Below are 110,943 nucleotides of genomic sequence, written 5' to 3' on the forward strand. Positions count from 1 at the left end.
AGGCGGCCCGGGGACCCCCAGGGGGAGCGGAGGACTGACGGGGAAACTAGGGGCAGCCAGGAGACGTTTCTATTGAAGAACGAGTGTGGGGGAGCGAAGACTGAGGGAGGCCTGGGCGGCTACATCGGCGGGCACACACCGTCCTGGGCTGTCGCTCTTGTCAAACCAACCCGCTCTCCCAGCGTCTCTCCTCACCATCGCCCCGCACTCCTACTCCAGAGACCCCACAGAACTCCGGACCCGAGCAAAGGGCACCTCTAATGAGGGCAAAGGACAGCGTTATTTCTTAAATGATTCTTTATTCATAAACTTGATGCAAGTTTACAAAATTTACTGTACATTGCCAAATAAATCTGCAATGAAAAATAAACTCCAAATAAAAACAAAGCATGCCAAATGTGCAGCTGTCAACCTGCTAGCCATCAGGATATTAAAGAATTCAATAATGTATTCAAGATCCAGCCTTAGGTTTAAGGAACTGTAATGCTTTAAAGAATTCTGCCTTGTTGTCTGAGCCACTGTATCAGAACTGAGCACAAATGTCACCACGTGAGCAAACCCAGGACAGCCTCCCCCGCGGCCCCACACGCTGCGGCCCTGCAGCCGTGCAGGTCTCTCTCCCAGGTGGCTTACAAAGTTGAAAACTGACTCTCGGAGCAAGTGCCTAAGAAACACTTTTGAACTTTGTAAGTGATTTGTGCAGAAAATGTGCTTCTGGATTTCATTTTAAAAGTGCTTAATAACTAGACCTTACTTTTAAATCAAACGTGGGTATATAAAAAATCGACTTCCAATCAAACAGGACTGATTCAGGTAAGGCAAGAGAATGGAGAGGGTGCTGATCTGAGTCAGGTTTTATAAAAGAATTAACGTGTAGAGTTCCTATTAGTCTTTAAGTAAAAGCCATGTTATGACTGTAGCAAAAATTTTTAGGTCTAAAAGTGAGGGATCTGTTTGTCCTTAGGAGTCTGTCTGTGTGCCAATCACTTTATAAGCTTATTAGTTTACAAACGATTGCAACATCCCGTTAATAAAATGGAAATGTAAAATGACTTAGTATTTTAAATAACGTCAAGATCTAGACTGCAGATCTTCATCAGACATATTGAGCCAGTAACAGCTTCAGCCAGCAAGCCTGATGCCCAGTGGAGTCACCACCACGGCTGACGTGCTTGCGTGGCCCCACCTTGCAATTCAGTTAAGAGCATATCTGTGGGAAACGGCCCCAGAGAGGCCATAAAAAGTATAACAATTCCTGGAGCAGGTTTTCTGTCCTTATTTTGGCAACCGGAAAAGGCTACTGTGATCGAGAAGACCTTCAATTTCCTAAACCGACAGGAACACCCAATCACCTTTATTGGCTCTAAGGGGACAGCACACTGCGAGTCCTCGCAGCGCACGAGCTCACAGGGAGGCGTCACCTACGGCTGCAACTCCAGGACCTGGTGCTGACCTGCCTGCTAACAGATTTCATTTTTCAAGAAAAAGAGATGATAAGGAGTGGCCAGTGTATGTATTTATCAAGAAAAATACAGGAAAGGCCCCACTGCTGAGTCCAAGATACCTACAATGAGCAAATGAGAGGCTGTAACTTATGCAGGATGTCAGGTGACAGAGTATCCACTAAAGTGTCTATCAGCTAACGTCGTCGGGGCTGCTGTTATGGGCACTCGAAGCTGGTCTGCACGGTGGGAAGGTTTCTTTAAAGCAACGTTGGTCCGAGCCTGGGGCAGTCCATCCACTAGCCGTCTTCCTTCGGAGGCGTGTACCAGCCTGAAACAGGTGGGGAGACACTTTAGTTCTGAAACGGACATGTTATTAAGGCTGGCTACGTCCTCGACGCGTCATTTTCATGGTTAAAACTACTGCAAAGGTAAACTCACACGGGCTGGGAACAGCACTTCCACGTTAAAACACAGAGGCTGCTTGATTGCCAGAGGGGTCCCTGCCCGCCCGATGCGCGCCTGAGCCCACGGTGGGCAGAGCGCGCTCACCCAGAAGCACACGAGCAGCACCGGGCGACTCGCGCTCCCTGCCCGGCGGGAGCTGCGGCTCGAGGCCGCTGTCCGGCATCTCGAGACCATCACATAACGTGCACCGCTGCCCCGGAAAGATCCGGATTCAAATCCAAAATATGGTTCCTCTGAATCGTATCCTTCCACACCCTCATGAAGTCAAAACTCCTGAGTCCAACCAGTGTCCGCTGGAGACCGTCTGTACACAGTCATTTTCTACGAATAAACTGTACCTGAGCTTTCAACATACGATCTCCAATTACTGGATTTGCTGAAGGTAAGTGTGGAATACTGGACTAAAGCTAGGCTTCACATCCCACTCAGACTCCGTGTTTAACAGTAACCCTCCCTGAGAACACTCTCCCCCAACAAAGTCCTGGCACCAGAGCCAGAGGCCCGGGGCTGTGGTCGGTGGATGAGACGCCGCGACCAGCAGCGAGGAAGCCGTGGGCAGGGACCCAGCGACGGGACCCGAGACCCCTCAGCAGGAGCCAGACGAAGGCACCTCCTGGCTCTGCCCTCACAGCCCACACACCCTGACGCGGGGCTGGAGAGGACAGTTAGGAAGCCCAGACTTGCCAAGTTTGAGCCTTTCCCGCTTCAGAACCTGAAGACGGTTTGGATACAGGAAACCTCGCTTCATGCCTCACAGGTTTGCTTCTTTACACGCCGAGGGCGACCCCCCACCAGCAGGAGCATCAGCCCCGCTGTCCTGTGGGCTCCCCTCGGCCTGGTCTGCGCCCAGACCCAGTACCTCCGCGTGGGCCGTGCCAGCCTCTCAGAATCCAACAGTCACCGCAAGCGACAAGTTCCCGTCGGCATTAAAATGACCTGAGCACAAAACACAGCTCCCGGCCACAAGCTGGCACCGGCCCAGCACAGCAGAGAAGGGTTACCGTCAATTCTCCTGAAGGAAAAGGACTTGGCGTTTCTTTTCCTCGCGCCCTGTCCTCTGCACACAGAACGCGCCGTCCCCCAGCTCGACAGCGACGACCATCCCCCCAGCACTGAGCTACGAAGGCCGCACGCACTCTGCCCTTTTCTCCTCTCGAGTTTGGAAGACAGACCTCGTGCCAATCTGAGTCGAGGAGACAGGCAGAGGCCACAGGACTGTTCGCGGCCACAGAGCCGGCGAGTGACAGAAACGGCACGGAAAACAGGTCTGGTTCCAAGTCAATCTATTACCTCAGTCAGAGACAAGGCGCAAACATGCGCGGAGAACACAGCAAAGTTTAGGTGAGGCCAGTGAAGCTTATGAAATATGCTCGATATTAGAATTAGCCTGAGTGACAAGCGTGCAGGATCGGCGAGCAGCAGCCACCACCGGGAGGGGCGGGCCAGGCCCTGCTGATTCATCGCCGTTGAAGGACCTGCGCTGGCCCGGGCCCCGCCACAGGTAGACACTGAGCTCCTGTCCCGACTCCACACACTTCAGAGGAGTCAGAGGACCCATCTGCTCAGGGATCTGCTCAGGGATCCTAACTCTGAAGCAGAGGCTCTCAGGCCAAGTATCTGGAGCCACGACTTGGAAGGAAGCACAGGGTGTGGGTCCCCAAGTGGAGCTTTCTCAGGGGTGACTGCACTTGACAAGATAGGAGAGCAAAACCAACAATAAAACAGGATAAATATCGGCAGTACATGATGCAAGACAAATGGCAATAAATACATATGGGATTGAACATACCGTTTTTCTCGTGGATCTGTACAATGGAATTATAAGACTGCTGGGCTCTTGCTAGATTATATTGATTCTGAAAGAGAAATATACATTTTAAATCAAAACTCTAAGCAGATGAAAATCATGGCAAATAATTTATGGATGTGTCACACTGTGCTTAAAAGAGCACAGGAACCAATTCTATTTCCATTTCAAAGCAATTTTTAACTGAATACCCTCCGTGCTCAAGTTCATGATTCCTTAACATCTGAGAAGAATAACAAATCCAGCTGTGGTCCAACAGGAATGGACACGCCTCGCAGTTCCCGGTAAGTCCTGCTGCCGCTGCACAGCACACACCCTGTAGTGCCCACGTGCCCGCCACAGGGTGAAGCGAGTTACAGGCGGCTACGGACCTAAGGGGAACCCTAACTCTCTCCCTCCTAAACCGTGTCCAGAACAAATGCTCAGCTGTTACCTTCAGACAGGAAAGCACTGAGCTTTAAGGACTGCACATGTAAGTGACATTCGGACGTTAAAGCCTAAAGAATGCCCATGAGTGGCACCAAACAAAATAATGTATAAAAACGTGAGACCCTCCTTCCTGCCGATCCATGGGGGGGGGGGGGGGGGGGGGGGCGGGGGGGGGGGGCTCAGGTCCACGTACTTTTAAATTTTCATATGACTTTTTAAAAGCCATGATTTAGAGTGTGTTTAATTCCCAGATTTACGTAGATGGGTGTTTGTCTTTTCACTGTCTTCTAACCTTAGTTGCAGCATATTTAACATATATGATCTGTATGGCACCAGTTAGTTTTAAAAATGTTCTTACTTGGTTTATGAATTCATTTGTAAGTATTTATAGTAAATATAGTCTCCCTCCCATCTCTAGCCAGCCCACCCCAATATTTCAGCACCTGTCAGCACTTTCCTGAACACTCTATATACTCTCTATATACTATATTCTCTATATACTATAGCCCTCTCTCTCTCTCCCTCTCCCGCTTTCTCTCTCTCTCTCTCTCTCTCTCTCTCTCTCACACACACACACACACACACACACACACACGACAGCGTATTTTTAAATACCATTTAGCACCTCACTTTTTGGATAGCAGCATTTTTAAAGTGAACAGACTATTCCCTGATGACTTTAGAATCCTGGAAGGTAAAACTTATATCATGAAAAGTTTCCATATTCTTAACTGACAAATGTTTCTCAAGAAAAAAAAATGGAAGAGGAAGGTTTCATCGTGACAATTTAAAAAATTTACCTGCCAAGACAGACTTTAATATGCAAACATTTCTTAGCTGCCTGATAGCATTCTATGCAAAATGGTTTTATTTATTTGTTAACAAAACTATAAGTCATGGAAATGTAAAAGTGTAAAGCAATTACACTGACATTGACTGATTCCAGGACCATAGCACTAAACAAAGACAGAATACTGGATTTGTATGGTTATAAGCTGGGAGAGGCTTAAACCATCCAGACAGTTGTATTTCAGAGCTGAGCTTACATGGCGGGTTATTGGTGAGATGCTCTTTCAGTCAGAAAGATCACTGCTCTAAGCCCTCTGTATTTTCTCCATAAGGAAATACCAACAGTATTTCTAGACAGTCAACTTACAGAGGACTTTTTAGGTTTTTGCATGTGTCCTACCTTAGACACTATACAATAAGCATCAATCTTGTCATTAGAAAAATAAAATTCTGGTATTATATACTTATTCTGTTGGTACATTTAAAGCATCTGAAATATAAACACTGTTAAAAAAAAAACTAGCTAAAAGTAGTTAAGCAATTCATTGGTGTTCAATAAATAACTTCTAGGTTTTATACAAAATGGTATTTTGTTCCAGTGTAAAGAAATAGCTGATAAAAGAGCTAAAAATAAAAATGAGTTATTTTAAATATTATCCCAAATAAACGGTTTTTTAAAAATAGCCTTTTCAATTTTTTGCTTCCTCTGAGTTAGGATTCTAGTGGACTCATGATGGGCCCTGTACTACGGTGATAAATACATATTTAGATTTAATGCTATTTGGCACTGAACACACAGTTCACACAGACCTTTAGGAACGGCTGAATGTTTAAAAAACGTCAGGTCAGGCAGATTTCCATCACGCAGGTATTTTCCCAACACACACTAACCCCAGAGTCCATCCCTGGCCCACGCCTGTGTTTACAGGTAACTAAACCAGCCATGGAAAGATGATTCTGATAGTCAGCGACAAAGGACAGAACTCTGGTTCAAAGCAGCGACTGACGGCCGCCTGTCTGGCTCCCGTCCTGGCTCCGCCCCCATCACCTGAGGCAGCGACCTGCCTCTGGGCCCTTCAAGCTGCTCACCTACACCATGAGGACGAGAGTGAACCTGCTCCTCGGTTATGAGGACTGAAAGGGTCAACACACGTGAAATGCCTAGATCAGAGCTTAGCACGTAAATGCTCGCTGGGAATTCACTATTATAACAGGATCTCGCTTTGGGGAAACTTCGAAGCACATATAACAAAGCACCAGTAACAAAATGAAGCCAAGCATGTTTATCTAAAAAGGACAAAGAAAAGGAACAGGAGATGCCTCGGGAGACGGGGAAGCGGTGGACACCTTCTTCTCTAAAAATCAATAAAGACATATTTTAAAAGAAAGAAAGTTGAACCATTTCTAAAATCTCACACACACACGGAAAAAAAACCTGTTTTTAATGCCCAACATGAGCAAATTATCCCCTTAAATATAACTCACTTCCTGTCTGTAGGTGACGTCACTGAGAAAAGTACCTTATTTGCTCCGAACTGCACCCTGGCTTTGCCTTTGACGAGGGTGGCGTTGATCTGCATGATGACGGACTCGATGGAGTAGGCGCTGCTCCAGCCCTGGGGGGGGAAAGCTGCTCTCAGCGCGGGAAAGCCGACAGCAGCCGGCAGCACTCAGCAACCGCAGATGAGCACTGAGATGTTTGTGCTTATGAAGCGAAAGAGAAGCTCAGCCCTGGCCCACGTGGCTCAGTGGATAGAGCGCCGGCCTGCGGACTGAAGGGTTCCGGGTTCGAGTCCTAATCAGGGCACAGGCCCAAGTTACGGGTTCGATCCCCATGGGGGGCGTGCAGGAGGCAGCCAATCCATGATTCTCTCTCATCATGGATGTTTCTCTCTCTCTCTCCCTCTCCCTCCTTCTCTAAAAATCAATAAAAACATATTTTAAAAAAAGAAAGAAAAGTTGAACCATTTCTAAAATCTCACACACACGAAAAAAGAAAACCTGTTTTAAATGCCCAACATGAGCAAATTATAACCTTAAATATAACTCACTTCCTGTCTTAGCACAGATAAGACAGCCCAGTGCAATGTCATTTTACTGGTTTATGTTGCACAGCTTTTTCACTATTAAAGTGGCTGCTATTAAAAGAAAGAACATTAAAACCTTCAAGTAGAGCCTTTCCACTCAGTCTAATTTACATAATCGAACCCGTGTGGAGGGTGGAGCCACGGGCACTTTAAGAAAAGAGCCGCACTGGCCAGTGGCTCAGGGTTAGAGCCTCGGTCCTCACACTGGAGGGTTCCGGGTTCAATTCCTGGTCAAGGACACACACGTGGGTTGCAGGCTCCATCCCGGGCCCAGGTCAGGGTGTGTGCAGGAGGCAACCAATCAATGCGTCTCTCTCACATCGATGTTTCTCTCTCCCTCTCCCTCCCTCTCTCCCTCCCTCCCTCTCTCCTCCCCTCCCTCCCTTCCACCCTCTAAAAATCAATGGAAAAAAAATATCCTCAGGTGAAGATTGAGAAAAAAGAAAAGAAAAGAAAAAAGTCACCTGTTTTGTGAGAAGCTCCATACACAACGCGCCACCACCCAACACGTACCTTAAAAGAAAACAGGAATCATACACCGTTCTCTAGGTTTCCGTGTTCCTTCCTAGGTTGACGTGCGTTACTAAGAAAGTACGCAACATGTGAAGACTAGGAGACAGGCGGGAACAAACACAGTGCCGGGTGCCCGGACTGTGGGTAATGCACGCTCCCAGTGCCAGCCCACGCAGCCTCGTTCAGAGTCAGAACAGGTCTGGGTAACAGGACACTCACAGACGCCTCGGCTACCAGGAAGCAGGAACTCAGGCCTCCGTGCCCAGGGGCGGGGCGGGAGGGGACGGAGACCCCCTCCTAGACAGCGAGGTTCCCTCGAGCACACGTACGTTCCACGTATCTGTGACCCTGAGCACCTGCAGTCACGGTCTAACCGTCTCCATCCCTCGTGCTGTGAGGGTCGAATGGTGCCGCTCTGTGCCCCCTGCTCCCGCCCTGGCTCTGAGCTGCTCTCTGAGCAGATGACCCTGGGGCTGCCCAGGCTCCGCAGGAATGACCTTCAGATCAAGACCCTCCACCGAGTCTCGCTTTTCGCCAAGATCGAGTGCAGATCGAGATTCCTCTGCCTTTTGACGTTCCTCAAACAAAAGAATGTCATTCCTCCTTTAATGTTCTTTTAAACTAAAAAATACGTGAACTGTCACGCCTACAAATAAAATCAAGGGACTGATCTTAGACAAGAAAAGCTGTAGGAATCTTGGAAACAGTAAGTAAGACCCTCAGGTCTGTGTGAGGACCGAGTCCACGCGACTGCTTCGTCCTCTGGGCCCGGCCTTTCTGTCCCCGCGGTTCCTTCTCCTGCACCTCTGCCCAGCGCCAGGCGGTCCTCCCGGTAAACTTGGCCGAGACCATCCGGCCTGGGCTTGTGACTCCAGCCGACCAAAAGCATCCGAGGTTGAATAAACCGAATGACTTCACAGAGTGAGGAACCTGACCGTATTCCTGTGAAGGACGGGACAACAGCCCGTGTGGAAAACAGAATCCGTAAAGAGAAACTATGTGAAAGACCTTAAAACCGAAAACGGCATCACAGTCAGCTCTGTGTTTAAAAAGCTACGTGACGGCTGCTGTGCGCTGTGCAGAGGCCCGTGGAGTCGGTGGCTGTGTCTGCTGAGACCTGAGGGGCAGCTGCGTTCCTGGCTGTGTGTCTGTCTCCACAACCAGGTGGTAAACTGTTTACGATCATAAATTCTTAACATTCTTGGCATTTTCACAACAAAAATGTGAAAAATCTATGCTGGTCAAGTTCATATCAACTTTCAAAACGATCTGATAAAAATATTTTTGTACATTTATCTGGTCAGCTACTTCAGAATTCTCAAAGTAGTTCAGCCGCTCCTACTCGGAGGGTCTAGACCAGGGGTCCTCAAACTTTTTAAACGGGGCCAGTTCGCTGTCCCTCAGACCGTTGGAGGCCGGACTATAGTTTAAAAAAAAACTATGAACAGATTCCTGTGCACACTGCACAGATCTTATTTTGAAGTAAAAAAACAAAACGGGAACAAATACAATATTTGTATTTGCATGTGGCCCGCGGGCCGTAGTTTGAGGGCCCCTGGTCTACAGGGCACCTCGCCCCTAACCCAGCGCACACTCGGCCCCTCCCAGCCTGGATGAAAGCGCCCGACAACTACCACCTGCTCTCCAGCCGTGCCCACCCCCCGAAGGCATCCGACGGCCGCCCCACAGCCCGGGAGCCACAGGCCCGTGGGACTCACTCTCTAATCTCACTTTCTCTGGACACTCCATCACAATTCATATTTTAAAAACATCTGGTTTTTAATGGTGAAATGGTTACAAACAGGGGCCATTAGAAGCTCTGCCCGTGCACCACACAGTGGTTGGTACCAGTGGTTCCCAAACTGTGGTCCCCAGACGAGCAACGGGAGCTGCGCCTGAGCCGGCTGAGAAATGCCGCTTCTCAGGCCCCCGGCCCCGCCCTCCAGAAGCCCCGGCGAGCTGGCGTCCGGCCTCGGGAGCTCCAGTGCCCACGGCAACAGGAAGGCCACCGACACTTACCCTCCGGAGAGAACCGGCAACACCACGCGGACAAACGGAGGATCAAATGGGAAGTTATCCTAAAAGCAAATGAGCAAGTTAATGATTCGAAGAACACCTTTCACACCACATTACTCAGAAGATTTCAGTCCATAAAGACACCTGTTACCTGATGATGAGTGAGGGTCCTGACACTGGAAATAGCACCAGAAAGAGAACGGAATCAAAGCCCAACAAACCAACACCAGGCTGAGATCACTCCCGACAGAGCCGGGCGCTGGTGAAGGTGTGACTATGGGAGCTGCCCCCTCCCACGGAACCGGGTCAAGGAACAGTCCAGAATGCGGATCGGCCGTTTGGACCCAGCCTCTGACCGGGAACGAGAGAAGGTGGACAACATGTCAATCATTTCGTACTCAGGCCGAGAAGACACAGGGCCCGGAGAGCAGGGCTTCTTCCCACCACACGGAGGAAGGTCAGAGGGGAGGAAGCTGCAGGCTCCCGACAGACATCCCTGGGCAGGGAGGTGAAGCCGGCGGGGCTCAGGCCCTCGCACGGAGCTGGGACCCGGAAGGACTCCCTGCTGACAAGGAGGCGCCTCCGCTCTGGTCATCTCAGCCCGAAACGCCTGCGGGGGCCTGGGCTGCTGGAGCCCGAGCCCAGCCCCTGGCAGGGCGACAGGAGCCCTCGCTGGAGAAGAGCAGCGCCCGGGCTCCAGCCAGCTCCCCAGTCTGTCGTGCGTAAGGCTGTCGCTGCAGGTAAGCTCCATGAGGCCCAGAGACGACAAGATTAGAGAGCGAGAAGCAAACAACAGGCACGAGGAGTCAGTATTTATCAGACACAGGTTCTAAAGTAACGATGCTGCATATATACAAGCAAAGCAAAGACTGAAACCCTGGCAGAGAACTGCAATAGAAAGACAAACTACAGAAACACTGAACCTTAGAAATGCAACAACTGAAACTAGTCGCTTCACGGGTGAGCTTCGCCACAGTGAAGATTTATGGAAGAACAAGTCAGTTACTGGGAAATAGATCTAAAAATATCCACCATGAAGCCAAGAGAGATAAGAAGGCAGAAAACGGGACCCAGGGTCACGGGCCAGAGGCTGCCATCCGCAGGGCGTCCCCGGAGAGAGGAGGAGGGACAGGACCGGGCAGCGTCTGGAGAGATAACGTCTGAAAACTTAACAAAACGAGAAAGGGCTTCGCACACGTGCGCACTCCCCGTCCTCCAAGAGCAACAGCGGAGGCCGCACGCGGGGAGGGCGCCCGAGGGCCGGGAGCAAGGAGCTTCCAGCTGGAACCCTGACCGTGACGACACTCCCCAGACGCAGCCCAAGTGCAGCTGTTTCCTCCCACGGCCCCGGGAAGGGACAGGAAAGGCTGGGCCTCGGGGAGGAGACGGGACCTGGAGAACGAGGCCACCAGAAGCCAACGCGCACGCACACCTCGGTGAGCGCCACGGCCCAAGCACGACCTGCAGCTCTCGGTCAGACCAGATGCAGACACAGCCTCGCTCCCGGGGCCGGACAAGGGAAGGGGAACCCGAACTGACCACTGCCTGTCGCCTCCGACGAGCTAAGGACACGCCTGGTCACTGCCAGGCAGCGAAGGAGTGAACGGGAGTGGGAACGGGAATAAACATAAAAAACCCAAGAATAAGAACCAGAGCCGAGCGAGAAGGACAAACAGGAAGCACCTACAAGATCAAAACCTGACACGCTGACCAGCTGCTCCAATTAGACAACCAGCCCTGGCAGAACCTCCGAGACGTGAGGAGACACCCAGCCGAACCCCGAGACAGCGACACGCGCTCTCCCCCAGGGGCTGCAGCGAAGGTGGCAGCTGAGGGGAAACAGCATTGACCCCTAAGAACAAGGTCGGGGACCCAGAGAAACACCTCCACGCTGTGCAGCTCCTGTGACCGAACAGAAGGGACAGGCCACCACCACCGCCTCCTGGAGAACCGGCCGGAGGGAAGGGAGCCGCTCCCCAAGCATCCGTCTCACCCAGCGGCTCCCAAACAGAAAGTGTAACTGAGGGAACACGCAGCCCAACTCCAGGCACCCCTGCCCCCCCACCTCCGCCCCTCACGTAAGGCTCGGGGGGAGCTATCACTACGGAACGCAGTCCTCGTGGAGGGAAGAGAAAGCACCGCCCTCACGCTCGCACCGAGAGCCAGGTGTTCACACGGACACGCCTGGACGACAACTGAGGCACGAACGTTCCTCAACGTGAAAACAGGTCACACATCCCTCCTTGAAAACACGTGCCATTTCTTCTTAAACAAAAGATTTAAAACCTCCACTGTCATCTCTAAGACTCTTTCACTCCGAGGACAATTTCCTCCCCACTGGAGGGTGAGCATGCCTCCCTGAGGTTGCATGGCCGAGACAGCATCACGGGTCTTACCTGTTTCGAGCTCCTCAGGAATGGCCTGTGCACTGGGGGCGTCTTTTGCCCACTTTCTGTTTAAGAGCCACCATCTGGGCTCGTCGCTCTGCTCGCTCATGGAAACCTTCCCATGGGGGCCACGTGCCCAGGGCCGCCCTCACAGGCCCCCGTGCACCGAGCACACGTCTGGCAGGGCACACGCCCGGGGACCCCTGAACGCAGGCACTGCTCCCAGAAATCCCAACTGTTTTCCAAAGCAATTGTACAAACACGCATTCCCACGAGCAGCACATGGAGTGCAGCCACAATTTTCTTACCTTAAAAGAGAAGTTAAGCAAAATATATTCTATGCCTTCTTTTTCTTTTAAGATCTGAAGATCACTGTGCAAAGGACTATCAGGATCAACCCTAAGAATTAAAAAACAAAAAAGTCGGATTCTTTACTCACCAGCCTCAGAAAGGAGCTGGCCCAAGGGCTGCAACAGAGCCCGAGGGTAAGTCTAAGCAGACGAGGGCGACAGCTGTTCTGTGGAAAAACAAACCCTGCAACCCCAACTCCTGGGGATAAAGTTCACAAAGAGGCCACGGCCCGGCCGGTGTGCTCGGTGGCTGAGCGTCGACCGATGAACCAGGAGGTCACAGCTGCATTCCTGTCAGGGCACAGGCCCAGGTTGCGGGCTCAATTTCCGCTGGGGCACGTGCAGGAGGCAGCCAATCGATGATTCTCTCATCACTGATGTTTCTCTCTCTATCCCTCTCCCTTCCTCTCTGATATCAATAAACATATTTAAAGAAAAAAAAAAGAGAGAGAGAGAGAGAGACCACGGGATTCCAGCCCTGGGCGGTGCTGCTCAGTACTAGAGCGTCGGCCCGAGCACTGAAGGGTCCTGGTCCCAGGCACAGGCACGCAGCCGGCTGCAGGTCTGATCCCTGGTCGAGGCTCACAGGGGAGGCACCAATCCATGTGTTTCTCTCATGTAAATGTCTCCCCCTCTCTCTCTCTCTCTCTCTCCCCCTCTTCCTCCCTCCCTTCCACTCTCTCGAAAAATCAGTGGAAACAGTATCTCAGGTGAGGATTAAAACCAACAAAAAACGTATCACAATATTCTCAATCGATTCTCCTTTGGTGACTCAGGGTGAGCAGTCGTTCTAGAGGAGATGGCCGTGTCACATGTACATAATTTTCTCAAGGACTCAAAACAAATGCCATCTCCTTTCCTAAAACTGCACTGTTAGACAGGGGGTCACGGAGGTCAATCACCATGGACAAGACCAGGAAAGATGAAACCACCGACAAAACCTAAACCTGTGTGATGACACCTATGTATTCAGGTCTCACACAGACCCCCTCCTTCGAAGACAAGCTGCTACCAGTCAACCTGGCCGGTTGGTCAATCCACTTGTGTCCACCCGCCTCCAGCAGACACTGTCCCACAGCCGCCCCCTCCTCTGCTCCTTCCTCCTCACCTTACTTGTCACTCAGCCCAGGAAACAGCTCATCTTTACACCCTAGACCAGCGGTTCTCAACCTGTGGGTCGCGACCCCTTTGGCGGTCCCACGACCCTTTCACAGGGGTCGCCTAAGACCATCCTGCAGATCAGATATTTACATGACAGTGATGAAGTAGCAACGAAAATAATGTTATGGTTGGGTCACAACATGAGGAACGGTATTTAACGGGCCAGAGGGTTGAGAACCACTGCTCTAGAACGACTAAAGCGCCAAGTAGAAGCCGTTCTAATGGTTTCAAATGAGGAGGGGAATCGCCATGGGACAGCTGCCCTTAAGCCAATCCCGCGAGGGCAGCAGGAACAGCCACTTACTTCTGAAGCTTCACATGCCAGTCGTACAAACTGTCATTTATGAGTTCCACTGAGTAAAACCCTGCAAAGACACAGTGTGTTAGTTACTCATCTAGACACTCAACAGCCCCCAAAGCTAGAAACGGTGCCACTGAAACGGAACGAAGCTACATGGGAACTGCTGCCACCAGCGCTGAGCACCTCACGCCCTTCCCAGATGGTTAGAGCCGCTAACGAAGAGGCTTCTTTAACGAGCTGAGAAACTATGTACCATCAACTGCCAGTGGGAGAAGAAATCCTGTAAAATCCCAGGCACCTTTCTCCACGCACACGCAAACGTTTCTACAACAATGGGGACCCGCCCCCGCCCCCCCCCCCCCCCCCCGCCCCACACACACAGTTTCATCTCCTTTCGTCAACTTTCTGGGGCATCTTTCCAACTTGGTACATGGAAACCTACTGTCAATTTTCTTACCGTTTCTGCAGTAATTTATTTTATAGACACAGCGTAATTTAACCAATGCCACCCTTTATCTGATTAGCTTTTATTTTTTGCTACTCCAAACAGTGCTGCAGAAACAAGTTATTTAACATTTAAAGATAAGCCATGATTCAAATATTTAACTGTATGCTAATAGGTTTCTACAGATAAACTTCTAGACACACTGTTCAGAACGGTGTGCAATTTAAAACTCCTGGATCAGCCCTGGCCGGGTAGCTCAGTTGCTTAGGGTAACCCGATATGCTAAGGTTGTGGGTTCGAGCCCCAGTCAGGGCACATGAATGCATCAATACATGTCACAACAAGTTGATGTTTGCTTCTCTCTCTCCATAAATGACACTTATGAACTGTTTACTTCTGGAATTTCCCATTTAATATTCTCAACCCCCATCGACTGTGGGTAACTGAAACCCTGGATAAGGGTGGGGGTGCTGTACTCTCACCCCATCTCACCCACATCTTCTGATAACTCGGTCACATTTATGTTTCACTCCCCTCACAGGAAGTCAGTACACAGTTCTGGTTCTGTCGTTACGAGAAGCCAACCGGACTCTCGGACCCTGCACAGGCGCGGACGAGCCGGAGGGCGTGCTCACCTGCCTTGTAGCTCTGCGAGCGGTAGATGTCCCTGAGCTCCTTCATGAGCCTGTCTGAGGCCTGCACCGACCCGGACACCGCGCCCTGGAACACAGAGACACGCTGACCAGGACCTTCCAGTCCCACGGCTGAGGACCCTGGTCTCTGAGCCGAAACGGACGTTCCCAACGGCATTGAAAAGGGATCCCCACTGAACACGTTCAGCAGCCAAGAGAGTTAATTAAATTAAATCAAAGATCAGGAAGCTTCAACAGGACATAAACCCGGGGGCAAGCCTGGCTCACTCACTGCTCCTTCACACCTGCAAGGTGTGTCGTGTGCCCCCCCCCCCCCCCCCGCCCCCGAATGTCCAGATGCCACGGCCCTGGCCGTAGCCTGGAGCTCAGCATCTGTCTGTTCCAAATCCCACCCGTTTTCCATTTCATGTCTTTTAAGGATTTATTTTGTGAAGTAGTTTTTATTCACAGCAAAATTAAAAGGGAGACACAGATTTCCCACAAGCACAGTCTCCCTCATCACCAGCTGCCCTCAACCGAGGGTACATGTCCTGCGACTGATGAGCCTACAGTAAGGGATTACCCACCGCCCACGCGACCTCCCACTGCCCACATGACCTCCCTCAGCCCATGTGACCTCCCACCGCCCACGTGACCTCCCACCGCCCACGTGACCCCCAGCTCATCGGTGTGGCACACTCTATGCCAGGGGCCCTCAAACTACGGCCCGCGGGCCACATGCAAATACAAATACTGTATTTGTTCCCGTTTTGTTTTTTTACTTCAAAATAAGATCTGTGCAGTGTGCACAGGAATTTGTTCATAGTTTTTTTTAAACTATAGTCCGGCCCTCCAACGGTCTGAGGGACAGTGAACCTCCCCATTTAAAAAGTTTGAGGACCCTGCTCTATGCCTTACACACATGTACGATGACACGCATCCCTCGTTAGGGCCAGGATGGCTTACTCTCATTGCTCTAAAAAAGATTTGCCGATTGAACTGACACAGTAGGTAAGGCTGAAGGAGGGCGAGCGATCCGCCCGTTTACACCAGCTGGCATCTCTTCCATGATATTCACCTCCTCACGTCCGAGGCGCTGCCCCAGACAGCACAGGGGCCCTCAGGTTCATGGGCTAAAAAGTAGCTCTAATTCAAGGCAGGAGGGAGGAGGTGTTCAAACAGAAACCTGACGCTCACTTGATGTTTTCCTGCTCTGCCTGGGCCTTTTATGGACAGGACTCTCATTTCTCCCTCAGAGCAATCACCCAGAAGGTCCATAGCGCCCACACGCATTGTAGTCGAGGAAACGGAACCCATGAGGTGTGCCTGCCACCAGAGTGTTCATGTCACACCATCGAAGACGTGACAGCAAAGGTAACATTACGTTTGGTCCAGCCAGGGCAGCGCTGCCTGGAGGACTGAGCTGCACTGTTAGAGACGGAATGAAAACAGAGGGGCAGGCAGGTGACAGGGTGAGAGTGGCTATCAACAGCTGAAGGTCAATCAACCAATAACCACACGGCGGCTGGAGAGGGAGCTGGGGCTGTGCCTGAATGAATGTTATCACCTACAACGACGTTACTTAGCCGCGTAAGCCCGGGTTCTAGGGTTTTACACATACATTTAGATGGTCTTGCCTTTGAGTCTTCCTGATTTTCTCTAATATGGCCAGGTTTTCCTTTTCGATTCCTTCATCTTCCGACTTCTTCCCGCTGACAGGCTCCTCCTCCTTCATCTCGTAGTGATCCAGGTCTTCTATGTCCTGCGGACGTTAGAGACGTATGAGTGTGCTCACGCTTATGCAAAACTCTCACTATTCCTGACTCGAGAGGGAGCAGAAGAGAGAGAATCCATGTATTCTACGGGAAGGGGTATAAAAGCCCTCACATTCCATTAAAAGGTTCCCTGTCCATAGCTTGTATTTTGATATAAAACTAGAATGTGAGTAAAGCATATTTATTAGCTATTATCAAATAAGCCATCTTTTCAACCTCCTATGAAGGAAGAGATTTGAATAGTTTAGCATCCAGGCCTCCAGAATCCTGTGTTCGTACTTTGTTCTGGCAGCTCCGCCATCTCCATTTTCCAAGCAGACTCGTCCTCTGTGGCTTCTACACCAGGAGAGTGACCCCGCCCATCCTCGCCCAACCGAGTCCCTTCTCATGCAGCCCTGTCCACGCGCAGGCCTCACGGAGCCCCTCCCCCCTGAGCGCCTCCAAACACGTGTCGTCAGAGCTCCCCAAGTGCCCTGAGCTGAGTCTCCTCCGCCTTCAGCCTCGGCCACAGTCCCAGCCACACGTCTTCTCCACTGAGTGCCCACAGCACAGAACAAACTCGCCATCAGCACCTTGTGAAGCAACATCCCAGCCCTCTACTCTCCGTGTGAAGCCTTCCTATCAACAATCGCTCCGAACAGAAACAGTCTGACTCAAAGTCAAGGCTTTCGGCCACCTGCCCTTCCTAGCCAATCACTGGCCTTTTCCTGACTCCACGCATCAGGCGTCTTTCTCCCCCAGAGGACAGCATCCAGCCCCACGCTCGCCCAGGCCCGGGGCAGTTCGGGGCCTTTAAACACCTTCTCTCAATGGCCTGGACACCTTCTCCTCCTCCACCCTGACCTGACCCTCCACGGCCGGTTCCCCGCTTGCCAGGTTCCTAGACGTGCTGCCCCTTCTCTACGTCGCCCTGTGAGGGAAGCGGAAGCACACAGCTCTGTGAGGACGATGCCTGCCTCACTGTGCACAGGACCCGGGGGTTACTGTTCCACCCAGTCAACCTGCATGAAAACTAAGCACAAACGATCACAAAGTCTCCTTCTAATTAGACAAGGTCAGGAATGGTCTCTCAGACTCACAAAACAAAACAAGCCCACACCTAGGTCTTCAGTCCCAGGCAGTCTAAGCAGTCTATTTTAGATCTAAAGTTTTCCAAATCAAGAATATAAGGTAGTGATCCAATTAGTTCTAAGATGCAACCCCAAAACAGGTTTTAAAGCCAAGACCACGAAACCAAAGACCTTTTTATCCGATCAGTGTAGACACGCAGAGCTTCACTCGGAGTTTGACTAAACGCAAAGCTTCAGAGCTGCACACGGCTGACATCGCATCGGTGACGGGCAACTACACCAGCCTCCGCTCAAGGCCTGGGAATCTGCTCTACAAAATTCCCAGATGGTTTTTCAACATGAGGTAGTTTTAGTATCTCTAATGAGTAGCCCCTGAAATGCTCTCCAATTCTTTATTCAAACACAGAACTTCTGAAACTTAGCCGTTCTCAAAAATAACCAATGACAGCCCTGCCAGTGTGGCTCAGTGGTTGAGCTTCGACCTATGAACCAGGAGGTCAGGGTTCGATTACCAGTCAGGGCACTTGCCTGGGTTGTGGGCTCGATCTCCGTGCAGGAGGCAGTTGACCAATGTCTCTCTCTCATCTATGTTTCTATCTCTCTATTCCTCTCCCTTCCTCTCTCTCTTAAAAATCAATAAAAATATTTAAAACAACTACAGGTTAAGTAGTGATTACTATTCAATGTAAACATAATTTTAGTGCTAAATGTTAAGAGTCCTTATTTTCCAGAAAATCAGATCTGAGACATAAGAGAAGCAATTTATTCAAAAGCATACATTAGAGGTAAAGCCAGGTTTTATATACAACTAAAGCCGTCAATTACATTCAGTTCCAAGAACAATGTGCTTTTCATTATTCCACACTAACACTGGTCCATAACGAGACTAGAGAAATTGCTAAAACGTCCCCTAACGGAGACACCCACCTCCGCCATCTCCTCCTCGTCCTCCTCTTCTGACGTCACTTCCTCCGTGGTCCCATTCTGCAAGGAAAGAAGAACATGCCAGGCCACGCGGGCCATACACACTGGGCATCCGGGAGGCATCAGGGCCCGACGGCCACTCTCCTGCACTGACCCCACAGGGAACTCATTACAGTGAAGCATCTACTAAATCCAGCTCTGATGACAAACACTTACCGGCTTTTTAAAAGAAACATTTTTGAACAATTCAAGGTTAACAGGTGCATTAGGAATAACACAGGCAATTAATCAAATATAAAGCAGCTCTAAAGAAGTTAAAGACATTCTAACTGAAAATTTAAAAAAAATTTACACTTAAATGGCTTCCTTCATTTAAATAATTATCCTAAACCATGAATTAGCTTAAATTCCTCCTCCAAGTTGTCAACAGCAAACACTCCCAATCAACCCTCAGTATCTCTCTAAAACATGAATGAGAAAAGAAGAAGGGCAAAACTACATAGGAATGAACAGCATAGGCTACATGGATACTTGAGAAAAGTCTGCAAAAAGAACAAGACCGAAATAAACTATTTTTCAACTGTAAGTTTAAAGAGACAACTGAGGTGCTAGAGAGGCGAGGACTAGAGTGTCAAAGACGCCTGCACAGAAACTACGGGTAAAGCCCAGAAACAGAACGAACGCCGTGAGTGGGAATCATCATCTTAGATGCACGGGTCCCCTTTGGAGAGGACCCCGGGAGCCCCAGTCCCAGCACTCACCCCTCCCACAGTCCACTGGGCTCTGACTTGAACCACTAACGTGGTGGACAAGACGCGGGGCCGGTTCCCAACGTAATCCTCTAAGAGGCCTGGCAGCTCCCACTTCTGTGCTCTTGGGAGACAACACCAAGAATTCTATGACCTTCCTGAGCCCTGCGGGACACCCCCGGGCAGTGTGTCCACAGGGCCCCAGCCCGGTCTGACTGCACAGCCAGGCCAGCAGCAGCTCTGTCCAGCGAGGCCACCCCACCCATCTCGAGGCACGGAGTCAATAGTTTTAGGCCATCGGGTCCCGGGGTAGCTGGCTCAGCAGCAGCGAACACCCAAAACAACACTGGACATGACCTCATAACGTTTCTAAACGTTGAAAGATAAGAAAATTTTCTAGAATTTGAAATGAAAAGACAAAGAGAGAGAATAGAGACATAGCATCCAAGCTACAAAGACTCAAGCAAAGAGGTCTACAATCCCACGAGCAGGGATTTCCAAATGAACAAAGAAAGAAAGTGGAAGGAGAGGAACCACAGAGGGAAAAACACACATTCACCCACGGAGAAGACGCCAGAGTCCGACTTGAACAGGCCCGTCCGTGCCGAGCGCAGGAACAGTGAGAAGGTCTAACTACGCCCGCGGCTGACACCTCGGAAGAGACAGGCCCTCGAGCTCCCGCGGAGACAGGTGAGGTTCAGAGGGCACCTGGCTCCCAGCACCGCTGGCTGCACAGTCCACACCCGAGGCCAGTTCTGTCCCACCCGGAACTCCACACTCAGCCGAACCGCCAGTCAAGCCTGAGGGCCGACTAAGAGCTTCACTGACTGGGCATTTCCTGCACACCCCCCCGCACCGTGTCACCTTCGGAGCCCCCAAAACACAGGCACCACCTCCACCCCCCATTTTGGGTGGGAAGCTGCTGCACACAGTGACCGGTAAGTCATGCAGCTCATGAGCGGCAGAACCGAGAGCGGAACCGATGTGCGGCCACCTTCCGGGAAGGGAGAACTCGGAAGTGTGCCAGCCTTCCGTCCTTCCCGGGGTTGTACCTGAGGGTGCACTCGGGCAAAATGTGAACGGTGAGCCCAGGGAGGTGGCCCCAGGTCAGCAAACAACAGACCAGCGGCCAGAGCAGACAGAGCAGCTCAAGACGGCAGCTGTACCGCCAGCTCAGAGAGCCGCCCCGAGACGGGGCAGAACCACAGGCTCCGGGGTGAGGGGCTCTCACAGACTCGGGAGAGAACTCGAGAATTCTCAGCACAGGGAAGACATTCCCACATCCTAATGGCTCCTAGGACACTGCGTGGAGGAGACACCATCGGGGGGCGCCTGCCGGACGGCCTTGCAGGCAAAGGATGCAAGAGCAGGGATGGAACCGGGACACTAACCACGAAGGTGCCTCCAGCAAGGCAGACAAAGCACCCAACAGCAGAAAGGACCTCCCAATAAGCCGCACAGTCAGTGAGGGAAGCGTCCTGTTCCTTCTGCCTGAGGCCATGATTCCAGCTCGTGATGGGATGGGAGGATGGGAGGATGGGAGGAGATGGGAGGAGCTTACCGTACCTGGCCCGTGGGCAGCGGCTGGTCCAGCAGCTCCACATCCAGGTGCTTGGGAAGCTCGTGCAATCGGCAGAGCTCACAGATCAACCACTTCAGCTGCTGACGAAGCTACAAAACAGGTCAGTGAAGAAGCGTGGGTTAGAGGGCCCTGAAGACACAGCAATGCGACAACGGGAACCCCCCGGCAAGGAGTGAAAGAAGTCAGACTGCCACTTGCAGCCCCGAGAGAATGACGTGGAGGGTGCCCAGCGAAGGCACAACACGAGGAGGAAGAGGCGGCAGAGAAACAAGGGACTAGCCCGGAGGCAGGGCCCTGGCGAAGTCCTCATCGGCGACCAGTTCCCCGCGGACAGACCTGCCTGTGTCCTGCACTCATCACGTACTACGGAGCCTCACACAGAAACCAGTTCATTAAAAAACCACACACTTTTCTGTGTCCTACGGCTAACAGCTTCCTGTGTCCACCCAGGGAAAGTGTATAAACCAGCGGAGAGACGCATTTCTCACACAACAGCGGCCAGGCCAGGCTCCAGACAGTATCGTACGCCTGGCTTCCTCACGCAGAACGGCTCGGAAAGTTGTCTGTGCCCTTGTGAGAAGACGGGCTGCAGGCTTGGAACTACAACATGACTTTCCAGCGTAGAAAAAGAGAAAGGAGCAGGACTTATTTTCTTACCGAACTGTTGTTCTTAGAATCTTCTAGACGTTCCAGAACTGACGTCAGGTTTGGGTCATCAGAGTCCACGAACCATATTGGTGAAGACGCCGGGTACGACTCCTGTAACAGAGACACCTGGTTACACACAGAACAGACCGACCTGGACATGCAGCTCAGCCAGACCACTCAATGGTCAGGTGACCACAGATCTCAGCGAAATATACCCGGGGAAGCCCAGTCAGGGCACAAGCCGGGGTTTCGGGCTCAGTCCCCAGTGGCGGGGGGGAGGGGGGGGTGCATGCAGGAGGCAGCCAATCAATGATTCTCTCATCATTGTTTTTAACTCTCCCTTTTCCTTCCTCTCTGAAATCAATTAAAATACACACACACACACACACACACATATGGGGAAGAAAAGCAATATATTAAAATCCATGTGTGGAAAAACAAATTTCTTTTAATGGATTTTTAATTAATTTTTTTATTCTTCTGGAGACCAGTTATGGGACCGTTACTGTCACACTTTGCTGTCCAATCAGTGTGACGTGGAGAATGAAATAAACTCACAGAACCTTCATAAAATCCCAAATGCTCTGACAACATAAAAAGAAAGTTACAAGATAAGAAGGAATTGCTCCCTGCTCATCATTTTGCAGGTAAACAGCTGAGTATCTACATGGCCGGAGCCCACAGACACAGTGACACCAACAGAAGTGAAAACTCCCGTGATGCGGGATGTGTAAGTGCTCCGAGAGCACGTGTGGTCGCGTCAGAGCATTCTAGAACATTCCACCGAGGCACGAAGGCTGGGGGGCCCCACCCAGATGCTCAGGACCCACGGGCTCCTGGCTCAGCCTCCCATCCTCCAGGACTCTGAGGGGACGGCGCGGACCCCATGCCCACAGCCTTGGGAGGGGCCGCGTCACTCTGGCTCTCAGGCGATGCCTTACCTTCGGGGTGGGGTCCCCACTCACCTCCCCAGCCCTGGACCTGCTGACCCTTGTCTCACACCGTCCTTCCCCAGGTCTAAGGAAGTTTAACAAGAAGGTCACGTTGCTAAGGGACACGCCAATCACCGCACGGACACCTCCCTCTCCTCTTCGTGGACCTGTTCCTTCCGAGGAGGGGCATGGGGCGGGGGGGGGGGGGGGACTAGGAACCTGACTCCACGTTACAAACTGGTCCGATGCGTGAACACGAGGACTCCTCGGCCTGAAGGACACTCAGCTGCCATCATTCCCGGCATTTCTCTGCGTTTCCTTTAGAAAGATGACCGGCCCAGGAGGGCAGGCCCGAGACAAGGCCGTGGGCTCTTGGTCAGGTTTCGTCCATTTGTCCTCCGTGTGACCTGCCTGGGCTACTCCTATCGGTGTCAGACTAGAAACACATAAAACTGACAGCCCCGATTTAGTTCCATGAAAAATCACTGTGAAGCGTTTTCAAAATGAAGTGCTCGCCAGCCAGCGAGGACAGAACCGTCATCACATCACACAGAGCTTTCCTACATGTGCTCTCACGGGGGCAGAAAAGTGATCTATTTCATAGAAAACGCAGGCGTGATCTGCTCAAGGTCCCGGCTACTGAGAATAAGCCTTTTTCTCTCCCATGAACTCGAAGCTCTAACATTTTAAAATTTAGTATCTCGCTCCTGGGGAAGGGAGGCTTTGGGCAACGAGGAACAGAAGTTTAATTAAGGAAAAGGTTCCACCACAAGTAGACTTATCCACACAAATAACGAGGTTTGTTTACAGGCTAGTTTACATCTGGGGGGAGGAGGGTCTCTCTAAACCAGCGGTTCTCAACCTCCCTCACGCCGCGACCCTTTAATACAGCTCCTCATATTGTGTTGACCCCCAATTTCATGGTTACAAATTGAACATCATGAAAGCATAGTGATTCATCACAAAAACAATCTGTAATTATAGATGTGTTTTCCGATGGCCTTAGGCGACCCCTGTGAAAGGGTCGTTTGTCCCCCAAAGGGGTCGCGACCCACAGGTTAAGAACCGCTGCTCTAACCCAATCCCTGCCAGCAGGTCCCAGACACGAGCAGTCAGTCCACGAGGGAGAACGAGCTGCCACGTTGTTAAATAACTGGCTCCCACAGGGTTGCCCAGGGGAGCCCAACGCTGCTGGGCCTCCAGGTGTGAGCGTACCTGGAGGTTGGCACCGACTGGCAATGGGATGTAGGTTTGCACGACCGACCGTCTTGCACATCTCGACGTCCTATTTTATTAGGAAAAAGACTCCCCAAGGTTGAAATAGCCCTCTTTGCCCGTCATATTTAAGATCAGGGCACGTTTACAAAACAGAAAAACATTTCAGCTCAAATCCCTTTGCCTAGAGCAGGGGTCCTCAAACGACGGCCCGCGGGCCACATGCAAATACAAATATTGTATTTGTTCCCGTTTTGTTTTTTTACTTCAAAATAAGATATGTGCAGTGTGCATAGGAATTTGTTCATAGTTTTTTTTTAAACTATAGTCCGGCCCTCCAGCGGCCTGAGGGACAGCGAACTGGCCCCTGTTTAAAAAGTTTGAGGACCCCTGGCCTAGAGAATAACACGTTTGGTTTTTCACTTCGTAAAGGCAGCTCTCATACAAACTTGAGGTCAGATCACAGGTTTCCTATCACGCCCCACGTGGCCCTTCACATGTGCACGTGTCCATCACAGACTCGTGGCGGTTAACGTACAGGACAGGCAAGTTTTCTGTTCGAACTGCACAGAGCCAGACCGTGACCGCGTAGGCAATAGACCAGGGTGTCCCCGAGAGAATGTGTGCACTCTGACAACTGACAACTCCCTTAATTTTCTCTCTTTTTCTCGTTTAACTGATTTGAAATAATGGGTGGAGCCAGGCTAAGCTGTGAAGAAAGAAGATTTATCCTCATGTGCCTCTAGACCGTCTTGATGGGGACACATACGAGAGGGGGACACGGGACAAAGCCGGCCACCGCCCGCGAGCCGAGGGCACACGCACACGGCGGGAACGCTGCTTGATGTCTGCGATCCCACGGCTTCGCGGTGGCAGCAGGGCCGGGCCAGGACGGTCCTCGGCTTGGAAACAGGCACTGACCAAGCTAATGACTCATTTCTGTCCGTCTCTTAACTGTTGAAAACGACCTGTATGTCAATAACCACTGACTTATCATCGTTCAGGGCGGGCGTGCGTTTTTTGGGAAACCCTGTATTTACTGAACGTTTGCCGAGTGGAAGATGAAAAGCATAATTATAGGACGTTCTCCCTGCCACCGTAAAAAAAAAAAAAAAAAAAAAAAAAGACTGAAAAAAGGCCAAGGGAAGCACCGCTGCCTAACACTGTTCTCTTTGCAGTCGGTCCTCCCGCCCCCTCGCCCCATTCCGGGATCCGCGCGGGGAGAAGTCGGAGGGAGAAGTGAGAAACTGTAGGCGCCAGAGGACCTTCCGATGGCTTCGAAGTTGCAGATCCCCAGGAAGCAGAACACGCTGGTCCTTCAGTTTCTGATTCCAGTAGCTGAGGCCCAGCCCAGGACGGGAGGAGGGGCCTCCTCTGAGGAGGAGGAGCCAGGAGTGGACAGGCTGAGCAGAGACCTGATGACCATGTGAGCGGCTCTGCCTAACAGGACTGGGAAACGCTGATGAAGAGAAACAGAAAGAGAAGCGAGAGGCCCCAGGCTGAGAGGGAGGGGAATGAGCAGCTTAAGGAGATTACAGCCTGAGCCCATTTGGTTCAGTGGCTAGAGCGCTGGCCCTCCCTCGGACTAAAGGTCCCGGGTTCGATTCCGGTCGGGGGCATGTACCTCGGTTGCAGCCTTAATCCCTGGCCTTGGTCGGGTGTGTCCAGGAGGCAACCCATCGATGTGTCTCTCACAGGGTCTCTCTCTCTCCTCCTCCCTCCCACTCTCTCTAAAAATCAATGGAGAAAAAAGTATCCTTGGGTGAGGATTAAAAAAAAAGAAAAATCAATAAAAACATATTTTTTAAAAAGAAATTTTAAATTTTCCTAATAACCCAGATGACATGGAAGCTGAAAGTTCTCACAGCAGAGCCCCTCGATGTGCCCACCTGCTCCCACAAAGACACGTCCGTTCTGTCTTCAAACCAAGGTGCTGCCAGAATGAAACGGGACCTGAGAGAGGTGGCCCTCCGGAGAGAGGTGGTCCCCCCGGAGAGAGAGGTGGTCCCCCAGGAGAGAGAGGTGGCCCCCCCGGAGAGAGAGGTGGTCCCCCAGGAGAGAGAGGTGGCCCCCCCGGAGAGAGAGGTGGCTCCCATGACGGCAGCTAAGCCATGCCGCTACCCCCAGCCACGCGGGCCCCGCTGAGGAGCGGGGGCTGTATGAGCACGGACGAGGTCCAGGAGGCCCGGCCCCGGAGACTCAGGCCCATTCTAGAAAGAGACCCCGCGGTGCACCCAGCCAGGGGAGCTGGGAGGACTTCCCCTGAGCAAACTGAGAAACGAGATGAGAGAAGAAAGAGACGTCAGGTCCACGAAGAGACCTTGGGAACGTGGTTCTCCGACCTCTGTGGACTCTTCCCCCAGAAAATGTTCCTATTGTGGCTCCTACTCCATCATTGTTGTTCAAAAGCCAAATAACATAACAAAGATGACAGTAACTTAGGAAAAAAAGGCAAGCGTCCAAAACTATTACAACAGAAAACAAGAAAACATACCCAAGGTGGCAGGTCGCGAGGACTGTGACAAATAGGAGCATGAACTGACTCTGCTCCATTTCCTAACTAACCCTTGAGGGTGGTCAGACATGGACAGACCGAAAGGGGGGGGGGGGGGGAGCACACGCCACACGGGACAAACTGCGTGCAGAAGCCTCAAGGATTTTTCAGAAACTGGCATGTGCGTGTGCGTGTGCGTGTGCGAGAAACAACCCGTGAGGTGCCGCTCACGCACACGTCACAGGAGCTGCACGCGGTGCCTCTTGGTCAACATGCAGACAGGGCCCAGCATCGCGGCTTGAACAGCGTCTCCCTGTGGTGCCGCTACCCTAGTTCCCACCAAACCCTCCTCCCGGGTGTGTCATCCACTTCTTTTTTTTAGAATATATTTGTATTGATCTCAGAGAGGAAGGGAGAGAGAGAAACATCCATGTTGAGAGAGAATCACTGATCGGCTGCCTCCTGCACGCCCCCACTGGGGACCGAGCCCACAACCCGGGCCTGTGCCCTGACGGGGAATCAAACCCTGACCTCCTGGTTCTTACGTCCAGGCTCAGCCACGGAGCCACACCGGCCGGGCTCCCATTCTCTTCTCACTCCGCTTCCTCACCCAGGTCATCAGCCACCATCCTGTGCGTGTCGTCTGTGGGACTGAGGCCTGGAGGTGAGATGATGCCTCGCGGTGGCAGCTTGCCTGACAATCACAGTCACTGGGAACCCCTGTGCCCCGGGCACTCAGTGCCAGCCCAGCCCAGCACCACACACGCCTCCCCTAAAGCACCCGCTGTCGCCGGCCGGCTCGGCTCAGGGGATGAGCGTCCACCTGTGAACCAGGAGGTCAGGGTTCGATCCCCGGTCAAGGGCACATGCCCGGGTTGCGGGCTCCATCCCCAGTGTGGGGCGTGCAGGAGGCGGCCGATCCACGATTCTCTCATCATTGATGTTTCTCTCTCTCTCCCTCTCTCTCTAAAATCAATAAAAACATATTTAACAATAAATAAATAAACAAGGCCCCCCCTGTGGAGACCCACTCCCGCTCCTGGATGGCAAAGGCCTTTCCCAAGTTCCCTGAGCAACTCGGTGGCTCCCCGCAGCCTACCCGCCCGTCTCCTGTCCCTCGAACCAGCCCTGCCTTTCCCTGGGCAGCACCCCTGAGGCCCACCTCGTGCTCCTACTTCCTGTTCCCGCTGCTGGAAAATTCTCTCCTTCTTGCTGGGCTTCTCAGCCACACTTTTCCCAAGCTTTGGTGGTTTGTTTTGTGTGTGTGTTTTTTTTTAAATCAATATGTTTTTATCGACGTCAGAGAGGAAGGGAGAGGGACAGAGAGAGAGACATCAATGACGAGAATCACGCCTTCATATACGGAACCTAAGTAACACGATAAACGGACGGAAGGAGTGGACCCAGAGCCATGGAAGCGGGGACGGAGTCCAGGGTCTCGGAGGGAAGCGGGGAGGGTGGGAGGTGGCCAACCGAAGGCCCTGTGTGCACGTACATGTGCACAGCCACGGACACAGACAGTGGGGAGGTGAGGGCGGGGCGGGGTGGTCTGGAGGGGGTCGATGGGGGGACACGCAGGCCCTGACCAGGGAGCTCTGTTGATTAGAGTGTCCGCCCCATAGATCAAGGTTGTGGGTTCGACCCCTAGTCAGCGCACAAACAAGAATCAACCAACGGCCCAGCCGCAGTGGCTCAGAGGTCGAGCGTTGACCTATGAACCAGGAGGCCGATGACTGAAGGGTCAAGGGTTCGATTCCAGTCAAGGGCACATGACCGGGTTTCGGGCTTGATCCCCAGGAGGGGGCGTGCAGGAGGCAGCCGATCCACGGTTCTCTCTCATCATTGATGTGTCTATCACACTCTTCCTCTCTGAAATTAATAAAAATATATATTTTTTAAAAAATGAACCAATGAATGAATAAGTGGAACAACAAATCAATGTCTCTCTCTCCCCCCTTTCCTCTCTCTCTCTCTATAAAAATCAATCAAGCTCTAGCAGGTGTGGCTCAGTGGGTAGAGCGTTAACTTGCGGCCTGAAGGGTCCCGGGTTCGATTCCCGGTCAAGGGCACATGCCCGGGTGGTGGCCTCCATCCCCAGTGTGGGGTGTGCAGGAGGCAGCCGGTCCACGATTCTCTCTCATCATGGATGTTTCTCTCTCTCCCTCTCCCTTCCTCTCTGACATCAATAAAAATATATTTAAAAATAAGTAAACAAACAAATAAATAAAATAATTCTTAAAAATAAAGGGGGGGGGCACGTGTAATACTTTCAACAATAAAGATTTTAAAAAATGACGAGAATCACAGGTCGGCTGCCCCCTGCACGCAGGCCCCCAGGCAGGCCCCCTCCTGGGGATCGAGCCCGCCACCAGGGCACGTGGTGCGCTGACCGGGAGCCAACCACTGAGCCACACCGGCCGAGCTGTTTTCCGGGTTTTTGTTTGTTTGTGTGTTTATTTTTTCGGATAGATTTTTCTCTGCGGGGTGGGGAGGGGGGGAAACCGGGCTCATCTGTGTGAAAGCCCAACCACCACCGCCAGGCTTCCCTCGGGGGCGCCCCCACTTCCCCCACCCTCCCCCCAAAAAAACCCAGAATGAGTGCTGCCTGGGGCTTTTCCCCGATGATATCACGGCCCTGAGTCACACCTTTTGCTGTGGAAACCTCTTCTCTCCCCGCCAACCCCTCCCCGACACCCCCCCCCCCCCAAAAAACCAATAATAACAACAACACGGCGCTCGGCCCGATTCTGCAGAACGGGGGCCCGCACGCTAGATGCTCAATAAACCCTCCCTCCCCCCGGCGCCGCGCCACCCGGACTGGTTTTTCCGGAAACACACACCTGCCCCCCCCACCCCCCACCCTCACCCCGAGACCCGGGAACCCCATTTTAAGGGGAACCTGGTCGCTCCCCGACCTCGGCCCCCGGCTCCCGGGAGGGACCCCGAGCTGGGTGGGTGCCCGCTCGGAGGAGGAGGAGGAGGTCGCCCCCCCCTGCCGGTTCCCCCAGCCCCGGGCTCTCAGGGGCGTCCCCCAAAGTACGCGCGAGGGTACCCCCCGGCCCGTGGCCGGAAGTGGCCGGTCCGCGCTCGGGCACCTGCGCGCCGCCCTCCCTCCCCTCCCCCGCCCCTCCCGCCCTCCCCCGGCGCCTCGGGCTCTCGGGTCGGCTCCTCCCGAAGCGCGGACGTGCCGAGGCGGCGGGGGCTGCGCGGCCTGAGCCCTGAGGCGGCCCCGGCCGCCCGCCCCGCCCGTCCCCTCCGCCCGCCCGCGGCGACCCGGCGGCCCCTCAGCGCCCGGACCCCCGTCGCCTCCCCCAGCCCCGCGGCGATGCGGCCGCGAACCGGCAGCGGCCCAGCCCGGGGCGCCCAGACCGCGCCGCCTCCACCCCCGGCCTCGCGGGGCGGCGGCGGCCGGGCCCCCGGGCGGGCGTCTTTGTCCGCCGCCCCCGGCCTGTCCCCGGCCCCGGCCCCGGTCCCGGCCCGGCCCGGCCCGCACCGTGATGTTGCAGTGCAGCGTGAGCGCCGAGGCCGCGCTGCCCGGCGGCCGCACCAGGAACTGGCAGTGCAGCTCGTCCAGCTTCCAGCTGACGATGCGGAACCGCTCGTGGTTCTTGTCGAAGATGGAGGCCAGGAACTTGAGCTCAGCCTTCAGCCCCGACACCGACATCCTCCCTCATCTCCGGCGGGGAGCCCGGCCCGCGCCGCCGTCACGGCCGGAAGAGGGTGAGGGCGGCCGGCCCGGCAGCGGCCTTTGTAACCGACGCGGCCGGCAGGAGGCGGCAGCCCGCGGCTGAGGAGGGCGACGTGACACCGCCCCGCCGCCGGCAGAGGCCGCCCGCCCCGCCCTCGCCCCGCCCCCCCCGCCCTCGCCCCGCCCCCCCGCCGCCAGCCCGGCTCCGCCCACGTCTCAAGCCCCGCCCACACCACCAGCAGAGGCCACTCGTCGCGCGCCCCGCCCTTCGCTCCGCCCCCACCTCAAGCCCGGCTCCGCCCACGCTACCAGCAGAGGCCTCTCGCCCCGCCCCTCTCCCCGCCTCTGACGCAAGCCCGGCTCCGCCCACGTCTCGAGCCCCCGCCCACACCACCCGCAGAGGCCGCTCGTCCCGCCCCACCGACGCCGCGAGCAGAGGCCGCTCGCCCCGCCCCCGACGCAAGGCCTCGTCCCGCCCCCCGACGCAAGCCCGGCTCCGCCCACGCCTCAAGCCCCGCCCACGCCACCAGCAGAGGCCGCTCGCCCCGCCCCCGACGCAAGGCCTCGTCCCGCCCCCTCGACGCAAGCCTGGCTCCGCCCCCGCATCAAGCCCCGCCCCCAAGCGTGCACGCGGCCCTCGCGCCCCGCCCCCTCTCCTCCGGGTTCTGTCGCGCCCTCTACTGACGGCGACCACTTGGTGCGGTCGGTTCACGCTCCCCGCATCCGCGACCCCCGCTCGCTCGGCGTCCATCCTCTCCCTCCTGTGCAGCCTTTGCCCCGGTTCCCACGCTGGCCGTGGCGCAATCACCCCCGTGGGGCCGGCTCCGAGGTCATCCCAGGTCAAAGTGCCACCACCGCACCTGCCACCCTGCCTCCCGCCCGCACCTGCCACCGCGCGACCTCTCCCCCGTCCCTTTGTTCACGGTCTTCTTCCAACGCCAATGGAGCCGCATCCCCAGGACCCAGATCAAGGCCTTGGCCATGTCGACGCCCAGTGTGACTCAGTGGATGCTCCTGGATCTGGCAGCCGCAGCTCGGACACAGCCCCTGACACACATCCTGGGGACCCCACAAATGGCCCCGCTGCGTGGCTCCGGGCATCGATCTATGAACCAGGAGGTCACGGTTCGATTCCCGGGCAGGGCACATGCCGGGGTTGCAGGCTCGGCCCCCAGTGGGAGGCGTGCAGGAGGCAGCTGATCTATGATTCTCTCTCATCATGGATGTTTCTGTCTCTCTCTCCCTCTCCCTTCCTCTCTGCAAATCAATAAAAATATATTAAAATAAAAAAGGCCCCACAAATGGATGAAGGGCTGCATGGAAGTGCAAAGCAACACAGCACACCTGGGCACGCACCCCTGGTGTGTCCAGGAAGGCGTGCTGGAGGCGGGGCCTTGCTCAGAGGGCCTTGTGCTTGGTTCAATGCTCTGCTGTATATTCTGAAATTCTCTGTGATTTTCCAGCCAGGGGCCCTGCGTTTTCCTCTTACCCTGGTCCTGACTGGAGCTCCCCAGCCCTCCCCAGCCCCTAAACGTCTCCCACTGCATGATCTCCCAGTGGTTACTGGTCCCTTAGCTGACAGAATGCAGAACAGCACAGGCGATATTAATTAATCCACGGAGCGAGGAACATTTTAAACGCTCTCACTTGGCCGGGCCAGTGTGGCTCAGTGGATTGAACGTCGTCCCGTGCACCAAGAGGTTGCTGTTTCGATTCCCCCGTCAGGGCACATGCCGCGGTTTGGGGCTCAATCCACAGTGGGGAGCGTACAGGAGGCAGCCGATGGAAGTTTCTATCTCTCTTCCTCTCCCTTCCCCCCTCTCTCTCTAAAAAAAAAAGAATAATAATAATAATTAAAGAAATGTTTTTAAGCCCTAGCTGGTTTGGCTCAGTGGATAGAGCACCGGCCTGTGGACTGAAGGGTCCAGGGTTCAATTCCAGTCAAGAGCACATGCCTGGGTTGCAGGCTCCATCCCCAGTAGGGGATGTGCAGGAGGCAGCTGATCCATGATTCTCTCTCATCATGGATGTTTCTATCTCTCTCTCTCTCCGTCTTCCTTCCTCTCTGAAATCAATAAGAATATATATTTTTTAAAAAGATCAGATCATTTTTTTAAAATATATTTTATTGATTTTTCACAGAGAAGAAGGGAGAGGGATAGAGAGTCAGAAACATCGATGAGAGAGAAACATCGATCAGCCGCCTCCTGCACACCTCCCACTGGGGACGTGCCCGCAACCAACATACATGCCCTTGGCCGGAATCGAACCCGGGACCCTTCAGTCCGCAGGCCAACGCCCCATCCACTGAGCCAAACCGGTTAGGGCCATTTTTTAAAATGTATTTTTTAAAGCTTTTATTTGTATTTACTTCTTAGATATCCTGCTCTACAGCTTCTTAGCCTTCCCAGGGGCCACAGACCCCTTTGAGAATCTAATAAGAGCTATGACCTTTCTTCCCAGGAAAATACTTCTGCACATAAAGTTGTATTTATTGGGGGGGAAGGGGAGGCCTTGGCCCTAGCACTAGAGACACCACTATGAACTGGGAGTGGGAAGGAAGGGAGGGGGTTCCAGGAACTTGATTGTGGAATAATTCCCAGGGATAGCACACTCCATGCTCTGCTGTTCCAGCAACTCCAAGGCCGTCTCTTTCATCAAGCCTTCCCTGTACCCTAAGTAGAAATTTTTAAAAAAATATGTTTTAATTGATTTCAGAGAGGAAGGGAGAGGGAGAGAGAGAGAGAGAAACATCCATGATGAGAGAGAATCATGGATCGGCTGCCTCCTGCACGCCCCGCACTGGGGACCGAGCCCTCAACCCCAACGTGCCCTGACCGGGAATCGAACCCTGACCTCCTGGTTCATAGGTTATGATGCTCAACCACTGAGCCACGCCGGCCTGGTGAGGGCCATTGGTTCTCTTCTGGCTCTTGCTCCCTTCTCCTGTTGGCAGCCTGGTGGCGATCGCTGGTCCAGGCGCGGCAATTCCGTTTGCAAATACAGACACTCTCAGACCCACTTCCCGGGTCGTCCTCAGCGATCACACGGCCCTTGTGCTTTGGTGCCTTTGAGACCAGGCTCTGAGATTCATTCCTTCAGTTCTGGGGTGCAGGGGGGACCGCTGTCTGTGCCAACTGCACGCCCCAATCTCGCCACCCAGTCAACACCCTGTCATCACCTCCAAACCAGCCCTGGACACGGATCTGCTTGGGAGATTAAGAAATAAGAGGCCCGGCCCAGCTGGTGTGAGCGGCGACCTGTGAACCAGGAGGTCAGGGTTCGATTCCCGGTCAGGGCACAGGCCCGGGTTGTGGGCTCCATCCCCAGTGTGGGGCGTGCAGGAGGCAGCCGGTCCATGACTCCTTCTCATCATTGATGTTTCTCTCTCTCTCTCCCTCTCCCTCCCCTTCCTCTCTGAAATCAGCAAAAATATAAAAATTTAAAAAAAGAAAAGAAATGAGAGGTCAAGATGGGTCGAGCGTCTAGCAAAGACGGGAAACGGGTCCACCCCAAACTGCTTCCCTCCCAGGGCGCGAGAACCACGGGGTCCATTCGGGGCAAGTCCCTGACCTCTTCCCGTCCCCGAAGCTCTCAGCACCTCTGAGTGGCACTGAGCGTACAAGTGGGCACAGCCCCGCCACACACACCGTTCCTTCACCACAGGCTCCGGGCAGAGCTGGGGCCCGCCCGCAGGTGGGCGTGTCAGCCATTCTGGGAATTCCCGTCAAACAAAATCCTTTCTCTACAACAGGAAGGTCTGAATCACGCACAGGGACAAGCCATCTGGTCTCCCCACCCTGCTCCTTGCAGGATGCCTTCCCCGCCCCCCAACGCACCCCAGGGACCGGCGCGCCCTCCCTGTGAATGGCGCCCAGCTGCCCATGGGCGCCCTGGGTCCCAGGCCCCGAGGCTTGGGGTCTGACAGGCTTGTCGGGGGACAGCACAAGTACGCCCAGAACTGCAAGAAGGATCCGAGATCCGTGGGCTGACTACGACCTGTGCTTGTGTCGTCTCTGCCGCATCCCCTCGGCGTGGGTGTTGCGATGACGGGTGGCAACTGGGCTATGATGTTGCTGGTCTCTGAGGCCATTTGCTTTCTCGGTTGATCTGCGTTACCTACGGACTCAGGGTGGTTTCTGGGTTCCTGGGGGTGTCACAGGCCAGCACCTCGGGGTGTGTGTGTGTGTGTGTGTGTGTGTCCCGAGGGAACAGGGCACTGCTGAATTCAGGCTGATGGTTAGCAGATGGTCTGTTAGCAAAATAGGTTAACCCATCCCCGCCCCCCCCCCCCCCCCCCACACACACACATTCACAAAGCAACACGCTCTGATGTCTCCTGTTTTCCAAAGTTCATTAGCTTTTATGTGTCCTCAGTTAATATCTAACTCAATGGCTTTATTATGTGGGATGTCGCCGTCCCCCCAACCCCCCCCCCCACACACACACACAAAGGCACCCTCTTAAAATGCAATTGCACGTGTGTGCGCGTGAATTCTGTGCTGCTGACACGGGGTATGATGGTGGCTGGGGGCCAGGACCCTGGAACGAGGTGGCCTGGACTCATTGGGGTTCTGACTTGGGCCACGCTGCTACCTGTGAAATAATTAACCGTGTTGAGCCTCAGCTTCTTGATCTAAAAAAAATAAAAATAAAAATTCCTAAAGGAGGCCGCCGATGGGAAACCTTTACCAGCTCAGGGTACGCACATCCCCAACAATAATGAAGAAGGCGGGAGAACCCGGGCCGGCGTGGCTCTGAGGTTGAGCATCGACCTATGAACCAGGAGGTCAGGGTTCGATTGCCGGTCAGGACACATGCCCGTGTTGCGGGCTCGGGGTCATGCAGGAGGCAGCTGACCCACGATTCTCTCTCACCATGGATGCTTCTATCCCTTCCTCTCTGAAATCAATAAAAATGTATTTTTTAAAAAAAATATGTTAGATTTCCATGGGGTGCTTTGCATTTTGCAAACATTGCTCAAGTCAGACACCCCAAAACAGCGCCACATTTGGAGTCAAAGACCCTTGGGTTCGAGCTCCAGCAAGACAAGCCCCCACTCTGCTCCTACATCCCTCCCTCTCAACCTATTCAGGAGGCTGGAGATAAGGTATGGGAAGTGCCTACTGTGCGCCCCTGCGCATAGTAGGAGCTTAGTAACTTTACGTGCCCGGCCTTCCCCACTATCCAAACGCATGCGTTCCAGACGGGGGAAGACAGGCATGGGGGTGAGGGTCCCAGGAAGGTTCTAGCCGTGTGCTTCCCAATCCCACCCGTTTAGGTCCGAATGGGGCCTTGGTTTCCCATTTACCACATTAGGCAGGACGGGGTGGGGGAGAGGGGAGGAGCTTGGCTCTGTCGGTCCCAGCTGGGCCCATGTGGTTCCGTAACCATAACCGTAACCCCGGCTTCACTACTGGTTCCAGTCTGCACCATCCCCCCAGGGCGTCCAGCTTCAGGGCCCTGGACGCCTTTGGCCAAGTTCAAGGCCATAGGCAGCGGTTCTCAACCTTCCTCATGTCGTGACCCTTTAATACAGTTCCTCATGCTGTGGTGACCCCCAATTTCATGGTGACAAATTGCACATCATTAAAGCATCGTGATTAATCACAAAAAACAATATGTAACTATAGATGTGTTTCCCGATGGTCTTAGGCGACCCCTGTGAACGGATCGTTCGACCCCCAAAGGGGTCGCGACCCACAGGTTGAGAACCGATGGGGAGAAGGGTGGAGGGAGCGGAAGGGAGAGGCATTTCCCCAGGCGGCCTGTAGGTGGCACCAGAGACCCGTGGAGCTGAGCCTGCGAGTGCAGTCTTCCTCCCTCAGGGGCAGGGGGCCCCATCCACACCTATAGGGGGGCGGGGTGCCCCTGGGTCATCTCCTCTTTGGTAGGAGGATCATGGGATTTATCACTCACATCCAGACCCTTCCAGACCCTTTCCAGAGCGTGAAGGGGCACTGGCAACACTCGTGCAGGGCTGCCCGGCCAGTGTGGCTCAGTGGTTGAGCATCAACCTAGGAACCAGGGGTCATGGGTTTGATTCCCGGTCAGGACACAGGCCCGGGTTGTGGGCTTGATCCCCAGTGGGGGGCGTGCAGGAGGCGGCCAATCCGGGATTCTCTCTCGTCATGGATGTTTCTCTCTCTCTTCCTCTCTGAAGTCAATAAAAAAAAAATATATATATATATATATATATAAAATACTTGTGCCCTGACCGGTTTGGCTCAGTGGCTAGAGGGTCGGCCTGTGGACTCAAGGGTCCCAGGTTCGATTCCAGTCAAGGGCATGTACCTTGGTTGCGGGCACATCCGCAGTGGGGGGCGTGCAGGAGGCAGCTGATCGATGTTTCTCTCTCATCGATGTTTCTGGCTCTCTGTCCCTCTCCCTTCCTCTCTGTGAAAAATCAATAAAATATATTTTTTAAAAATAAATAAATAAAATAAAATACTTGTGTGTGTCTCTGCCACACCAGAACCTGCTGTCACCTTATCCTCAGGTCACCTTTTCCTCCTTCTTTCCACTCTTTCTTTTCATCTTTTTTTAAAATATATTTTTATTGTGCCCTAACCAGTTTGGCTCAGTGGATAGAGCGTCAGCCTGCAGACTGAAAGGTCCCAGGTTCGATTCCGGTCAAGGGCATGTACTGTGGTTGTGGGCACATCCCCAGTGGGGGGTGTGCAGGAGGCGGCTGATCGATGTTTCTCTCTCATGGATGTTTCTGTCCCTTCCTCTCTGTAAAATATCAATAAAATATCTTTAAATATATATATATATATATATATATATATATATTTTTTTTTTTTTTTTTTTTATTGAGTTCAGAGAGGAAGAGTGAGGGAGAGAGAGAGAGATGGAAACATCCATGATGAGAGAGAATCATGGATCGGCCGCCTCCAGCACGCCCCCCACTGGGGATGGAGCCCACACCCCGGGGATGTGCCCTTGACCGGAATCGAACCCGGCACCCTTCAGTCCGCAGGCCAACGCTCTATCCACTGAGCCACACCGGCCAGGCCAGGATATGTATTTTTTTAAATATATTTTTATTGATTTCAGAGGAGAAGGGAGAGGGAGAGAGAGAGAGAGAGAGAGAGCAACATCGACGACGAGAGAGAATCATGGACCGGCTGCCTCCTGCTCGCCAGGGGCAGGGGAGCTTGTATTTCTGCCTCCTCCCCTGCCCGTGGGGTGCTCCACACTGGAATTCGGGGGGGAAATGGCCTCTTTGCTCAGCCTGCAGCCGGGACTCTGGGCCCTATGTCCCCTCCCCACCCATCGCTGACACCAGACGCCCCCATGCCCCTCCCTCCCGCACAGGAAATGTCTCCAACTCCAGTACTTGCGGTTAGAGCCCGGAAAACTGCGCTGAGGTTTCCGTGAGAAGGAGGGGGACTGGGGGGGGGGGGGGGGGGCGCTGGCCTAGGAGAGGCAGTAAGCTCTCCCTGATGCTTTAATGGACAGACGGACGGACGGACGGACGGATGGGCGGATGGGCGGAAGGATGAAGCAGGGCCTTGCTAGGGTGTGGCCCAGAGAAGCGTGAGGACCAGAAGGGTGTGGGGCAAACCCTCCCCATCGCTCAGAGGGCCGGAGGCTGGGCCTGCCTGCGGGTGAGGGTGCAGGAGACAGAGATGGAGGGGGGGGAGGGGACCCCTCCCAGCGGGTGAGGGAGGGGTCCGGGGGCCGTCCCGGCACCAGGCTGGAGGGAGAAGAGGGATCAGGGCGGGAGGAGCCCATCCCTGATCCGAATGAGTCATCGCCAGATTGAATTCCAGGCGCCCAGTTGACGGGGAACATTGGAAAGAGCGGGCACAGCGTTGGTTTTTAAGAAGCCATTTAGATCATCAACAAATCAACAAACGACAAGTGCTGGAGAGGATGTGGAGAAAAAGGAACCCTCGTGCACTGCTGGTGGGAATGCAGACTGGTGCAGCCACTATGGAAGGCAGTATGGAGGTTCCTCAAAAAATTGGAAATGGAACTCCCATTTGACCCTGTGATCCCACTGCTAGGAATATATCCCAAGAAACCAGAAACACCAATCAGAAAGGATATATGTAACCAGATGTTCACAGCAGCACAATTCACCATAGCTAAGATCTGGAAACAGCCTAAGTGCCCATCAGTAGATGAATGGATTAGAAAACTGTGGTACATCTACACGATGGAATACTATGCTGCTGTTAAAAAGAAGGAACTCTTACCATTTGCAACGGCATGGATGGAACTGGAGAGCATTATGCTAAGTGAAACAAGCCAGTCAATGAAGGAAAAATACCACATGATCTCACTCATTCATGGATAATAAAGACCATTACAAACTTTTGAACAATAATAGATACAGAGGCAGAGCTGCCTCAAACTGAGTGTCAAACTGCAGCGGGAAGGCCAGGGAGGGTTGGGGGGCAGGAGAGAGGGGGGTAAGAGATCAACCGAAGGACTTGTATGCATGCATATAAGCATAAGTAATGGACATAGACACTGGGGGGTAGGGGAGGTCAGGGGATTGTCAAGGGCGGGGGGGGGGGGGGGAAGGACACATATGTAATACCCTTTGTAATACTTTTAGCAATAAAAAAAAAAAGAAGAAGAAGAAGCCATTTAGCCCTGAGCTGGGAGACAGAGATAGATGTGAACGCCTGGTCCAGAGTCATTCCCACCCCCAGCCCCTAAAAAGGGTCCCAACCCCCCAGAAGTAGATGTGTTTTTTGTTTTGTTTTTTAATATATTTCTATTGGTTTCAGAGAGGGAGAGGGAGAGAGAGATTGACACATCCATGATGAGAGAGAATCATCGATCGGCTGCCTCCTGCACACCCCACACTAGGGATCAAGCCTGCAACCCAGGCACGTGCCCTTGACCAGGAATCGAACCCAGCCCTTCAGTCCGCAGGCCGACGCTCTATCCACTGAACCACACCAGCCAGGGCAGAAGTAGATGTTTTGAGGGTGTTTTTTGTCTGTTTTTTAAATACATTTTTTAATTGATTTCAGAGCGGAAGGGAGAGGGAGAGAGAGAGATGGAAACATCCATGATGAGAGAGAATCGTGGACCGGCTGCCGCCTGCACGCCCCCCACTGGGGATGGAGCCCACAACCCGGGCAGGTGCCCTTGACCAGGACTCGAACCCTGACCTCCTGGTTCCTAGGTCGACGCTCAACCACTGAGCCACGCCGGCCGGGTACCCGCATCTCTTTCGAAGGGGCCATCGGGTAGCACCAAGGAACCCATTGGCCATCGTCACCAAAACCCGAGTCCACCCGTCCTCGGCGGCGAGAAATGAGCCGAGGATGCCCTGGCCAGTGTGGCTCAGTGGATAGAGCGTCGGCCTGCGGACCGAAGGGTCCTGGGTTCGATTCCGATCAAGGGCACATATTTCAGTTGCAGGCTCCATCCCCGGGCCCTGATCGGGGCGCGTGCAGGAGGCGACCAATCGGTGTGTCTCTCTCACATCCATGCTTCTCTCGGTCTCTCCCTCTCCCTTCCACTCTCTCTGAAAATCAATGGAAAGACATCCTCGGGGGAGGATTCGCAAAAAGAAAAAGAAAAAAGGCCCTGACCGGTTCGGCTCAGTGGATAGAGCGTCGGCCTGAGGACTGAAGAGTCCCGGGTTCGATTCCAGTCAAGGGCATGTGCCTTGGTTGAGGGCACATCCCCAGTAGGAGGTGTGCAGGAGGCAGCTGATCGATGTTTCTCTCTCATCGGTGTTTCTAACTCTCTATCTCTCTCCCCTCCTCTCTGTAAAAAATCAATAAAATATATTTTAAAAAAAGAAAAAGAAAAAAGAAAAAGAAAAAAGGTAAATGAGCCAGGGAAAGAGGGGCCTGGCTTCCCGGGGCCTCCACGCCCCACGCCAGACAGATGTGGGGGCCGAGCAGGGGCCGGGCAGCTTCCTGGGGTCGCCGGCCGGTCAGGCCCCCCGCCCCCAGCTCATCTTCCCGGGGGAGGAGGAGTGGGGGGAGGCGGGAGCGTTAACAGTTCCCTCGCTCAGAATGTCAGGTCGGACTTAATCTGTATAAATGGCAACTGCGCGGCCGGGGAAGGGGGATGCGTGTCCCTGCGGGAAGGCCGTCTGCAGGGGGAGGCGAGGCGTCCGGCCACAAAGCTCTGATTTATGGCTGCACCCAGAGCCCCGCCGGGCCTGCCTCGGCCGATGGAGCCAACGCACAGCTTCCGGAGCCTTCTCCACGCTGCCCGCCGGCGCCCGGCTGCAGCTCACGGCCTCGCCTCCTTTTTTAATTTTAATTTTATTTTCAAAACCATCTTCTTAAGTATTTCCTTGTAATTCATTTTTAGAGAGAGAGGGAGGGCGAGGGAGAGAGAGAAACAGCCATGATTAAGGAGAATCACGGATCGGCTGCCTCCTGCACGCCCCACACTGGGGAGGGAGCCCACAACCCGGGCCTGTGCCCTTGACCGGGAATCGAACCCTGACCTCCTGGTTCCTAGGTCGACGCTCAACTACTGAGCCATGCTGGCCGGGCTGCTGGCCTCTCCCCCTGATGCCTTTGGCTTTTGTCAAGGCGGCCAAGAACACGGCCCGCTCTCTGGCACAAGTCAAGTTCTTCTGTCTTTGAGAACCACCTGGGGCTTGTTTCTCTGGCTGTTTTGTTTTGGGGTGTTTTGGGGGGGGCAGGGAGAACCAGAGACAGAGAGAAAGGGTTTACCCCCATCTCACAGCCGGGAACCTGCAGCTCTGAAGGGAGTGGCCGGTTCCGTTCTGTGTCTCCCAGCTCCGAGCCCAGGGAGCCCTCTCCGTAAGGAGCCCCCTCCCCAGCTGCACGGGGACCCCCTCAGGAAACACGTTTCTGCTCCACGTAAGGGCCCGCGGCGGCATCGGGAGCCGGCAGACGGGACGGGACTCTCCCAGGTGACGGCTGATGCCCTCCTGCCCTCCCGGCCACCCCTGCCCATCCGATGCCCTGGAACCAGGACCCCAGGCCCAGCACCCAGCGAGCCAGCAAGAGCCGGCATTCATTTCCCAAATGTCAACAGGCACATCTGTCCTCCCGGAGCTTCCCCACGCCTCACTGGGTGCACCCCGAGGCCCGAGCCATATGGCCGGGGAGCCCTGGGGGGACACCCCACCCGGCTCCCAGCTCACTGGCTGCAGAGATGAAAGGTCCTGGGCCTCCCCCCGCCCCCCCTCCCGGGCCTCTGAGCGCTTCCTGGTCTCCCAGTCTCCCACCCACCGGGCTCATCTCCTCCTGATCGCCTCCTCCCTCCATAGCCCGCCACCCCCCACCCGCCCCCCGTGGGGCAGGAGCACAGCTCAGGGACACGGTTACCTCCGGACACAGGTCATGGGGACGGAGCGAGTTCTGACACATTGGGTCCTGTGTTCCTCTCCTCCCTGCCCTTCCCCTCTGCCCAGCAGGCGGCCAGCTCTGGCCCCTCCCCCCCCCTCCACACACACAGCCTCGAACACATCATTGCCTGCAACCGCCACCATCTTTCCTCAAATGGACCACAGTGGGGGCCTCGGCTTCTCTGACTCTGCGTCTCAACCCCTCTCCCTTCAAGGCATTATGATTTCCAGGAGGCCTGGAGCCCGTGGGCGACGGCTCCTCCCCTTTGTAAAAATATGTATATTTTTTATTGATTTCAGAGAGGAAAGGGGGCGGGAGGAGAGAGAGAGAGAGAGAGAGAGAGAGAGAGAGAGAGAGAAACATTCATGATGAGCCCTAACCAGTTTGGCTCAGTGGCTAGAGCGTCAGCCTGCGGACTGAAGGGTCCCGGGTTCGATTCCGGTCAAGGGCATGTACCTTGGTTGCGGGCACATCCCCAGTAGGGGGCGTGCAGGAGGCAGCTGATCGATGTTTCTCTCTCATCGGTGTTTCTAACTCTCTATACCTCTCCCTTTCTCTCTGTGAAAAAATCAATAAAATATATATTTAAAAAAAAACATTCATGATGAGAGAGAATCATGGACCGGCTGCCTCCTGCACGCCCCCCACTGGGGATGTGTCCGCAACCCAGGCATGTGCCCTTGACTGGGAATCGAACCCGGGACCCTTCAGTCCGCAGGCCGACGCTCTATCCATTGATCCACACCGGCCAGGGGTGCCCGGCTGTGTTTTGCCCCGGCACCAAACTGCCACCCACCACAGAGCCAGGGGCCAGGCCCAGGATTCTGGGGGAGGGGGAGGTGCGGTGGGAGGCCTAGCTGCCCCCCTCCTCGACCCCCGCCCCCCGCCCCCCCACACACGCACTGGGCCTGCCCCTCCCGGCCCACAGGCCCTCCACACCTTGTTTCTGGGCAGCCAGATTGAATTAGCTGCTGGGCCCATCTGGCCAGGCCTTGGCCTAATACCATCTGGCAGCTCCTGGCCTCGTGGCTAGAAATCCAATTTGCCGAGAAGTAATTGAGGCCCGGGCTCCCCGGGGCCTTGGCCGGGGGCCCTCCTGCCCGGCCAGCAGCCGATTTTCCGGTGATTAGGAGGACGAGGCAGGGATGACGGGAGCCGAGTTAATTTCAATTACCCTCGTTCTCTCCCCGAGCTGAGCGCGCCCGGGCGTCCGTCCGCGGCAGGGGACGCGGAGAGGTAGGAAGCCCGCGGAGCACTTGGGGTGCCCCCGACACCTCGCGTTTACCTGCTGACTCTGCATTCCCACCTGTTGGGCCTCAGCATCCGGTCCTGTTTCACAGAAACGCCAGGGACGCCGGCCGTGCCCACGCCGCCCGGACCCGGGTCTGCCCCCTGGACTCAGAGCCTGGGCTGCAGGAAGGTTTTTGTTTGTTCTTAAAAAATTTTTTTAATATATTTTTAGCCCGGCCCTGGCCGGTGTGGCTCAGTGGATAGAGCGTCGGCCTGCGGACTGAAGGGTCCCGGGTTCGATTCCAGTCAAGGGCACATGCCCAGGTTGCAGGCTCGATCCCCAGTTGGGACGTGCAGGAGGCAGCCGGTCCGTGATTCTCTCTCATCATTGATGTTTCTCTCTCTCTCTCTCTCTCTCTCTCTCTCTCTCTCTCTCCCTTCTTCTTTCTCTAAAAATCAATAGAAGGGCATATCCTCAGGTGAGGATTTAAAAAAAAAGTGCCCGGCCAGTGTGGCTCAGTGGTTGAGCATCGACCCATGAACCAGGAGGTCCCGGGTTCGATTCCCGGTCAGGGCACAGGCCCGGGTTGCGGGCTGGATCCCCAGTGCGGGGTGTGCAGGAGGCAGCCGATCCATGATTCTCTCTCATCATGGATGTTCCTCTCTCCCTCCCCCTTCCTCTCTGAAATCAACAAAAATATATTAAAGAGAAAGAAAGAAACCCCGGCGGATGTGGGACTTGCCAGCTGCCTTCGTGGAGTATGGGGGGGGTGAGCAGCTCGGCTGGGAGGAAGCCGGGGTGCAGGGGATGGTGGAGGACGGGGCGGGGTGCACGTCAGCCTGGCGGTCCCCAGAGGCTTTCTGGACGAGGTGACCCCGGACACGGGATGAGTCGTGAGGAGACGGAGCCGGGACTGGCATGGGGGTCCCTCACGTGGGAGGAAGCCCCCAGTGGGGGCACAGCTGTCCCTCCGGGACAGGGGCCTTCGCACCCGCCAGGGAGCGAGGGCCCGGCAGGGACCCGGGTGGCTCAGGAGGACCACAGAGGCCGGCGGAGACGCAGGCCGAGCCCATCTTGCAAAGGCCCCGAGCGTCATGCAGATCCGATCCCGCTGACTCCGAAGGCCCCCGGAGGAGCTCACGCAGGGAAGCGCATGCGGATCTGAGCTCCGGAAGGTCACGGGCTTTGGCCAGGAGCTGGCGGTTGGAGGGGGGGCAGGGCCATGAGGAACGGGTGCAGGTGAGGAGCAGGAGTCAGGGACAGGGTGTCAAGAGCCCTGGAGAAGCTGCCAGCCAGCCAGCTGGGGCATGCGTGTGGGTGCGTGTGTGTGCGTGTGTGTGTGTGTGTGGGTGCGTGTGGGTGCGCGTGTGTGTGCGCACGGGTGTGGAGGGTGAGGGGTGGAACAGACACCAGGCTTGGAGGCCCAACAGCAATAAGAAGCAGGTCTGAGAAATGAGAGGGGGGTCCCCTAGGAAGAAAGGAAATGCTTTGTTTTTCGAAAAAACTTATTAGTTATTGATTTTAAAGAGAGGAAGGGAGGGAGGGAGGGAGGGAGAGAGAGAGAGAGAGAGAGAAGCATCAATGTGTTGTTCCACTCATTCATGCATTCATTGGTTGTTTTTTCTTTTCTTTTTTTAAAATATATTTTATCGATTTTTTACGGAGAGGAAGGGAGAGGGATAGAGAGTTAGAAACATCCATGAGAGAGAAACACCGATCAGCTGCCTCCTACACGCCCCCCCACTGGGGATGTGCCTGCAACCAAGGTACATGCCCTTGACCGGAATCGAACCCGGGACCCTTCAGTCCGCAGGCCGACGCTCTATCCACTGAGCCACACCGGTTAGGGCTGTTTTTTCTTTTTTTTAATTTTTTGGGCCAAGCATCGGACCAGCCCAGAGCCGTGTTAGCGGACGGATCCCGGGGCCTGGTCTCCAGATGAGCGGTGTGAATGCCCAGGGGGACCCTGGAATCTTTACGTGGGGGCCCAGCTCTGGCTCAGGTCAGGACCGAAGGAAAAAGGACCTTTTTTTTTTCCAGAATCTTGTGGCCGATTGCGTGTGCTCTCAAGAGAGCATTTTAATAGCTTGATCCGATCTTGATTCATCCGGCTATCAAGGCCTGGCACGCAGGGAGCACTCAGGGACCAGGAGTTGGTTATAATGTGCTCACAGAGATAAGTCAGGCGGAGACCAGTGCGGCATGAGATGGCTGATAGGTGGGACCTAAAGAGGCTAAACCCGGGCCGGCGCGGCTCGGTGGTTGAGCGTCGACCTAGGAACCAGGAGGTCAGGGTTCGGTTCCCGGTCAGGGCACAGGCCCGGGTTGTAGGCTCGATGCAGGAGGCAGCCGATCCATGATTCTCTCTCATCATGGATGTTTCTCTCTCTCTCCCTCTCCCTTCCTCTCTGAAATCAATAAAAGTATTTTTTAAAATATATTTTATTGATTTTTTTACAGAGAGGAAGGGAGAGGGATAGAGAATTAGAAACATCGATGAGAGAGAAACATCGATCAGCTGCCTCCTGCACACCTCCTACTAGGGATGTGCCCGCAACCCAGGTACATGCCCCTGACCGGAATCGAACCTGGGACCCTTGAGTCCGCAGGCCGACCCTCTAGCCACTGAGCCAAACCGGTCAGGGCAATAAGCCCTGGCCGGTTTGGCTCAGTGGACAGAGCGTCGGCCTGCGGGCCGAGGGGTCCCGGGTTCGATTCCGGTCAGGGGCATGTGCCTTGGTTGCAGGCTCCTCCCTGGTCCGGGCCCTGGTAGGGGCTTGTGCAGGGAGGCGGAGGGGAGGGAGGGAGGAAGAGGGGGTACCGACCGCAGCAGAGGGGCCCGGCTGCTCTTTGTTCAGACCCCTGGGGTCTGCACTCACAGGGTCAGGGTCTCTGGTCCAAGCCAGCCCTGACCCAGGTCCCGGAGCCCCAGCTGCAGAGCCACCAACGCTGCTGCCGCCGGCTCAGGGGCCTCAGCTGCTGCTGCCCACGCTCCCATGAGCACTTGGCGAGCGAGCTGTGCCCGCAGCGGAGGGAGCAGGTGGGAGAGATGGAGCAGGGAGCCGGGGGTCAGGGAGCAAGGACCCGCTGGGACGCACCAGAGGCCAGACCCAGCCGGAGATGGAAACAGCAGCGCCACCTCCTGCCCCAGCTGCCCTCGCTGCTGCCTGGTGGTCCAGGGTTCAAACCCCAGCTCCACCTTCCTCCCTCCCCATCGGTTTTCTGTACTAAAAAGTGGGGGCGTCTGGCCGGCGTGGCTCAGGGGCTGAGCGTCGACCTATGAACCAGGAGGTCAGGGTTCGATTCCCGCTCAGGGCACAGGCCCGGGTTGGGGGCTCCATCCCCAGTGTGGGGCGGGCAGGAGGCAGCCGATCCATGATTCTCTCTCATCATGAATGTTTCTCTCTCTCTCTCTCTCCCTTCCCCTCTGAAATCTATACAAATATATATATATTTTTAAAGTGGGAGCAATAAATTCTTTTGAGGACAAAAAAGAGAATTAATTGTGAAGCAGTTTGCACGCAGTAGGGGCCAGGCACATTGTGGCTTCCTCCCCACCTGCCTTGAGAAAGAGGAATCAGGCCCTGAGGTGTCCCAGAGCCCTTTCAGGCTGGTACAGGGACCGACCTAACCCTTTCATTTCATGTATTTCATCTATTTAGTTATTATTTATTTACCAATCTATCTCAACCGGATCGAGAGGGCCTCAGAGCCAGGAACCACTTGTTTAAGATAATAGATCGGGCCCTAGCCGGTGTGGCTCAGTGGATAGAGTGTCGGCCTGTGGACTCAAGGGTCCCGGGTTCGATTCCGGCCAAGGGCATGTACCTTGGTTGCGGGCACATCCCCAGTAGGGGGTGTGCAGGAGGCAGCTGATCGATGTTTCTCTCTCATTGATGTTTCCTTCTCCCTCTCCCTCTCCCTCTCCCTTCCTATCTGTAAAAAAAATCAATAAAAAATATATTTTTTTAAAAAGATAATAGATTTGTTGTTGTTTTGCTGGAGGTGACATTCACCTGACATAGAATGAATCGAGGTCAGCCCGATCCATCGGATCCAGGCCGAGCTGCGTGGCCACCCGCTCCGCGTGCAAACCCTGTCCTCCCTCCAGGAGGAGCCTCGGCCCATTAAGCACCGCGCCCCGTCGTAAAGCATCTTAGAGGAGAGAGGCGATGCCCATGCCGCGGGCGTCCAGGGTGCTTATATCTCTATTTCTCAACCAGGGCCTCTCCCCCAACCTCTCCGCCTCTGTGTGGTTTCCCGGGGAGCTGCCACACCACATTCTTAAAAGGACTGATTTTATTTTATTTTTTAATTTTTTTTTTTTTATCTCGAGTTGTGGGCTCTATTCTCCACCTTTCTCTCTGGTTTCTCTGTACAGTTGGCCCTCTGTGTCCATGGATCCCCCATCCACATATTCAAAAGAATATGGTGCTCATGTTTACTACGTATTTAGGTCTACAATGGCTGTGTCTGTGCTAAACATGTACTGCCTTTTTTTTTTTTTTGTCATTATTCCCTGAAAATTACAGCATAGCAACTATTTACATAGCATTTACATTGCACAGGGTCTGGCAAAAGTAGGTTTGCAGTTGTGAGTAGCAAAACATAAAGTGCATTCTTGTGTTATTATTTACTAATGATTATAATATTTTCCATAGAAACAACTGTAAATGTATTTTTGCCCTACCATGTATTTGAGGCTAATGTATGAGGGAGGGTGTTCAGAGGTTAAAAAGGACTGATTTTAAAAAGAAAAAAGGAAAAAAGAGCTGATTGACCAGCTTGGCCTGAGGTCTCCGCACCCCCCACCCCAGAGGCCACACCTTCCTTAAGCGCCCCCCGCCCCTGGCGTCTGCAGACCGCTGCGCGCAGTCCACCGGGCTCACGCCCCCACCCCTGCCCGGCTCCTGCCTCCCCCCAAATCCCCGGGGACCCGGACTTTAGATCTTTCCTCTCTGGGATGGAATGCAGCCACTTCCCGACAACAGAGGGTTCTGCGCAGGCGCCTGCCTCAGTCTTCCCATCTGTACAATGGGCGCAGGCCCTGTCCCTGGGTTATGACCCCCAGAGCCCGTCCCGCGGCCCCGCCCCCGGACCTGAGCCGGCCACGCCCCGAGCGAGTTGGCCCCGCCCCCGCCCTGAGCCGGCCACGCCCCGAGAGAGTTGGCCCCGCCCCTCTCCTGAGCCGGCCACGGCCCGAGCGAGTTGGCCCCGCCCCCGGACCTGAGCCGGCCACGCCCCTAGAGAGTTGGCCCCGCCCCTCTCCTGAGCTGGCCACGGCCCGAGCGAGTCGGCCCCGCCTCTCCCCTGAGCCGGCCACGCCCCGAGAGAGTCGGCCCCGCCCCCTTCCCTGAGCCGGCCAAGCCCCGAGCTAGTCGGCCCCGCCCCCGCCCTGAGCCGGCCACGCCCCGAGAGAGTCGGCCCCGCCCCTCCCCTGAGCCGGCCCCGCCCCGAGCGAGTCGGCCCCCGCCCCCGGACCTGGGCGGCTGGGCGGGTCCTGGCGGGGCCCCGGCGCCCACGCGCGCTCCTTCTCCGCGGCCACCCCTGCCCGGTCCCCCACTCGCGGCCGCCGCCGGCCAGTGGTCCCGCCCGTGGTCCGACAGGAGCCCGCGGTGCCGCCTCCCCGGCCCCGCCCGCCATGAGGAGCGCGCACCCCCTGGTCCTCTTCTTGGCGGCCCTTTGCGCGCGCGGTGAGTCCCCGGGGGAAGGTGGGGGGCGCGGGGCGCCGAGCCCGCGGCACCGGCCACAGGTGGGCGAGTGTCGCCGAGGCTGTCCTGGTCGCGCAGGCGGGGCGGGTCTGCGAGGTTGGGGTGCGGATCGACCCTCCCCGCGGGGCCAGGGGGGCCCTGGGGATGGATGCCCGCCCGGGGGAGGCAGGTCGGGGCGCGCGCTCCAAGTCCGTCCGTCCGTCCGTCCGCGGGCGGGTCCCTCGGCCCCGCGCGAGGGGAGGCTGCGGGCGCCGGACACCGGCTCCGGCTCCCACGGGTGCCTCCCCGCGACTTGTGGGCCCCGCACCCCGGGAGCAAGCCCCGCGCACCCCGGGAGCTCAGCGCTGATGGGAGGGACCCCGCCCAACCGGCCAGTCCTGGACCCGGGACGGGTGCAGTTTGGGGTGAATCTCCTAGAAACATCCCCTCCTCCGGGCACACCCCCCACCCCGGGGGCGGGCCTGGGCAGCGGCCACCCCGGAGGAGACCCCCAATCGGCCCGCAACTTGCAGACAGAGTCCGGGTGTGGCGAGGGCTGTCTCCCCGGGCCTCAGTTTCCCCGCCGTGGGCTCCCCCTCGGGCCCCAGCTGGTCCTCTGCGCCCGATCGGCCTGGAGGACCAGGGTTTTATCTCCGGGGGCGAGGACACCCCGCGGGGCGCTGGAGGCAGGACAGGGTGGGGCTCTCGCCGGGGACCGTGGCTGCACCGCCACCTGCTGGCGACCCCCCCCCCTCCTTGCCATTCCCTTCCCCTCCCCGGGCCTCAGTTTCCCCCTTTGTTCCATGGGGAGGTCCCCCAACCCCCACCCCGTGGGGCTCACCCAGCAGATTCCCGCCCCGCCCGCGGGCCTACAGGTGGGAATCTCTGGCCATGCAGCCTGGATCGGCGTTTATTTTTTATTTTTATTTTTTTTAAATATATGTTATTGATTTTTTACAGAGAGGAAGGGAGAGGGATAGAGAGTTAGAAACATCAATGAGAGAGAAACATCGATCAGCTGCCTCCTGCACACCCCCCACTGGGGATGTGCCCGAAACCCAGGCACATGCCCTTGGCCGGAATCGAACCTGGGACCCTTCAGTCCCCAGGCCGACGCTCTATCCACTGAGCCACACCGGTTAGGGCTGGACCTGCGTTTAGGTAGCTTCTCCCCGGAGTCATGGTTGGGTGAGCTTTTTGCAACAGGTGAAAACCCCCGACTTTTAAAAAAACCCATCGCTGCCTTTTCATAGATACAGGCGCCCGTTATGGGCCTCGGAGAAGGGCACACACACACACACACACACACACACACCCCAGCTGAGAACCTCGGCCTCGGGGGGACCCCACGTGCAGACAACACCCATGACCTTTCCCTTCTGCAGTTTCATTCAAAACGGGGATTATCTTCCTGTGTTTCCGACACAGATTTCCCCACGCGCCCTGCTTTTCCGAGCGGCGTGCACGCTCACCCGGGTTAGAATTCTGGGAGAGTGAACCCGGTTCTGGTTCTGTTGGGGGGCCCGGTTTCCTGGACAGAGAGACAGGCGGCCCGCGCCCCCAGCTCCCCTGGCTCGTGACTGGCCCCCGGTGGGGGGCTCTCTGACTCACAGTGTCAGCTCCCGGGCTGGGGTGCGAGACTGCGCCCTGTTCTGGGCATCGTCCCCCCCCACCCCACCCCCGGCATCTGGGGTGAGGGGCCGTCCCCTCTCTTTGGGACCCACAGATTGGAAAGCCTAAGTGTGTGTTGTTGGGGGCTCCGTTCTGGGGTGTGGGTGTGGGTTCCAGCCCACGGCAGCCCTGCGGGCACCCCGCCCCAGCCCCCACGCTCACAGGCAAGTGCAGACACAGACGCTGAGCACACGCCGGGCGCTGGACACCATACAGTGTCTTCGGGGCAGCGTCCTTACCGGGAATCAGCAACTCAGGGAAGAGGCCCAGGGGCTATGGGGGGTCAGGGGGGGCAGCTGGGTTCGAGAGAGGCCCTGGGGCTATAGGGGGGAACAGGAGGGGGGCAGCTGGGTCTGAGAGAGGCCTGGGGGCTATGGGGGGGCAGCTGGGTCTGAGAGAGGCCCTGGGGCTATAGGGGGGAACAGGAGGGGGGCACCTGGGTCTGAGAGAGGCCCGGGGGCTATAGGGGGGACAGTGGGGATGCAGCTGGGTCCGAGAGAGGCCTGGGGGCTATTGGGGGGTGGGGGGGGCAGCTGGGTCTGAGAGAGGCCCCGCCCCGCTCTGCCTCTGTTCCCCGGGGGCCTGGAGGACGTGCCTCCCCTCTGGGCTCAGTTCCCCCAGCTGAGAAGCAGAGCGTGGGGCTGAATGGTGTTTGAGCGTCTGAGCCAGGAGCCCAGAGCTGGTCCTCAGGGTGGGGCGGGTCCCTGGGGGCCGGCCAGATGCCTGAGGCAGGACAGTCCCGAAGGCGCCCCACCTGAGCCTCCCAGGCGGGCTGGGCGGGAGCCTCTCACGCCCGAACCCCTCCCAGAGGTGCCTGGCAGCCTCTTTCACAGGCACTAAACGTAGCATCTGCTCCAGATGGGCAGTAGGTCGGAAACAGCAGGGCAGCCACGGCCCCTCGGGAACCCGGGCGGACCAGCCCCTGGGAGATGGGGGACCCGCCTTCCCCAGAACCTCGGGACTGGGGGGCCAGGAGCTGCAGGTTCACACCCAGAGCCGCCCCAGACGTGGCAGACGGGCGTGGGCAAGTCACACCCCTCTTTACAAAATGACCGGCCAGGCCCTGGCCAGGGTGGCTCAGTGGATAGAGCGCCGGCCTGCAGACCGAAGGGTCCCGGGTTCGATTCCGGTCAAGGGCACGTTCCTTGGGCGCAGGTTCCTCCCGGCCCAGGCCCGCGTGCAGGAGGCAACCACATCGCTGTGTTTCTCTGACATCAATATTTCTCTCTGTCTCTCCCTCTCTCTGCCACTCTCTCTAAAAATCAATGGGAAAATATCCCCGGGTGAGGATGAAAAATAATAATAAATTAAAATGACCGGTCAGCCCAAATGTATATACTCGAGAGGGTCAGTGGGAGGGACCCCGCTGGGGCTGGGGCTCCCCGGCCTCTGGGAGGGGTTCGGGCGTGAGAGGCAGGGCTCAGAATCTAGGCCAGGCACCCAGGCCCCGCTGGACAGCCCCAGGCGGTGTGGGGGAGGGACGGAGCGAAGGTGCCCAGGAGCCTCTTTCACTGAACGTAGCATCTGCTCCAGATGGGCAGTAGGTCGGAAACAGCAGGCGGGGTGTCGGCCAGCTCCTGCGGCCGGGGGTTCACCCCCGGGGAGTCGGCCTCACACTCGCTACAATGCATATTGTCCCCCTCCCTCACCCCCCGCACCCCGGCCCCACCCACAGGGAGAGTCTGGTAAGACAGGTGAGCTGGCGGCCCCACTGGCACCCCCACCTCCTCAGCCCCCCTTACTCCCCATCCTCTCCCGCCTGCTCTCCGACGCCCATGCCATCCCCCCCACCCCCTGCACACTTTCATCTCTCTGCCCCCTTCTCCTGGGCTGCCCTGCTCAGCTGTCCCTGGCCTCCCTTCGAGTGCCCCTCTATCCAAGGAGCCCCTCCACCCCCAACACGTTCTCCCCCCCCAAGAGCCCAGGCAGGGCCGTGAGGGAGGACGGGGCTGGAGGACAGACTGAGAGGCTGGGAGGCAGGACTGACGGAACTGGCGGCCGCTTCAACACGCACGGGTTTTGGACTGGGAGTCCGGAGTGTGGGGGGGCCCCTCCCTGCTGGAGGAACGGGGGAGCCCAGCTGAGCTCTGTCCCAGATCTTTAAAAATATTTTTATTGACTTCAGAGAGGAAGGGAGAGGGAAAGAGAGAGAGAGGGAGGATCATCCATGAGGAGAGAGCATCATGGACCGGCCGCTTCCTGCACGCCCCACCCTGGGGATGGAGCCCGCAACCCGGGCCTGTGCCCTGCCCGGGAATCGAACCCGTGACCTCCTGGTTCAGCAGTTGACGCCCAACCACTGAGCCACACGGGCCGGGCTGTCCCGTATATTTAATTGAACATATCAGTGGCTATTTTCTTAGCTCGGCAGCGGGGCCCCCGGCCCGGCGAGGCACCCCCCTCACGCCCCCTCGGCCACCGCCAGCGTCGCTGGGGGAGGGCGGCCAGCGGTCCGAGCCCGTGTTTCCCCAGGGGACTGCCGCCACGTGGCCAACGCCGAGGAGCGGCTCATGGACGACCTCCTGAACCGGACCCGCTACAACAGCCTGATCCGCCCGGCCACCAGCTCCTCCCAGCTCATCTCCATCCGGCTGCAGCTCTCCCTGGCCCAGCTCATCAGCGTGGTGGGTGCAGGGCCGGGGCCGGGGTGCAGGGCGGGGGCGGGTGACCCTGCTCTCCCTCGGGCCCGGCCGGGACTCGAGGACAAGGTCCTGGCCCAGCCGTGGGCAAACTGCGGCCCGCGGGCCGGATCCGGCCCGTTTGAAATGAATAAAACTAAAAAAAAAAAAAAGACCGTCCCCTTTTATGTAATGATGTTTACTTTGAATTTATATTAGTTCACGCAAACACTCCATCCGTGCTTTTGTCCCGGCCTCCGGCCCAGTTTAAGAACCCATTGTGTTGCTGAACCGGTTTGGCTCAGTGGATAGAGCGTCGGCCTGCGGACTGAGGGGTCCCGGGTTCGATTCCGGTCAAGGGCATGTGCCTTGGTTGTGGGCGCATCCCCAGTGGGGGGTGCGCAGGAGGCAGCTGATCGATGCTTCTCTCTCATCGATGTTTCTGGCTCTCTATTTCTCTCCCTTCCTCTCTGTAGAAAATCAATAAAATATATTTAAAAAAAAAAAAAAAAGAACCCACTGTGGCCCTCGAGTCAAATCGTTTGCCCGCCCCTGTCCTGGCCTCTCCGTCGGATCATTTCTCTGTGCATCAGTGAAGGGAGAAGGGGGTGAGGGACAGGACTGAGGCACGGGACACCGTTCTCGGAGGGGTGTGCTACCTCTCGAAGGGAGCTGGGTTCCGTGGGTCACACCTTTGTTAAACGGGCGGAACGGTACCCAGGAGACCTGTGCAGGTCGCACTGTGTAGAAGTTACGCCTCAACTTTAAAAGATCGTTTTTTAAAAATATAGTTTTATTGACTTCAGAGAGGAAGGGAGAGAGAGAGAGAGAGAGAGAGAAACATCCGTGATGAGAGAGAACCATGGATCGGCTGCCTCCTGCATGCCCCCCGCTGGGGATCGAGCCCACAACCCCGGCCTGTGCCCCTGATCAAGAATCGAACCCTGACCTCCCGGTTTGTATATACCCCGACTTTAAAAGATCTTTTAAAAATGCATGAAGGTTCCCCCCTGTCAGAGTGGGCAGAGTAACCTGCTCCAGGTCACCCACCTTTCCACAAGAACAATTAGAAAAGCTGCCCCCCCCCCCCCAAAATGGCCCAGCTGAGTGCATGGCACGCCCACGGCCTGGGGGAGGGGGTGCATGTTAGAGTCCGAGCTTCCCTAAGGAGGTGGGGCCTTTGGAGACATTGAAAGGGCACCCCTGAGGGTCGGCCTAGGAACCAGGAGGTCAGGGTTCGATTCCCGGCCAGGGCACATGCCCGGGTTGTGGGCTCCATCTCCAGTGAGGGGCGTGCAGGAGGCAGCCGGTCCATGGTTCTCTCTCATCATGGATGTTTCCATCTCTCTCTCTCTCTCTTCCTTGAAATCAATAAGATCAATAAAAACATTTTTTTTTTTAAAAGAGAAAGAAAATAGCCACTAGTATGTTCAAGAAAATGATGGTGACGGAGAATGTAAAGCCGCCATAGGATGGACTTAATGGGAGATGGGTCATGGGAGGTTAAGGGACTGGGAGAGAGGTCAGTGGAAACCATCCTATAGAACAAAAGCCTAATATGCTAAGTGTGTGGTTGTCTGGTCAGCCGTTCAGCCAATCAAAGCATAATATGCTAATGATATGCCAAGGCCGTTCAACCACTCACTATGACGTGCATTGACCACCAGGGGGCAGACAGTCGACCGGTAGGTGAACTTGCTGCTGGGGTCCGGCCGATCAGGGACTGAGCGAGACAGGCCAGACACACCCTGGAGCCCTCCCACGGTCCCTCCCCGGCTGGCCAACCTCCCGCGTCCCTCCCCAGCCCTGATCGTGCACCAGTGGGGTCCCTCGGCCTGGCCTGCGCCCTCTCGAAATCGGGACCCCTCGGGGATGTCAGAGAGCCAGTTTCGGCCCCATCCTGCAGGCCAGGCGGAGGGACCCCTCCCCACTAGTGTACGAATTTGTGCACCAGGCCACTAGCAGAAGAGGATGAAAAATAGAGAAGAAGATAGTAGGGGGCCTGTCTGGGGTGCGAGTCCCTGAGAAGACACTGCCATGGAGGACGGGGCACCCCCGGGGGGAGAGCAGGCGTCCGTCTCTGACTCCCTCGGTCTGGACGGCCCTGGAGGCCTCCGAGGGCTGCCGGGTGGGCGGGTGGCCCCCTGGCCCGGAGCTCAGAGCCTCTGTGTGGGGGCTCCTCCCACCCGTGGCCTGACAGCCCCCCTCTCTCCCCAGAACGAGCGTGAGCAGATCATGACCACCAACGTGTGGCTGAAACAGGTAAGTGCCCCGAGGGTGCCCGCCCCCGGGGGGGGCCTCGCTCCAGGGCTGCCGTGGGTGGCAGGGGCCTGTGGGTGACCGGGCCCCGCCCGCCCGCCCGCCCAGGAATGGACCGACTACCGCCTGGCCTGGAACAGCTCCCGCTACGAGGGCGTGAAGGTCCTGCGTATCCCCGCCAAGCGCCTCTGGCTGCCCGACATTGTGCTCTACAACAAGTGAGTGTCGGGGACGCTGGGGGTGGGAGCCTGAACCCCGTCTGGGCTCCACCCCGACTTCCTCGCTGTCACGCTGGAGGAGGAGTCAGGCAGGAGCAGAGCTAGTGCCCTCAGCTACAGACGGGGAACTGGAGGCCCAGCTGGGAAAGCCGGGCCTCGGTTTTCCCATCTGTGCAATGGGTACAACAACAAGTCTTCCAAATGACGGTGACGGAGAATGTAAAAGCCGCCAGGGGAGGGACTTAACGGCAGGTGGGTCATAGCAGAAGGGAAGGTTAAGGGACTGGGAGAGAGGTCAGTGGAAACCATCCTATAGAATAAAAGCCTAATATGCTAAGTGCCCAGTTGTCCAGTCAGCCGCTCAACCAATCACAGAGTAATATGCTAATGATATGCTAAGGCCGACCATGGGAGGGACTTAAGGGCAGAAGGGTTAAGTCAAGGAGGCCCAGCTGTGACCAGGCCTAGCCCTGTGACCCCCAGGCCAGGGCTCTTTCTTTTTTTAATCCTCACCCAAAGGATATGTTCCCACTGATTTTAGGGCAAGTGGGAGAGAGAGGGGGAGACAGAGAGAAACATCGATGGGAGAGAGACACAGCGATGGGTTGCCTCCCGCACGCGCCCTGACCAGGGCCCGGGCCGGGGAGGAGCCTGCCACCGAGGTCAGTGCCCTTGACCAGAATCGAACCGGGACCCTTCTGTCCGCAGGCCGACGCTCTATCCATTGAGCCACACCGCCTGGGGCCACGGCTCTTTTTGACCCTCCGCTGCTTGGCCGGTGTTGGGTGTTGGTGGTAGCGCTGACTTCCTGTGTGTGTGTCAGTGTCTCCGGCAGGCGGAGGGATGGTAGGGACACCGGTAGAAGCATGAAACAGGAGTGCATGGTCTAGGGCAGTGGTCGGCAAACCGCGGCTCGCGAGCCACATGCGGCTCTTTGGCCCCTTCGGGGTGGCTCTTCCACAAAATACTGACTTCTGCGCATGGGCCGCGAAGTTTCAATCGCACTGTACGTGCGCGCCCGCATGTGGTATTTTGTAGAAGAGCCACACTGAAGGGGCCAAAGAGCCGCATGTGGCTCGCGAGCCGCCGTTTGCCGACCGCGGGTCAGGGACAGCCGACCTCAGCTGTTCTGCATGCCAGGTTCCTGACCTTGGGCCTCGGTTTTCCCACCTGTACAATGGGTATAACAGCAAGTCCTCCCAGTACCAGTGAAGCAGGCTTCCCAGGGAGGGTATGGGGGTCGGGGTGGGGGTGGGGAGGTGCCCCGTGAGAATCATCCCCGCGGGGTTCGGGGCGAGTTCTAACAGCCGGCCCGGCCCTGCTCCCCTCCCTCTGGGCCCTGCGCCCGCCGCCGCAGCGCCGACGGGACCTACGAGGTGTCTCTCTACACCAACGCGGTGGTGCAGGCCAACGGCAGCATCATGTGGCTGCCGCCCGCCATCTGCCGGAGCGCCTGCAAGATCGAGGTGAAGCACTTCCCCTTCGACCAGCAGAACTGCAGCCTCAAGTTCCGCTCCTGGACCTACGACCACACGGAGATCGACATGGTCCTCACGACGCCGACCGCCAACAAGGACGACTTCACGCCCAGCGGCGAGTGGGACATCCTGGCGCTGCCGGGGCGCCGGACGGTGAACCCGAGGGACCCCCGCTACGTGGACGTGACCTACGACTTCATCATCCGGCGCAAGCCGCTCTTCTACACCATCAACATCCTCGTCCCCTGCGTGCTCATCACCTCGCTGGCCATCCTGGTCTTCTACCTGCCGTCCGACTGCGGCGAGAAGATGACGCTGTGCATCTCGGTGCTGCTGGCGCTGACCGTCTTCCTGCTGCTCATCTCCAAGATCGTGCCGCCCACCTCCCTGGACGTGCCGCTCATCGGCAAGTACCTCATGTTCACCATGGTGCTCGTCACCTTCTCCATCGTCACCAGCGTCTGCGTGCTCAACGTGCACCACCGCTCGCCGGGCACCCACACCATGGCGCCCTGGGTGCAGCGCTGCTTCCTGCACCAGCTGCCCGCCTTCCTCTTCATGAAGCGCCCGGGCCCCGCCAGGGCCTCCCAGCCCGGCCGGCCCGGCCCGGCCCGGTCGGAGGCCTCGGCCGCGGGTCCCGCCGGCTCCCCCGGCATCTACGGGAGCTCCTCCTCCGCGTACTTTGTGAATCCTGAAGCCGCGGCCACCAAGGCCCCCGCCGCCGCCGGCTCCGACCTGGTGGGGATCCCCGGGGATTTCCGGCTGCGGGCGTCGGGGAGGTTCCCACCGGACGTGCAGGAGGCGCTGGAGGGCGTCAGCTTCATCGCCCGGCACATGAGGAGCGACGACAAGGACCAGAGCGTAAGTTGCTGGCCCGGCCGGCCGCCGTCTGCCTGGTGGATGGAGCTCGGATCATTCTGCCCCGGGGGGGGGGGGGGGGGGGGTCCCTGGTCCCCACAGGTCTGGACTCCCCAAGAGCAGACGCTAAGATGAGGAGTTGGGCCGCCCTGGCCGGTGGTGCTCAGTGATGGAGCGTCGGCCCGCAGACTGAAGGGTCCCGGGTTCGATTCTGGTCAAGGGCGCGGACCTCAGTGGTGGGCTCGATCCCTGGCCCTGGTCAGGCAACCGAGCGATGTGTCTCGCTCACATCACTGTCTCTCTCTGTCCTTCAATTTGGGGGGCCAACACTCTAACCACTGAGCAACTGGCTAGGGCTCCAGTTACAGGGTTTAGTGGGGTTTTTTAGTTGTTTTTTTTTTTTTTAGTTTTTGTGTTGATTTGTGTATATATAAATATATATATGTGTGTGTGTATATATATGTGTGTGTATATATATATATAAAGTTTTGCCTTTTTATTTTTTTAAATTGATTTCAGAGAGGAAGAGAGAGAGACAGAAAAACATCGACGATGAGAGAGATTCATGGATTGGCTGCCTCCTGCCCGTCCCTCCCCCCCCCCCCCCCCGGGGCGGGGGAATCAAGCCTGCAACCCAGGCCTGTGCCCTTGGCTGGAATCGAACCCGGGACCCTTTAGTCCACAGGCCGACGCTCTGTCCACTGAGCCACACCAGCCAGGGCTGGTATACTTTTGTTGACTCCAGAGAGGAAGGGAGAGGGAGAGAGAGATAGAAACATCATGATGAGAGAGAAGCATCGATGGATGAGAGAGAATCATCGATCGGCTGCCGCAACCCGGGCATATGGCCCGACCGGGAATCGAACGGGCCGGGTCCCAGTTATAGATTTTTAAAAGGAGGTTATGAAAGCTCTCAGCCGTAAGCACCAGCGCGTAGCTGTCCCCACCGACTCCTCTGAACTGGGGACGCCGCGGAGGAGGGGTCAGCGACCGAACACGGAATACCGTGGTCGTTAGACGCGTCCACACACACTTCCATCCCGGGCACAGCGTGTCCGTCCTGGGAAAACTCTCACGGGGACGGCGTGTCCATCCTGGGGAAGCTCTCACGGGGACGGCGTGTCCGTCCTGGGGAAGCTCTCACGGGGACGGCGTGTCCGTCCTGGGGAAGCTCTCACGGGGACGGCGTGTCCGTCCTGGGGAAGCTCTCACGGGGACGGCGTGTCCGTCCTGGGGAAGCTCTCACGGGGACGGCGTGTCCGTCCTGGGGAAGCTCTCACGGGGACGGCGTGTCCGTCCTGGGGAAGCTCTCACGGGGATGGCGTGTCAGAGCAGGTGCTGGCCTCACAGCCCGCAGCTGCAGGGGCCGGGGCCGGGGGTGAGGACAGTGCATCGCCTCCTTCCTGCCTTCCGCACGGTCCTCCGGGGCGAGGGGAGAGCGCTGGGCGTCCGTCCATGGGTCAGCTCACAGGGGAGGAGCCGGCGGGCAGCGTCCGGGATGACACCGAGGAGAGGGGAGGGGAGAGTCGAGCTCAGATGGAACGTGGGACCGAGCTCTCCCCTGGGGGTTCCCGCCCGGCCGCCTGGGAGCCGGTGGGAAGGCGGCGGCCTTGACCCCTCAGACCCGCTGGCTCACAGCCGGGGCTTCGCCAGGTCTCCAGGGGGTTCTGGGCGCCGCCCGCAGTGAGAAACACGCTCCACACGACTACCAGCCTGGCTTTTTATTTTTATTTTTTATATTTTCATTGAAAGGAAAGGAGAGAGAGAAACATCCATGATGAGAGAGAACCATGGATCGGCTGCCTCCTGCACGCCCCCCACTGGGGACCGAGCCTGCAACCCGGGCGTGTGCCCTTGGCCAGAATCAAACCCGGGACCCTTCAGTCCGCAGGCTGACGCTCTATCCACTGAGCCACACCGGCCAGGGCTAGGCCTCGCTTTTTAAAATATGACTTTGATTGTGCTTTCTTTTTTTCTTCTTCTTTTTTAATCCTCAACTGAGGACATTTTTCCATTGATTATTTTAAAAAATATTTTATTGATTTTAGAGAGGAAGAGGGAGAGAGAGATAGAAACATCAATGATGAGAGAGAATCATGGATTGGCTGCCTCCTGCACGCCCCCTACTGGGGATGTGCCCGCAACCCGGGCATGTGCCCTTGGCAGGAATTGAACCCGGGACCCTTCAGTCCGCAGGCCGACGCTCTATCCACTGAGCCACACCAGCCAGGGCTTCCATTGATTATGTTTTTAGAGGTAGTGGAAGGGAGGGGGAGAGAGAGAGAGAAGAGAGAGAGAGATCGATGGGAGAGGCAGCACATTGATTGGTTGCCTCCTGCACATGCCCCCACCGGGGCTGGGGAACCTGCAACCGAGGCTGTGCCCAGGACCAGGAATCAAACCCACCAGCCTTTGGTCCACGTGCCGACGCTCTAACCATTGAGCTAAGCTGCCAACGCTCTTTTTTTTTTTTTTTTTTACAAAATATGTTTTTATTGGTTTTAAAGAGAGTGGGAGGGAGAGATCGAAACATCGATGAGAGAGAACATACATCGACAGGCTGCCTCCCGCACGCCCCCTACTGGGGATCCGGCCCGCAACCCGGGCATGTGCCCTGACCGGGAATCGAACCTGGCGACCTCTGGGGGTCCCTGGGCCGCGTGGGGCGAGAACCTCTGTCTCCCATGGCCCTGCCCGAGCTGGCACCGTCCTGAGCTCTCCGCGAACGGGCTCCCCGCCCGCTTGGCACTCCCCGGCCTCCTGCCGTTCCTAAGCCCCTTCGCTGGGAGTCTCTCCCGGGAAGAAGCCAGGCGGACCCCCAGCTGTTAAACCCATCTGTGCTCCCCGGGCTCCAGCCACACGCGTGGTGGGGACTCCGCCGGGGCCTGGCCTGCATCGCCGCCGACCCTCCCGGGAGCCTGTGCCGTGGCGTGTCCTCAAAGCCTCCTTTTCTGACGGGAAGGCTGGGCCCAGAGAGGGCCGGCGACCGGCTTGGGGCCACACAGCCGGCCCAGAGCAGAGCAAGCTCCGTGCCCAGAGCGTGCGGACGTCCCTCCACTCGCTTGCCCTGCGCTGAGCAGGGGATGGGTTTGGTTGGTCCCCTGTCCCCGTCCAGCTGCCTGCCCTTCGGCCCCTGAGCACCCGGGCTGTTTGCCATCCTCAGCTCTCACCCTGGTCACTATAAATAGTGCAACGTTTTTTATTTTTTAAAAGAGGAGAAAGCGCGCAGGCACACACACACCACATAAAGGCCGTCTGAAACTAGGGCTGCCCAAAAGCAACCCCAGAAAGCCAGGAGGGCGAGCTGCGTGGAGAGCCGCGGGGTGCCTGCTGGTCGGGGGGGGGGGGGGGGGGCGCCGGGGCTGGCTGCCATGGGGTCATCCAGGGTGAACACAGGCCGTGGACGGGGCCCTGACGGACTGGGGCACTGACTCCAGCTGCCCCACCGCTGCCCGCACGTCCAGCTGGAGCCTCACTCCACCTCCCCCGGGGAAAGGCCGCGGAGGGACTCAGAGGGACCAGGGTGTGAGCACAGGCCGGCGGGAGGGAGGCCAGGAGGGCGGGGCTTTCTGGGGGCATCTACCCCCCCAACCCCACCCCCGGCAAAGGAGGCACATTTATGGGGGCCAGGCAGGTGCCTGCCAACTCCACACCTGGTTCTGAGAGAGAGAGAGAGGAGAGAGAGAGAGAGAGAGAGAGAGGCCCAGAGGATGCAATAGAGGAGGCTGAGTCTTGGTTACAGGAACTCACAGACGCTGCTATTTTTTTTTTTTAATATATTTTATTGATTTTTTACAGAGAAGAAGGGAGAGGGAGAGAGAGAGCTAGAAACATCGATGAGAGAGAAACATTGATCAGCTAGCTGCCTCCTGCACACCCCCCACCAGGGATGTGCCCGCAACCCAGGTCCATGCCCTTGACCGGAATCGAACCTGGGACCTTTCAGTCCGCAGGCCGACACTCTATCCACTGAGCCACACCGGTTCGGCTTTTTTAAATTTTTAAAAAATACATATTTTTATTGATTTCAGAGAGGAAGGGAGAGGGAGAGAGAGATAGAAACATCCATGATGAGAGAGAATCACGGATCAGCTGCCTCCTGCACGACCCCCCACTGGGGATGGAGCCCGCAACCCAGGCATGTGCCCTAGACAGGAATCGAACCCGGGACCTTTCAGTCCGCAGGCCGACGCTCTATCCATTGAGCCAGACCAGCCAGGGCACAGATGCTGCTGTTACCAGAACCAAGCAAATTAAACACCAGTATTTCCAAGTGTCCTGCATTCCCCCGTGCGCACCCCACTCAGCAAGTGGGGGCGCCCAAATTTAGCTGGGGGTGGCGCCAGCTTGGGAGGCTTGGGGTGACAATAAGAGAGAGGCCTTGTCCCCCTGTTTACAGTCAGGTTTGGTTTCTGACTACGTTCCTAATCTCCTATCGGTGACTGCAATGCCGCGGGGGCCGGTGGGGTGGACAGCCTCCTGCTCAGAGCGTGCTCCCCCAAGTCCTCAGTGGCCTGTGGGGTCCAGGCGGGGTAGTGAGGGCCCAGCGCGGGGGGCAGGGGAGAGCGGGGGGGGGGGGGACGCCGCGCCCGCCCGAGTGACCCACCTCTCCTCTGCCCGCAGGTGGTGGAGGACTGGAAGTACGTGGCCATGGTGGTCGACCGGCTGTTCCTGTGGGTGTTCGTGGTCGTGTGTGTGCTGGGCACCGTGGGGCTCTTCCTGCCCCCCCTCTTCCAGAACCACACGCCCTCGGGGGGGCCCTAGGCTGCCCTGCATGTCCCAGGCCCCACACTTCCCCCCTTTGCCCCGGTTTGTGGGGTGAGATGATGGGAGCACCCCAGTGGGCAGTCTGCTGTTTCCTTCGGGGTGAGAGCCGCTGGAGCCCCCGAAAGGAATATGACACCATCACCCGTCAACCCGTCAACCAGCCACAGCCACGGCGTGGGAGGGGCGAGGACGGAGGCCTGCGCGGGCCTCTCTGGAGGCCGAGCTGGGACCCAGGAAAGCCCGGCCGGAGGGGCTTGGGGAGGTTGGGTTCTGGCCAGTCTTCCCTGCATCGGGACAAGGACGGGCACCGTAGCAGCACCTACTATGCGCCAGTCATCTCACACCTACTATGTGCCAGCCACCTTACCTCGCACCCTCCCTGCCCCGGTCTCCCTCCTGGTCCCCCAGGCCCACTGGCCCTCTCTGTCCCTCACACACTCCAGGATCCTTCCCAGCTCTGAGCCTGTGCCTTCACGGGACCTTCGACCCAACCCTCCCGCCCCCAGGGCCTCCCAGGCTCTGCCCCAGCTGCGTCCTCCCTGAGAGGTCTTGCCCGGTCCCGGACTCCGCAGCCTTCTCCCCCGGGGCCACGGTACCCGCCACCTTCCTCCAGTGCCCCTCAGCTCCTGGGGTTCTCATCTGCGGGCGTGTGTATGGTCCATGTCCGCCCGCTAGAGGGGCAGCTCCCTCCGTGAGAGCAGAGACCTGGCACCTTCGTGTTCGCGGCGGAATCCCCGGGGCCCGCGGCGGAGCTCAGCACAATAAACGCGCATTGAATGAATGAACGAAAGGCTCCTGCTCCTCCTTCAGGCGCCCTTGGTTCCCCACATGAAAGCCTGGCCCTCTCCTCCCTCACCCTCCACAGCCCAGGTCCCTCCGCGCTGTATCATCGCCCGGTGAAGCTGTCTCTCTTAGATTTTCATGGCCCGCCTTATCTTTTCCCAGGACCTGATGCACAGTAGGCGCTCAAGATATTTGTAGAAGGAAAGATACCTTTTTGTAAATTCTGTTTTTTTAAAATGATACAGTTCTAGCCCAGCCGGTGTGGCTCAGTGGTTGACCTCTGAACCAGGAGGTCACGGTTCGATTCCCGGTCAGGGCACAGGCCTGGGTTAGGGGCTCCATCCCCAGTGGGGGGCGTGCAGGAGACGGCTGATCCATGATTCTCTCTCCTCATTGGTATTTCCATCTCTCTCCCTCTCCCTCTCTGAATTAAAAAATGAAAATGACAGTTTTAGACGCACACAAAAATCTCCTGTTGGCCAGGAAAGTACATTTTTGACATGTGTCTAGGTTCGTGTAATCAGAATACATGAGGCCCGTTATAAAAACCAGAGGCCTGGTGCACGAATTCGTGCACCAGTGGGGTCCCTCGGCCTGGCCTGCAGGATTGGGCCTAAACCAGCTCTCTGACATCCCCCGGAGGGTCCCAGATTGTAAGAGGGAGCAGGGCAGGCCGAGGGACCCCCCTGGTGCACAATTGGGGCCGGGGAGGGAGCGGGATGGCTCCAGGGTGAGTTCGGCCCATCTTTCTCAGTCCCGATCAGCCAGACCCCAGCAGCAAGCTAACCTATGGGTCGGAGCGTCTGCCCCCTGGTGGTCAGTGCGTGTCACAGCGAGTGGTTGAGCGGCCTTAGCATATCATTAGCATATTACGCTTTGATTGGTTGACAGACGACCGGACACTTAGCATATTAGGCTTTTATTATATAGGACTAGAGGCCCAGTGCACAAAATTCATGCACTGGGAGGGAGGGGTCCCCATCAGCCCAGCCTGCACCCTCTCCAATCCGGGACCCCTCAGGGGATGTCCGACTGCTGGTTCAGTCCTAAACCAGCAGTCGGACATCCCTCTCACAATCGGGGACCACTGGCTCCTAACTGCTCACCTGCCTGCCTGCCTGATCGCCCCTAACTGCACCTCCCGCTGGCCTGGTCACCCCACGCAGCCTGCTGCTCAGTCATTTGGTCACCCCTCACTGACACCCCTGCAGGGCTGGTCGCCCTTCACTGACCCCCTGTGGGCCTGGTCGCCCCACGCATCCTGCTGCTTAGTTGTTCGGTCGCCCCTCACTGATCCCCCCTGCCGGCCTGGTCGCCCCACGCAGCCTGTTCAGCCGTCCATTTGGTTGGCTTTTATATATATAGATAACTCCTCTGTGCTATCGCTGTGGTCCTGCCTCCCTCCACCCCAGCCCCCCACAGCCACCCATCTTTCCTGATCACTCGGTCTAGTCGAGCCGGGAACGCCGTTCACACGCATCGCACGGTACGGGACCTCCGCTCGCTCACATGATGCCTTTGAGACTCGGATCCAAGTGGCTGAGGCCACCGACCGTGTGTTCCTAGGTCACGTGGGTGTTGAACACGTTTAGGCTGTGACCAGTCTGGGGCAATTGTGCAGAGCTGCTCTGTGAACAGAAGTTTTCATTTCTCTAGACCAGTGGTTCTCAACCTTCCTGATGCTGCGACCCTTTCATACAGCTCCTCATGCTGTGGGGACCCCCAACCATAACATTATTCTCGTGGCTACTTCATCACTGTCATGTCGGTACTGTGATGAATCATCATGTAAATATCTGATATGCAGGATGGATTTTCATTGTTAGAAATTGAACATCATTAAAGCATCGTGATTCATCATAAAAACAATCTGTAATTATAGTCGTGTTTTCCGATGGTCTTAGGCGACCCCTGTGAAAGGGTCATTCGACTCCCAAAGGGGTCGCGACCCACAGGCTGAGAACCGCTGCTCCAGATGAAGACGGGAGCAGGGGTTCGAGGGGGAGTGTACGTGTAACTGAGGTGAGACCGTCACCCTGCTTGCAGGAGGGGCTGTGCGTCTTGCACTCCCACCGGCCAAGTAGGAGACCCGTTGCTCTGTGTCCTCGCCGGCACTTGGGACTGGCTGTGCTTCTGCTTTAGCCGGCACCGCGCCTGTGAGGCCGAACCTCCGCCTGGTTTCAGTTTGCTTTTCTCTTGTGGCTACTGACGTGGAACATCTTCTTCATGTGATTTTTTTTTTCCTTCTGAATATCCTCTTTGGTGGAGTATCTGTTTGACCGTTTTGCTCATTTAATTATTTTTTTAAAATACATTTTTGTTGATGTCAGAGAGGAAGGGAGGAGAGAGAGAGGCAGAGAGGGAGAGAGGCAGAGAGAGGGAAACATGGATCAGTTGCCTCCTGCACGCCCCCTACTGGGGATGGAGCGCGCAACCCGGGCCGGTGCCCCGACCAGGAATCGAACCTTGTTCCTTGGTCCGTGCTCAACCACTGAGCCACACCGGCCGGGCGTATTTTTGTTTCTTCCGTCTCACTTCCTGTGAGCAGGCATTTCAAACATTCCCAACCGCACAGCGAACCTCCAGGAACCCCTGGCGGGGCCGCAACCATCCGGCTCCCAACGGACCCGACCTCGGCTGCCTCCGCTCCCCCGCCTCCCGCCTCCCGCGCGCGCGGATCCCCAAAACCCAGCGGCGGGATCGCCCCTCAATGCCCAACACTGACTCCATGGCGCCAACACCCCGCGGCCTCCTTCCGAGGAGCGTGAGGGGCCCTGGCGGGGGTGGGGGCCGGGGGGCAGCCACCCGATGCGGGGCGCGCCGGGGCACAGGACCCCACGTGGTGCGCCCCCCCAGCCCGGCTGCCCAGCTCCCCGCGGGCGGGGCGGGGCGGGGCGGGGCCGTCGGGTCCGCGCTCTGATTGGCCGGCGCGGCCCCCTCCCGCACCCGCCCCAGCGCATCCCCCGAGCGCCCGACCCGACTCCCCCGCGCGCGGCGGGCGGGGCGGGCGGGAGGCCGGGAACCACCCAGCCCCGCGCTCCCCGCCCCCTTTGTCTCCGAGCGGCCGGCGCGCGGGGAGCCCCACGGGCCTCAGCCGCCTCCTCCCCCCCGAATCCGCTCCCGGTCGCTCGCTCGGGGCCTCCGGGAAGCCGGACGCACGGCCATGGGCGCTCCCTCGCGCGGGGCGCACCCGCTTGTGCTGCTGCTGCTGCTGCTGCTGCTCCCGGGTGAGCGCGGGGGAGGCCGCGGGACGGGCGCCCCGAGAGGCGACGCGGAGTCCGAGCGGGGAGCGGGGCGAGGAGGGGGTCGGGGACGCGCGGGGTGGGGGACGCGCCCTCCCCGTAGGCGCTGCCTCCTCGGCCTCCGCCCGGAGCGCCAGTGGCGTCGGCTCCACCGTCTGCATCGTGGCCCGTAAACGTGGAGAAACTGAGACTGGAGGGCTCCCTGGGGGAGGGGGCAGGCGGTCCGGGCCGGGTGTAGGGAGGGGGTGCTGGGGGGAAAGCTTTCGCGCCGGCCTCGCCTCCTGCCTTCTCGCCGCTCCGCCCGAGCGCGCGCCCCGCCTCTGCCGGGTCGCGGAGAAACGGCCCGGACCCGTCGCCAGGAGTCTCTGGCCTCGGGGGGCCGGTGGTAGGAGGGGGCGAGGGTTTGGCAGGGTCGCGGGGTGGGGGGTGGATGGGGAAGAGGGGGGACGCGAGGTGGCCGTGCGCTCAGGGCCGCCGCTCCTGCCACCTCCACGCTGAGGCCCCGGCCGCTCAGAGCGCCTGGCACCCCCTCCCCCAGCTCCTGGAGCCCCTCCTTCTTGGGGGGGGGGGCGGCAGGGGGGACGGGAAGGGAGCAGGCAGATCGCGTTTCTAGACCCGGAGAAACTGGGACTTCACCAGGGGTTCCCCTCCCCGCTCCCCAAATTCTAAGCGGGAAGAGGCAGACAGCGGACTCAGGTGCCTGGGGCGGCCCTGGCCCGTTTGGTTCGGTGGACAGAGCCTCAGGCCGTGGACCAAAGGGTCCCGGGTTCGACTCCGGTCAAGGGCGGGGACCTCAGTTGCAGGCTTGATCCCCGCCCCCCAGTCTGGGTCCATGCCGGAGGCAACCAATCTCTCTCTCTCTCTCTCTCTCTCTCTCTCTCTCTCTCCCTCTCTCCCCCCCCCTCCTCTCTCTCTAAAAGTCAATGGGAAAATATCCTGGGATGTGAAGGGGTCCCCAAGGGTTTCAGAGAGTTTAGGGCGTCTCCGACCAGGGTGTGCAGGCGGCATCCGCAGGAACCCTGGCTCACAGCCTGAGACCCACGGGGCCATGTCCGTGCCCAACTTCTGCGTAGGAGGGTTGGCGGCCAGACCCTGACAGGGTCCTGCGTGGGACCGAGGGGACCCCGGGGCCTGGGCTGCAGCCCCCCCTCCCCGGGAGGCTGGGAGGCGGCACACCTGGCCCAGGGTGGGGGGCCCGGGGGGCCCTGGGTCATCTCCATCCCGGAAGCAGCCAGCGGCTGTGCCTGTGTGGACCACGCACCTGCCCCATCACAGCAGGGAGGACAGGAGCGCACCTGGGCTTTGACGGTAGCTGAGCCCCTCCCTGTAACAACCCTACCACGGACACATTCTCAGAGAAAGCAGCTGAGGTTCAGAGAGGTGGAGCCACCTGCCTGAGGTCACACAGCCCACAGGGCATTTGTCAGCACACGCACCAGATCTATCCACACCCAGAACCCAGGCTCGGCCAAACCAGGCTCAGCCAAACGCTCCGGAGTCACCCCCCGCCCCGGGGTGCAGAGGAGGCTGTTTTTTAGGGGGGAGGGGAGGGTCCCTGGCGAGGGGACACGGGTCTGACGGGGCGCCTCCCCTCAGGGGCCCGCGGCTCGGAGGCCGAGCACCGCCTGTTCGAGCGGCTGTTCCAGGACTACAACGAGATCATCCGGCCCGTGGCCAACGTGTCCGAAGCCGTCGTCATCCAGTTCGAGGTGTCCATGTCCCAGCTGGTGAAGGTGGTGAGTCCGGGCGAGGCCGTGGCCGTGGCCGTGGCCGTGGGGCGCGGGGCCGTGGGGCGCGGGGCGCGGGGGAGGCCTCCCCAGGGCCCGGCTGTGGCCCTGCACCCACCCCCCCTCATCTTCCTTTCCAGGATGAAGTCAACCAGATCATGGAGACCAACCTGTGGCTCAAGCAAGTAAGTGGCCAGGCCCTGCGCGCTGCTGCCCCCTGGTGACTGCTCTGCTCGCTTCCTTTCTGTGGACGCAGCCTGGGGCCCAAGGTGCCCCACCCCCGCCCCAGCACTGCAGGGCCTGGTCCCCCAAGCCCAGATGGGACAGATCCGGGCCTGCAGGCCTGGCCCCCAGCGCTAGGGTGGGCTAAGACCACCTCCTTCCCTCCCTCTTGCCAAAAACTCCTCCTGAAGTTGGAATCAGATGCTGCGGTCGTTTTTGGCTGGGGAGGTGGGGGCCCCCAGCTCCGATGGAGGACAAAGACCTCGTCTGCCCTCCCCCCCCCGTGCCCTCCCCAGGGAGGCCCGGCCGAGACCTGGACAGATAACGGTCTGGCCTGACCGTGACCTTCCGCCCGCCGGCTGGCGAGCCTCCTCCAGGCGCCTGGGAAGCCGGAGGGCACAGTGCCCAGGCGGTGCCCCCACGGCACACGCTCTCCCCTCAGGGGCTCAGGACCAGGCCTCCCAGCCTCTGCACCCGAACTTCTTGGGCCCCGAGCGGGTCGTGGGTCCTCTCCCCGAACCCCTCAGAGACCAGCCCTGCCCAGCCTGGGTGCTGTGTGTGTCTGGCACCCTGTTTGGGGGACCTGGTGGGGAAGGACATCAACTCCCGAGCTCAGCCCGGTCGGCGTGGCTCCGTGGCTGAGCCTTGACCTGTGAACCGGGAGGTCAGGGTTCGATTCCCGGTCGGGGCACAGGCCCGGGTTTTGGGCTCGATCCCCAGTGTGGGGCGTGCAGGAGGCGGCCGATCCATGACCCTCTCTCATCACTGATGTTTCTATCTCTCTCTCCCTCTCCCTTCCTGTCTGAAAGCAATAAAATATATATATATTTTTTAAATATATTTTATTGATTTTTTACAGAGAGGAAGGGAGAGGGATAGAGAATTAGAAACATTGATGAGAAACATCGATCAGCTGCCTCCTGCACGCCCCCCACTGGGGATGTGCCCGCAACCAAGGTACATGCCCCTGACCGGAATGGAACCCGGGACCCTTCAGTCCGCAGGCCGACGCTCTACCCACTGAGCCACACCGGTCAGGGCTAAAAATATATTTTTAAAAAACAGCACACACGGACCAGACCTGGTGGGAGTCAGCACTGAGGTCCTTACACGATTGGCAGGGGGTGGCCCGCGCCCACAGCCCGGTGCTCTCCCCGCTGTCACCCCCCGCGCGGCATGGGGCCCCTGTGGTCCGGGGCGGGGGCGGGGAGTCGCCAGGGCGGGTGGCACCAGAGAAATAAGCCACGCGGTCCCCTTGCTGCCCCCTCCCCCCCCAGATCTGGAACGACTACAAGCTGAAGTGGGACCCCGCGGACTACGACGGGGCCGAGTTCCTGCGCGTCCCCGCCCAGAAGATCTGGAAGCCCGACATCGTGCTCTACAACAAGTAAGGGGCGCCTCCGGGTGCCCGGCCTCCCCGACGGGGCGCCCTCCCCTGGCTCCCCCACAGGCATTGGCTGAGCGCCCACTGCGCCTGCCTCTGGAGACGGCTGTGCGTCGGGCAGACCAGCCTGGGCGGTAATATCCAAACCTGCAGCTGCAGGTTAGAGCGAGGGCAGGGAGGGGTTAGAGCGAGGGCAGGGAGGGGTTAGAGTGAGGGCAGGGAGGGGATAGAGCGAGGGCAGGGAAGGAATAGAGCGAGGGCAGGGAGGGGATAGAGCGAGGGCAGGGAGGGGTTAGAGCGAGGGCAGGGAGGGGTTAGAGCGAGGGCAGGGAGGGGTTAGAGCGAGGGCAGGGAGGGGATAGAGCGAGGGCAGGGAGGGGATAGAGCGAGGGCAGGGAAGGAATAGAGCGAGGGCAGGGAGGGGATAGAGCGAGGGCAGGGAGGGGTTAGAGTGAGGGCAGGGAGGGGATAGAGCGAGGGCAGGGAAGGAATAGAGCGAGGGCAGGGAAGGGATAGAGCGAGGGCAGGGAAGGGAATAGAGCGAGGGCAGGGAGGGGATAGAGCAAGGGCAGGGAGGGGATAGAGCGAGGGGAGGGAGGGGATAGAGCGAGGGGAGGGCAGGGAGGGAGACTCCGGGGGGGGGGGGGGGGGCGGAGTGGCACCTGCCACCACAACCCTAACCCTAACCCCTCCCGGGACCGACCGGTCCTGCGGGTCAGGAAGGAGGCATCTGCTCGCCTGATGAGCCAGCCCTGACCCTCTCTCCCCGCCCACCTCCCCGCCCGCTTCAGGGAGCCTCTGAGGTCCCTCCGCTGCCGTTCTTTGTTTGTTCTTTTGTTATAAATATATTTTTATTGATGTCAGAGAGGAAGGGGAGGGAGAGAGAGAAACATCCACGATGAGAGAGCATCACGGATCGGCTGCCTCCTGCACGCCCCACACTGGGGATCGAGTCTGCAACCCAGGTACATGCCCCTGACCGGGAATCGAACCCGGGACCCTTCCGTCCGCAGGCCGGCGCTCTATCCGCTGAGCCACACAGTCCAGGGCCCGCCTCTGCCGGTGGTGGCACCTGTCTTTCCTAAAAAGCAGACACTCCCCACACGTACGCTCCGTGGCTTAGGCAGACGTAGGTGTTAACTGATCATTGACAGTACGTGCTGGTTCGTTCCTGGGTGCTGGGAGACAGCATTTTCCCACCTGTGCCTTATCTCTAGTCGTCCTGCTAAGCGTTTTTCCTATAGATATGGTCCAATCTGATCTTAATGAGTAAAAAAAAAGCATTTTGTGTTTAGGTTTTTACGTCGTATTCATACAAACGGATGTATTTTACTGTTAAGATCAGGGCTGGGGAAGCTATGTTTTTGGCCGCACCCCCCTTTCTGGCCATTGGCTAAAAGGAGGGAGATCTTTAACCACTCCAAGAATTGGTCCGTGTTTTATTTCCTGTTTTCTCAAGGAAAAAAACCCCCCGCAACATTCAAAATTGCATGATTCTGCCCGGTCGGCGTGGGTGGCTCAGTGGTTGAGCGTCGACCTATGAACCAGGAGGTCTGGGTTCGATTCCCGGTCAGGGCACAGGCCCAGGTTGCGGGCTCGATCCCCAGTGTGGGGCGTGCAGGAGGCAGCCGGTCCGTGGTTCTCTCTCATCGTGGATGTTTCTCTCTCTCTCTCTCCCTCTCCCTCTCCCTCCCCTTCCTCTCTGAAATCAATTTTTAAAAAATTAAAAAACAAACAAAGAACACAGGCAGGATATTTAATCTCACGATTTAAATGTCACAGCGGTTTTCTTCCCGGAAACCCGGGGTGTACGGGGCCCTGTAGGATGTGTGCTCAGAACGGCACCGAGAGACGTGGTGGGCGCTTCAGATTGGATTTGGGAGAAGCAAAGAGCAGAAGTCATTTCCTTAGAATCTGAGGCCAGAAATGACATTTAGAGAAAAGCATCCAGCTCGTCTCTTCCCGTCAAAAGTCGGGCTTCTCGGGGCTGGGCCTCCGTGGAGGGTTTCTCTGTGTTTACCTTCTTTTTTTAAAAAAAATATTTTTTAAATTGATTTTTTACAGAGAGGAAGGGAGAGTGTGATGAGAAACATCGATCAGCTGCCTCCTGCACACTCCCCACTGGGGATGTGCCCGCAACCAAGGTCCATGCCCTTGACCAGAATCGAACCCGGGACCCTTCAGTCCGCAGGCCGACGCTCTATCCACTGAGCCACACCGGTTAGGGCAGCATTTACCTTCCTATGCCAACATTTCTCGATCACCTTTGTTTTCTGAAATTCACTCTCTGACGTAATCCTCAGGGCATGCACAGAACGTGCCCTGAGTTCTCACACGCTCGTCACGCAGGGCAGCCTTTTTAGGTAACGCTTTGCGGTCACTCACCCGACACAACATCCTGGGTCCCTCTTTTTCCTTCCGTGAAAGCCTTTCAAACGCGGGCTCGGGTCCCGGTACAAAGTGCTGATGTCAAACCCTGGTGCCGGTCCGATTCTCTTGTTCTTGTAACAACGGGCGGCTCTGGGGAGAGAGAGTGGACACTATTCGTCGGTGTCCCGGGACCAAGAGGCAACCAGGACTGCCCTAGACGGGCTGGGATGCGTCGTCAGCTTACGTATCAGGGGCTGTTCTTTTCACGTGGGTCACCAAGAGATATTTTTCCTTTGTCTTTTTTTTATTTTTTTAAGATATATCTTACCCTGACCAGTGTGGCTCAGTGGATAGAGCGTCGGCCTGCGGACTCAAGGGTCCCGGGTTCGATTCCGGCCAAGGGCATGTACCTGGGTTGCGGGCACATCCCCAGTGGGGGGTGTGCAGGAGGCAGCTGATCAGTGTTTCTCTCTCATCAATGTTTCTAACTCTCTATCCCTCTCCCTTCCTCTCTGTAAAAAAACAATAAAATATATTTTTTTAAAAAAGAAAAAACATATTTTATTGGTTTTGCACAGGTAGGGTCCCTAGGCCTGGCCAGGGATCAGGGCCGATCGGGGCCTTTTGGCTGCTGGCCCGGGCCTTCCTTCATTCCATGCCGCCCCCTGGTGGTCAGTGCACGCCATAGCCAGCAATCGAATTCCCGGTCTCCCCGCTGAACTCCCGAGGGGACACTTTGCATATTAGCCTTTTATATATATAGATGTCGTTTTAAAAAATATACCTTTAAAAAATATATATCTTTTAAAAAAATATCTTTCAGAGAGAAAGGGGGAGAGATAGAAACATCAACGATGAGAGAGAATCGTGGATCGGCTGCCTCCTGCACGCCCCCCGCTGGGGATGGAGCCCGCAACCCGGGCCTGTGCCCGTGACCGGGAATTGAACCCTGACCTCCTGGTTCCTAGGTTGATGCTCGACCACTGAGCCACACCGGCCGGGCCCCGCTGTCTCTGTTCCCTCCCACAAACTGATTCATTGCAGAGTAGGGTCCACGTTTTGAGGGGCAGACACTTCTCGGTGATTTCCACCTGGGGCCCCCAGGACAGGAGAACCCCCCTTTCGCTGCCCCCTGCGACCTCCGTCCGCAGCTAACCCCACGTGTTCCCACGCAGGTCCTGATGGCGGTGGGGGCTCGTACTCTGAGGTTCACGGGGTTCCGTGTCACCGTCGCGGACGATGCGGGCGGGAGGTTTCGCCTGTTGCTATCCTGGTTGCCCTGCATTTCTGAGGGAGTCTGGAGGGAGTGAAACACGGATGCTGCCCTGGCTGGTGTGCTCAGTGGTTAGAGTGTTAGACCTCGGACCAGAGGGTCCCGGGTTCGATTCCTGGTCAAGGGGACGTGCCTTGGTTGCAGGTTCGATCCCCAGCCCCAGTTGGGGCTCCAACAGGAGGCAACAATCGATGTATTTCTCTCATGTCCATGTTTCTCTCTCTCTCTCTCTCTCTCTCTCTCTGTCTCTCTCTTTCTCTCTCCTCCCTCCCTTCCACTCTGTCTAAAAAAAAATCAATGGATCCCTGGCTGGTTTGGCTCAGTGGATGGAGTGTGGGCCTGCGGACTCAGAGGTCCCAGGTTCGATTCCCGGTCAGGGCACAGGCCCGGGTGGCGGGCTCCATCCCCAGTAGGGGGCGTGCAGGAGGCCGCCGAGCAATGATCCCCTCTCATCATTGATGTTTCTCTCTCTCTCCTTCCCTCTCCCTTCCTCTCTGAAACCAATAAAAATATGTTTAAAAAAAAAAATCAATGGAGCCCGGCCAATGTGGCTCAGTGGCTAAGCATTGACCTATGAACCAGGAGGTCAGGGTTCGATTCCCGGTCAGGGCACAGGCCCGGGTTGTGGGCTCCATCCCCAGTGGGAGGCGTGCAGGAGGCAGCTGATCCAGGATTCTCTCTCCTCGTTGATGTTTCTCTCTCTCTCTCTCCCTCTCCCTTCCTCTCTGAAATCAATAAAAATATACTTTTTAAAAAAATCAATAGAAAACATCCTCTGGTGAGGATTACAAGAACACGAATGCCGCCACGCCCTCTCCTACCCTCCGCACGCTCTCCCCGTTGGAGCCCTCAGCTCCCGTGAAGCCCACAGCTCAGCTGCTCATCTGCAGCCAGTCTGTCTGCCCTTCCTCTCTCTAATCGACCGCCCTGCTCACAGCTCACTGGCTCAGAGCGCCCCCCCCCCCCCCCCCCCCCCGCTGTCCTCGCCGTCAGCGGTCCCCTGGTGCCCTGTGACCGCAGATCCTCCTTTATTTCCTGGTCACTCGCTCAGTCAGCAGGTGCTTACTCAGGGCCCCTCTGTGGCTGGCGCTGAGCCCGATCCCAGGCCCAGGCCGGGTCCTCTCTGCCCCCCGGTGGCAGAGACAGGCTGCTGACCCTGCCGGTCAGCACACAGGCCTCTGGTGACCAGGATCCCTGGAAAACAGCCGGACGTGCGTCCGCCACCGAGACCGGCTTCTCGCCAACACCCGGCCTCGGAGCCCACGGGGTTCGGCGCCTCCTCACGTGGGACCCGAGTCCTGGGTGGTCACGGCTCTGCCGCCAGCTCTGCAGGGGCCCGAGCAGCTTGATCCTGTTCCCTGGGCTTTCGTATCCTCTTCAGTAAAATGAGGGGATCGGCCCGGCTGGCGTGGCTCCGTGATTGAGCGTTGGTTGACCCATGAACCGGGAGGTCACAGTTCGGTTCCCGGTCAGGGCACAGGCCCGGGTTGTGGGCTCCATCCCCAGTGTGGGGCGTGCAGGAGGCAGCTGATCAATGATTCTCATCATTGGTGTTTCTCTCTCTCTCTCTCTCTCTCTCTCTCCCTCCCTTACTCTCTGAAATCAATAAAAATATATATATTTTTAAAGTAGCCATACATAGCCCTAGCCGGTTCGGCTCAGTGGACAGAGCGTTGGCCCCCGGACTAAAGGGTCCGGGTTCGATTCCGGTCCAGGGCACGTACCTTGGTTGCAGGCTCCATCCCCGGCCGTCGTCGGGGGCGTGTGGGGGAGGCAACCCATCGAGGTGTCTCTCCCCCTCCCTTCCACTCTCTCTAAAAATCAATGGAAAAATATCCTCGGGTGAGGATTAACAAACAAACAAAAAAGTAGCCATAGGCCATAGACGAGTGGGGATGGCTGTGTGTTCCGGTCAGAATTTACTTACAGACCCGGCTGCTGTGGCTCAGGGGTTGAGCGTCCACTTAGGAACCTGCCTCCAGCCGGCAAACTTTCGTCCTGTTTCTCTCCTTCAAGAGAAGGGGCACTTGGGGTGTCTCGATGCAATAGGCGCTGTGTGCGGGGGGATGAGCCAGCACCCCCTCGAGGCGCGACGAGGGTGTCAGACGGTGTGTGTGGCCGAGGCCGGGGGCGGGGGGCAGAGTCCGGGGCTCCGGGGTCGCCCTCGGGACGTGGGTGGACATCCCGGCGCTCTGAGCTCGACCGTCCCGCATGCTGACCCGCGTGTGCCGTGACCGGGCCCCGCCTCTCTCTCCCCGCAGCGCCATGGGCGACTTCCAAGTGGACGACAAGACCAAAGCCCTGGTCAAGCACACGGGCGAGGTGACCTGGATCCCCCCGGCCATCTTCAAGAGCTCCTGCAAGATCGACGTCACCTACTTCCCGTTCGACTACCAGAACTGCTCCATGAAGTTCGGCTCCTGGTCCTACGACAAGGCCAAGATCGAGCTGGTCCTGGTCGGCTCCTCCATGAACCTCAAGGACTACTGGGAGAGCGGCGAGTGGGCCATCATCCACGCCCCCGGCTACAAGCACGACATCAAGTACTACTGCTGCGAGGAGATCTACCAGGACATCACGTACTCGCTGTACATCCGCCGCCTGCCCCTCTTCTACACCATCAACCTGATCATCCCCTGCCTGCTCATCTCCTTCCTCACCGTGCTGGTCTTCTACCTGCCGTCCGACTGCGGCGAGAAGGTGACGCTGTGCATCTCCGTGCTGCTGTCGCTCACGGTCTTCCTGCTGGTCATCACCGAGACCATCCCGTCCACCTCGCTGGTCATCCCGCTCATCGGCGAGTACCTGCTGTTCACCATGATCTTCGTCACCCTGTCCATCGTCATCACCGTCTTCGTGCTCAACGTGCACTACCGGACGCCCACCACGCACACCATGCCCGCCTGGGTGAGGGCCGTGTTCCTGCAGGCGCTGCCCCGCGTCATGTTCATGGCCAGGCCGGCGGCGGGCGGCGAGGGCGAGGGCGGCGGCCATGCCCCGGGGCCCAGGCCAGCCGACAGCTCCAGCGCCGAGTTCGCCAACCTCAACTGCTTCCGCCGCCGCGCGGGGTCCAAGGACGGCAAGGAAGGCGGCCCCTGCCCGGAGGGGCCGTGCGGGGCCGGCCGCCGCCACCACCACCGCACCGTGAAGATCTCCAACTTCACCGCTAACCTCACGCGGAGCTCCAGCACCGATTCCGTGGACGCCGTGCTCTCGCGGTCGGCCCTGTCGCCGGAAATCCAGGAGGCCATCCGGAGCGTCAGGTACATCGCGGAGAATATGAAGGCGCAGAATGAGGCCAAAGAGGTAAGGAGGAGCGTGTCAGGGCATCGTGTTGTTACAGCCGTCGGGCATCTGTTCAGCAGACGTGTATGGGTTCCTGTGGGGCAAGGCGTGGGGCTGGGTTAAGAAATTAGACTCTGGCCCGGCCAGTGTGGCTCAGTGGTTGAGCGTCGACCTAGGAACCAGGAGGTCACGGTTCGATTCCCGGTCAGGGCACAGGCCCGGGTTGTGGGCTCCATCCCCAGTGTGGGGCGTGCAGGAGGCGGCCGATCCAGGATTCCCTCTCATTGTGGCTGTTTCTATCTCTCACTCCCTCTCCCTTCTTCTCCGAAATCAATAAAAATATATATTTAAAAAAAAAAGAAAAGAAATTAGGCCCTGACCGGTGTGGCTCAGTGGATAGAGCGTCGGCCTGCGGAGTGAAGGGTCCCAGGTTCGATTCCGGTCAAGGGCATGTACCTGGGTTGCGGGCACATCCCCAGTAGGGGGAGTGCAGGAGGCAGCTGATCGATGTTTCTCTCTCATCGATGTTTCTGACTCTCTGTCCCTCTCCCTTCCTCTCTGTGAAAAATCAATAAAATATATTAAAAAAAAGAAAAAGAAAAGAAAAGAAATTAGACTTTGGCCTGGCCGGTGTGGCCCAGTGGTTGAGCTTCAACCTCAAAACCAGGAGGTCGCGGTTCGATTCCCGGTCAGGGCACACGCCCGGGGTTTCAGGCCTGAATCCCAGTAGGGGGCGTGCAGGAGGCAGCTAACCCATGGTTCTCTCTCATCATGGATGTTTCTATCTCTCTCTCCCTCTCCCTTCTTCTCTGAAATCAATAAAAACATATATTTTTTTAAAATAAAAGAAGGAAAGGTCACGTCACTTACCCAGACTCTCAGGACTAGAAGGGAGCGGAGCTGGGATGGTATCCAAAGCTGCCTCCCACCCCCGTCTCCTAGGCCTGCGGGGGCTCAGCCAGCGGAGCGGGAGGGAGCCGCAGGGTCCATTTGGTCCTGGAAGCACATACAAACCCAGCTCTTCGGACCTGGTGGCACATGCAGCCTAATCCCAGCCTCACCCGGGACTCCTCAGTGTCACCGGCAGGACACGTTCATGGCCGCTCAGCGGGATGAAATGAATCCCGTCTCGCGGCCCCGTTTCGGCCCCTTAACGAGATTACCGCGTCCGTGCTGCCTCATTGTTATGCGATTATTTCTTCCAAATCAGCTGATGCACGGACCCTCTCTCCTCCCGATTCAATTACGGTTTCCTTGCGTCCTGGGCCTTCTGTCTTTTCACTTGATTATCAGGCAGTTATTTCGGAATGCCAGCCTGTTCTGTTGATCGTACAGAACGTCATGAAACTCTGGACTTCGGACTGAAGATGGTATTTGATTATTTGGGTATCCCTGGGGGGCCGGGGGGGGGGGGAGTGGCGGGCGAGGGAGAGAGAGAGTGATGAGGGACTTGCCCTGATATGGATGTTAAAAGGAAATTTCTTGCCCAGAACTGTGAGCCAAAGGTGGATGATGTTGCATTGTATCTGCTCTTCTAACAAACTGTAAACTGGAATTCAACTTAGAAGAAATCGGTCATGGCCTGGCCCGTGTGGCTCAGTGGTTGAGCATCAACCTGCGAACCAGGGGGTCAGGGTTCGATTGCCCGTCAGAGCACAGGCCCGGGTTGCGGGCTCGATCCCCAGTGTGGGGCGGGCAGGAGGCGGCCGATCCGTGATTCTCTCTCATCACGGATCTTTCTCCCTCTCCGTCTTCCTTTCTCTCTGAAATCAATAAAAGCAATTTATTTTTAAAAAAAGGAAGACAAAATAGGTTCTATACACATGGAGAAACTTCTCATTTAGAAAAGATTTAACATGACAGATGTTTTGTACGACTTTTCTGGTGCCTCAAGAGACACCTGAGACCCCTGGCCGGTGTGGCTCAGGGGATGGAGCGTCGGCCTGGGAACTGAAGGGTCCCGGGTTCGATTCCTGTAAAGGGCACATGCCCGGGTTTCGGGCTCGATACCCAGTGTGGGGCGTGCAGGAGGCAGCCGATCCGTGATTCTCTCATCATGGATGTTTCTATCTCTCTCTCCCTCTTCCTTCCTCTCTGAAATCAATAAAAATATATTAACAACAACAAAAAAAAGAGTCACCTGAGAACGGTACACTTCCTCGGACTGCCGGCCAGTGATTCTCTCTCCTCATCGATGTTCCTCTCTCTCCCACCCTCCCTTGCTCCGGGCGGGAAAGGGTCCTGCATTTCGGTGGGAACAGCGGCTTCCGCTGCTGCAATGTATCTATCACGTGCTCAGGATTGAAAATGTATTCACGCCGCCTTCTCCTGCGGGCTGTTTTTCCCCTCTTTCGATGATTGATTACTGATGATTGGTTTGTTTGTTTTTTCCAGATTCAAGACGACTGGAAGTATGTGGCCATGGTGATCGACCGCATTTTCCTGTGGGTGTTCATCCTGGTGTGCATCCTGGGGACAGCCGGGCTGTTCCTGCAGCCGCTGATGGCCAGGGGCGACCCCTGATGGCCAGGGGCGACCCCTGAGCGCCGAGCTGTGCACCTGCCTGAGGTGTACTGGGTGTCGGGGGCGGGGGGGGGGGGGGGGGAGGCGGGGAGTTGGGGAGAAGCCCTTTCTTTTTATTGTGATAAAACACCCTTAGCATACAATTTACCATCGTAACCTTTTCACACGCACAGCTCAGTGGTATCCAGTGGTCACACTGCTGTGCAATGGTCCTCACCGTCGATCCCCATAACCCTTTCCATCCTGTGAAACTGAAACCACAGACCCATTAAACAGTGACTCCCCATCCCCCTCCCCCGGCCCCTGCCAACCACCATTCTGCTTTCTTTCTTTCTTTCTTTTTTTTTGACCCAAATGTTAAGATTTTATTTACGAAGCTTCCTTGCCGCACAGAAAGGAACAATGCTATTCCAGTCTCGGTGCAACTGGTAGCCACGGCCGGCGGACTCGCCCATCCCAGCGATCCACGCGACAGCAAGTCTTACAGGGAAACCTAACCACGCTGACGATGTTGTCGGGTGTAGTCCCGAGCTCGGGGGTGAATTTCCCAAAGGGACCGAAGGGGCAGAGGTGGGGTGTCACAGGAGCTATTCTCTGGCTCGTGGGTGGGTGGGTGGGTGCGTGTCCTGGGGTCTGTATCACAGCTACCTTAAAAAAAAAAAAAGAAAGAAAGAAACAGCTACAAAATCCATACGAGCAGTCCAGCCAATCCTGAAGTTCTTTTTCTTTTTTTAAATATATTTTTATTGAATTCAGAGAGGAAGAGAGAGAGAGAGAGAGAGAGAAACATCAGTGATGACTAGGTTACCTCCCAGAGTCCTTGCGACTCCCAGATTCTAACTGGAATGAGAGAGATAAAAGTGAAACAGTCCGTGGATGTGAAACGTAGGACGTGCTCATACAGAATCAGACTGCCGCCTCCCGTTTCAGAAGATGGTTTTCTCACAGAACAAGTCAGGAGTACCCACCGACATGTTTTTCAAAATGGGATTCGCTTAATCATCACAGACGCATCTAAGGTCAAGGGTAAAGAGATGAGGCCCAGGGGTTGAGCGTCGACCTAGGAACCAGGAGGCCACGGTTCGATTCCTGGTCAAGGGCACAGGCCTGGGTTGCAGGCTCGATCCCCAGTGGGGGGCGTGCGGGAGGCAGCCGGTCCATGATTCTCTCTCATCATGGATGTTTCTGTCTTTCCCTCTCTTTTCCTCTCTGAAATCAATAAAAACATAATTAAAAAAAGATAAAGAGATGTTACTACAATTTACACAGAAGATGGTTCTACTGGTGGTGGAACACGTGGCCAAGGGGACTGAAATGAATAGGAGTTGTCTTGTATGATTTCACAATGGAAGGTAAAATCCTATGAAATAAAGAGCTAATATGCTAATGGTTGTGACGCCCTCACGCCGTAACGACCGTTCAGCAGGAGGCTGCGTGCGTGGTGGGGCGGAGCCGCCTCGCTGCTCTGGAGATGGGGCGGAAGCGGGGAGGCGCCCGGAGGAGGCGGGACCAGCCCGAGGTGACTCGCGGGACCGAGGGCGGGGCTTGAAGCGGCCAGAGAAGGCCGAAGAGGGCGGGGGCGGGGCCAGGTGTGCTCGAGCTCTGGGTGGAGAGGTTAGGGTGTCAAGGTGGGGCAGCAGGTGGGCAGGTGGGCGGGACGTGCGTGGGTGGGCGGGGCTGCTCGATTTCACACGCCGGGTCACTGGTCCTATATAATAAAAGCCTAATATGCTAAGTGTCCGGTCGTCTGTTCAACCAATCAAAGCGTAATATGCTAATGAGATGCTAAGGCCACTCAACCGCTCACTATGACGTGCACTGACCACCAGGGGTCAGACAGTCGACTGGTCGACCAGTCGCTATGACCTGCACTGAACACCAGGGGTCAGACAGTCGACCAGTCGCTATGACATGCACTGAACACCAGGGGGCAGACGCTCTGACTGGTAGGTTAGCTTGCTGCCGGGGTCTGGCCAATCGGGACTGAGCGAGACGGACCAGACATGCCCTGGAGCCCTCCCATGGTCCCTCCCTGGCTGGCCAACCTCCCGTGTCCCTCCCGGGCCCCGATCGTGCACTGGTGGGGTCCCGCAGCCTGTCCCGCACCCTCTCATAATCCAGGCTGAGGGACCCCCCAGTCCCTGAGTGCACGAATTTCATGCACCGGGCCTCTAGAGTAACATAACAATTGTTCAGTTTCAGCATCTAAAGAATAAAGAAGGCCTTAAAGGAGGTCCCCACTCCCATTTCTCATTTTTTAAAAGAAATGTTGGCTGTAGACTCTGCAACGTATTTCATGGTCATCGTACCGAGGCGCCAGCTCAGTGAGTATGGTCGTGTGATACGGCGCTGACCACGAGCTGCTGGCGCAGCAGACACGGCACAGGAAGAGGTAAAGGCGTGTGCCTCACCAAACGCAGACCCAGTTCTGAAGTCCGCCTTCGAATACGACAGGAATTTTCCGGGGCATCACAATAGGGACCCCGCTGTGGATTACAGACCATCACGAATTTCAAAACCGTTATCAGCCAGGACGCAAACGTCGCATTTTTGCTAGGACAGGCCAGAGGCCGCCGTGCTGCTGTTTTGAGGAGATCGGGTGCGATTCAGTCAGTTACCGCGTTAGCCGTGCAGATAGATTTTTCTAGTGGGCAAGACTGTGACGATAAACGGACGCTAGCAACTGCTCGTCTGTTCGGGCTTGCGGGACACTTTAAACACAGCTGGCGTGTTCATCATTCTGGGGGTGCCCTAAGGCATATACAGTGGAACCTCGCTTCCCGAACGCCTCCCATCTCGACAACTCGCTTCTCACCCTGACTACCCTTTCGGGCTGGTACCTGTGGGGTCGGTCACAATCCCTCGGGTGACAGAGGCGAGGATGTACGAATATGAGTCCGTTTCCCGCTGTTACAATCTCGGGATACTGTGCTGTGCATATTTTCGCGTTTTTTATTTTGTTTTGTTTTGCTTTTGTGGCTGCTTATACTTATGGTTACATTTTCATTTTTGAAAAATATATTTTATTGATTTTTTACAGAGGGGGAGGGGGAGGGATAGAGAGTTAGAAACATCCATGAGAAACATTGATCAGCTGCCTCCTGCACGCCCCCCACCGGGGATGTGCCCGAAACCAAGGTACACGCCCTTGACCGGAATCGAACCCGGGACCCTTCAGTCCACAGGCCGACGCTCTATCCACTGAGCCACACCGGTCAGGGCTATAGTTTCATTTTTAACTGTACATTTCCTTTCCTTTTCATTAAACTTCCATTTACATTTCATGTCCTTTTTGCTGTTAAAGTGTTTATTTCTAGATGAAACAGTACAAGAGACATGTACTGTGTATAAGAAAGGTTAAGCCCTGGCCGGTTTGGCTCGGTGGATAGAGCATCAGCCTGCAGACTGAAGGGTTCTGGGTTCGATTCTTGTCAAGGGCACATGCCCGGGGTTGTGGGCTGGATCCCCAGTGGGGAGCGTGCAGGAGGCAGCCAGTCGATGATTCTCTCTCATCATTGATGTCTCTATCTCTCTCCCCTCCCCTTCCTCTCTGAAATCAATAAAAATATATATTTTTAAATTTAAAACAGGGAATCATTTTGGGGTCTGGAACGGATTAATTCAACTTACATGATTTCTAATGGGGGGAAAAAATGATCCGGTTTTCAGACAGCCTCTCGGAACGCATCAAGTTCGAGAAAGGAGGTTCCACTCACTGTACGTGCCTTTTGGTAACTAGGGAAGCGTCACGTCTTGGCGGTTCCGCCTGGGGCTGGAGCCAGTATCGTGGCCCATTTATAAATCACAGGAACGAAGAGCCCCAGGGAGCCGACCACCGAGACCACGAGGAACGTCCACAGGAAGAGCCGGTCGAGGACCCGGGCGATGAACTTCCAGTCTTCAACCACCTGCGGCCAAAAAATAAAAAATAAAAAAAAAGACCCACATTCAATACAGAATTCAACACTGTGTACTTATTTTCAGTTATAATCTGCTGCCCTGGCCGAGGTGGCTCAGTGGATAGAGCATCAGCCTGCGGACTGACGGGTCCCGGGTTCGATTCCGGTCAAGGGCACAGGCCTGGGTTGCAGGCTCGATCCCCAGTGGGGGGCCTGCAGGAGGCAGCCGATCCGTGATTCTCTCTCATCATTGATGTTTCTCTCTCCTTCTCCCTACCTCTCTGAAATCAATAAAAATATATGTATTTTTAAAAAGATACAATCTGCTGAATTAAGGCCAAAGCACTGTAAGTACCCCACCCCACCCCCCACCCCCCGTGCTCAGCGCTCAGGGACAGATGCTGGGACAACAGGGCCTCAAGGACATGGCACAATGTCATTCACACATCGACTTGTCATATTTTACAACTGGCTTATTTTGACAATTTCTAAGTTAGAATATTTATATTATTTAAATATTTGGTAATAAACCAAAAATAAATTCTCTTTCATTCTCCCCCGCCCCCAGCCTGTCAAATATATTTTGACTTCAGAGAGGAAGGGAGAGGGAGAGAGAGAGAGAAACATCAGTGATGAGAGAGAATCATGGATCGGCTGCCTCCTGCACGCCCCCCACTGGGGATCGATCCCATAACCCGGGCCTGTGCCCTTGACCAGAATCGAACCCGGGACCCTTCAGTCTGCAGGCCGGCGCTCTATCCACTGAGCCACACCGGCCGGGGCCAGAACCGGATTTAGTAAAGATCTTCTCGAGGATGCGCGTCCACATTTCTGGCCCTCGCCCTGCGCTTGGCCTCGGAGGGCCCTGACCCGCTGACCCGCCTCTGCGCCGCCCCCGGGCACAGACCTCTCGGACCGCGTTCTCCTTCACCACGTGCCTGGCGATGTAGCGGATGGAGTCGAGCGCGGCTCCCAGCGCGTCCCGGGCGGGGCTCGGTCCCCCGCGGGCCCCGGCCTCCTCTCTCCGGGCGGAGTACCGGTCGGCGTGGCCCCGCATGCACAGCAGCCGGGGCAGCCGGTGGAGGAACAGCCGGCGCACCCAGGGCGCCATGGCGTGGTGCGTGGCGGGCGAGCGGTGGTGGATGTTGATGGCGAAGACGGTCACCGTGATGGACAGCGTCACGAAGATCATGGTGAGCACCAGGTACTCCCCGATGAGGGGGATGACCTTGGAGGACGAGGGGATGATCTCGTCGATGACCAGCAGGAAGACGGTCAGCGAGACCAGCACCGAGGTGCAGAGGCAGATCTTCTCGCCCTCGTGGGACGGCAGGTAGAAGACCAGCGCCGTGAGCAGCGAGAGCCCGACGCAGGGCACGATGAGGAACAGCGTGTAGAAGAGGGGCAGGCGCCGGAGGACGAAGGCGTAGGTGACGTGCGGGTACCAGCGGCGGCCGTCCGTCCGGTTGCCCCGGCGGCCCGTGGCGCTCACGATCTCCCACTCCCCGTTGTCGAAGAAGTCCCTCTTGTCCACGTCCCGGTCCTCCAGCAGGAGGTCCACCTGCGAGCCGTCGTAGGTCCAGGAGCCGAACTTCATGGAGCAGTTCTGGAGGTCGAAGGGGAAGAAGGTGACGTCGATGGTGCAGGAGCTCTTGTAGTTGGCGGGCGGCGTCCAGGTGACGGTGCCGTCGAACCGGACCACGGTCTTCGTGCGGGCCCCTTCGAAACGCCCGTCGGCACTGAAACGCACACGCGGACACACGCACAGTAACACTGCAGGCGGGGCTCAGGGTTGGGCATCGACCTAGGAACCAGGAGGTCAGGGTTCGATTCCCGGTCAGGGCACAGGCCCGGGTTGCGGGCTCCATCCCCAGTGGGGGGCGTGCAGGAGGCAGCCGATCCGTGATTCTCTCTCATCATGGATGTTTCCGTCTCTCCCTCCCTCCCTCTTCCTCTCTGAGATCAAAATATATATATATATTTTTTTTAAATATATTTTATTGATTTTTTACAGAGAGGAAGGGAGAGAGATAGAGAGTTAGAAACATCGATGAGAGAGAAACACCGACCAGCTGCCTCCTGCACACCCCCTACTGGGGATGTGCCCGCAACCCAGGTACATGCCCTTGACCGGAATCAAACCGGGACCTTTCAGTCCGCAGGCCGACGCTCTATCCACTGAGCCAAACCAGTTTCGGCAAAAATATATATATTTTAAAGAATAAGTCCCAAGCCTTACAACTGGCTTATATTGAACTTTCACATTAGAATTAAAGATTGTTAAATCATACATGATATATATATATATATATATATATATATATATATATATATATTAGCCTGCTCTCTTGGGTTGAACATTTTTTTAAAATATATTTTTATTGATTTCAGAGAGGAGGGGAGAGATAGAAACATCAATGATGAGAGGGAATCATGGACCGGCTGCCTCCTGCACATTGGACTGAGCCTGCAACCCAGGCATGTGCCCTTGACCGGAATCGAACCCGGGACCCTTTGGTCCACAGGCTGATGCTCCATCCACTGAGCCGAACCGGCCAGGGCTGGTCGAACATTTAATTAACTCATCCACTGCCTTGGCAGGGCCAGCCCCCGCCCACCCCTGCTCCACGTGCTGGACAGGGGGACTGACCACTGGTGACCCCCCTACCTCCTCACACCTTCCTGGGGTTCCCAAATGCGTCACAAATGTCACAAACCAAAGGACACTCTGTGATCAGGAAACAACATGCACGGGAACACGCACACGCACACACACACACACGCACGCACACACACGCACGCACACATGCACACATGCACACGCAACAAAGGAGGGGACCAACAGGACTGACTTGAACCCAAAGAATGTGAAATCGGGCTCTGACCGGTGTGGTTCAGTGGTTAGAGCGTCGGCCTGCGGACTGAAGGGTCCCGGGTTCGATTCCGGTCAAGGGCATGGACCTGGGTTGCGGGCACATCCCCAGTGGGGGGCGTGCAGGAGGCAGCTGATCCATGATTCTCTCTCATCCATGTTTCTAACTCTCTATCCCTCTCCCTTCCTCTCTGTAAAAAATCAATAAAATATATTTTTTTGAAAAAATGTGAAATCAAGTCATTCGACCGGACAGCCACCCCCCTCTCAGAAGGAAGGCGCCGACACCAGAGCCCAATCGCCACGCAGGGGTGCCCTTCGGAAACACACGGAAGGCGGGCTGTAACTTACTTGTCAAACAGGACGATGTCTGGGGTCCAGAGGGCGTCTGACGGGACCCGGATGGCTCGGATCCCCCCGTAGTCCTCGGGGTTCCACCGGAGCTTCACGTCCCTCCACTCCTTTGAAACAAAGACAACGGCGTCGATTTCAACGGACTCAACCCTCACAGGGACTGGCCACGGCCAGACAGGAAATCTTGGCCCCTCCCGACGGAGAGAGCGCCGGGGCGCCTTCCCCGTGGGCGCTGGGCTCTGAGCTCGGTCCCTGCGGCACAGGGAGCGCCAGGCGGCGTGTGCTCACGGTTCTGCTTGGCACGCCTTCGCCAACCGCCAGCCGGGCCCAGGAGGTGCAGCCTCGGGCATCTCGGGTCCGGGTTTGAGGGAAACATGCCTTTTCCAGCTGTGTCGACATGGACCAGCCGGACTGCTTCATGCAAAGAGCAGCTGGACGCATTCCGTGTTCCACACACGCAAACACCTCGTCCGGCCTCCACGCGGGAACGACGCTGGGGTCATGTCAAGTTGAGACTCGCACCCCAAGGAAAGCACCGTGCCTTTTAGGAGTTCAGGGTCAGGGAAGTGGCGGTCGGTACTAAAAAGTAGGGACACTGGGGCGGTGGGGGCTTGCCCGGGGTGGGAATGGCTGGGGGGGTGTCAATTGGGGAAAAAGGAGACATATGTAAAAGTTTAGACAATAATAAAAAAAAGTAGCGACAGCCCGGCCAGTGTGGCTCAGCGGTTGAGCGTCAAGCTATGAACCAGGAGGTCACGGTTCAATTCCCGGTCAGGGCACAGGCCCGGGTTGCGGGCTCCATCCCCAGTGGGGGGCGTGTAGGAGGCAGCCGATCCATGATTCTCTCTCATCATGGATGTGTCTATCTCTCTCTCCCTCTCCCTTCCTCTCTGACATCAATAAAAATATATATTTTTGCCCTAACTGGTGTGGCTCAGTGGCTAAAGCGTCGGCCTTCAGACTCAAGGGTCCCGGGTTCGATTCCGGTCAAGGGCATGGACCTGGGTTGCAGGCACATCCCCAGCAGGGAGTGTGCAGGAGGCAGCTGATGGATGTTTCTCTCTCATCGATGTTTCTAACTCTCTACCCCTCTCCCTTCCTCTCTGTAAAAAATCAATTAAATATTAAAAAAAATAAAATAAAGTAACGCCTCATTGCCCGTTCCCGTCTCACTGAGAGTACTGTAAAGCCAGAATCTTTGCCGGAATCAAGGAGCTGCCACACCACCAGCCTCCCATGGCTCTGACCTCATCTGCTCCTCTCCCCCGGGGGCTCCCTCCCCTCCGGCCACACTGGCCACCTCGCTGCTCCTTAAACTCCCGCCAACCCACCCCGCCCAGCCCTCCCTCACACCCTCCGTGCCGCACACCCTGTAGTAACAGGGTCGCCGGGCGCCAGGGGGGCGAGGCCTTTTGCGTTTGATACGTACCTGCTTCAACCAGACTTTCGTGGTCATGAGCTGGTTTTTCTCATCCTGAAAAACAGAGGTTTAAATGAGGCCGATGGTTCCGACTGCGGACACCATGATTCCCTAAATACGAGTTCTTCCGTTTTATGCCAACACTCCTCCCGGGTGGGGCCTGCGTTCTGTTCATCCGTCCACAAAGGCAGGGCCCTTTTTCCAGCTTCGTGTCACATGATTCCTCCAGACGCAGGCTGCGTTTCAGACAAACTGCCCTCACGCTCACCATCGGCGTTTTTAGATTTAACACTCCCACCACCACATTTCCCCAGATCTGACTGAGATACAACCTGAGAGATGAGCACAGTGGAACTTTATGTACTTGCTGTACACGGGCCCTGGCTGGTGTGGCTCAGTGGATAGAGCGCTGGGCTGCAGACTGAAAGGTCCCGGGTTCAATTCCTGTCAAGGACACACGCCTGGATGGTGGGCTCGATCCCCAGTGGGGGGCGTGCAGGAGGCAGCCGATCCATGATTCTCTCTCATCATGGATGTTTCCATCTCTCTCTCTCCCTTCCTCTCTGAGATCAATAAAATAGATATTAAAAGAAAAAAAAAGATCGCCTTCACCAGTTTGGCCCAGTGGATAGAGCGTCAGCCTGTGGACTGAAGGGTCCCGTGTTCGATTCCGGTCAAGGGCATGTGCCTTGGCTGCGGGCACATCCCCAGTGGGGGGCGTGCAGGAGGCAGCTGATCGATGTTTCTCTCTCATCGATGGTTCTAACTCTCTATCCCTCTCTCTTCCTCTCTGTAAAAAACCAATAAAATATATTTTAAAAAAAGAAAAGTTCATAGTCACCAACCACAGCACACTGTGTAAGTTACAACACTCAGCACAGAGCCCTGGCTGGTGTTGCTCAGTGGATAGAGCGTCGACCTGAGGACTGAAGGATCCCGGGTTTGATTCTGGCCAAGGGCACATGCCCGGGTTGCAGGCTGGGGTTGCGTGCAGGAGGCAGCAGGTCAATGATTCTCTCTCATCATTGATGTCTCTCTCTCTCTCTCTCTCTCTCTCCATTCCTCTCTGAAATCGATAAAAATATATTAAAAAGAAAAACAAAGGCGTGCAAAAATAAACAACCCAAATTTTAAAAAAGTCAATGGAAAAATGTCTTCGGGTGAGGATTAAAAACACACACAAAACATACACCAGCGTTCACTGCAGTTTTGTTCACGACAGGAAGAACGTGGAAGCAGCTCAAGTGTCCATGGACAGACGAATGGATAAGCAAATGTGAAATGTAAATCGGATGGAACGGCATTCAGCCGCAGGAAGGACAGTCTGACATGTGCTACAACACGCATTAACCTTGAAGATGCTCTGCTAAGGGAAATACAGCGGGGCCTTGACTTACGAGTGTCCCGACTAACGAGTTTTTCGAGATACGAGCGGTCTCTCCGCCGATTTTTTGCTCTGAGTGGTGAGCTAAAATTCGGGTGACGAGCCAGCTTCAGACGCCCCACCGCTAGGTGGCGCAGCGAACGTCACCGTGGACGCCACCACATCAGCCCAGCACCACGTGTCTCACGCGTTCGCTTTTTGATTTGACACACGAGTGATCTGAGTTACGAGCTCCGTCGGGGAACGAATTAAACTCGTAAGTCAAGGCCCCGCTGTAAACCACAGAAGGATAAATACTGCACGGCCCCACTTGTAGGAGGTGCCTGGAGCAGCCCACTTCAGAGACAGGAAGCAGAACGGTGGTTGTCAGGGGCCAGGGGGCAGGTTGAACGGGGGGTGAATGTTGCACAGGCTCAGACTCTCAGTGTTTGAAGACGAAGAGAGTTCTGGAGGCGGATGGCGGTGATGGTTATACAATAACCTGAATGTAATTAATACCACTTAACTGTGCACTTAAACATGGCCAAGACGGTAAACATCAACGTTGTATTTTACCACAATTAAAAGTAAAAAAAAAAAAAAACAACAGTAAGTGCAGAGACCAGGGAAGTACAAGTGGTCCCGACAGCAGGGGAGAGGACAGAAGGTAAATAGCTTAGCGGACGGGAGGGCACCCACGCCCTGGCCCGTCCCTAAGACAGGAGAACGACCCGGAAGGGAGGAGGAGGAGGAGGCCCCAGGGAAGCGGGTCCCAGAGGCCAAGGCGGCCGTGGGGTCCTCGCCCGGGGAAGCAGGGGCCCTGGGGGGGTACCGCCTGGCCATCCCTCTTAGGCCGAGGCTCCGAAGAGCAATTTCAACCCCACGGAGCGTGACGCCGGGTCCGGAAGGGCTCGCACACCTACCACGTCCACCAGCTGAGATATGGCGAGGCCGAACTTTATTCCGATCTTGTCGTCCAGGCGCTCCACGGGGCGGACCCACCTCTCGTAGTCCTGAAACAGATCCTTGAACAAACTGTCTTCGTGTTTGGCCACAAAGAACGGTTCAGCCAGGCCTGCGTCACAGGTTTTCAAAAGTTAGTATGTTGGCTTCTCTCCTGCCAAATACTTCGACTTAACACACACACACACACACACACACACACACACACAAGTTTGTCATGGTCCTGGCCGGTGTGGCTCAGTGGATAGAGCACCAGCCTGCGGACTGAAAGGTCCCAGGTTCGATTCCGGTCAAGGGCACATGCCCGGGTTGTGGGCTTGATCCCCAGTAGGGGGCATGCAGGAGGCAGCCGATCCATGATTCTCTCTCATCATGGATGTTTCTATCTCTTCCTTCCTCTCTGAAATCAATAAAAATATATTTCCAAAAAAAGTTTGTCATCATTCATAACCCCAAACTATTACTTAGGCTATGATTAATAGTCCTTTTCAAGTGCAATATTAATACAAACATCTGCGATCGATGAGGACCACTCTGTTCAGATACATTTCTTAGTTAATCCGATTACTCGAGCGGGAACATGCTGAGTTCCTTAAGGAGCACTCAACTCGATACAGAGGCACTTAGACTCTAAGGAACCGCCCGGCCGGCGTGGCTCAGCGGCCGAGCGGCACCCCCGGAAGTCACGGTGTGTTTCCCAGTCGGGACACACGCCCAGGTCGCGGGCTCGATCCCCGGTAGGGGGCGTGCGTGGAGGCAGCTGATCCACGATGCTCTCTCATCATTGATGTTTCTGTGTCTTTCTCCCTCTCCCTTCCTCTCTGAAATCAATCCTATATAATAAAAGGCTAATATGCAAATCGACTGAACGGAGGAATGACCGGTCGCTATGACGCGCACTGACCACCAGGGGGCAGGCGCTCAACTCAGGAGCTGCCCCCTGGTGGTCAGTGTGCTCCCACAGGGGGAGCCGGGCTCAGCCGGCTCATGGCTGGCGAATGCAGCAGCGGTGGCGGGAGCCTCTCCTGCCTCCATTGCAGGCGGAGAGTAAGGAGCAGGGGTCCCGGACTGCGAGAGCCCCGGACTGTGAGAGGGATGTCTGACTTGATTGGGCCTAAGCCAGCAGGTGGACATCCCCCGAGGGGGTCCCAGACTGCGAGAGCCCCGGACTGTGAGAGAGATGTCTGACTGCCGGCTTAGGATCGGGCCTACGCTGGCAGGTGGACATCCCCCGAGGGGGTGCCAGACTGCGAGAGGGCAAAGGCCGGGCTGAGGGACACCCGGCCCCAGTGCATGAATGTCATGCACCGGGCCTCTAGTAAAGATCCATTTAAAAACAAACAGACATGCCGAAACCGGTGTGGCTCAGTGGATAGAGTGTCGGCCTGCGGACTGAAAGGTCCCAGGTTCGATTCCAGTCCAGGGCATGTACCTTGGTTGTGGGCACATCCCCAGTAGGGGGTGTGCAGGAGGCAGCTGATCGATGTTTCTCTCTCATCGATGTTTCTAACTCTCTATCTCTCTCCCTTCCTCTCTGTAAAAAATCAATAAAATATATTTTTAAAAAATAAATAAATAAATAAATAAATAAAATAAAATAAAAACAAACAGACACAGTTCTGATGTTATGCCCCCCATCTCCCTTCCGCTAGGGCCGTGGTCGGCAAACCGCGGCTCAGGAGCCACATGCGGCTCTTTGGCCCCTTGGGTGTGGCTCTTCCTAAGCCTTAGGAGCACCTTAATTAAGTTAATAACAATGTACCTACCTATATAGTTTAAGTTTAAAAAATTTGGCTCCCCAAAGAAATTTCAATCGTGGTACTGTCGATATTTGGCTCTGCTGACGAATGAGTTTGCCGACCGCTGCTCTAGGGTAACTACTGCTCAGTTTGATGTACAGACATTTTTAAAAACGCAGACACAGAGGAATAACAAAAGTCTTCTCTTTAAGTTCTGCGACTTGCTCTTTTTTTTTTTTTCATTCAGTGCTCGATGTCGGTACCCGTTTATCCATCTCCAGTCTCTCTTCACAGGTGGCAAGGCGGTCCGGGCCACGGGTGTGCTGTCATTTACGTAAGCTTTCCCCACCGACGGGCGTGTCTATTATAGTCCCCGGTTTGGGGTTATTTCTGACAGCACCGCAGTGGGAAAATGCTGTCGTTACCTTCCTTGTACGCCTTTTCTTTCCACACTTACACAAGAATTTATGGCACCGACTCTTAGAACTGCTGAGTCAAGGGTACACGCATTTCCAATCTTGCGAGTTGCTGCCAATGGCGTGCCCGTTCGTCTGTGCCAGCCGTCATGAGAATAAAATAAGATAATATATCTGAAAGCTTTCTAAGAGGGTAGAGGCTCTTGTATCCCCAACTCATAAGCCAGGCGTTCCCCTCTAGGTCTCCTTGGACCTTTTTTTTTTAAGTTAATAAAAAGTGACTTATATCCCTTTTTTTTTTTTTTAATCCTTTTGTAACAGTCCCAGGAAGGCTATTTTAAGCAAAGGCGAGCTAATGCAGCAGTGAACATAATCAGCCGTTTTTGTTAGCGAGGAGAAAGCTGTGCTATAGCCAACACTTTCAATGTGACAGATAAGTTCTTACCAGTCACTATTTTTTTTTAAATATATTTTATTGATTTTTTACAGAGAGGAAGGGAGAGAGATAGAGAGTTAGAAACATGGATGAGAGAGAAACATCCATCAGCTGCCTCTTGCACATCTCCTACTGGGGATGTGCCCGCAAAAAAGGTACATGCCCTTGGCCGGAATCGAACCTGGGACCTTTCAGTCCGCAGGCCGACGCTCTACCCACTGAGCCACACCGGTTAGGGCATCCAGTCACTATTTTAAGTATTACAGGTGAAATGCAGAGGGTGTGTGGTCCATCCCCGCCCCATTCTAGGATTTTCATGATATTTTCTACTAAAGGCTCCGTGCATGGAAATTCATGCACTGGAGGGGGGTCCCTCAGCCCGGCCTGCCCCCTCTCACAGTCGGGGAGCCCTCAGGGGCGGGAGGCGACCTGGCGATCAGGGGAAGGCGATGCCCCCATCACACCTCTGCTGCTGCCACTGCCAGCAGCGCAAGCCTCGGCTGGCCCTGGTTACCTGCGCCTCGGGCAGCCCTGGGCGGCTGGGGGGCTGAGGAGACTGGGCCCCGCCATCTTTGAGGGTGTGGTAGTCAATTAGCATATTCCCTCCTTATTGACTGTGGGCGCCCTGATGGTCAGTGCACGTCATAGCGAGCGGTTGAGCGGCCTTAGCATATCATTAGCACACTGCACGTTGGTTGGTTGAACAGACGACCAGAAGACCGGACACTTAGAATATCAGGCTTTTATTATATAGGATGTGCATAACCTACGGACACAGACAATAGGGTGGTGAAGGCCTGGGGCAGGGACAGGATGGGCTAGAAGCGACCAATGGAGGAAAAAGGGGACACTTGTTTTTTTTTTGTTTTTTTTTTTATATATATATTTTACTGATTTTTTTACAGAGAGGAAGGGAGAGAGATAGAGAGTTAGAAACATCGATGAGAGAGAAACATCGATCAGCTGCCTCCTGCACATCTCCTACTGGGGATGTGCCCGCAACCCAGGTACATGCCCTTGACCGGAATCGAACCTGGGACCTTTCAGTCCGCAGGCCGACGCTCTATCCACTGAGCCAAACCGGTTTCGGCAAAAGGGGACACTTGTAATACTTTCAACAATAAAGATTTTTTAAAAATATATATTTCTTTATTGATTTCAGAGAGGAAGGGAGAGGGAGAGATAGAAACATCAATGTTGACAGATAATCACTGATTGGCTGTCTCCTGCACGCCCCCTAGTGGGGATCGAGCTGCAATCCGGGCATGTGCCCTTGGCCAGAATCGAACCCGGGACCCCTCAGTCCACACGCCGACGCTCTAACCACTGAGCCAAACAGGCCAGGGCTAAAGATTTTTTAAAAAAAAAATCAAGGTGGCCGAAACCGGTTTGGCTCAGTGGATAGAGCGTCGGCCTGCGGACTGAAAGGTCCCGGGTTCGATTCCGGTCAAGGGCATGTACCTGGGTTGCGGGCACATCCCCAGTGGGAGATGTGCAGGAGGCAGCTGATCGATGTCTCTCTCCCATCGATGTTTCTAACTCTCTATCTCTCTCCCTTCCTCTCTGTAAAAAACCAATAAAATATATAAAAAAAAAAAATGCATTTAAAAAAAAAAAATCAAGGTGGCTGTGTTGGTGGTGGCGGAGAGGGGTGGGGGAGACGAGGGGAACAATTTTGTTCCCTAAGGCACATTTGATAACATCTGGGGACCTTTTCGGGCGGACGCTACTGGCATCTCGTGAACAGAGGCCAGGGATGCCGCCACGCAACCTACAAAGCCAGGACAGTCTTCAAAACAAAGACCCACCCAGCCCCAGTGGAGGAATCCTGAGCTAGAGGGACAATAGTTTCCCCAATTCCACATCTACCCCGGGGACCGTAAAATAAGAAGGAACAGAAATAATATCAAAAGTTCAGCCAGAGCCGGTTTGGCTCAGTGGATAGAGCGTCGACCTGCGGACTGAAGGGTCCCGGGTTTGATTCCGGTCAAGGGCATGTACCTGGGTTGCGGGCACATCCCCAGTAGGGGGCGTGCAGGAGGCAGCTGATCGATGTTTCTCTCTCATCGATGTTTCTAACTCTCTATCTCTCTCCCTTCCTCTCTGTAAAAAAAAAAATCAATAAAATATATTAAAAAAAAAAAAAAAAAGTTCAGCCCGGCCTGTGTGGCTCAGTGGTTGGGCGTCAACCCACAGGGACCAGGAGGTCACAGGTTTGAGTCCCAGTGGGTCGGGGCACAAGCCAGGGTGTGGACTCGACCCCCCAGGAGAGGGCGTGCAGGAGGCAGCTGGCCGATGTTTCTATCTCTATCCCTCTCCCTCTCCCTCTAAAAATCAATAAACACACATACATATTTTTTTAGAGTTCACGTTGTCTTTTTTGTCAGAGTTCAAATATTTATACTTAGTCCCTAACCTTTTACCTATAAAAGGTTATAGTTTACAATTCTACGTTAGAAGAAAAAGAGCAGAAGGTCACTGAATTAAACACAGGAGAGACAATATCATGCTCCCCAAAATAGAAACAGAACATTTAAATTACAATTTTATTCACCGAGCAGAAAAGGATCATTAAAAATATTGGGCTGGCCCTGACCGGTGTGGCTCAGTGGATAGAGCGCCGGCCTGCCGACTGAAGGGTCCCAGGTTCGATTCCGGTCAAGGGCGTGTACCTGGGTTGCGGGCACATCCCCAGTGCGGGATGTGCAGGAGGCAGCTGATGGATGTTTCTCTCTCATCGATGTTTCTAACTCTCTATCCCTCTCTCTTCCTCTCTGTAAAAAATCAATAAAGTATATTTAAAAAATAGTGATAATAATGGCTGGGTGGAGGCGGGCGAAGCAGGTGGGGAGGGTGGTAATGGAGACATCTGTAACAGTGTCAACAATAAAAATAAGGAGAAAAAACCTCTCTGTCCTAGTTAGTGTCATTAAAAAACTATACCTATGCTTTTCTGGAGGGCAAATTCCTTAAAAAAAAAAAAAGGTAAACTTTAAAAAAAAACCATCCAATATTTACTAACTCCCATTGCCAAGGCATGCTTATTTCATATTAAATTTAAAAATTTCATCTGAAAGAATTTAATTCCAATGTTTAGGGGAGAATAATAATGCTATTAGAAGAAAAAAATGTTCTGTACTGAAATCACAGTACTAAACACTCATATACTAATTATCAAAAATGACTTCCTAGATCTAATTTATAGATTATAGTTTTTTTAAAAAAAAAACAACCTTTTCTGAAAATGACTGTAAACTTCCATTGACTGGCTATATTCATAAACTCTGGTCTAAAATGTATCCAGAGATACCCAGATCAATAAAACCCTTCAAGCCCTAGCTGGTGCGGCTCAGTGGATAGAGCGTCGGCCTATGGACTGAAGGGTCCCGGGTTCGATTCCCGGTCAAGGGCACAAGCCCGGGTTTTGGACTCGATCCCCAGTGCGGGGCGTGCAGGAGGCAGCCAATCAATGCTTATCTATCATCACGATGTTTCTATCTCTCTCTCCCTTCCCTTTCCTCTCTGAAATCAATAAAAATATATTTTAGAAAATAATTTAAAAAAATAAAACCCTTCAGATGCTCGGTCTAGCTCTAGCTCATGGCGCAGACTTAGTATCTGCCAGGAAGCCGAAATAATTGTTCGTTGCAGATTAAATTGCGTGAAAAAGTTATTTCCTTTCACGAGGCACTTAGATACCCTTTTGGGTGTAATCCTAACGAAAGTAGAGGTGACAGCCCTGGCCGGGGAGGTGGCTCAGTTGGTGGAGCGTGGTTCCATGAACCAAGAGGTCAAAGGTTCCATTCCTGGTCAGGACCCGTACAAGGATCAATCAGTGACGGCATAAGTAAGTGGAACAGCAAACGGATGCTTCTCTCTCTCTCTCAAATCAATCAATAAATTTAAAAAAAAAATTTTAAGTAGAGGTGACAGCTTCTTTGTGTGCATTTGTTAACTTCTGAAAATGACTAAAGGTGAGAAGGAAAAAACCTTCCATAGTTTTCATTTTCTTTTTTTAAAAATATATTTTATTGATTTTTTTATAGAGAGGAAGGGAGTGGGATAGAGAGCCAGAAACATCGATCAGCTGCCTCCTGCACGCCCCCCACTGGGGATGTGCCCGCAACCAAGGCACATGTCCTTGACCGGAATCGAACCCGGGGCCCTTCGGTCCGCAGGCCAACGCTCTATCCACTGAGCCACACCGATCAGGGCCTCATTTCCTACTAATTATTTTATTTTCCTTTCAATGAAACGGAACGCGGCCGACTCCATGCACTAAAAATAAAGCTTCGACCATTTAACATGTCACACAACTGCACTGCGGACAAATATAACTGACTAATAACCATCTCATCTCCACAAATCACTGTCCCCAGTCACAGCCACGTCGGTTTAAAAGACCCGTCTTATCTTTTTAAAAATATATGTGTACATTTTTATTGATTTCAGAGAGGAAGGGAGAGGGAGAGAGAGATAGAAACATCCACGTGAGAGAGACACATCGATAGGTTGCCTCCTGCACGTGCCCCGACCAGGGCCGGGGATCGAGCCTGCAACCGAGTTCTGTGCCCTTAACGGAACTCGAACCCGGGACACTTCAGTCTGTGGGCCGATGCTCTGCCCATTGGCAGATTGCTTTTCTGGAGGGCAAATTCCTTTAAAAAAAAAAAAGGGGGTAAACTCTTTTCAAAACCATTCCACTGTTTACCAATTCTCATTGCCAAGACACGTTTATTTCATATTAAATTTAAAGATTTCATCGGAAAGAATTTAATTCCAATTTTTAGGGGAGGAGAATAATGCTACCAGAAGAAAAATAATGTTCTGTACTGAAATCAGAGTACTAAACACTCATATACTAATTATCAAAAATGACTTCCTAGATCTAATTTATAGATTATGAAAAAAAAACACACAAAACCTTTTCTGAAAATGACTATAAAATGAGAGGGGCAGCCCTAGCTGATTTGAGCCAAATCACGGCTACCCCTCTCATTTCGTTGAATTTATTTTTAAAATATATGTTTATTGATTTCAGAGAGAAAGGGAGAGGGAGAGAGATAGGAACATCAGTGATGAGAGAGGATCATGGATCGGCGGCCTCCTGCACGCCCCCCACTGGGGATGGAGCCCACAACCTGGGCCTGTGCCCTGACCGGGAATCGAACCCGTGACCTCCTGGTTCATAGGTCGACGCTCAAGCACTGAGCCATGCAGGTCCAACTACCCTCTCCTTTTTTTTGTTTTAATATGTTTTTATTGATTTCAGAGAGGAAGGGAGAGGGAGGGAGAGACAGAAACATCCATGATGAGAGAGGATCATGGGTCGGCTGCCTCCTGCACGCCCCCCACTGGGGATTGAGCCTGCAACCCGGGCCTGTGCCCTGACCGGGTATCGAACCCGTGACCTCCTGGTTCCTAGGTCGACCCTCAACCACTGAGCCACACGGGCCGGGCTGCCCTCTCCTTTTAAAGGGGGAGAAAGAAAGAATCAGCGAGGCCGAGCAACAGGCCAAAGGAAAGGCAGTGACAGGCCCCCTCCCGCCAGACAGCGCCGTCCAGCCCCCCTATTCCAAGGGAACTGTACCCCACAGCGTGCGGACACGCAGGAGCCCCTGTGCCCTTCCTCCCCCGCTCACTGTCCCTTCGATCTTGAAGCGGTCACTTCCCACGAGCTCGGATCTGGGCGTGTGAGCGCCGGGGTGGGAGGAGGACAGGGCTGTGCACGTGTTCACCCACCGACCCGGCCGGACTCCCGCCGCCCGCGAGGCCTTCCCGCCCGGAGACCGGCAGGGTCAGGGCGCCGCCCCGGGGGCTCGCGGGGGACGGAGGGAAGAGCAAACAGAACCGCAGCCTGACGGTCAGCGAGGGGGAAGCGAGCGGCTCTCCTGGTTCGGATGTAACAGCGAACACACACATGCACACACGCACACATATGTACATGCATGCACACACACATGTACACGCGCGTGCATGCGCCCACATGCCCACATATGCACATCCGCACACATGCGTGAACACGCGCACAAACATGCACACGCACACACCCATGTGCACACGCACGTACATGCACACACCCGCGCACACGCACACATGTGTCACATGCACACCACACACACATACGTACACGCAGACCCACACACATGCACATGCGCACACACGCACACACGTGCACACACATGCGTGCGCACGTACTGCGCACATCCGCACACACGCACATACATACACGCACACATACATGCACACAGACGCACACACGCACACACATGTACACAGACGCACACGTGCACACACCGTGTGCACGCACTCGTACATGCACATCTGCACACGCGTGCACGCACACGTACATGCACACAGACGCACACGCGCGCACATCCGTGTGCATGCACACGCACATGCATACACACGCACACATACACACACGTACATGCACACAGGCGCACACATGCACACATGCACGCACACAGTCGTACATGCACATCCGCACACACGTGCACACAGACGCACACGCGCACAGACGCACACGCGCACACATGCACACACCCGTGTGCACGCACACGTACACGCACACGCACACACATGCACACGCACACAGGATCGCTATTGACCCCGTGGAACACTCAGCTGTGACGCGTTATATTAAAACAGAGGGAAAAGGAACGTCAGCCACGGCACCTGGCAATTCATCCGCATCATTTAACCCCGCAAACAGCTCGGAGGAAAGGAGTGTTAATCCGGTTTGTTTTCCGTTTGTTTTGTGTGTGTGTGTGTGTTTTTTTAAAGAAAGAAGCCAGCGGAGACGAGCCACATTATGAGCCATGACGTGAGCCCAAGGTTTGTGCGGCTCCGCAATCCCATTCCTGCCCCCCACATTCCCCCCTGCCACCCCCGCCCCCGTTAAACCGGGACTCGCTCCCTGCACAGGACTTTTTTTTTTAAATATATATTTTTATTGATGTCAGAGAGGAAGGGAGAAGGAGAGAGAAACATCCATGATGAGAGAGAACCACGGATCGGCTGCCTCCTGCACGCCCCGCACTGGGGATCGAGCCTGCCACCCGGGCCTGTGCCCTGACCGGGAATCGAACCCGGGACCCTTTGGACCGCAGGCCGGCGCTCTATCCAGGGAGCCCCCCCCGGCCGGGCAGGACTCTCTTCCTTTGTTTAAAACGCCCTCCACGCCATCCCTCTTCCGTCCCGTTAAGCAGCGCGGTCTGCAGCAGTAACTCTGCTCCGGACCGACTGCTTCCTGCCATCGGAAACCCCCCGTTTCAAAGCCGGAGGGAGGGACCCCCGGAAGAGGTCCTCCTTCTGCCCAACCTCCTCTTTCTAAGAACCAGGCTCACAGCCCGGCCCGGCTGGAGGCTCCGGGAGCGGCACCGAAAGGTCAAAAGGTCACGGGTTCAACTCCAGGTCAAGGGCAGGTACCTGGGCTGCAAGGGCAACCCATGGATGGATGTTTCTCTCTTCTCCCTCCCTTCCGCTCTCTTTTTAAAAATCAATAGAAAAAATACCCTCAGGTGAGAATTAACAACCAAAAAAGGAAAAGAAATCAATTAAAAAAAAACCTTCTCGCCAAAACCGGTGTGGCTCAGTGGATAGAGCGTCGGCCTGCGGACTGGAAGGTCCCGGGTTCGATTCCGGTCAAGGGCATGCACCTTGGTTGCGGGCATATCCCCAGTAGGGGGTGTGCAGGAGGCAGCTGATCGATGTTTCTCTCTCATCGGTGTTTCTAACTATCTCTCTCCCTTCCTCTCTGTAAAAATCAATAAAATATATTAAAAAAAAAAAAAAAAAAAACCTTCTCGGGTGAGGATTAAAAAAAAACTTTTTTTAAAAAAAGAACAACACTTAGAAAAACAGAGCTATCGCCCTGGCCGGTGTGGCTCAGTGGGTAGAGCGCCGGCCTGCGGACGGAAGGGTCCCGGGTTCGATTCCCGGTCAGGGCACAGGCCCGGGTTCCGGGCTCGACCCCCAGGGTGGGGCGGGCAGGAGGCGGCCGATCCATGGTTCTCTGTCATGGATGTTTCCATCTCTCACTCCCTCTCCCTTCCTCTCTGAAATCAATAAAAATATATTTTAAAAAAAGAACAAAACCATTCTCTAAGAAAAAAAAAAACCAATGGGAAAATATCCTCGGGCGAGGATTAACAAAAAAGAGTGAAATAAAATAAAATAAAGTAACATGAATAAAATAAAATAAATAGAATAGAATAGAATAAAATCATAAATAAAATAAATAGAATAAAATAAAACCAGAAAATAAATAAAGTAACATGAATAAAATAAAACAAATAGAATAGAATAAAATAAAGTCATAAATAAAATGAATAAAATAAAATAAAATAAAATAATAAAATAAAATAAAGCTATTGACGTGGGAACCCGGCGCGTCTCCTGCTGAGCGGACCCCCCTGTCGGGGTGCGGGTCCCCCCGCCGGGCTCCCCGCGATCGGCCTCGGAAACTTCCGGGGGAACCGAAGCCTTTTCCATCCCCGTCGGGGTCGCCTGACCCGCGGGGGGCGGACGGGCTCCGCGCCGGCGGCCCGGGGGGACTCGGGGTGCCTCCGACCGCACCCCGCGACGGACACACGCTCCTGGGGCACCAGGGCGGGCTCCCCAACGCCACGGAGCCCGGCGGCCCCCGCGAGGCCGTCCGGGGACCCGCGGGGCGGCCTCTCCCCGAGCTCAGTGGCCACGCGCGCATCTCCACGGACCGCCCGCCCCCCGCCGCCCACAGGCTCACCTCCGGGCGCGCCGCCCCCCGCGCCGGCCGGACCCCGGCGCCCGGCGACCAGCGGGACGAGGAGCAGGAGGCGGAGGACCGCGGGCCGGGACCCCCGCGCCGCCATCGCCCCGGGAGTCGCCTCAGGACGGCCGCGCGGGGACGCGGGCTCAGCCCCTCAGTTCCCGCTGCGCTCGCGGCGCCTGAGGAGCCACCGCGCTCGCCACAGCCAAGCCCCGCCCCCCGCGCTGGCCCCGCCCCTCCGCGTCCCGTCTGTTTGTAGTGAATTTCAGCTCCGCCTTATTTGCATCTGGCCCGCCCCGCTCGCCACAGCCAAGCCCCGCCCCCTGCGCTGGCCCCACCCCTCCTCGCCCCATCTGGTTGTAGTGAATGCTTTTTCAGCTCCGCCTCATTTGCATCTAGCCCGCCCCGTCCGCTATAGCCCCGCCCCCTGCGCTGGCCCCACCCCTCCTCGCCCCATCTGGTTGTAGTGAATGCTTTTTCAGCTCCGCCTCATTTGCATCTGGCCCGCCCCGTCCGCTATAGTCCCACCCCGTCCCTTTTAGCCCCGCCCTCAGGCCACTCAGTCACAGTTTGGCCCCGCCTCATCTACTCGTAGTTAATGCTTTTTCAGTTCCGCTCATTTGCATCTAACCCGCCCCACCCGCCAAAGCCCCGCCCCGCCTTCTATAGCCCCGCCCTCCTGTCCCTTAGTCTACCTACAGCCCCGCCCCCATCCCGCCCAGCTAGATCCCGGCCCCACCTTTGGTCCCAGCCTGTCCACTTCCAGCCCTGGCCCCGCCTCCAGACCAGGCAGGTGGCAAATGCGACCCTGGCGTTAGGGGAGGTCCAGAGGCCAGCGTGGCAACGGGTGTCAGTGTGCCCTCGGCTAACCCTGGGCAAGGCCTTGCATACCCCTAGGGGTACCTGCCATTCATTAACACCCGCACCCAGAGGCAGGCGACAGACGGACAGAGAGAAAACTGTGACATGAAGCCCGGCAGGTGTGGCTCAGTGGTTGAGCCTAGACCTATGACCCAGGAAAATAAAAATATTTTCTTTTTTTAAAAAAAGAAAGAAAACTGTGACATGACCACATAGTCGCTAGGGGTGGGATGTGGCCCTGGCTCAGCCCCCGCCAAGGATACCTCCCAGCAGCCTGCGGCCTCCTGGGGTGATGGGGTCAAGCGACCGCACAGGATGCCTGGTCCCAGGTCAGCCAGGCCACTGGGCCAGTACCCTCCCTCTGGGCCAGTTTCCTCATTCATCTATCTATCATCTATCTATCTATATCTATCTATCATCTATCTATCTATCTATCTATCTAAGGCTAATATGCAAAGTATCCCCTCTGGAGTTTGACCAGGAGTTTGACCGCTTGCTATGATGTGTACTGACCACCAGGGGGCAGTGCGGAATGAAGTAAGGCCCAGGCCGGCAGCCAGCAGCCAGGGAAGGAAGGCCCCAGCCAGCAGCTGGAAGGCCCACATGGGCCCTGATCGCTGGCCAGGCCTAATGACTCTACCCATGCATGAATTTCGTGCACCAGGCCTCTAGTATATATATAATTGATTTCAGAGAGCAAGGGAGAGGGAGAGACAGAAACATCAATGATGAGAGAGAATCACAGCTCGGCTGCCTCCTGCACGCCCCACACTGGGGATCGAGCCCACAACCTGGGCCTATGCCCTGACCAGGAATTGAACCGTGGCCTCCTGGTTCAGAGGTCGACGCTCAATCACTGAGCCCCACCGGCCGGGCCAGTTTCCTCCTTCTTAAACCAAGCAGGTGACCGGGGGGACTCACCCTCATCCGGGCCGTCCACTGAGATGACATGCATTGGCCTCAGACGCCACCAATTAACACCTGGAAACACCCGTGACTCCATCTGCCACAGACGCTGACCGACGCTGCCAGGGCAGGCCCTCAGCACAGCCTGCCGGGCCCTCCCTTCCATCCCTTCCGTCCATAATTGACTAGGAAGCTTCGTGTGGCTGCAGAGGTTCTGCGGCATCACCTCTAAGCCGTGGCGGCAGAGCGTGGCGCGAGCTTTCACAGAGAGCTTCATGGAGGTGATCCCCTCAGACTCCCTGTGTGAAGGAATGTCACGCCGAGTACCACGTTGCAAATCGGTTTAGAATCTAAACCTGGTTGCAAAGAATCTAAACGGAAAGTTTTGACTTTTTTTCCTAGGTCCAAGTACCACCAGAAAAATGGGAACAAAACCCACTGAAGTGAGTCTTCTTTTTTTAAAAACAAATATATTAAAAAAAAATATATATATATATATATATATTGATTTCAGAGAGGAAAGGAGAGGGAGAGAGAGAGAGAAACATCAATGATGAGAGAAAATCATCGATCGGCTGCCTCCTGCACACAGTAGGGGATTGAGCCCACAACCCAGGCATGTGCCCTTGACGGAAATCGAACCTGGGACCCTTCAGTTCAGAGGCCGACGCTCTGTCCACTGAGCCAAACCAGCTAGGGCTGAAGTGAGTCTTCTTAACTGGATTTAAAGAAAAGGGACACAAGATGACCTATGAACCAGGAGGTCATGTTCGATTCCGGTCAAGGGCACAGGCCTGGGTTGTGGGCTCGATCCCCACTGTGGGGTGTGCCGGAGGCAGCCGATCAGTGATTCTCTTTCATCGTGGGTGCTTCTATCTCTCTGTCCCCCTCTCCCTTCCTCTCTGAAATCAATAAAAATATATATATTTTAAAAAGGGACAAGTTGGTGACCGGGTGAGTCATTCATGACACCTCTGCACAGGGAGGCAAGAGCATTTACTGCCCCTGCCCTGCAGGTTTCTATTTTGCCCTAAAGAATTGATGGGGCACACAGACACTTATGCAATTCCCCCCCCCTAACAGTGTTGGCAGAACAGCGTAGGGTGTTATTGCATTTCTACGGAGAGGAGCCTTGGTACCGGGTGGCTGAAGGTCACGGTACCTCTCCGTGAAACACTGGAATTAAATGGTTGTCAGCTCCGCCACAGCGAGCGCCACTGTAGCCTCAGACCTCCCAGGTTTACATCACTAACCACAGAGGCTGGCTTCCGCGGCACATCTCCTAAAATTGGACCGATACAGGGATTGGCACGGCTCCTGCGCAAGGGTGACACGCAAATTCATGAGGCGTTAAAAAAAAATAAACTAAGATGCCCGGCCGGCGTGGCTCGGTGGTCAGGTGTGGACTTATGAACCAAGAGGTCACAGTTTGATGCCCGGTCAAATATATCCTATATTATATAGGATATAATGTATATATGCCTCTAAAATAAATAAGAGAACCATGATTATTTACATAACCTGTGAGAAACACTAAGTTGTTACTGTTTTTAAGTGAAAAGCTAGATGTGTCATTTGTTGGGCTCATTAAAATCCAAGCAAATAAGTATAGAATATAGCAGGTACATCGTGGACAGCTCTTTCTGCGATTCACCAACTCCTCTCCTTTCGAATGGCACTCGCCCGCCCGCCGCGGCCTTCTCTGAACTCCCAGGACACTTCGGTTTTATTGCGATCACAGCACCAAGTTGGGTCGAGGTTGGGAGCTCCACTCCCTCTGCCTGGCTCCGTCCTGGCTTCGTCCCCTCCCCTCCCTTCCCGTTCCCTCTCTTCCCCTCCCCACGCTTGTCACGATTTGTAATTAATTGCCTACCCTGCAGTGTGTCTAATTCCCTCCATAAAAATTAGCTCCAGCAGCTGCTCCCGGGTGTGCGCCCAGTACACTGAGCACGCAGGAGATGTGCGAAATGACTGTTGGATGCACAAATGAATGCTAAATAGCTCGCCCGAGATCTCTAGCGAGCTGGGAAATGGTGAGCAGGGGTGCGAACGCAAGTGTCCTGCCTTCAAAAACTAAGTCTCACCCGCCCGGCGTGGCTCCGTGGTTGGGCGTCGACCTAGGAACCAGGAGGCCACGGTTCGATTCCCGGTCAGGGCACTTGCCCCGGTTTCGGGCACGATCCCCAGTAGGGGGTGTGCAGGAGGCAGCCGGTCCATGATTCTCTCTCATCATGGATGTCTCTCTCTCTCTCTCCCTTCCTCTCTGAAATCAATAAAAACTTATTTAAATAAATAAAAAATAGTTGTTGGTGGTGATTACTTGTGTGGCAATTACTCTCGAATGTGCTTTTGCAGATACAAAACGCTTCACCAAAGCGCTGCTGATGCTTCCATATTAAAAGCAAGGAGGGCCGAAACCGGTGTGGCTCAGTGGATAGAGCGTCGGCCTGCGGACTGAAGGGTCCCGGGTTTGATTCCAGTCAAGGGCATGTACCTGGGTTGTGGGCACATCCCCAGTAGGGGGTGTGCAGGAGGCAGCTGATCGATGTTTCTCTCTCATCGATGTTTCTAACTCTCTATCTCTCTCCCTTCCTCTCTGTAAAATATCAATAAAATATATTTAAAAAAAAAAAAAAAGCAAGGAGGGCCCTGAGCAGGTGTCCCAGTGGGTTGGAGCATCACCCTGTACACCAAAAAGGTTGTGGGTTCGAGTCCCTGTCGGGGCCTGTATGGGGGACAACTGATCGAGGTCTCTCTCACATAGATGTTTCTCTCTCTCTTCCTAAAATCAATAAAAACATATCCTCGGGTGAGGATTAAACAAGAGAGAGAGCCCTGACCTGTTTGGCTCAGTGGATAGAGCGTCGGCCTGCAGACTCAAGGGTCCCGGGTTCGATTCTGGTCAAGGGCATGGACCTGGGTTGAGGGCACATCCCCAGTGGGGGGTGTGCAGGAGGCAGCTGATCGATGTTCCTCTCTCATCGATGTTTCTAACTCTCTATCCTTCTCCCTTCCTCTCTGTAAAAAATCAATAAAATATATTTAAAGAGAGAGGGGGGGGGGGAGGGGATTCAGAAGCCAAATAAACAGCAGAAATAAAAAAGGAACATTGTCATCTGCGAGTGGAGTGACCGAATGAGTTGTCTTTCACATCAATGTAGCTGTTGGCTCCTCTTTTTTTATAACGGGGTCAACCGAGCTAAATTCAGAGCTGGGCAGAGCCTGCAAATCTCCCCTTCAGCATTTCCATGGCGGCTCGGCAATAAATCCCGCGGTGAGCCTTTAGGATGCAAGCAAAGTGACAAGTTCATTAACGATAAAAACGGACGTTGTCGGCTTTACTGCTGACACCAGATGCATCTTCCGAGATGAAAGGACAGAAGCGAGTATTGATAGGATATTAAATTCCATCCTCCAGAAGGAAGGAGAGCAGAAGGTCTCCTTCAGGAGCTATTTCTTGAGCTGCTGTCACGTGTAGAAGTGCAGACATTTTCACGTAGAGCTTTAAGAAAGCTGGGGCTGAGGGAAGCCGGGTCCCGGGTGCCAGAGGGAAGCCGGTGCCGGCAGCTGGTGGGGAGGGAGGGAGGCCTACTCTTGCACCAATTTCGTGCACCGGGTCTCTAGTCAATGATAAGAGAGAATCATTGATTGGCTGCGTCCTGCACGGCCCCCACTGGGGATCGAGCCCCAAACTCGGGCATGTGCCCTTGACCGGAATCGAACCCTGGACTTAATGCAATTGGGGCATTGTGCACTATTTATTTATTTATCTATTTTTAATCCTCACCCAAGGATATTTTCCCACTGATTTTTAGGGAGAGTGGAAGAGAGAGGGAAAGACAGAGAGAAACATCCAAGAGAGAGAAACACATCGATTGCTTGCCTCCTACACGTGTCTGGGCCAGGGAGGAGCCTGCAACCCAAGTATGTGCCCTTGACCAGAATCGAACCCGGGACCCTTTGGTCCGCAGGCCGGCGCTTTATCCACTGACCCAAACCAGCTAGGGCTGGAGCATTGTGCTATCTTTGTGGTTATTAAATTCTATTGGGACAGCTCAGTGTTATAAATGGTTGATATTTTCGTGATATGATTTTTATGCACTACTATTTCCTTATTACAATCTAATAAAAGATGATGGCCCATTAATTTCCTTTCTCTGTCATCATTGATGTTTCTCTCTCTCTCTCTCTCCCTCTCCCTTCCTCTCTGAGATCAATAAAAAAATATTTTAAAAAAAGAAACTTATACCCTAACCAGTTTGGCTCAGTGGATAGAGCGTCGGCCTTTGGACTGAAGGGTCCCAGGTTCGATTCCGGTCAAGGGCATGTACCTTGGTTGCGGGCACATCCCCAGTGGGGGGTGTGCAGGAGGCAGCTCATCAATGTTTCTCTCTCATCCATGTTTCTAACTCTCTATCCCTCTCCCTTCCTCTCTGTAAAAAATCAATAAAATATATTTTAAAAAAAGAAAAAAGAAACTTATGTTGCTATTTAAACATCTGCAAGGCACAATTGCAAATGTTTGATTCTGTGGAAAAGGTAGAATTTATTCACTTTCTAGTCCAGAAATGAGAGGTATTTATAGTCACTGCTACATAGACCAAAAATAAGTTAAAAAACAAACAAACACAAATTATAGACTAAAACGCTCCCGAAATGTGTGGCTATGCACCAAGAGAATGGCCATCTTAGAATTTAATTAATCAATCACCCGTTTAATTGTTCCCAGCTCATTCCCACTTCAATCAAGGGATATTTTGACATTCTTGGGTCCTCAAATCACACAAGGAAATTCAAAATTAAACAGATTTCGAGCCTGAGCTGGTTTGGCTCAGTGGATAGAGCGTCGGCCTACGGACTGAAGGGTTCCAGGTTCGATTCCAGCCAAGGGCACATGCCCGGGTTACGGGGCTCGATCCCCAGTGTGGGGCGTGCAGGAGGCAGCCGATCCATGATTCTCTCTCATCATTGATGTTTTTCTCTCTCTCTCTCTCTCCTTCTCTCTTCCTCTCTGAAATCAATAAAAATATATTTTAAAAAATTTAACAGCCCTAACCGGTTTGCTCAGTGGATAGAGTGTCGGCCTGCGGACTGAAGGGTCCCGGGTTCGATTCCGGTCAAGGGCATGTACCTCGGTTGCGGGCACATCCCCAGTAGGGGGTGTGCAGGAGGCAGCTGATCGATGTTTCTCTCTCATCAATGTTTCTAACTCTCTATCCCTCTCCTTTCCTCTCTGTAAAAAAATCAATAAAATATGTTTTAAAAAAAATTAAACAGATTTCGCTTTCACTTGTCATTTGTAAACGGCCATATATCGCTTTTCGGGAAATAAGGATCCTAGGAAAGTAAGGATCAAATAAAATCCAGATGGGGCTGCTTGGGAGACGGCGCTAAATCCACCCCTTTCATTGATCCGGCCAGGGCCCACCCCACGGGCCCACCCCGCCCCGTGGAAGGCGAAGTCACGCCCAGTTTCCTCTGGGGTGAGAAGGAAGACCAGATGGGCACCATGTCATCCGCCCCTCGGCTCCCTCTGAAGTTAGAGTGATGGACGGCATTGAGTCTCTTTCACTCTAAGCTGCCGGAGCCAAGCCCCTCAGGATTGGAAATCGTTTGCTAATTCCCAGCCCACAGCTGCCTCACGTCTATGACGTGCCTGACTCATTCTGGGTGCTTTCCGTGAGTTTTTTTTTTTGAAAACTCAACAATATGTGAGGTCACCTGGATGGAGAGGGTATGTGGCTCCTCGGTGGCCTGTGGTCCGCTCGGTGGCGGTGAGACGGAGAACTCTCCCCAATGCTCGGCGGGAAAGACAGAAGGTTCTGGAATCCCAGGAAGCGCCCAGCCTTGAATTGTCCTGTGTCGGTTCCTCGCTATGCATTCAACAATTATTTCAGAATAGACTCTACCACAAGTCCTCCAGCGGTGCGGCCAACAAGATAATGTGATTTCTGATTTCGTGGAACTTACTTAGAGAGGAAGGCAGAAAACAAACAGGGTGATTTCAGAATCTGATCAACATTCTTGAGGAAATAAGTAGAAAACAAAGAGTGGGGGGTTCTTCTTTTTTCTTGGAGGACGTTCATTAAAGCTGGGACAATGAGGCCAGGAGGGGCCAGGATCCCAGGAGAGGGGCTCGGTGGGGAACCGAGCCAGGCCAGGCTGCTGTGGCTCAGTAAGAAGTCAGGGAAGAGGGGCTCTCGGGGACGGGTCCCGGGGTTGGTCCTGTGTTGCTGGTTGGGGTTATTATTGGCTGGGGCCTGGGTTCAATTAGAACAGATTTTAAGGCCAACGGGAATGAAATTCAAGTCAAGTGGGGTTTATTGAAGATTCCCTCCAAGCCAGGAGCGGGCCAGACGAGAGACCGTGGCCCCGAACTCCTGGATTATATGTTTTTTTCGGGGATTCTATTTTTTTTTTTAAATTTCCTTTATTGATTTAAGAAATATTTATTTGCTGTTTCACTTATTGATGCATCCATTGGTTGATTCTTATATGTGCCCTGACCGGGAATGGAGCCTGAAACCTTGGCCTATGGCAGGGGTGGGCAAACTTTTGGACTCGAGGGCCACAATGGGTTCTTAAACTGGACCGGAGGCCGGGACAAAAGCATGGATGGAGTGTGTGCGTGAACTAATATAAATTCAAAGTAAACATCATTACATAAAAGGGTACGGTCTTTTTTTTTTTTTTTTTAGTTTTATTCATTTCAAACGGGCCGGATCCCGCCCTCGGGCCGTAGTTTGCCCACGGCTGGCCTATGGAGACAATGCCCCAACCGACCGAGCTACCTGGCTAGGATGTGGGGGGGGAGGGGTGCCTTCTACTAGAGGGGGGGCCAGAAAATGCCTGTCTTTTTTGTTGTTAGTTCACGCCTAAGGATATTTTCCCATTGATATTTAGAGAGTGGGAGAGAGAGAAACATTGATGAGAGAGACACGCCCACTGGGTCCTCCCGCACACACCCCAATTAGGGCCGGGGATCAAGCCTGTAACTGAGGCACGTGCCCTGGACCGGAATCAAACCCGGGACCGTCAGTCCACAGGCCGAGGCTCTATCCACTGAGCTAACCGGCCAGGGCAGGACATGCCAAAGGGGTTTGGAAATACCGCTGCCTGAGTGAGCCCCATGGAAAACTGTAGGAACCGTGGCTCCTCGGAGACCCTGAGGGTCGGCTGGGAGGGCTCCCCTAGGGCTCAGGGCTTCGTCCTGTCCCTGCCCGCCCACCCGCAGGTCACCCGGGGAGACCTGAAGGGATGCTGCTGCCAGGGCACCACCCCAGAGGCTGACTAACTGTTGGGGAGCACAGCCTGAGGGCAGAGGTAAAAGCTCTCGCCCGGCTGGCGTGGCTCAGCGGTTGAGCGTTGACCTATGAACCAGGAGGTCATGGTTCAATTCCTGGTCAGGGCACATGCCCGGGTTGCAGGCTTGATCCCCAGTAGATGCTTCTATCTCCTTCTCCCCTCTCTCTAAAAACATATCGAAAATAAAGACAAGCCCTTGGGTGACTCTACCACGCAGCAAACCACATCTCCAATGTCAGAGCCTGTTAGCACGGACGGCTGGGCTCCGTGCCAACATGTTTACTCTTATCCGGTGGGTGTGGGATGGGACCCCAGAATCTGCAGGGCGGCCAGTCCCCGGGGGGAGCTGGAGGTGGACCTGCCATCCCCACGGCAGCAACTCTGAGAACTCCGGGCGGGGAGTGAGCTCGGCAAGGGGGCTCCCTGCGGCGGGGCTGGTCCCCTTTCCTCTGCGGCCTCCACCCCCTGCACCTGCCACCTGCCTGGGGGAGGGGGGGGGGGCTGTCCTGGCGGCGGGATCCTCACGTGCACACAGCCCTGGCCTGGCTCAGCCCAGGTTCACTCCCCAGCCCGTCCCTGAGACAGACAGGTCACCGGGCCAGCCTGAGCCTGTGCCCACCTGGGGTCGAGGGACAGAAAAGCGGCTGCAGGAGCCGTAGCTCAGAGGAGGGGTAACCGAGGGAGCTGCTCTCTCTCTCAGGGGCGGAGGGGAGGAGAGAACGAGGCCTGAAAGGGACACACGCGGCTTGAAGCACTGGCTGTTGCTGCTGAGGGAGGGAGTGGGCACCGGGCTTTCGTTGTCATCGGGCCTGTCGTGCTATATGTGTGATCCGTGTGCACAT

At 55.6% G+C, this 110,943-nt stretch overlaps 4 protein-coding genes and 1 pseudogene across 5 annotated transcripts; 3 read left to right on the forward strand and 2 right to left on the reverse strand.

Moving 5' to 3' along the window:
* Positions 1-285: 285 nt before the first annotated feature.
* Positions 286-29,988, reverse strand: UBE2Q2 (ubiquitin conjugating enzyme E2 Q2). Its single transcript, XM_070400769.1, has 13 exons — positions 29,710-29,988; positions 21,585-21,686; positions 20,912-21,016; positions 18,600-18,656; positions 16,449-16,589; positions 14,831-14,915; positions 13,754-13,814; positions 12,247-12,337; positions 9,555-9,613; positions 7,487-7,535; positions 6,456-6,551; positions 3,700-3,766; positions 286-1,773 (listed from the first exon to the last, which is right to left on the reverse strand). Exons 1-13 carry the CDS (start codon positions 29,878-29,880, stop codon positions 1,742-1,744), a joined length of 1,116 nt encoding a protein of 371 aa, XP_070256870.1. The 5' UTR covers positions 29,881-29,988; the 3' UTR covers positions 286-1,741.
* An 18,026-nt stretch (positions 29,989-48,014) lies between these two features.
* CHRNB4 (cholinergic receptor nicotinic beta 4 subunit) lies at positions 48,015-62,978 on the forward strand. Its single transcript, XM_070400303.1, has 6 exons — positions 48,015-48,140; positions 52,281-52,432; positions 54,644-54,688; positions 54,794-54,903; positions 56,261-57,242; positions 61,863-62,978. The coding sequence occupies exons 1-6, from the start codon at positions 48,089-48,091 to the stop codon at positions 62,001-62,003; spliced, it is 1,482 nt and encodes a 493-aa protein (XP_070256404.1). The 5' UTR covers positions 48,015-48,088; the 3' UTR covers positions 62,004-62,978.
* Positions 62,979-65,851: 2,873 nt separating this feature from the next.
* Positions 65,852-80,202, forward strand: CHRNA3 (cholinergic receptor nicotinic alpha 3 subunit). Of its 2 annotated transcripts, none has more exons than XM_070400418.1 (6): positions 65,852-66,016; positions 67,628-67,767; positions 67,899-67,943; positions 69,258-69,367; positions 75,269-76,313; positions 78,687-80,202. In XM_070400418.1, exons 1-6 carry the CDS (start codon positions 65,953-65,955, stop codon positions 78,813-78,815), a joined length of 1,533 nt encoding a protein of 510 aa, XP_070256519.1. In that variant the 5' UTR covers positions 65,852-65,952; the 3' UTR covers positions 78,816-80,202. The 2 variants fall into 2 exon arrangements, with proteins under 2 accessions (XP_070256519.1, XP_070256520.1); XM_070400419.1 differs by lacking the exon at positions 65,852-66,016 and adding an exon at positions 66,389-66,416.
* Positions 80,203-82,329: 2,127 nt separating this feature from the next.
* CHRNA5 (cholinergic receptor nicotinic alpha 5 subunit) lies at positions 82,330-89,730 on the reverse strand. The gene is made up of 5 exons (XM_070400387.1): positions 89,647-89,730; positions 87,370-87,414; positions 85,938-86,047; positions 83,622-84,453; positions 82,330-82,723 (listed from the first exon to the last, which is right to left on the reverse strand). Exons 2-5 carry the CDS (start codon positions 87,394-87,396, stop codon positions 82,562-82,564), a joined length of 1,131 nt encoding a protein of 376 aa, XP_070256488.1. The 5' UTR covers positions 87,397-87,414; positions 89,647-89,730; the 3' UTR covers positions 82,330-82,561.
* Positions 89,731-104,057: 14,327 nt separating this feature from the next.
* Positions 104,058-104,158, forward strand: LOC138998718 (U6 spliceosomal RNA; annotated as a pseudogene).
* The last annotated feature ends 6,785 nt before the right edge of the window (positions 104,159-110,943 follow it).

The sequence above is a fragment of the Myotis yumanensis genome, unplaced genomic scaffold (assembly GCF_028538775.1).
Source record: "Myotis yumanensis isolate MYYU_CA2020_CCGP unplaced genomic scaffold, mMyoYum1.0.hap1 SCAF_20, whole genome shotgun sequence".
NCBI classification, from domain to species: Eukaryota; Metazoa; Chordata; class Mammalia; order Chiroptera; family Vespertilionidae; genus Myotis; species Myotis yumanensis.

Coding starts and splice junctions, on each gene's coding strand:
- UBE2Q2 (XM_070400769.1), bottom strand. CDS start 29,880: ATGTCGGTGTCGGGGCTGAAGGCTGAGCTCAAGTTCCTGGCCTCCATC. Junction 12,338..13,753: donor TGGCATGTGAAGCTTCAGAA/GTAAGTGGCTGT, acceptor TTTAATTCTTAG/GGTTGATCCTGATAGTCCTT. Junction 1,774..3,699: donor ACAGATCCACGAGAAAAACG/GTATGTTCAATC, acceptor CACCTGTTTCAG/GCTGGTACACGCCTCCGAAG.
- CHRNB4 (XM_070400303.1), top strand. CDS start 48,089: ATGAGGAGCGCGCACCCCCTGGTCCTCTTCTTGGCGGCCCTTTGCGCG. Junction 48,141..52,280: donor GGCGGCCCTTTGCGCGCGCG/GTGAGTCCCCGG, acceptor GTGTTTCCCCAG/GGGACTGCCGCCACGTGGCC. Junction 54,904..56,260: donor GACATTGTGCTCTACAACAA/GTGAGTGTCGGG, acceptor CCGCCGCCGCAG/CGCCGACGGGACCTACGAGG.
- CHRNA3 (XM_070400418.1), top strand. CDS start 65,953: ATGGGCGCTCCCTCGCGCGGGGCGCACCCGCTTGTGCTGCTGCTGCTG. Junction 67,944..69,257: donor CCAACCTGTGGCTCAAGCAA/GTAAGTGGCCAG, acceptor CTCCCCCCCCAG/ATCTGGAACGACTACAAGCT. Junction 76,314..78,686: donor CGCAGAATGAGGCCAAAGAG/GTAAGGAGGAGC, acceptor TGTTTTTTCCAG/ATTCAAGACGACTGGAAGTA.
- CHRNA5 (XM_070400387.1), bottom strand. CDS start 87,396: ATGACCACGAAAGTCTGGTTGAAGCAG. Junction 86,048..87,369: donor CGAAAGTCTGGTTGAAGCAG/GTACGTATCAAA, acceptor TTTGTTTCAAAG/GAGTGGAGGGACGTGAAGCT. Junction 82,724..83,621: donor AGGAGAACGCGGTCCGAGAG/GTCTGTGCCCGG, acceptor TTTTGGCCGCAG/GTGGTTGAAGACTGGAAGTT.